This window comes from Meriones unguiculatus, chromosome 10, assembly GCF_030254825.1.
Source record: "Meriones unguiculatus strain TT.TT164.6M chromosome 10, Bangor_MerUng_6.1, whole genome shotgun sequence".
NCBI lineage: Eukaryota > Metazoa > Chordata > Mammalia > Rodentia > Muridae > Meriones > Meriones unguiculatus.
The window spans coordinates 63,634,806-63,756,154 of NC_083358.1; the positions used below are offsets into that span (position 1 = coordinate 63,634,806).

The 121,349-nt window shown below is 43.6% G+C and overlaps 2 protein-coding genes and 2 long non-coding RNA genes across 11 annotated transcripts; 2 read left to right on the forward strand and 2 right to left on the reverse strand.

The window, feature by feature from the left end:
- Positions 1–1,147: 1,147 nt before the first annotated feature.
- Positions 1,148–19,055, reverse strand: Gtf2b (general transcription factor IIB). Its single transcript, XM_021643427.2, has 7 exons — positions 18,494–19,055; positions 12,972–13,078; positions 5,633–5,766; positions 4,349–4,495; positions 4,087–4,216; positions 2,875–3,156; positions 1,148–1,549 (listed from the first exon to the last, which is right to left on the reverse strand). The coding sequence occupies exons 1-7, from the start codon at positions 18,511–18,513 to the stop codon at positions 1,416–1,418; spliced, it is 954 nt and encodes a 317-aa protein (XP_021499102.1). The 5' UTR covers positions 18,514–19,055; the 3' UTR covers positions 1,148–1,415.
- Positions 19,056–23,444: 4,389 nt separating this feature from the next.
- On the forward strand, positions 23,445–36,564 carry LOC132656873 (uncharacterized). The gene is made up of 2 exons (XR_009594656.1): positions 23,445–28,470; positions 35,306–36,564. It is a non-coding gene; the product is annotated as an uncharacterized LOC132656873 (long non-coding RNA).
- Positions 36,565–37,259: 695 nt separating this feature from the next.
- On the reverse strand, positions 37,260–81,729 carry Kyat3 (kynurenine aminotransferase 3). Of its 8 annotated transcripts, none has more exons than XM_021643417.2 (14): positions 81,594–81,729; positions 75,852–75,951; positions 64,525–64,583; positions 63,604–63,748; positions 60,432–60,581; positions 59,241–59,327; positions 58,669–58,794; positions 58,457–58,577; positions 53,667–53,743; positions 52,214–52,303; positions 49,570–49,756; positions 44,511–44,584; positions 42,672–42,758; positions 37,260–37,451 (listed from the first exon to the last, which is right to left on the reverse strand). In XM_021643417.2, exons 2-14 carry the CDS (start codon positions 75,948–75,950, stop codon positions 37,386–37,388), a joined length of 1,368 nt encoding a protein of 455 aa, XP_021499092.1. In that variant the 5' UTR covers position 75,951; positions 81,594–81,729; the 3' UTR covers positions 37,260–37,385. The 8 variants fall into 8 exon arrangements, 7 of the variants coding, with proteins under 7 accessions (XP_021499092.1, XP_060248580.1, XP_060248581.1 ...); XM_060392597.1 differs by lacking the exon at positions 81,594–81,729 and adding an exon at positions 81,003–81,025; XM_060392598.1 differs by lacking the exon at positions 81,594–81,729 and adding an exon at positions 66,053–66,149 and having other exon boundaries at positions 75,852–75,957.
- Positions 79,909–81,349, forward strand: LOC132656874 (uncharacterized). Its single transcript, XR_009594657.1, has 2 exons — positions 79,909–80,068; positions 81,136–81,349. It is a non-coding gene; the product is annotated as an uncharacterized LOC132656874 (long non-coding RNA).
- Positions 81,730–121,349: the final 39,620 nt, after the last annotated feature.

A 121,349-nucleotide genomic window follows, 5' to 3' on the forward strand; every position in this document is an offset into this window, starting at 1 on the left:
CATAATTCCAGAAAACTTATGGGGGTTGTATTTTCCAGCTCTACTGAGGACTGAGTTTAATAATCGACAAAGCTACACTTCTAAAACCTCGATGTGGTTGCAGATTGCAATTTCTCTTAGTTGGGAGCTGTGTGATCCTCACTAAAGCCCAGGAAAACTGAAATAAATACTAGGGATGAAGAATGGCGCCCAGGAGGGAAACATGGAAAACAGCCTCTTTGGCAAGAAATAATACTGGTTGGTCTTCACGGTCCCATGCCCATCCTCCTTCCATGAGCAGAATGACAGTAGGAGTAGAAGTCTTCTATGAACCAACATGTGAACCTGCCTCCCAGTGCTAGTGTCTACGAGAGAACCAGCAGTCTACGTTAGTGATGTCTAACAGAGTTAAGTTACCTGTTCCAATTAAAAAGACAGCAAAATTTCCTTAGTTTTCTAGTGCCTAGGTAAGATACCTTAAACACTGACCTGCAAAAACCTAGAATATTGTGAATGCAGGCTGGAGAGTGGCTCAGAGGTTGAGAACACTGGCTGTTCTTCCAGAGGTCCTGAGTTCACTTCCCAGCAACCACATGGTAGCTCACAACCACCTATAGTGAGGTCTGGTGCCCTCTTCTAAAAGAGATGTTCACGCAGAATGCTGTATAAATAAGTCTTTACAAAAAAAAAAAAAAAAAAAAAAAAACCAATGTTGTGAATGGTGTGACTAATTTCTACACACTCCTAGGGTCCAGTAATTGCCATACATATCCCATTAACATAACCAAGGAAAGAATCATAGACAAGCTGATTCTGTGAAATGATTTATTAACATTCCAAATTTAAACCTGTTGTTCTGCTGTTATTTCATTATCCCTTCTGTCCACTGAGCTCAGTAAAAACAAGCTTTCACTACTGCAAGAGCCAATGCTTTTCAAGGCCAGCTCATCACCTCACACAGTTTCTTCTGTGTGCATGTTTTCAATACTCTCACACTATGATGTGTTGTAGATGTTAACAATGCTTCTCAAGCTCTGTTTCTATGACTATGGAAATAAAAGAACCTAAATATAAAAACAATGGGAAACAAGGCTTTTAGCACTATTACCTGTAATCATATACAGGAATTATTATATATTATAAATTATAAATTTCATGTAACAAAAACTCAGTTTTGAAAAATGCTTTATTTGAGAATTACATATTTCAACATCTTCCAAAATACTGTTTCCTAGATCACTAAAAAGAAAGCAGATTCAGTAAGAAATTTAAATCATTAAATACGTTGCACTAGTATATACATACAGAATGCTAAGCAATAATATTTAGCTCTGGAATGCGTACCATCTTTGTCCTCATTAAAGGCTCAACCAGCATTGTGTAGGCAATGTACAAAGTTCCATGTACATAACAGTGTGACATTTAGTTGTCTCAGCTTATAGCTGGGGTAATTTGTCCACTGGGGTATCAAACTTGAAGTCTGCAGGGAAGAGATCTGGAGCCCGAGGGTAGATCAGTCTGTAGGACTGTCTGATTGTAACATCAGCAACACCAGCAATGTCTCCGATTTCTAAAAGACAAAAAGCAAGACATTCAGTTGATCTGCTCCACCTCTTTTCTCCTACCAATGGGGAAAACAGAAAAGTCCTCCAATCTCACTATTAATCTTTTTAAGATTAATAATGGAAGGAAACACAACCTAACAGGTAAAAGCAGGAGTCAAAGTCCATATTAAAAATACTAATAGTAGGCCTCTTTAAAGGTATCTTAGGAATACTGAAAGATGTGAAGCAACCCAAAGGCATGGCCCTATGGTGACAGATACTGTGTTGCTTTGGACAAGTACTGTGTTACAGGGCTGAGACAATACACCATGTGGAAAGCCCTGGGTTTTCCCCAGCACATCATAAAGATCCTGAGCCAGATGGCAAGTTTACAGCCAGCTCGGGATGTAAGACCTTACCTCAAAAACAACCCCAAAACAAACAAAAAAATGGAGACAGAACATGCACGAGGCCCCATCTTTCCCTTAGGGATGACTGACAATTGTGTCTGGGGAAAGGGGTACCTGTTGTAGATATTTTGGCTTATGATATGTACACAGGTTTTTGTTAAAATTCCAAGTTGGGGATTTTTAGTTTGTCCACACCTGATAAGTGTGGAACAGTGGTCTTTGCCAGGTGGAAGTAGTTGAATTCTGAGGACTTTGAGGGATGTAAATATGACAGCCCAGAGGAGGAAGGCAGCTGCTTGAAGAAAGAGTGTTTGCTATTGGTTTGTCCTGCTGCTGCATTTGCTGTTTGCTGATTTGCCAGTTATCTGGACTGTTGAATTTTAAATGACTGATATTGGTATTGCCCCCAAAAGAATCCTACGACCCTACCCAGCAGGAAGTGGCAGAGAGAACTCTGGCCCCTGTCTCTACTAACTTCTTTCCCTCCTACCTGGTGTTGGGGGGTTGGAAGGAAGATAGAAGCATTTAATAACTCTAAATAAAGTAGATTTCCTAAAAAAAAAAAAATCAAGGGCAACAGATGCCATTTTCTTCAGTGATGTGACCACTGATAAGCTGCCCATCCTCCAGTAAATAAATACCCCCCAAAAGACACAAATTAAAATTAAAAAAATTTTTAATTTTATTATGGGAGGAGACTTGTACATAATTCTATGCCTCTAAATAATCACTTAAAAGCAAAATACTGTTTTCACAGATGCTGGGAATAAAAACTAGGCCCTCAGGCATACTAAGCAAACACTCCTTTGGTCAGTAGGGCTATATATCTCATCCTCTTTCCTTGTTCTGAATAGTTAACCTGCTTCATGGGAGATTAAAAGTAAAACCACACACTCCGAGCCTTGCCGTCTCGCTGGCACACTTCCTGATGAAAATCCCACCTTTCTGTGTCCGCTTCTCAGCTGATGCCTGGGAAGCCATGTAAATAGCTGCTGCTGCCACAGAGATCGGGCTTCTGCCAGGAACTAAGTCCAGCTCCACCGCCTTGCGAGCTATGTGTGTCGCTGCCATCTGCACTTGCTTGGGGAGGCAAAGATTGGAGCAGAACCTGGACATAAAGTCTCCAGTTGTGATCAGATCCACACTGGTTTCCAAAGCTTTCAAAATCAGTTTAAAACAGCGGCCAATTTCTTTCTTAGAAATTCGGGATACAGCACAGATTTCTAAAAGAAAAAAAAAACTTTTTTCATAAGCCAGAGTTCATTTTATAATTTCTCTCTTTTTATTATAAAAAAAATATTCTAGTTGTAAAAAAGTCAATCAAGGCTTTAAGATAAAGCCCTAATCCTCTCAGCAATACTTCCCACGGAGCTTATTCATTCAAAATTTCTTGGTTTATATTTTCACCACACTTTAAATTTAGGTTGTATTCTTTCAAGATACAAACTTATCTAGTTCAATTTATATAAATAAGTTTCTCCAACTAATCAAAAACTTCTCTGATATTTATACATTAATCCTTGTAAGTAATGTTCTAAGGAGGAAATACTAAAGCTGAAGAATGCAAGTGCACATACACTCCGTGCATTGATCTGCATGATCACTAAATAAGCTGAAAGATGTGTGATAAACTCATCCCTCCTCATGTTGACAAAGGAAAGCTTGTGAAAGATACTCATTCGATATTGTGAGTGTAGTCTCCAACCTGGACCTGGGCAGTGAAAGTCAGTGGATCCATGTATCACAGCAACACTGGAGTAGGCTGTGCCCCTGAGTAAACACAAGCTCACAAAAGCCAGTAGATAAGTCAGAGTTTTTGGTCTGGACTTGACTCACTCACACTTAAGACCGGTGCTAGTGGTAGTTGTTTTCCTCACCAGCTGCCAAGGCAATGCCAAAAGCCACTGCAGCATATGATGTTGCGCCCTAAAGCCCACAGAATAGTCAGCTTACAGTGGGCTTGCACAGAGAATGATGCTACCTACAAAAGCAGCTTGCCAGAGACATGGCCAAGAGGACTGTCAAAGAACAAGATAACAAGGCACTGGCAAACGCTGTGTGCATGGATTACTGTGCCACGGTGAAGACAAGCACTAGCTCTTAAGTGTCAGAGCTGCCTGTCTGAGCTCTACGTGGTGCAATGGAAGTCTTACCTTTAAATGTCCTCGGAACGCCTTCTTGTCTACAGGCGATGTACAGGCAAGCAGAAGCTATCGCGTCATTAGCTCTTCCCTTCAGGCTCTTCTGCTCATATACTTGCTTGAATAAATTATTTGTTCGATCCTTCAAAGCAGAGAAACTACGTTTAATTAAGTCTAGGCCATTTAATTACTTACAGTATCAAAATTTTATGTGTTCATTAAATTATGCAAAGTAAATGTCAGAGTGGCTTAAAGGAGGTGGACAGGAACTTACAACTATATTGCGAGGGAGGTTGATTCTGTCTGCCATGGTCGTGATTTCCTTGAATGCATTCATCATCGCTCTATCAGAACTACTCATTGTTCTCCGATTCTGATACTTAGAATTGCCAAACTCATCAAAACTTGCAGCTCCCGTACCCTATAAAAGATATCATCCTGCTAAACATTTTTTAGAAAATTTAAACAGACAGTCTCTATGAAAATATAATTTACACAATCTGACTCTATATGCCCTGGGAGTCTGTCTGTGGAGCCTGTGCCTCAAACAGAAACTTCCATGAGAACATGCTTTAAAGAAACTGATTTCGGGGCTGGAGAGATGGCTCAGAGGTTACGAGCACTGTCTGTGCTTTCTGAGGTCCTGAGTTCAATTCCCAGCAACCACATGGTGGCTCACAACCATCTATAATGAGATCTGATGCCCTTTTCTGGGTTGCAGGCACTGTATATGTAATAAATAAATAAATCCTTTAAAGAAATAAAAAATTAAAATATTAAAAAAAAAGAAACTGGTTTCACAGACACTTAAGTAAATCTAAACAATTGTTCAAGAACACAGAAAATGGAATTATATGCTGTTTTAGAGCTTCACAATGGCACAAACTGTTTTTGTTTGTTTCTTTGAGACAGGGTCTCACTATATAGCCCTGGTTGGCCTATAACTGGCTATGTAGCCTGAAGAGATTTTTCTAACCCGGCCTGCTGCCTGCAGAAAACTCCAGGATTGCAGTTCAAGGAGTTTGTGCCTACAGTGGGATGTGGCCTTTGGCGGAATCGTTACTTGGGTCCATCACTGGTTCCCCATCTGGGGTAAACAGACATTCAAGTGGAAAATTCTTTCACAGAAAGTACAAAGATGGTAACTTTGACTTTGTAATTGTACCCATCTGGTTGTTTGGCTTGTGTGTGTGTTTTCCAGTGCATGAGTGGTGCCACTGGAGGCCAGAAGGGTCTCCCCGGACTGTAACAGTTTGTGAGCCTCACTGCAAATGCTGGGAATTGAACCCAAGTCCTCCAGAAGAACGCCAGTGCTATTAATCCCAGCCCAAGACTATAATTTTGATTTTATGTTCTTCCCTCCATGATGGTGAAAACAAAACAAAACAAACAAAAAAAATCCACACACACCAAAGTTGGTAGACTTTCACAATGGTAACATTGGCAAATCTTATTCTCAAGTCAAGAGTCTCCTCTGGGTTAGTGATACTTTTGCAAAGATCCTAACTTTCCCCTGTCTAGTCTCCCCTTTATAGTTCTTGCTAAGTGGAACTCGTACCTTGCCAATCATAGTAGACAAATCTCCATCACTCAGAAGAGGATTCTGAGAGTCTCCAACTCGGGATGGGTCTTTTGTTGCTTTGTCATTGCTGAAAGTTCTCCATTCAGATCCTACATCGATAACCCGGTCCCCTAAGGAGGCAAGCACAGTTACACACTTAGCCAGGACCAGGACGGAGCTCCCCATGTTAATGGTAAGCATCTCAACATGGCCACTCAGGATCCAGCTTAGATACCATGGCTTATGTGTCTGCTCTGAAGCATTTACCAACTATGCCAGTCTAGTAATGAGCTATATGTAAACAGTACTTTGTCATTATTCACATTCCAAATCTTAGAAGAAAAGATTATAGTTAAAAATAAGAGGAAAATAAAAGCTGGTATGAGAGTATATGCCTACAACCTGAGCATTTAGACAGCTGAGTCAAAATAGAGCAATCAAGGCTATACTGACTATATATACATAGGAAGACCTTACCTCAGAGATCAAAGCAAAATAAGAATACTACAAAGAAAAATAATGACACCAAATGGGGTGGTGCAAGCATTTTAGCCCAGCACTCAGATGGTGGAGGCAGGCAGATATCCACAACCCCATAAATCCCAGCCAGCCAGGGCTACACAGTCAGACTTTGTTACAAACAAACAAACAAGGAGGGAGAGGGAGAAGGAAGGAAAGGGGTAGAGAGAGAGAGAGAGAGAAATTGAGAATAAAAATTTAAAGGCAGACAGGCATACGTTTTAAGCAAAGAGGCTGTGCCTAGGTATGTGGTATCGAAACACCTGACATGAATAGGTCTGACTCGCCACTGTGTTAGTAGGAAGAGCTCTGTGTCTGGAAGTATCTCTGAAGCAGAGAGAAAGAGAGGAAGAGAGAGAGAGAGAGAGAGAGAGAGAGAGAGAGAAAGAGAGAGAGTTTTGTTTTGAACACAAAAACACATGCTGGATGGGGTGCCCATAGTAAATCTTATTGTTTAATCCTGAGAGCTATGATAAACACAGGTACCACTTTCAATGGTACTTCACAAATGAGGTTAACTGGCCAAAGATCACACAGCGTATCAGATTCCACCTTATTCCACTGAACTCTTTCAATGAATTCTGCCATAGGGCAATTGGAAACTCATCATGTTCATCTTTGCCAGCCACTGCAGTACGTTTCAGTATGGACAGCCAATGAATACAATGGCTACAAGTGTGAGACTAAGCTTGTTGTATGTTTTGGTTTATGATATGTAAACAGGTTTTTGTTAAAATTCCATGTTGGGGGTTTTAGTTTGTCCACACCTGTTAAGTGTCTCGTGTGGTGCATAGTCTTTGCCAGGTGGAAGTAGATGAATTCTGAGAACTCTGAGAGGTATAAATATTGACAGCCCAGAGGAAGAAGGCGCATAGAGGAGGAGGACAGCTTGCTGCTGGTTCATGCTGCTGCTGCAGTTGCTGTTTGCTGGTTACCTAGACTTTTGGATTTCTGGATAAGTGATATTGGTATTGCCCCCAAAAGAATCCTACAACCCTACCCAGGAGGACGTAGCAGAGAGAACTCCACCCCCTGTCCCTACTAACCTCTCCCTCCAATCTGGTGTTGGGGGGGGGGCGGGAGGAAGATACATCTAATAACCCTAAAGTAGGTTTGTTAAAAAAAAAAAAAAAATCAAAGTTAATACAATCTGCTGCTTAGCTTTGAAAAAATTATTTCATTAAAAAAAATTAGATGGAGGGATGAGGAGATAGTTCAGCAGTTAAAGGCATATCCCATTTCACCAAAGAACCCAAATTTGTGTCAGCATCCACATCAGGGGGCTCACGACCTCCTGTAACCAGCTCTAGAGGATCCACCTCACTCTCCATGGAAACTCTATTCCCGTGCACACATCTGCCACAAATAATTTAAAATAAAAATCTTATTTTTAATTACATTTCCCTACTTTTACTGTGTGCTGGGGTGGGGGGGTTGTGTGTACCATACATGTGTAGAGGTCAAAGGACAATTCTCTTTTACTGTGTGGGTTCAGGTGAATACTTAGTTTGTCAGGCTTGGTGGGAAACACTTTTATCTGCTGAGCCATCCTGGATGGCCCCAATTTTTTCATTTCTAGGCCTTATTTCCAAAGCTTTAGATATCCCCAGTAACTTCCTATTTTAAAGCCTGTGAAGCTTAGATTAGTTAATGCATATGGGAAATGCATGTAAAGTTCCTTGAAAGGAACTAGAAGTCCTCAGTGTTGTCCACTTCTTGCTATGAAAACTAAAAAAACTAGCACATGTTCTCTCCATTTCCAGTGTATGTTTGGGGGAGAGTCAGGCACTCAACTGACTCTTTCCCTGGGGCTCTGCAGCAGGTACTTAGTGACAAGGGAGAATGGAGTGAAAAGATTATTTCAATGCAGACCATGCCAATCTTTTATAGAATACATTAAAATGCACATATACAGAATAGCAACCACAATCTAAATGTAGTGATGTACTTACAAAATAAGTAAATATGTAATGAATGACTTGTTAATGAAGGCTTCTGACAAGTTCAATTTTCTCTGAACTTCCAGAGAACCTGAGAATAACCAGAGTATTGCCTGGACAATCATGTCTCAGTAACAAGAAGACCAATGAGAGGTGATGTCCCCACCTGCCACCTCCATATGCACTGAGAACAAGCAAGGAGGGCAAGAGCAAAGACCTCAGTTCTAAGGCATTTTACCATGGAGCCTAAGCATGGCTCCAAGGAAGGGCAAGTTAGGGGAGCGGTGTTACATGGTTCCCATGCACTTTACTTTCAGTCAATGAGGCCAAATTTCCTAATCGGGAAAAAAAATGCACAGACATAAGTTACTGAGGCCTTCAAACCAGAGTTAACAAATTAGAAAAGGTAAAAAGAACAATGTCATTTGCTTACACATATGTACACAAAGTTGTATGTACACAAAGCACATATAACTTCATTTTTTTTCTGAACTGTATGGTGAGCCCTATAGCTGCTTTTACTGTGCAGCAGGCCTTACTAATTTGTGTAGGCTGGCCTGGGACTCATTCTAGCAGGTGCTGACCTTTAATCCTGCCTCAGCCTTCCTGGTAGTTGGGATTACAGACCTGTGCCACCAGGCCAGGCTAACTGTAATGTTTTCAAGTGACAGAAATGGATATATCAAAAGAAGTACAGGGGAAAGGCATGCAGGTGTGCCCACATCCTTTAATTCTACCTGCATATCTGGATATAAAGCAGCAGCAAGCCAAAATGCTTCGCCTACAACATTTTCCTTTTGGCATCAAAGTACCTTCTGCTGATTGCTTTATACTGCTTTAAAAAGAAAATGGACTTTCAAATTAATATGTATGAGGTGGCCTAGTATATAACATAAAGAGAAAAACTCATCAATGAGCAATAGAGTAAACTTTTCCAAACATGTGGAATGATCTAAATCTCCATTCAAGAATCTGTGGCTTATACCAAGAGCCACTCATTCCCTTTTAGATGCAGCTGCTCACAACAGCATTTATAAGAATCAAATTTCCAAGGCAACTCAAAGGGCATTAGCATGAAAGTATAAGAGGTCCAAAATCATGCACATGAAAGAGGCAGGGCTATTCAGAAAAAATCTGAATACATAAAGGATTCCCACTTAAAATCCAAATGAGGCAGTGTTGTAAGCTTCCCTGGAAGAAAACTGCAACCCAGAATCATTTCAAGGGAAGCGTGACATAAAATAGCCCTAATGTTTACTGCAGTCTCTGATAAAGGGGAAGCCTGTACTCAACCTAGGACAGCAAGAAGCCTGACAGCAAGGACACACACCGTCAAGTATCCTAGAAACAGAAACATGCCAACTTTCCCCTTCTTAAACCCACTCGTTGATTTTTGTAAACTTAGACCTGATAGGAGTTTTCACGAAAGCTGTCTACAGCAGCACTGCCACGGACAACTATCACTGTAGCTGTCTCCATCTCTAGAGCAAGACCTTGCAGGCTTTACCAAAGGACAGCAGAAGAAGGAACTCCTACCCAGCAGCTGTCACTGCACTGCAGCATATAATCTATATCAAAGATTGGCATCTAAAGAGCATTTCATCACACTCTAAAGAGACATAAACGTCCTCTCTGTATTTTTTGAGAAGCAATAGAGAAAAATTATCAAAATCCTTCTCACAAGTTCAAAGCAGTCACCACTCCAACACCTTTTGACTTGGCAATGACTGAATTTTAGAAGAAAAGGTCAGAAAGACTCATTTCTTTTACAAACCTACTTTTCTTATGTCACTTTTAAAAATATTAATTTAAATTTAAGTAGTGAATATGATATGGCATTAACTGAAAGTGGAACTACTAATTTAAGCAGTACTAATGTGAATTCAAATTCACAAGACAGGCCATTCTTTTTTTCAGCAGGGTCGGTGGTTAAATATGTTTCGTTAAACAAGACAGACATTTACTCTACCATTCAGCTCTACTCCCTGGCCTTTATTTTCTAACAGCCATGACTGCAACTGCAAACTTACTATTTTGCTGATTACAAATCAACATTCAAGCTATGTACAAGGTCAAAGTTATGAATGAACCGATGCCCTAAATACTGTACTGCCATCTACTGTTGAAGTTCTACAGTGACACAATCACATTTTTAGAATAGTTAGGGATGGGACTAGTGCACAATGGTTTGACTCAACAGTTTCATGAAAGGAAGAAAGCTCTGCCTTATTGGCCTGCTTAGTCACCACACATCCTAAGAAGCACCAATAAAGGTCCAGTGTGATGATCCACTCCTCTCATCCCAGTAAGGAGACGGAGGCAGGCAGTCCCTCGAGTGACAGGCCAACCAGAGCTACAAGGGAGATGGTTCCGTGGGTATAAGGGCTTGCTGCACAACCTTAAGGACCTAAATTCAGACTGTGAGCACCCACTTAAAAACTTCAACACGGCCACACTCTTGTAAACCGGGTGCAGGGTGTATGGGTGGTGACCAGGGAATCTCTGAGGCTTACTGACCAGATGAACAGGAGCAAATCGAGGTCCACCATGCCTTAAGAGACTGAGGAGGAAAATGACACTCTCTGACCTCTGCAAGCATATAAACACATGCACACCACACACGAATTATAGAAAAGGCAGATAATGCCAAATCATAGCACTTCAATGTATTTTATAGTTCAAATGAACTATAAGTCAAACAGACCACTATGATACACTGAACAGTCATGTGACTGGCTCTCATGCCAAAGCAGAACGGATTTCTCCACTGTCCCAATCTGTGTGGGTCTTAGGACTTTACTGAGCAATCTGTGCACTCTGCCTCTAGACACAGTCTTTGGCTTGCTTGGCTCTACCTTCAACACTCTCTCAAAAACAAAACATCTTACATTCCTGACTGTCCCTTTTGAAATCAAGTATCATGTGGAGAACATGACTACTCTGTGGTAACTCCAGACCTAGTCTAATCTTTGTTTTTCTTAGGAAATCCTGCTGGGATCACACATTCCATGTTAATTTTCTCTGACCACTGTAGAGTGCTGACAATGGTCATGTCTGGACTTTCTATGGTCATTCCACAGTTACAGCATCTCTGCATAACAACAGCACTGCTACTTAATCAACAAACTAATTACTCCACCTTAAGAGGGTGACAAGTTTGTTTTGACATGGGTACAAGATAGTAATAAAATAAACACTATAAAATAGCGACTTGCATGCCACTTAAGTACCGCTGATTTCCACCTCCACAACTAATAATGTTTACAGTGCACCTGAGTGACAGAGCCAGGTGATAAGAGCCAGCCTGTGGTTTCTGCTGCAATTGCTAAGCAGGTAAGGTGATATGAAAACAAGTACTATGGACATGTTCCAATAAAACATGTTCCAACAAAACTTAAAAGTGGTAGCATTTTCTTGGGTCCAAAAGAAGTATTTCAATTGTTCTTGACCACTTGAAAGTATAAAAGCCACTCTGAGCATGAAAGCCATGTTAAATACAAGTGGTAGCTGTGTACTCACCCCAGGCACAATGGATCTCAATTTCTACTAGTTATTCTATAAGTTCTAAAATTCCCACTGTAAGATGATCAGTGTGGGAGGAAAAGTCTTAAATACTCAAAGCAGTAACAACAAACAAAAACTTCCCATGTGGTTTGCAGTAAGCAGCTTTCTTGGGAGGATGACGTTAAATAAGACAATTCCGTAGTACACACTACCAGCATTTGTTATAATTCCTAATAGCAATTTCATTTCTAAGTGACTCAAACTGCTCAAAGGCTGGAAATGCAGCTCAGTAACAGACTGCTTGCCTAACACATGAGGCCCTGGCTTCCTTGCCAGTACTGCAAAACAAAGTAACAAACCTTCAGTATATTCCTTCTCTGGTACTGCTGAACAACATCTTAATTTTTAGTGTCATTCTAAGGCTTTTCTGTGTATGTAGGTTAGTGACCAAATAGGTATAAAACTGAAACCTTATTTATGTTTCTTTTTGTAGCAATGGGGATGAACCAAGGGCTCTCAGTGCTAAGCACCACGAATAACTATATCCCCAGGCCTAAAAGTAAAATTTTAAGATGTTGCATATTTGAAAAATAACAATTAAAACTAGATATTCTAGATCATGATGCTGTAAGTATTAACAATCTTTTTTCCTACCAGGAACTGGATGAGGCTCAATATTATTACTCTGAAATCTACCATATTTATTTTAGAGAGCATACAAGTGCCACAAAAGTTGCACATTTATTAGTTATTTGAGTATCAATCTCTCACACACAACTTCCACTGACTCTTTAAAACTATGGATGCAAGCACTGTTAGCCTTTTCATTTCTTCTTGATAAGTTTTCACCTACATTAGAAAGCATTCACTGGTTACATATATGCAATGTACACAGTATCTCTGGAGGGTCTTACTCATTTCTATTTCTTTTTACTTTATCATAACTGTGACTTACTTGTGTGGGGTGGGAGCTGTCAAAATGTATTCATTAAAACTTTGAAAACTGTACTTGGAAGGCAGAGGCAGGCCTGATCTACAAAGTAAGTCCAGGACAGCCAGGGTTACAAAGAGAAACTGTCTAGAAAAACCAAAAGAGAAAGAGAAAGAGAAAGAGGAAAGAGAAAGAGAAAGAGAAAGAGAAAGAGAAAGAGAAAGAGAAAGAGAAAGAGAGAGAGAAAGAGAAAGAGAAAGAAAAAGAGAAAGAGGAAGAGAAAGAGAAAGAGAAAGAGAAGAAAAGAAAGAAAGAAAGAGAAAAAGAGAAAGAAAAAAAGAAAGGAAGGAAGGAAGGAGGAAGAAAAGAAAACTTTGAAAACTGTACAAAAGCAAAGTACTGTACATTATGATTTAAATTAAAACCTTAAATAGCTACTTACCTACAACTAGGCCACATTCAGGACAGATCATATCACCGGCTCTATAGTCCTCAACTAAAATTGCATCTGGATGATTTGGACATGTGACTCTTGGGAGAGCATCCAAACTACATGGAAGAAAAAAACCACATTTTTTATATTTCCCAACAATATGAAACAAATCTGATTTTATTGTTTTCTAGTAATAGGCAAGCCACAGATTTTTCAAACCCCTGATTAAGTAAAATAATAACTTAAAATAGCCAGCAACATTTACATATAATTATCTGGTTTGTGCTCTTCATTTCTCTTGTTAGAAAATAACTGTGTTTTCCTTCCTGCTAACCCCCTTACCACAGATTTAACATGACACACTAAAACCAAAACACATACGTCTACATGAACGGTACTCAGGTATGGCTGTGCTGACCTTAAGAGCTGATGGCTTCACTAAGTCCAGTCCAGAAGTGAGAAGTTTAACCTTTAAAAACTACTTTTACTGGGCATGCTAATGTATGCCTATAGTCCCAGCACCTGAGGCTGAAGTAGGATTCTTTCAGTCTAGGACTTCAGAATCAACCCAGACAAAAGACACAGATTTCTTTACAAGTTAAAAAATAAATAAATAATCAACCTAGATAACCATACATAGAAGGAACTAAATTCATATCTCTTACAGTACACAAACATCAATTCAAACTGGAATACAGGATCTGAACTTTGGGGCTGGAGAGGTGGCTCAGAGGCTCAGAGTGCTTACTGCTCTTCCAGAAGACCTGGGTCCAGTTCCCAGCACCTACATGGTGGCTCACAAACACCTGTAACTCCAGTTCCATGGGGTCTGATTGCTTCTTCTGGCCTCTGGGATCACCAGGCACATAAAATACTTTTTAAAAATACTCACACAAAATAATTTTTAAAAACAAAAGCAACAAAGATTTGATACTTTGAAAGCTGAGAATACAGGGGAAAAAAACCACTTCAAGGTATAGGTACAGCAAGGACTTTCTTAAAAGGATTCCAATAGCACAGGATATAATCCCAAGAACTTGAAAGAGTGACTGCATGAAAAACTAACCAGCATCTACATAGCAAAGGAAACAGCAGGGTCAGGAAACTTCAGAATGGGAGGAAAGCCTCTGCCAGTGACATAGCAGTATTACTATCTAGAATCTATACAGAACTCCAAAAATTGAGTACCAAAAAGGCAAACCATGCAATCAACAAAGGGACTACTAAAAAGTTGGTTCTCTTAAGGTGAAATATAAATGGCCAATAAATACTTGCCATGTATTCAGTATCGTTAGCCACTGGGAAAATGAAATTAAAACTGTTTTTTATCTCATCCGAGTCAGAATGGCCATATCTAGAAAACACTATGGCAAATGTGGGAAAGAAGAATTTTCACACACTGCTGATGGGAAGATAAAGTGTGATGGCTGCCATGGAAATCAGAATGGAGTTTTCTCAAAAGACAAACCATAGGGCTAATGAGCTAGCTCCGTGGGAAGAAGTGCTTGTTGCCACACCTGGTGACTTAAGTTCAGCCACTGGGACTCACATGGTGGAAGGAGAAAACCAACTTCCATAGGTTATCTTCTGCCGAGGTTGGAGGAGAAAGCAGAATCCCACAGGTCCTGACTCACAGCCTGGCACCCCCCTCTCCCAATACATAAACACACTAATATAATTTTTAAAAATAGAACTACATAAGACTATACAATTCCTGGGCAGATATCTGAGGGTTCTAAGCAAACACACTACACAAACACTCCTACACCCATGTTTATCTGTACTAACAACACTTATCCCTAGCTGGATAGTGGTGGTGCATGCCTTTAATCCCAGCACCTAGGAGTCACAGGATCTCTGAGTTCCAGGCCAGCCTGGTCTACAGAGCAAGTCCCGGACAGCCAAGGTTACATAGAGAAACCCTGTCTTGAAAAACCAAAATAATAATGATGAGGATGATGATGATTAAGTGAATAAACAAAAATCAGAAAAACAAGGACAGCATGTTTCTCTCGTGTGGAAGTTGTGTTCAAGTTTACATGTGTGTATAAACATATACTTACATGTAACATATGTATGCAGGAACTGAAAGGAAAAAGGGGCCTATGAGAGAGGAGGAAGTGATCTTAGTGAGGGAGGAGAGAAGAAAGAGGGCAGAAGGGAGAACTACTTGGGAGAAGGGCATCAGAAAGAAGGTGGAGGTTAGGGGAAGTAATGAATAATAAGGTGTGATGACACCAGTTTAAGAAATGACATAATGAGATCCATTATATTGCATGCTGATCTAAGAAACTATTTAAAAAGAAAAATATGGCTTCAAAGCTAACATATTTACTTAAAATTTATGGTATTAGTAACATTTATATTTATATTTGTTGGTCTGTGGTCCTATTGGTCTCCCACTCACTAAATAGCCCAGGCTAGCATCAAACTAGGAGCAATCCTCTTGCCTCAGCCTCCTGAAGTGATGAGATTATAGGGATGTGCCACAAAGCCGATTTCATGATACTAAAAAATCTCTTATTTTGTCTTGAAAAATACAATAGTTTGTGGAAGTTGATTAACCTTAAACGATTTGTTAAACAAGCTTTTAAAGTAACAGATTCTTAGCAAAAACTTAACTATTATTCCTGGAAGGTCTGAGCACTCTTCTAAAATTCATTTGACATGTTTTAATCCTACAAGCATACACCTATAGCACAAAATTAACTGTTCTGACAGTATATGAGGCTTTTGTAGTTTTGGATCGGGTTTCCCAGGCTAACCAGTATAATTCGGAATGTTTTAACTACTAACCCTGTTTTTCATCCATCTACTTTAAAGATATATTCACTTTGGTTTCTGTGTGTTCCTCCTGCATGTGTGTATGTGTACTACATACGTGTTCAGTGCCCAGAGCTCAGAAATGGCATCGGATCCCCTGGAAGAACAGCTACCGTGTGGGTGCCAGGACTTCTTCAAGAGCAGCAAGTGCTTTTAACCACAGCCAAGTCTCCAGTTCCCTAACTACCAACTAAGTCACTAAATGGAAAATCGATTAAAAAAAAAATCAAATAACCACCAAATTTACTTAATTACCTAAAACGTATCTTGAACTTTTCTAATTGGAAAAATGAGAGGACAAAAATTGCTTTATACTTATAGTTACTCTGTAAATTTATTTAAAAAACCAATGTTATGAGAAATAAAATTAAGTAGTGCATAAAAACTAAAAAGCTGCTGAACTCAAGGAAAATGTTAGCAGAATAGGGGCAGCTATCAGTAAGTGAGCAGGACGCCAACACAACAGTATATTAACAAGCGTATCAAGCCAGGTGTGATGGAGCGTACCTGTAATCCTAATATTCAGGAAGCTGAGCCAGGTTTGCCACCTAGCCAAGACTGCCCTAAACATTATCAGAGTGAGTTCCAGGGAACTTAGACCGGAGTAAGACTGTCTCAAAAGTGAAAACAAACAAAAGACCAACAAATTAAAGCAGGTTAAGGGGCTGGGAATGGAGCTCGGTGGATAATAACTATATAGAGTGAGTTCCAGTGCAGCTTAGACTACAGTCTCAAAAAGCAAAAAGAAAGGAACAAATGAAAACAGAAGAGGCAGGTAAGGACACTGGATGCAGCTTGCTGGGAGAGTGCTTCCATAACAACATACAAGGTCCTGGTTTCAGGCTCTAGCACATAAAAAAGGGAAACAAAGCCTTGTGGATATTTAAATGATAATGGAAATACCTTTAATGTACCCATACTATTTGTTTACATCTAGGTATTTGGTCTGCATGTCTGCATGGACTGGTGCCTGTGGTGCTGAGAACAGATACCCTGGAATTGGAGTTAGAAGAGTTCAGGAGCTGCCGTGTGGGTGCTGGGAATTGAACCCAGGTCCTCTGGAAGAGCAACCAGTGCTTCGAAACTACAGAACCATCTCTCCAGCCCCATACACATTTTCAGTACTCAATTTGCACAATAATCTTCATTTTAAAGATCGTGATCAGAAAGTTCTTTACTTAAATCAGAACAAGCAGCGAGCGGGCTTTCCGTCTGAACACAGGACACCAGCCAAGGCTGGTGACGATGTACACCCTCAAGGACAAACACTAAGGCAGAAATCTAACACTGACCTCTCTCTACTCCCACTGGTGGAAAACCTTGACACTCTCAGTAATGACAGTAACTTAAAGGCTAAATGATGGGCGGGACATATCTGCAATCCCACTGCTTTCAAGGTGGAGACAGGAGACTTCTAGACCAAAATGAAAACTGGCTGCCCAGAAAAATAAATTTCAAGGAATTTGTTAAAGGAAGAAGTTTAAAAACTGCAACCAGTACGTTTACTATGCGTACTATTTAAAGACTACAACTTGTGTTTCAAGAATATGGAAGTTTCTATTCCATAATATGACAAGCTGTGCCCACATATAAACACATTCAGTTTCTTCGAGAGCCATAGGAAAATAGTATTTGGGGAAGCTGAAGTTTCCCATGTCCCTACAAGGACAAAACCTGACAAAACCACACCCAGATGGAATGATTAAAACACAATTAAATTCAATTAAATCATAAATTAGAATCGGTAAACAAGAGTGCTCATATCTTCCACACAAGTAGCTGAAACCGCTCCCATACCCACCTCTCACTTTTTATAATAAACAGCAATCTTGGAGGCTCCCAGAAAGGGCCTAGGCTTCTGTGAATAATGGCTTCCTGTGGTGACGTTTATCAATTCCATACATAGTAACCACCTCAGAAAAATGTGCCAGAAGTGCAGAACTTAATTTGATACTTTCGGTACATTCTATGTTAACTAGGGACCAATTGTAATGATCATCAAAAATAGGTATACTAGGCACTCGTAAGGTCAACCCACTGGCATGACTCAGTTTACAAATATGCCAGAATACTAATATCTACCTCATAGTGGTTACAAGAGATATAATTAGGGTCTGCAAGCATTTTGCAGGTCACAAGATTAAAGGCTGTCTCCGAGAGCACGACATGCATTTCCTGTAGATATTAAGTACACTACGTTTTAAAAACGCATTAAAATGACTTCCAGCATATGTAATTAATTTTCTGGAGACAACATCTCGTTCGGAGTACGCAAGAACACTTTGGGGAGGGGAGTTAGGAAGGGGGGGGTCCTTTAGGAGAGAATGAAGCAACAAAAGTTTGTGCTTTCCTTTCCACTTCTGGGGGCCACTGGGTTGGCCAGCAGGCTACCAAGGCTGACGTTTCTCAACTTTGTAGCTGTCAGACCGACGGGGAACGGGGACGTCGCTTCCCCGGCTCTTGGCCAAGAAGGTTTCGGACCCTCAGACTGGATGGGCCGTAAGGGAGGAAATACACAGAAAACATTAACATGACACAAAGACGGTTGGGGGGTCCGGGGAGAGACGGAGGCCGGGGTGGCGCGGATCCGCGGGGACGAGCCCAGGAGGCGGCGACTCAGGCGGGCGGGGGACGCCTACCGCAGCCGCCTGGAGGGGCGTCGCCCCCGCGACACCCGGCTCCGCTGGCTCGGGGGCCGCCGCACTCACCGGCTGCTGGTCGACGCCATCTTCGCGGCTCCGCCAACTGCTCCTTTCCAAGCCGGAAGCACCACTGGCAACTAAACTGCCCGAGCCGGCCTTTTATGCGCGAGCCACTCCCGCGCACTCTGCGCCGCTACGGGTCGGGAGGTGGGCCAAAAAGTGTGCGGTGCGCAGCGACGCGGGCTTCGCGTTTCCTGGTTTTCCTTGCTGCGTGGCTGTCAGCTGGGGGTTGACGGGCGAAACTTCAAAGCCGGACGTGGTAACACACAGCTTTCATCTCAGCGCTCAGGAGGCAGGGGCTAGAGGAGCTCTGTGAGTGTGGGGGCGGCCAGGACTATAGACAGAGAGGTCCTGTCTCAAACAAATCAAAGTTTAACATAAAAAAAAAAAAAAAGTCCCAGGTTGAATCTCAGAACCCGGCTATGAGCGAATAGGCTGCATCAGAGCAAGTTCTCAAACCTACCAATTTAGAATGGGAGTTGCCCGTAGTGGCTGGCACTCTCCTGTATTCCCGCACCGAGGAGAGAGGTGGGTCAAGCCTTAGCCTGAGTCTCAAACCAAACACCGTTAAACAAACAAACAAACAAACAAACAAACAAACCCACAAAAACAAAACAGAGAGACCAGTTTGATTGAAAGGGGCAAAGCCCTTACCTCAAACCACTCCTTTCCTAGATCTGAATTTCTCATTTGCCCTGACTAAGGAATTTGGAGTAAAAAGAGCAATTAGTTTTGGTCTTCAGGAGCAGGTGTCAATTTAAGCTCTGCCGGTGAACTACGTGATTCAAGTTCCTACAAGTCCTTTACCTCAACAGTGTAGGGACAGAAGATATTTGCCTCACAAACCCTTCTGGAATTGACAGGAGATCCAATAGGGCCCGGGGAAAGCAGTCTGTCTATGTTGTGAAACAGAGAGCCTGCCCCTGCCACGACCCGTGTTTTTGTCTCCCTCCGTCATCGTTGGACATTTGGCTGAAAGCTAAGTATAAAAAAAATGTAATGAAACTGCTAACAACCGTACAAGGGCCTAAATTATCTATCTATCTATCTATCTATCTATCTATCTATCTATCTATCTACCTAGTTACTTGGTTATTTTGAGACAAGGTTTCTCTGTGTATCTTTGGCTGTCCTGGAGTCACTTTGTAGACCAGGCTAGCCTCAAACTCACAAATGTCTGCTTGCCTCTATCTCCCAGAGTGCTGGGATTACAGGCGTGGGCCTAGATTTATTAATCAGCTAAAATAGCATCAAATGAAAAGAACAAGGCAGGTCTTGTGCTTTATGTTTGTAATTCTAGCAGAGCCAGGAGGTCTGGAGTTCTGAACCGCCTTGATCTGCAGGGTGAGACCCAGTCTCAGCTCCTGCCCTCTTACCTTAACAAGGTAATAATGATACTTTCTTGTAAACAAAACACCCGGAAAAAATTTTAATTAAAGTAACCACAAGAAAGGTATCTGAGATGAAAACTCAGATATTAGTATTAGTAAGTGCTTTATGTGTTAATGGAAATCAAATGCCACTCACTAAACAGACATTGTTTGGGGGATTTTTTTTTTTTTTTGGTTTGTTGTTGTGTTTGTTTGTTTACCCTGGTTGTCCTAGAACTAACTCTGTAGACCAGGCTGGCCTCTAATTCAGAAATCCACCTGCCTCTTCCTCCTGAGTGCTAGGATTAAAGGTGTATGCCACCACCAACCAACTACAGACATTGCTTTCTTGAGCAGAATAGAAGCTACTTAGCTGAATTTGAAAGAACAGAAGGTGCTGGGAATGTAGATCAGTTGGTAAACGGCTTGTCTAGAGTGCATGAAGGCTTGGGTTCAATCCCCAGCACTGCAGAAAAACATGGTGCGAACCTGTCATGTCACCACCTGGAAGGTAGAGGCAGGAAGAGCAGGGATTCAAGGTCATCTTTGGATACAGAATGAGTTTGAGGCCAGCCTGGTCTACAGGGAAGCCCATCTGTTGTAAGCAGGCTATGCCAGGAATGCCTTGCTCTGGGAGACTCTGTTTTACACAGAGCCCTTGATTCGTTTTGAGGGAGAACTGTGACTGCAGCGTGCAGAATCTTTCCACACTGTGAGAACATATTGGATAGCAATAAATTAGCAAGGCTCAGTGGTTTCGGTGGCAGTAATTTGTCATATGATCCACCTAGTTCAGTAATCTGGCTGAGGAAAGCAGGTTCTCTTACTCCAACCCCAAAGTCCTAATATTAACTGTCAGATTGCACAGCACGAGGTAATTTTATCCGTAAATATGGGGCATATATGGGGCTCACAAAATGAACAACATTAATGGGGCTGCAACGGAGTTCAAAAAGGCATTAGACGTGGTCTGAGAGAGAGTCTATATTGACAACAAAGTAGACCAGTGACTTGAGGAAATGCTGGAGTCAGAGTTTCAGTGTGAAGCTGGAGAGTTTCAGATGCAAGGTGAAGGCTGAACTGGGTTCTGAGAATGGAAAATGGTGGGTTCAGGTCCAGGTCCAGATAAGTGAAAGGTGAGTGAACAGGTGGACCAGCGCAGGGTAGGCAGTGAGCTGAGCTGAAAGGAGGCAGTCAGGAAGTCAGTCCTTGACTTATACCCACCAGGCATTAGACAGTCTGGTGTGTGGCCATAGTATCACACTATTAGCTGTCTGTGGCCTTATGGGGTCCAAATGAGGGACTTATATCTTTTCCTGGGTCTAGCATGTATCCCAAATATGATTTCAATATGCCCATGTGCCCCTACAGTCTTAATTCATCCCCTGCAAATTTACAGAGAAGCTGCTTTTACACTCCCAAGAATAACTGTTTATCATTCTGTGCTGTTCGGGTAGTCTACAGAGCTGCCCATCGATGTAGAGTCAAAAGCTCTTTGTAAAATGGAGTCTCTAAGGGTAAGGCAGAGACTAAGAAAACACTGCTTTACACAATATGACATAATGCTGAGTAGGCCATAAACACTATCTCAAAAACCTAAAATAATTAACCATTTAACTAATAATTAATTAATTTTAAAAAGAAGTATGAACCGCAGTTCAGGGCAACTACCCCCTTTCCCAGCAGTAAATGCCAACACAAACAACCCAGAGGTATTTTTTGGAGTGTTTGTTTGTTTCTGTCTCATATCACTTTGTTTGGGTTTATTTATTTTATTTACTGGTCTTTTCCTTGTATATCACAGTTACCAATTTTCAGTTTCTATGGTATGTCTATGTATGTCTTCATGTGTATGCATTTCTTTAATTTTTATTAGTTTTTTTCTTCTCTTATTTGTTTATTCATTTTGTTTTATCTTTGTTTGTCTTTTTTTGCCTATTTATTTTCTTTTCTTTTTCTCTGCCTCTTTGAAACAAGTTCTTTCTATTATGTAGCTCTGGCTGTCCTTGAACTCACTGTGTAAATTAAACTGGCCTTAAACTCACAGAGACTGACCTGTTTCTGTTTCCCAAACGCTCAGATTAAATCCAAAACAGCCAAGGCTACACAGAGAAACCCTGTCTCAAAAAGCAAAGCAAAACAAAACAAAACAAAAACAAAGCAAACAACAACAACAATAACAAAACAAAAAACTTTCTTAAAAAAAAAGTGAGAGACAGGAACACAGACACTAAAATCTGGGTGGGGGATGGGAGAGCATGTTTACCCCACCTCCATCTGCCATTGTGCTAATTGAAAATTTGACTACGATGTTTTTTTTGCCTAAAAATTGGGAGAGTTAAAAAAATATCGTAACACTTTTTACGTGCGACGAGTGCAGCAGGGAAGCGGCTTGAGGGCTCTACCATACATCTCCATTAGTGCTTCTGCGGAGAGCATCTAGGTGGTAAGTGAAGGGAAGAGGGCAACTGGTCACATTTTTGAGGATTAAAAGGAAGGACACAGTCCACTCACGGTAAAGAGCTAACAGTGTTTGTTGAGAAACTGAACCTGGAGGCAGAAGGCAGAGCAACTGGCAACATTTTCCTGCCACAACTTGAGCTTATTCATCACAACTGCGCAAGGGTTCCCAGGGTAGCAATTTGTGGACTCCCCAGGTCAGCACCCTCCTGCTTAGATTTTTGTTTGGTTTGGTTTGGTGTTTGGAGATAAGGTTTCTCTCTGTGGCCTTGGCTGTCCTGGACTTGCTTTACAAACCAGGCTGGCCTCGAACTCACTTAGATCTGCTTACATCTGCATCCACCGGGCTCATGTTTAGATTTTATTTCTGATCTTGAGTTTAAGACCACAAACAAAAATTTGAGTTTTACCAAATCAGTGACTTACACTAGCTTTGACTACAATTTCTGGTAAGAATTAGTATTTTATGTAAATTAATATGCAAGAAATCATATTATTTTTAAACTAATGTTTTGATGTTTTATTTTAAATTTATTTTGTTTTATTTTATTTTATTTTTTTTGAGACAGGGTCTCTCTATCTAGTCCAGGCTGTCTTGGGACTCAACATGAAGACCAGGCTGGCCTTCAACTCACAGAGATTCTTCTGCCTCCACTTCTGGGATTAAGGATGTATGCCATCCCACCTTGTTTTATTATTTCATTTATTTATTATTTCAAGGACAGTAGACCAGACTGTCCTTGAACTTATGGTGATCCTCTTGCTTTTGCCTCTTCATAGCTGGGGTTACAGTGATAAACCACACCCAGCAATGCCATATACTGTTCTGAAGGTTTGTGACATGTATCATGCCATCACTTTCAAAACCACTGATACAGAATTTCTGTTTTGAAAGTGTAGAAATGATAGTATTGGCTAAGATGGCAATCCCACTTTAACAGGACCTGGTGCTTGTTAGGAAATTCTTAGGCATCCTTTTTTGAGTGAGGAAGAACACATGCCCAGGCAGATTCTAGAATGAGGGTCTCCTGTCTCTTTCTATGTCTCAATACTTTTCCTTCATGCAGGCTTCAAAATCACTGTACTTTGGGAAATGCAGATTATATATGTAGAAATGAACATGATCTTTTTGGTTCCTTAATATGGTCTTTGAAGCTTTATTTTAATTTAAGGAGGAGGAGAAACAAAAATGGAGAAATCAGGTTAGTAATAGCAGCAACCAACCTAGTAAGAGTACCAGGAACTATGCAAAGCTGCAGAAATATTACGTCATTAAATCTTCTCAACAACTCTATGAGTTGTCCCCCTTCATAGATGGAGAATTTAAGGTGTAAAATTGTTAAGTAGCCAGCCTGAAGTCCCACAGCTTATAATGGCAGAGCAGACATTGGAATCCCCATAAACCGCCTTCAGAATCCATACAGTACGCCACCTAAAACGGACCTAGGACCAAACTTGGAATCCATAGAGTTGAAGATCAGTGGGTAGGTTTAATAAAAGCACCCCACAGCAATCTTGTGTCCTCAGTTATATGGGGCAGCTGTAACCCAAAATACTCGGACCAGCTGTCCGCACAAGGGCACTTGAGATCATCAGACCAACTGCTCTCTTATCGAAACGTTCCTGGCTCATATTTCACTGCAGAGTGTTGGTGCATACGTGGTATTAAATGTACCGACTCTGTTTGTTCATTGATTAGTTTGAAACCTTACCTGTGGTTCATTCTCTAAACGGAGAATAGGCCCAGGTTTCATTGGGAAATCTTCAACTTCTCCAAATACTAGGCGATCACACAGAGATTTTAAATGCATGCATTTATAATCAAGAACCTTCACCTGCCTAGCGTCCTCCTACAGAACTAGAGAAGATGCTAGAAACAAAGGCATTTCTTACTTTAGTGAGCATAGAGCAGAGGTTTTCTTTGGTCCCTTTAAATGGTTGTGATTAAAACAACAACCCAAATGGGTTTACATTACTTATTTTCAAAAACACTTCTTTACATTAAGGATGATGTGGAGAATAGATGAAGCCCCAAGTGCATATGCCTGGGTCAGTGCTTCAGACATGGGAATGGCAAAGACTTCCTTGGTCCAAATACTAATGTGGATGTTGTGTGCACAAAGTATAAACTATCACTTCCATTCCCCTGAGACTGCAAAAGGATTAAGAAGATGCCTACTGAAATTAGACCTCCGATTGATGTTACACATCACTCTCTCTCTCTCTCTCTCTCTCTCTACTGAGATTTGACCGTCTCCCACAGGCAGCTCCTACTGACATTGGCTGATTAGCCTCCTAACTGGGATGTTTTAGGAGGTTATTGGTGTGACTTCAGCAGAGTACTTTGCAGCCACCAGGTCCCAGCTTTTCTGTGTGTATGTCTGTTCCCTACCTCCAACTCCCATTGTCCTCCTCTTTCCCCTATCCCTACTCCCACCCCAGTTAGGTGAATTCCCAAGCCTTGCAGGTCACAGCATTACTTAGCTTCAAAAAAATATGTTGCTGCTCTACTTAGCCTTCTTGTTTGTATCTTTTGTTTGTTTTGTTTTGTTTCAAGATAGGGTCTCTCTGCATAGACTTGGCAATTCTGCTATTCACGCTGTAGACCACGCTGGCTTCGAACTCTCAGAGATCTGCCTGCCTCTGCCTCCGAAGTGCTGGGGTTAAAGGTGTGTGTACCACTCCCAACCTTGTTTCTGCATCTTGAAGTTTCTATTTTTCTCAAATAAAAACTCTCTGATTTTGTATTACTAAAATCATGAAGAATTTGCATATCGAGACTGTAATTTCCTCCAAATCTTTTTAAGTTCATTTACTTAGTCTATATAACATTTGCTCTTACAATCTTCTTACTAATCAAGTAACTGGCTGATGAACAGCTGAAGGAGAGAATGAGGAACTGTTTATCCCTGTACCCATAAGAGAGATGTCCTTCTTTTGGTCACAGAGTCTCACTGCTGCAAGGCGACCCCCTCTCAGACTTGAAATTCTTCTGCCTCTGTATCCTGTGTCCTGGATTGCGGGCATGAGCTGCCACTTGTTTTTAAAGACTACATAAAAAAAAAAAAAAGCAACAACAACAAAAAACATTTGTTTTATTTTTTTAAATTACGTGTACCCTTGTATGGTGGGTGCAGATACCCATGACAGCCAGAAGAGGTTGTTGGATGCCTGGACCTGGAGTTAGAGCTATGAGCTGCTTAATGTGAGTGCTGAGAATTCTGCAAGAGCAGCAAATCCCTCTTTACTGCTGAGCCATCTCTATAGAGACTGAATTTTAACATTAAGGCTTATGGTTTCCATGAAAACCACACACGAAAGGCCTTATTCTATATGACTACCTTGTTTCAAATACTCTCACGTTATTAGAAACTTAAAACTCCAGAGGTGCTGAAGTCTGACCATAGGTTTGACTGTGGTGCCATTTCTTTCCTGCGATGCACTGCTCATAGTAACCTGGTCTGGAGAGATGCCAAAAAAGACTTCTTTGTTAAAGCCCCTCAGCTCAGTAATCCTCCTTCTGAGAACTGGAGTGAGGAAATGGAAATAGGAGACACTGCTTTCGTGGAGATGCCCCGTGAAATGTTATCCAGGTTTGCACAAAACTACACGCTAGATAAATGCGCAGAGTAGGAAGCCTGTAACTTTAGCCAGTGTTCTAAATCAGGAAGCAGCTTTATGAATGGATTAGGAAATGGTATGTGTCCTGGTGCAGGTTAGTGATTAAAGCCATCCATGTCCCAAGGACATGCTCTAAGCAATGCTTTCCCGAGGCTGATCCTGTTCCTTCAGCTGTTTGAAAGCAAATGCAGTAATCCCTGGAGAGCTGGAGCACCTTTATACCTTTGTGACTAAGTCGTCTGCAGACAGTGAACACCCGACAAATAGAGGTTTCTGTGATACTTATAAGGTTGTATTTTAAAATGCAACTACTTGTAGGGCCTAGGAGATGGCTCAGTCAGTGAGGAAGAGCCTGCTGTGGGAGCATGAGGACCTGAGTTTGGAGCCCTGAAGCTCATGTGAAAAAGCCAGTCCTGGCTCACATGCCTCTACCAGAGGCAAGTAGGTCCCTGGAGCTGGCAGACTGGCTACTCTAGCCATCTGGTGAGTTCTGGGCTCAGCAAGAGACCCTGTCTCAAAAGGTAAGGTGGAAAGTGATCAAAGAAGACGCATGAGCACACACATGCACATGTATCCCGTTCCACATGTGTGCACTACTCATGCAACTTTTGAAAATGTACGGGTGCCGTTCTTTACAATAATGAAGAAAAATCAACATGTTTTTGCTGGTGGGATGCTCCTTTAGAGCTGGCTGGCCATGCCTGCTTTTTTCTTAGTGCTTCCCCCTGAATACGTCTTTCCATTATGCCTGCTCACCTTTCAATTCATCTGTTCTCCTTCAGTCTTTTCACAACACAATTGAATTTTGAAGCTCTCTGATAGATACTCAATCCGAACATGCCTCTTCCTCCTTCAGGTTATGTTAAACTCCAACTACAATCTTTCAAATTCTCAAGACACTCTGCCAGAGTCATGTGATACAAGCTACACCTCAGCTTAATAAGAATTTAGCTTGGGTTTGCTTTCAGACAACTAAACCACGCTGTGACAGATCCTACCGTTAAGCACTTTTTATTGGGAACTGAAAAAAAAATGGATTTAGAGTTGGATGCAAGCTACAATCTCAGCACTTCAGGAAGCTGCTGTAGAATAATCACAAAATCAATTCTGAGGCCAGCCTAGGCTACAGACCAACACCCTGTCTTAATTTCTTTGAGTTTAATTTATTAATATGAAAATACAAATTAAGCATGCATAATCTGAATTTCTGAGTACTGAAATGTTCCCAAATCCAAATGATTTTATGTCCTATTAGTATGTCACCAGTAGAAAACTCTATGAGACTGTGTTACATCATGACCCTAATTATTTAAAACAGTATATAAAATCACCTTCAGACTGTGTATAGAAAGTATATATGAAACTAAAGAATATCTTTAAAATTAGTTCCCATCCTAAAGATACCTCATTATGCATATACAAATATTCCAAAATTTAAAAAAAAGTCCAAACAAGTATAATCCCCAACATTTTGGATGAGGGACAGCTAACTGTGCATCCCCATTCAGGTGATTATCAGGTCAGTTGAAGGAGAGGTTACAGAGCTTCTTAAGATAAACTCACCAAGCACTCTAGACAGTGGCTCTCATTCCCTGAAAATGTAGAACTCTAAGCACAAGGAAGACTGAATTAATATTCATACAGGACTTCACGTCTAATTTTCATAATTTAAGTGCATGTGAAAAGCACCCATGCTGTACTATAATGCACCATGCCATGCTGACTTTCATCCAGTCTTGTTTTATTCACATAGACAGATCTCACTCATTTATTTATTCAGGTCTTTTTTTTTTTTTCGAGGAACAGAGTTGAGCCAAATCTTTGACTTAATGCTGTAGTCTATTTAGCCCCATCAATAATGGACAAAATGGTTCCCTCCAGTTCTTTGTTATCACAACCAATGCCATCAGGAACATCTTTGATGATATTTATGTCAAACCAGTGCAGTCAGAGCCTCAAGGGCCATATTCAGATTACATTATGTTCACTGTTGTAAACATCCCTCGATTTGTGCACCAGGCTGACCTCGAACTCACAGCTATCTGCCTGCCTCTGCTACCCAGAGTGCTGGGATTACCAGTGTGCGTCACTATGCCCAGTGGATCAGTTTACTTTGATGATAGTATTCTAGAAGGTACATTTTCACTTTAACTTGGAAATCAGACTCTGGCTAGAAATATCAACTAACCAGCAAAAGCAAGATGACTTTACCACCTCTGACTTTCTCGTTTGACTTTGCTGTTTGCATTCTATTCCTCCTACTAGCAAGAGTGCCAAAGTGCCTTTCTGTACTTGGCCCATCAGTTCCTAGCTTCCTTCCCTATTCTGTTTTTCTCCTTAGCACTTACCAACCATTGTATATTTACCCTGCCCATTTGTTGCCCCGTTCCCGTCTTTGGAATGTGAGTTCTACATGGTGCCAACTTTTGTCTCTTTTGCTTACTACAGTATTCCCACCAACTAAGGCTCATACATAGTGACTCGTGAACACAGTAGGCTCGCAATCGTTGCTTGTCAAGTAAGTGAATTATGGTAAGTAAATACTCTACTATTGAGCAATAGCCTCTCCCAAAATAAACTGATTTCAAAACAAAAGCAAGTGTATTAATACAAGATCAAAGAGAAGTAAAATTCCTTCCTCACCAACCTCTTCAGCTCTCCTAGTAACAATTCTCACTTTTCCCAAAGCTAATGACTTGTAGTTATAACTGTGTGTTTACATACGAGTGGTTACAACAAAATCATATGTCATAACAGAACCAGAAAATGCCATGCACTTAGTTTAACATAAACTCATTTCCTTAAGATAACCTTTTAAAAAGTGAAATTATAGGATATTAGTCTCTAAGTGTTACTTCTCCTTAATATATCTCAGAGATAATTTCCTAGCCTTGCTGAAAGCCTCTCTCATTAAAAATGTTTTTATTTTAATTTTAATTATATATACATGTGGATGTCTGTGTATGGGTATGTGCAGGGGGGTGCAGGTGCCAGCAGAGGCCAGAAGAGGGCATCAGATCTCCTGGAGACTGGGTTACAGATGGTTGTAAGCGACTTCAAAACAGCAAATTCAAAGCTTTTATGCCTGAGTGTGTGTGTGTGTGTGTGTGTGTGTGTGTGTGAGAGAGAGAGAGAGAGAGAGAGAGAGAGAGAGTTTTCACTGATGGGTTATGCACTGAAGACCTCACGAATCTAATTATTTTGGAGCTTCAGGGCCAAGTGCAACTTCCAGGTTGTCTGCCCAGGACTGTTCCCATGGGTTCACATTACAGATTAGTGCAAGTCCTAGGGCTTAGGATCTCAGCAAAGATGCTTGAAAAACCTAACTAAAGTGACACTGAAACATGCTAATTGTATCTGAAATGTTAGGAACAACCTTTAGCATTTTAGCAAGTCAATAATAAGTGAGGGACTTGAGTCAAAGAGAGACAAGTTCAAAACAACAAACAATGCTGCTCTGATGGTCAAATTCAAGTGGCCAAGATTCATTTATGTAAGAAACAGGATATGCCTACCATGTGCTCAAATCTCAAATTGCTGGGGACTCAGCAGGAAATAGCAGTGAAGTTCCCTCCTGGAGCTTATATTTGGAGAGGGAGAGATAAGTAAATGAGAAAAACATGGTATAAACTGGATGGTATTAGGTGCTCAGGACAAAAATTGTATAGGATGGGCAAGCAAGATTTTTTTTTAATTGACTGTTCAATAATTGGCTGATCTTTAAGATGGGATCTCACCACTGAAACACCATACAGGCCAGCATATCCAGTTAGCAGCTCAGCTTCAGGTGGAAGGTCAGGTCCTCCTGACAGAAGAATTGATTAAAGATCTGAGGTAGTCAGGTGGAGCCTAGGACAAGACACAAGAGGAAAGGGAACCACACAGTGAGAAACTGGAGCTTGCCTGGTCTCCAGGGATTGGCAAGGATTCCAGGGTGGCCAGAACTCATCAAGGGCAGGGAAGAGGAGATGAGGCAGGGGAAATACAGGGCCACCAGGACAAAATTGGCTTCGATAATGAACAAGATGATCAGTGTGAATGTTTTTAAGCTTACTTTTATATGTCTGTGTGGATGCCCAGCGGTGCCAGCAAGGGCATTGGACTTTCTGGAGCTGGAATGACAGAAGCTTGTGAGCTGCCCAGTGTGGTGCTGGGAACTGAGCACAGGTGCTGCAGAGAAGCCGCAGGTGATCCTAACTGCCTCCCAACATAAGGTCTGAGCTCTCCAAAACAATCACACCCAAGGGTGGAGCATGATATCAGTGTTTCACCAAGAGAACAACATTTCTGAGAGAAGAAATTAAGAAAATGGAGTTTTTTAGGAGAAAACTTTTTTTTTTTAACTTTTTCACATACCTGTTGTTTAACAGAATGTGTAATGGATCATAATGCAGAAGTGCAGTGAATTAACCTGGGAATCTATACACAGAAAAAGCTATATATCAGAACCTATTGCTCTGAGGTTTCAGCCAAAGTGGCATATTTGTTGAGTTACTGAAAACCAATGAGAGTTCACAAACATAATGCTTCTGACATTATTTGTGTGGTATTTCTTTTACAAGTGCTGACTGTGAGTGTAAGAATAGTATCATCTGTATAATACGGTGAAGTTAATATTGATTAGGAAACCCAGTTATCATCACAATTTATTTTTGATAGCTCCCAAGATGGCTGTTTGTTAGCAGGGGAATTTCTGATTTAATTGGCAAGATGGAGTAATTAGCTGTATTCTCAGGGCAGCAGCAGAATGAAATTCTCAAGTCTCAAAAATGTGGTTTAGGTTTCTGTTTTGTTTTGTCTACTGTCAGGCTTATTCCACCTGGGAAAGCCCTTGTTTTATTTGGGAATAATTTTTCATTTAAAATGTTTGGTAATTGTGTTTATATGTTTGCTTTTATTGTTAGAATGGGAAAAATTCTTGACTTTAGCAAGACTTGCTGTAACTTGCCCCTTTCTTCCACACTCTCCTGTTTTCCCCTGCAGTCCCAACAGACACCTTCTCTGAGGGAGGGGCTGCCCTGTTTTTGCCTCTGATCAGTGGATCTTCCAGAACTCTGTCACTTACACCCGATAGCAACACATGCATCCACAGAATGCAGAAAGTGCTACAACTGGGTAAATAAATAAAGTTTATTGTGTACATTACAAAGTTTGCTGGTGCATGCAGTGGCTTCGTTTGCCTCCAGAGCCCCAACCTCTGTCATTTTATTTTCCCATATTGTACTTACTATGAAAACTTATACCTTCATGCTGCTCATTCCACCATGCAAGATGGTGGCTGCATCTCCAATGCCTTCCCACTGCATTACCACTGCACTCCAGGTGGAAGAAGCTAGAGGTATGGAGGACAGAAACGCCCTCCTAGGTGTTACCTTCTAAGACACCGAGGGCTAGTTGCCTAAAAAGCTAAGAAGTTAGGTACTCTCTCCTTTGAGCTTAAATATTAAAAATAGCCAAAGGAAGAGATGGATGTTGTTATTTTTTTAATATAGTTTCATTGTATTTTCTCTAGAGTACAAAAAATCTTCATAAGTTCCTTATTATTGTGGAGTATACCTATGTGTTTAATTAGTGACAGAATGACCTCAAAGAATGATTTATCTGGGGGGGGGGGGGTCTGAAGATAACTTATCGGCCCTGTGGCTGACCTGGTCATATCAGTCATGGTTCTCTAGAAAAATGGAGCGATTATGTGTGTAGACATACATAAAGTGCTTATCTTAAAGCTTTGGTTCATGCGACTGGGTCTGGCAGGTGCAGAATACTGCTGGTATGTGCCATCTTTTGTTCTATCCAAAGCTTCAACTTATCACAGGACATGTCCATATTAAGGTCAGCTGTTTGACTGAAAACCCACTATATTCAAGGATAAAGGTTTTGTTCAACGGTAAAGTGTACATTTGGAACAAGGATTGGATCCTCGTCACTAAACAAACAACAAACCCTCAGATACAAACAACAGGAGCAATAAAACAATAGATCCCGCAGAAATCTAAAATAAAACAAAATCCATCCATTTCAATGGTACTCTTATCTAAAATCATTATCAGAGAAACATCCAAAAGAATTTTAAATGCTTAACTATGGGCTGGTGAGATGGTATGACCGCCACTCTTGTCAACTTGACTATACCTGGAATGAACTAAAATCCAAGCAACTCGGCACAATTGCGAACGATTTTTCCCGATTGAATTATATGAAGTGGAAAGACCCACCTGAAATATAGCTCTTTTGAGGTGGGAAGATCCACCTTAAATCTGGGCTTCACCTTCTGGTGGCAGTTTATATAAAGGATACAGAAGAAGGAAGCTCTAGCTCTTTGCTGCTTGCCCTTACCCTTGCTGGCAACTCCATCCCTTTGCTGGCATTAAAGAGCCTTCTTCTTTCGGATTCTGGTGTCTATTGAAGACCAGTTGAGATATCCAGCCTCATTAACTAAATAACTACTGGGTTTTTGGACTTTCAATTGGGAAACAGTCACTGTTGGACTAGCTGAACCACAGATTATATATGCCACTTTAATAAATCTCTGTGTGTGTGCGCCTTCCCACCTCCCAAAATCTAGATTTGGGATGGTTCTCTCCACTTCAGATAATTCAGTCAAGGAAAATCTTTACAGGTGTACCAGCTTGCTTGGGTTTTAGTTAATTCCGGATGTAGTCAAGTTGACTAGTATATATAACGGGGATTTACTAGCATGGCTTACTTACAGGCTGTGGTTGAGCTAATTCAATAACCAACAGAAAATCTAAGAATCTAGTAGTTATTTAGTTTAGAAAGTTGGGTATCTCAGCTGATCTTCAGTATACACTGGAATCTAGAAGTAGGAGGCTCTAATGCCAGTGAAGAAATGGACTTACTAGCCAGAGGGCAAGCAGGCAAAGAGCAGAAAGCATCCTTTTTCCATGTCCTTTATATAGGGTGCCACCAAAAGTTGTGACATGGATTAAAGGTGAGTCTTGCCATCTCAAATGATTTAATTGAGAAAAGCCCCTTGGGGATCAGCAGTTAAGAGCACTGGCTACTCTTCCAGAGGACCCCTGTTCAATTCCCAGAACCTACATGGCAGCTCATAACTGCCTGTAACTCCAGTTGCAGGGGATCTGACACCCTCACAGACATGCAGGCAGGACACCAATGTACACATAATAAAAAAACAAGTTATTAAAAAATTAAAATTCCATTAAAAAAGCCCCTCATTAGGTGTACACAGCCACTTGGGTTTTAGTTAATTCCAGATATGGTCAAGCATTCTATCAGTTCTGTTCCCTTTCCAGAACCCTGACCAATCCAAATAGTTTAGTGGTTAAAAGCACCGGCTGCCCTTCCAGAGGACCGAGGTTTGATTGCCAGCACCCCCTTAGTGGCTCTAGCTCCAGGGAATGTGAGGCCCTCCCCTGTCTCAGCAGTCACAAGGCATATGTATATGATGCACAGATACACATGAAAGTGAAACACCTACACACATCAAACAGACAAACAAACAACGCATAAAAGAGTGTGCTTAACCATGAAGTGGTTGGTGTGTGCTAAAGGAATTGAATGAGTTCTGTGACTGGACATTCCAGTAGGCAAGAACAATGAGAAAAATGAGTCTGGAGGAACCTGTCGGAAAGCAGGGCACCAACCTTTATTTGAAGAGCCACCAAGGAAAAGTGAAAGGGTTTTGAGTCACTTAAGATATTTGCTCATCCACTTCCTCTTTTCCTTTCGATGTCCCTTGTCCCATCAGTGGGATTTGTGTGGAGTGAAGCTGGAATCTGCCTAAATAATTTCACATACTAATCCTTTTGTCTGTTCTTTTCAGCATCAGGTCAATAACATACTTATTTATGTGTCTGTGTATGTGAGTGAATGGGCTGTGTGTGTGTGTGTCCTAAGAGGTCAGAAGAGGTGTCAGCTCTCTTGGAGCTGAAATTACAGGTAACTGCTTGACTGAGTTCAGGAACTGAACTCAGGTCCTGCTGAGGCTCTTTTAACCTTTGAGCTAGTCCCTGCTGGAACATCTGGGGACATGGCTCCATGCCTGTGGTTGTACTGGGACCACCTGGTGCCTAGAAACTGCTTCAGCCACGTTCACTGGATAGGGACAGGCTGACAGTACACAGAGAAAACAACTGGGAGAATGATGGTTGGTGACAGGGCAACCTGAGTCTGGGTTAATCTGTACCTGAAACCAGACCACTCCTAACATGTTCAGTTGAGAGAGAAGATGCCTTTGTACTGTGGTAGAAACCCCTGAGGTTCTGGCTTTATAATTTCCAGCATGATTGCTCCTAACTAGCATTCATAGAACACAATCACATCTGTATCAAAGGGATCATAGACTGCACCAAGAGAGGCAGGACGGGGGGCATCATGAAGAAGCCCAACAGCATTCTGGGAGACATGACCCAGGCTGCATGGCAGCTGGGGTAGAAAGAAGTGACAGACTTAAGATGCAGGGTGACAGAAGATGTGGGGTGAGAGTTTTCTGGCCTGAGCTACTGGCTCAGTGGTGCCATTCACTGAGTGTCAGAGAGCAGACAGGGAGGGGAAACAGTCACACAAATGACAATTGAGGGATGGTGGTTACAGATATGAAGTCCAATGGAAAGCCCTAGGCTGGAGGTGGGGTTGACAGTCACTAATGCAAAGAGTAAGTGAATTTAGTTAGGCAAAAGAAATGAAAGGAACACAGTAGTGCTGAGAACAGCCTGTCAGGTATTAACAACTTGATACCATGTGTGGTACATAGTATCATAGAAGCAAGGGCTGAGGGTTCCTAGTGATAAATGCCGAGGTAAAGGCAGAGGAGGCTGGGAATCATCCCCATTCTATTTATTATTATCAACATATATACATATACTTTTAAGACAGGCTCTCACTTTCAGCTCAGTGTCGATGTTAGTTAAAATGAGGCGACATTGTCTTAGGTAAGTTACTATAACTGTGATAAAATACCATGACCAAACAGCATGTAAGGGAGGAAAGGGTTTATTTGGCTTACACTTCCACACTGTAGTGCATCACTGAGGGAAGTCAGGACAGGAACTCAAACAGGGCAGGAACCTGAAGGCAGGAGTTGATGCAGAGGCCATGAAGGGTGCTGCTTACTGGCTTTCTCAGCCTGCTTTCTCACTGAACCCAGGAGCACCAGGCTAGGGATGGCACCAGCCACAATCGGCTGGGTCCTGCCCCATCATCACTAGTTAAGAAAATGTTCCACAGGCTTGTTCACAGTCCAGTCAATGGTCCCTCCTCTGAGGTGACATAAAACTAGCCAGCACAGGCCCTATGAGTCTTCCCTGGCGAACCAGGCAGCTGCTAAGCCCTAAGCTGATCTCATCGTTCTGACTGCAGAACCTCTGTTAATCTCCTCCTACAGCCGACTGATGTTCTACTTGCCTGGAACAACTCTGAGGTCCTACTAGCGGAAGGTGGGGAAGGGAGGAAAGGAGGAAGGCGAAACCAAGAAAGAAGGAGGAGGAATTTTGCCCCCAGGAGGAAGCGATAACAAGAGCAGAAGAAAAGACTACCGCAGAAGAAATGTCAGTAGAGAATAAAGTTACAAGACAGCAGATAGAACTAGGTCTCTGATGGTTTGAGAAAAAACATGGTCGGAGCACAGGTGGTGAGAAGAGCACGGAATGAATTCTGCAGGCTCAAGCCTGGGAGAAAAACCTCCCCAACTTCTCAGCAAGGTTGACGGGCAAGTTTTCTGAAGGGTTTGAATGCCGTGTACCAGCTGTCTCCTGTACCACCAAGCTACATTCCTGGCTGTGAGCCTCCTTTTGAGAGCTGGACCTGTTGGACCCACCGAATTTTAACCAGCAACCTTCCCTACTCCTTTGCTACCTGCAACTTTTGGGGACTGGACAGTTTCAGAAGTGACCTTTGTTACTGTGGGGATGAAGAAAGGACGGGTGAATGCTGAGTCAGGTATATCGAAAGCAGTCTCTATCTGTCCTTTTGTTTTTCCCACAGGCAGGTCACTTGGTTGTAATGCTGGTAGTGGGCTGTGATGTGAGAAGAGAAGGGAGTGGATCTTTTTTCTTTCTTATCACAGCAATCTCTGCTGTGGTAACGGGTAGAGGAAACTCACTGGGAGATCCCAGTGATGTCTAGCAAAGGTTAAGGATGTGAATTCGTGGCTGCCAGTGCACGCCTGCTTGTGCTCAGCAGCCCAGGTGCAGGCCAAGAACTTTGACCCCAGGGTGGAGTTCTTATTTTTGGCCATCTGAGCAAGTTCAAACAACGTGGCCATAAGTCAAGGTGTCTTGGCTGAAGCGACAGAACCTAAGGTAGGAGAGGAGATGAGCACAGTCAGGAGACGTAGTGGGGACCACACTGAGGGTCTTGTGAACTAAAGCTAGGGTGATCAAGCTGTAATCTGTCACCTCGGATGGGGCCAGACCCTGAGATTATTCAGTAGGTCTCAGGGGCAGGAGCAGAATTTGTTTTTAAAACGATTCTTAGTTGATGCTGCTATAAGAGGGCTATGGGCCATTTTCTGGGAAACATTGGGTTTGCAATTGTAGTAAATTTAAGAGGGACGAGAGAGAGAGAGAGAGAGAGAGAGAGAGAGAGAGAGAGAGAGAAAGAGAGAGAGAGAGAGAGAGAGAGAGGGAGAAAGAGGGAGACAAAGACAGAGAACACAGCCCTGAAAGCATGAGCTGGAGGGTGGGGAGCATCCACGGAACCAGGAGCAAGGGAATGGACGGTTATAGAGTGAGAGGAGGAGCTGACTAGCTCAAAGGTGAAACAGCCTTGAGTGGACAGCTTCAAGGTGTGGCCAAGGGAGTGGGTGGCTCAGGTGGAGTAGAGGTCAACATCAGCAGAGGCAGCAAGGTCAAGGGATGGAAAACCCAGGCTGCCACGTGGACCTTGAAGCCCACCCCCAGTCACGGCAGCCCTTGGGAGAGAAAAGCAAAGTTCCGTGTCCCTGGGAGGGAGCTGGCTGGTTCTTAGCACTGCGAAGTGAAACTGGCCAGCATTGGTGTCTGCAGGCTGCCAGGCTTTATCCGGAAGGAGCCCAGAATCCTCACAGACAAGCCTCACAGCAAGTATGTGTTGCTTTTGTTTATTTCACTTCTTGAGAGTCTCATGTAGCCCAGGATGACCTCCAGCTCACTGTGGATGACTGTGAACTCCAGCCTCCACCTTTAAGTGCTGGGATCGCAGGCATAGGCCACACCGGGTGCCGTAAATGTGATTTCTGTTTCCACTTATGAGAAAATTCAACACGGAGAAGTTGATTCTCCCAAGATTATGGTGGAAGGTGCCTTAATATATGCCAAGTGAGTAAAACCAGAACCTCCTGAATAGTCTTAGGAAGGGGGTTAACTGTGGAAAGACAGTGGAAATGTTTATTTAAATGTTAAACAGTTTCCTGTTAGTGCCCACCAGGTGGCAGCAGCGAGTAGTAAGGCCTTTGCAAGGCGATGGAACACTCACACCTGCACACATCAGGACTTCTGCTTGTTGTCCCATGCCATGAAGATTTCTTCGGCAGCATCCAGTGTGCTGTCTTTCTGGAAATTGATAAAAGAATTGTATCATTACATGCCACTCTAAATACACACAATATTTAAACATACAAGACATAGCCAGGTGGTTATTGGCACAAGCTAGCCTAGTCTACAGGAATGAATTCCTGGACAGCCAAGACTACACACAGAAACCCTGTCTCAACAAACAAATGGAAACAAAACAAAGAACCCACAGAAGATATAAACCATTCTAGCAATACCCAAAGAGTGAGGAGAATATCTAGTCTTAGGTGAAGAAAAAAATGTCAAAGTAAAGACACAAATACAAAACCAAAAAGTGAGGGGTGGGATAAGTCAGGGGTGTGCACTGTTCTTGCAGAGGTTCCCAGAACCCTGGGTGGAGGCTCACAAAACTGCCTAAAACTTCAGCTCCAGGGGATCTGAGGACTCTTCTGTCCTACCTGAGCGAGCTAGTGCGCGTGCGTGCGCACACACACACACAAACACACACACACTCATACGTTTAAAACTGAAAACAAAAACTAAAAAACTCAAAGCAGCTCTTCAATTAATGATAATTAGAGGAAGACATCAATGAGTCCAGAGGTGACTACACAGAAAAATAACAGCCAAGTTCTCTCTACTTCTCTCTATCAATCCTTCCATTCTCTGAGACAACCTCTCCTGCCAGTTTTTAGGTTTAGTTCTAATGTCTGTCATTAAAATCCAATCATACGCTCAGGTTTCTATTTCCTTATCTGTGAACACTGTATTCACTATACCTGGCCTTCAATAAAGAAAATGGTTCCTTCTAAACAATGCTCTGGGAAAAACCACTATGATTATTGAAAGTCAACCTCTTAGCTTTTGAATGAGCAATGCCTGTTTATGACATAAAATTAAACAGAAGAGCAAATGGTGACTATCTAAGCTTGTGTTTTCCTCCCTCTCTCTCCCTGTCTCCTTCCCTCTGCCCTTTCTACCAAATGGTTGGTCGGGAAAGCCAGCTGCTGCAGCTGAGAGCAGAGGGTATCCATGTGTAGAGGCTGGAAGCCCGCACAGCCTAGATAGGATGGGATAGCCAGGGCAGCCACTGTTCATGGCAGAGGTGCTGTCGGCAGCAGGGCAGTGCTGACCTGAGCCGGACTCACAGTCCAACTCAGTGCAGCGCCTGTGCAGTGGGGCATGTAGGGTACCGACACCCGATGGGATAGGGCAGGCATATGCCGTGAGGTGCCAGAGCCCAAAGTGAGATCAAGAATGCCTAGTGTGGGGCATAGATTGAAAGGAAAGCACCTCTGAGGGAGAAGTGCAGAACATTCTTCCCTCAACAATGACCATCCGGGGACAGTGGCAGCAGCTGGACTCAAAATGTCAACCAACCAAAGACCGAAAATATGTGAAAGAAGAAATTATATCTGTACTGCGCATGCCCATATTTTTTCTTGTTATGATTCACAAACAATACACTCTAATGTCTATTTTCACAGCATTATATTGTATTAGATTATAAATAACCTGTAGGTGGTTTAATGTATACAGAAGGATGTGCATTCCTTATAGACAAACAGTATGCCATTTATGTAAGGCACAGATATCTTGGAGTTTGGTAAGTACAGATTTGTGGGGGTTTGCAACTTCACCCTTTGACACAGAAGTACGACTGACATATGTACAAATGCCTAAGAGCAGCAACACACAGCAGCAGCAGACATTCTCAGTATTTCGATGTTGGTTTAAAGGTGCAACTCTGCTCTAGGGCTGGAGGGATGGCCCAGCAATTAAGAGCACCTGTTGCTCTCAATGAGGCCCTGGGCTGGGTCCCCGCTCCTACATCATGTCTCACAGCCATTTGTAACTCTACTTTCGGGGGCTCTGACCTCTGGATTCTGGCCTAAATGTCTCTGCTTGTTTGTTCTGAGAACTTTATGGGAACAACTGGTGAGACTTGGATAGGAGCTGAGGAGTAGATCAAATGATGATTTATCAGCGTTAACTTATGGTGCTGAGGGCAGTGTACCATGGCTTTGGAGGATGTCCTCGTTGGTAGGGAACATACAAGAAAATATTTGGGGATGATAGGTTATCATTAGAGGGTAAGTAGATACTTTACTCTGATGATGGCCTCTTATAAATTATAAAAACATGCCAATTACACTTCAAATACTTAATCTTTTTTGGGAAGGTGTCTCTCTACATAGTCCTGGCTGTCCTGGAACTCTTATCTGTAGACCAGGCTGGCCTCAAACTCAGAGATCTGCCTGCCTCTGCCTCCTGAGTCCTGCCTTTAAAGGAGTGCGCCACCATCGACGAGCTTACGATGTGTGTGCATTGTGTGCGGTGTGTGAGGAAGTCAGAGGACAACCTTGGGTATTGGTTTTTACCTTCCACTTTGAGTTCGCACACCTTTTCCGGGTGCCTTCACCCCTGAGCCATCTCCCAAGCCCTTCAACATTGTTCGTAAGTGAGCCACCCTCCCCCAGGCCTTCTCCACTCTATTTTCTTGCCCAGAAGCAGCCTGGGATCTTACTCTAGGTCCTTCATAAGCCCTTTCAAGCATTTAGCTAATGGAAGCATTTCTGAAAACAAAGCTGTACAATTATTTGGAGCCCTATTTGTTCTATTTTTATCTTTTTTTTCAGAGACTGTACCTACTTCATTTTTATTCCACTTCCATTATCTTCTCTCTAGTGTTGTAAAATTCTGTGTTCTTTTCCACATTCTTTTACTTACTTTCCTCCACCCTGATTTGCTTAGAGAAAAATAGCTAGGGTCCTTCAGAGTTTTTAATGTTATTATAATTCCCAATATCTTTATTTTCCCCTTAAATTTCTTACCTGCCATCCAATAGATCCCATTTCATCTTCTTGCCCTCACCCTCACTTTCCTAAATTTTAAAATATCCACCTCCACCTACTGTCTTCAGTATTAGAACTTCAAATGTTACAGTTTTTAACTGTTCCATGACTCTGTTCATTTTTCCAGTGAATAATTTGAAGGTTGTTATGTTCATTCTTTCCTTCTCCATATGACATCCATTGAGGATGTACATTTTGGCCCTTTACGATCATGAACGATTTCTGACTGAAAGCCCCCTGTAAGTCCTCACACTGCTCCGTTTGCACACTGCTCCTGTTGATTCAGGGGTCAGTGTGCTACTCTATGATCTGAAGATGGATTTATGATTTTAAAATTTTTATTTGTTTTTATGTCATGTGCATTGCTGCTTTCCCTCCATGTATGTCTGTATGAGGGTACTGGATCCTTTGGAGAATCTGCCATATGGTTGCTGGGAATTGAACCCAGGTCCTCTGGAAGAGCAGCCAGTGCTCTTAACTGCTGAACCATCTCTCCAGCTCCATGGATTTGCAGATGCTTATCAAGGAGGAACTGGGCAGTGCTTGAAAACAACAGAAATTGTGTCTTGTTCATCAAAAAGTTTAACACACCTTCAATGTAGGAGTCAGCCAACTGGGAATTAATTACATGACCTAACTGCAGACCTTTCCTCCATATAGACTCAAACTAACTTTTAGCAACACTGACAGATGGACGAGGAAATCCAAGGTCCAAGCCTACTTCCCACCCCATTTACAGTGTTTTTGGGCCTGTACAGCTATGCCCGTTTCCCCACTGCCAGAACATCAGAATCCCTACTGTTCTTGGTACCTGCTATCCATTGGCTTCAGCACAGATCCTTTCTAGGTATCTGCTATCTGTCTACCATTACCTTTATGACACTTGGCAACCCTTCCCCATATGCTGGGTGATTTGTGAAATCATTTTATAACTCTCCTGAGTTATTTCCAAGAAGAGGAAAGGATAGGGCTGTGTTTACTGGTTAAAACTGAAATGTTTTCTTGTTTGGGTTTCTCTGTATAGCCCTGGCTGTCCTGAGATTTGCTCTGTAGATCAGGCTGGCCTTGAACTCAGAGATACGCTTGTTTCTGCCTCCAAAGAGCTGTGGGCCACCACGCCAAGCTAAAACTAAAGTATTAAGGTTACTTTTTCCTTCTGTTGATTATGTTTGCATTTTCAACAATGTGTTTATAAAGATGGCCTCTGGCTTACAGTGCCCCCATTGGTTGTTTTTTGACTTTATGATGACACATATTCAGTAGCAGCCATATTTTGGATTTTGATAATATTTTTTTTGGGGGGGGCTGGTGATAATGGTAAGATACTCTCTCCTAATGCTGGGCTGTATGTAGCAAGAAGCCTCTTGATCCCCAAAGCAAATGGCTGCTACCCCAGCTGTACTGCATTGCCAGAGCTACACTGTTCAATGGTGTAATTGTGATAAATGGCATTTTTACAGATGGCATTTTTAACAATGTCACCATTGAAAGTGGAGAAATACTTGGATTTATATCTTTTAAGCCATTATAACACTGTGTTTCATTAACCTCACTTTTTCTTTTTTCTTTTAGTCAATTGAATACTCACATCGTTCTGTCCTAAGTACTTATATTCTATTTTAGGTAATTCTCCATAATTTGTTGATAGGTTATCTCAAAAAGTAAAAAGTAGTATTTATGTTATGTCAGGTAACCTATGGATGAGTGTTTTCAGTAGCCATACCACGCATGTAGTATTTTGTATATATGGTATGTGCATATTTTGCATGTGTACACATGTGGCTGTATACCCATAGAGGCCGGAAATCGACATTGGATGTCTTCCTTGGTTGTCCTTCATGTTTCTATGTTGAGGCAGGGCCCCTCACTGAATCCAGAGTTCACCAGCTATAGGCTAGTTTAGCAATCAGCTTGGCCTGGGGATTCAGTCTTCGTCTCCTGAGTGGATTACAGGTCCCTGCCATGCCTCTCTGGCTTTTATGTGGTTTCCGGGGATCTGAAGCCTGGTTCTCAGGCTTACTCAACAAGCATTTTATCCACTGAGCCACCAACATCTTAAAAACAGTGACTCTTCTGGGACAGGTCTAAGGTAATGGCTTCTCTCAGCTAGGATCATGATGTTGGCTCCCAACACCTGGAAGACTGAGGCAGGAGGATTGTCACAAGTCTGAGGACAGCCTACAGGCTACAGAGTAGGCCCCTCATCTCAGGAGACCACAAATAAACACCTGAGCTAAAAACAAACGCAAACAGAAGGTGGAATACTGACTTACAGTTAGCTTCATGGCAGCAGGGCAAGTTTAAAACATGTCACTTAGTATATCATTTTTAAAAAAGAAAAAAGGTGCTCTATAACTCGCAGCAAAAGGCACTATGAGTGCATTTGTGGGATACAGAAACTTACTTTAATAAAGCAGAACCGCACCAACTTCTCAAACTGTGGTTTAGACTCCGAGTCACAGAATGCTGAGACAGGAATGGCTGACAGTTTCTGAAAAACAGATATGGTGATGCAACAGGAAAGCCACACACATGTCACTTCTGAGACCACAGACAGTAGAAATAGGTACCATGATGGTTATAATAGTTTTATTTTTTTTCTTTTTTCAAGACACGGTTTCTCTGTGTAGCCTTGGCTGTCCTGGACTCACTTTGTAGACCAGGCTGGCCTGGAACTCACAGAGATCGCCTGCTTCTGCCTCCCAGAGTGCTGGGATCGCAGGCGTGTGATACCATGCCTGGCTGGTCATAATATTTTTTTCTTTTTTAGTTTATTTTAAAAATTTTGTTCACTTCACATCCTGATCGTAGCCCTCCTCCCTCATCTTCTTCCGGTCCTATCCTTCTTCTTCCCCCATCCCCTTCCCCTAGTCCTCAGAAAGGGGGAGCCCTTCTTCCCTACCAACTGACCCTAGCCTATCAGGTCTCATCAGGACTGCCTGCAGCTTGGCAAGACTGCCCCACCAGCTGGAAATGATCAAGGAGCGGGCAACAGAGTCCATGTCAGAGACAGCCCTTGCTCTCCATACTAGGAGACCTACTTGGAGACTGAGCTCCCTATTGGCTACATCAGAGCAGGGGGCTAGGTCTTTTCATGCACATTCCTTGGTTGGTGCATCAGTCTCCACAGGACCTCCTGGCCCCAGATTTGTTGACTCTGTTGGTCTTCTTGTGGAGCTCTTGGGAATGTAAACTTGTACAAACACTTTGAAAATCAATCTGGTGCTTTCTCAGAAAATTGGGAACAGCTCTACCCCAAGACTCAGATATACCACTCCTTGGGCATATACCTGAAAGATACTGTACCAAACAACAAGGGCATTTGCTCAACCATGTTTGTAGCAGCTTTATTTGTAATAGCCAGAAACTGGAAACAACCCAGATGTCCCTCAACTGAAGAATGGATAAAGAAACTGTGGTACATTTACCCAATGGAATACTCTTCAAGCTATTAAAAACAAGTTAATCATGAAATCTGCAGGCAAATGGATGGATCTGGGAAAGATCTTCCTGAGTGAGTTATCCCAGACCCAGAAAGACACACACGGTGTATTCTTATTTATAAGCAGATATTAGCCATACAATACAGGATAACCATACTACAATCCATAAACCAAATGAAGCTAAGTACAAGGAGGATTCTAGGAGGGATGCTTAATTCTCATTCAGAAGGGTAAATAGACACGGGAAGCAGTTGAAGAGAGGGAACAGGATGGGAGCCTATCATAGTTGTCCTCTGAAAGACTCCATCAACCAGGGGATGGAAGCAGATGCTGAGACTCAGCCAAATTTTGGGCAGAGCACAGGGAGTCTTATGGGAGAGTGGGAGGTGGAGGGAAGAAGGAACTGGGGAAGACAGCAGCTCCACAAGAGATCAACAGAGTCATAATAATTTTTAAAAGGAAAAAAAAAATTTAACCCTCAAAATGTCCTAAGTGGACTGTCTGAATGAAAGCTAGAATTAGAACAGTATGGTGGCTCGCACCTTTAATCCTGGCACTTAGGAAGCACAGGCAGGCAGATCTCCAAGAGGCTGAAGCTAGCCTGGTCTACATAGCAAGTTTCAGGTGTGCCAAGGCTGCATAGTGAGATGCTGTCTTAAAAAAACTAAGCTAAACTAAAGTTTTAAAATAAAGAAAAAGGAGAAGAAACAAAGCTAGAACTAAGTGTCTTTCAAAGCACACCCACCAGTTGCTTGGCAAGCTAACTATAAAACAACACTGCAAAGCGGAGTAAACAGTACCTTATTTTTTGTCATCCACTTCACAAACTTATAGTCATAAGGCTCATTGCTCTTCATGTCAGAGAGGTCGGCACCTACAACCATAGAGAAAGGTGGGTGGAGGGAGAGCTGTATCTGAGACAACAAAGCCTTCCCCTAAGCCTGTCGAGACTCAGATTTTCTGACGCACACAGGTTTGAGCTAGGACTTTCTCGGGGTTTTGCATACACCAGGATGGAGCTTCACACTGTATGATGAGACTGACTGACACCTCAGGGCAGCATTCACACACACTGCTCATGTGTGTTCATGCCGCTGCCAGCACAGGAAGGCAAGGGGGTGGGAAGCCATGAGGAGTGCTGCTTTTCCATCAGAAAGAAAACTCCAGGATGGCTACTCTGTCAGTCTTTATCGTCGGTGAAAATGTGACAGTATCAATATGTGACTCTCTTGAGAGAGCTCCAGATACAAGAAATACTATACTATATGTTCTCAAAAACCACTAAACAGTCAGCCATTGCTTTTCATTGTGAGGTGTAATGGTAATTATAGTTTACCTTTATTCTTATATATATAATTTTTGAGATAGGATTTTACATTGTCTTCTAGGCTGGACTGGAACTCACTGTGTACACCCAGATTGGACTTGAACTCACAGCATTTTTCCTGCCTCAGCTTCTCGAGTGCCAGGATTTATCACTATGCCTGGTTACCTTTATTTTCTTTTTGAATTACTTATTTTGATTGTGTGTATTCACATCACCTGTGCATGGGTTTGTGCATGTGTGTGTGGTACCTAAGAAGGCAAGAGGAGGGCATGTGATCCCTGGAGCTGGAGTCATAGGCTGTTGTGAGCTACCTAACTGGGGTTCTGGGGACTGCACTCTGGTCCTCTGCAAGAGCTCTTTATGTGCTCTTAAACCCTGTGCCATCTCTCCTCTCCAGCCCCCTGGCTACCTTTATTCTTATGCTACCATCAGATGAAATTTTAATTTTTTTTCCTTAGGAAAGGAGGAGAACTAAATTCTAACATAGGGAATGACTCACACACAGTAAATTAATTTTTCATGTGAGAACTTGGGAACTTACTATTTCCCCTACAGATGGAGTATCATAAAGAAGAGCTGTCTTCCCATCTCAGAAAACAACATCAGAAAAGGTTTTCCACCCAAATCCTTCTGGCTCCTGCTGAACCACACTAGATCCAGATTCGAGACCCAAGCGAGGACTGGGTGCAGGAGGGGCTCACTCGGACAACATGGAAAGGGTGCTTAGTGCCATAAGCCAAGCTCGCCACCGTCCTGGGATGGTTGACAGCACATAGTGACAATCCTCTAGAATTTACTGAAAACTGGATCCAGAAGAGAGGCTCAACTGTCATTTCACGGGTGTCCTCCACCTGTTTCCTCGTAATAAACAAATTTGGGTGGAGAAGGCTACCTGGCGGGAAGAAACTGGACTCTGGTCTAAGGAGATCCACATGGCTTCTCAGACTAAACTCCTTCCTGGGCGAGGGAAGCTCTTCACAGGATGAAGGTGTGCTCTGGGAAAGGCACAGCATGAATGTGTTCTTGCATGTGAGGGCCTCCTGGCAGCCTCATCAAGGTGGGGCCAGAGCTGTGTTCACTTCCTGGAGAGGGACTTCCAGCCTCTGCTACAAGAAAATCTAGCTTCTCAGTTCTCTGAAACCCATGAGAATGGGAAAAAAATTACTGATGTCTAATGATTATGCACAATGATTCTGACATAAATATAAAGCCAAGGGATTCCTCCCCGACTCTCAGGGCATCTCCTCACTATGCCCAAACTGACATGCAAAAAAGATAACATACAATCATTCATTTTTCATATGAAATTGAATTTTCTTTTATTCCTTTTAGGTTTCTAAAATTTAGCCTAAATGAGAAACTTCACTTTTTCACATTCCGTAGTTTATGTTATTACAGTCTAACTATAGAAAACGACATTAGAGTGATTATAATTTATTAATAAAGAATGCTCAAAGGTTCACTATTAACAATATTTTGAAATATTAAAGAAATATAAGTTTTATGTAAAACTGACAAAAACATGGTTAAAGGAATGGCGCATGGTGAAACAATGCCTTGAGAAACTATGGCAGAGGCTCCAGGAGAAGAAGCAGAGCGCCCTTTACCTCAAGTGCACTTTGTTCCCTGGATGTGATTTCATGCCTCCTATGATGAACATTTACATTAAACACATAAGGCATGCTTGTTCTTGTTGCATGTCAGAACACAAGCTACAGCACCCAATCTGGCCAAAGGGTAAACTGAGTGCTGTCTTCAGTGTACCCTGAATCTGGATACAGCCTTCTGCTTTGCTTTCACGCTTTCCCAGATATAATCCATAGTACATGGCAGGCAACTGTGTTTAAATAGTCTGACCTGAGTAAGTTCTGAAAAAGGGCTGCTCTGTCAATATTTAGTGTGTGCTTACTGACGTTTATTTACATGTTTTATGGTCATGTTTTTTCTGAACTCAAACAACCTTCCTTGGAGCAATGCTTTCTTTGTTATATTCATATAAAAATGTATACTGAAAAAGCTGAAGGTTGTCTGTAGCATTCGGCTGTAGTCTGGCCCATCTTTTAAGGTTCTCAGATCCCAGGTCTTGAAGACAGATCTGCATAGGTTGGCAAAGGTAAACGAGTTTTATGTAAAACATTATTGCAACTTGTAGATTTGTTGGTGGCAAGTCAGGATTATATCAACAACTTCAGATAATACGGACCTGTTCATGGGTTGGTAAGATGGCTCAGTGAGTGGGTAAGGGAAAGTCTGATGACCTGAGTCCAACCCCCAGACCCCAGAGAGTAGAGGAGTGATTCATTCCCAAAAGTTGTCCTCCGACCTCCACATGTGAACCTTGGCTTTTGCTCCTTACCCCAGTGTAAAAATAAATAAATAATCATGTTATTGTGTAGAGGAATGTTAATTCAGAACATGGCTGTTCTGGCTAGAGATCGCAGATCTAGGTCTGTGTGATCTGGATGGAATACAAACAAGCCTTTAATCTAGGATACAGAGGCAGGCAGATCTCTGAGTTCAAGGCTAGTTTGGTATAGAGCAAGTTTCAGGTAAAGAAAAGCTTAGGTCCAGGCATGGTGGTACATGCCTTTAATCCCAAACAATGAAGGTAAAGATAGTTTTTAGAAGGAAGCCCATGTTTGAAAGTGTTATCTAATTGAGTGGCAGAAAGGTGTCAAATCAAAGAAAGATTTGAAAGACTAAGATACACCCAACTCTCCAGAGAAAAGAGAGGGAAGCTACTTAAAGGGCAATGCAGAGAGGAGAGGAAGCAGTTTTTCTGGGAGAGTTTTATAGAGAGAGGCTGAAAGAGAACAAGCTTGACTCAGGTGAAGACTCAGGTGAAGCCAGAGAATGAGAAGGAGCCAGGAGATTAGAGCAAATTGCTGAAGTTAGTTTGAGGCCAAGCAGAGCAATTCAGGGGCCAAGAGAGAAACCAGATTGAATAAGTCAGCTGGGAGAGAAGTTTGAGCCAGAACAGTTGAATTGAACCAGCCAGCCCAGAGCTAAGGAAGAATAAGAAAGGGTGAGTTATTCAACAGTAAGTCTCAGAGGCTGAAAACATTCTAGACCTCGGTTAGATGGTTATGGAGGCTAGAAGCTTCCAGGACTAGGCAGTACGTCTCTGAGACAGCAACTGAAGCAGGCAAATAAAAGCTCCTATTACGCTTTCAGGAGACAGAATCATAAAGATGCCAGATTTACATGGATTCTGGTCTAAGGAGATCCACATGGGATGTTGTTTAGGGCTTCCTAAGCCTTCCTGTCTACAAAGATGACGCCAGCATGCTTTCTTAAAGAGGGTATTTGAGTGCACAGCATATAGCAGACTCTCAGTAAAGGCTAGTCACTCCTCTTGCTTACAGCATTCATTTCAGCACCACTGAAAAACATCAAGTATTTCCTTCTAGAAGTGTCTTCACAACTTCTAAAGACTTTAGATTTTATTTTATTTTTTTACCAGATAGCATTTAGAAAAGTTAAATAAAAAGAAAATAGAAAACTTTCAAGTGAACTATTTCTCAATGTACTGTTTCATATTCAGCGACACAGTGGAGTACAGTAAGGACAGTTCTGTAACAGAATGCCTAGAACAACATTGACCTGATAACCATTTATCAACAGTGAAAGTTCAGGTAAGTTCCTGAAAGGAAAACGAATTGTTAAAAGTGTTAGCGTAGAGGAATGTTAATTCAGAACATGGCTGTTCTGGCAAGAGATCACATCCAAAGACCTTCTAGGTCTGTGTGATCTGGCTGGAATACAAACATGCTTTTAGTCCCAGGAAAAAGAGGCAGGCAGATCTCTGAGTTCAAGGCCAGTCTGATACAGAGCAAGTCTCAGAAAAACTTAGATTCAGGCATGGTGGTACATGCCTTTAATCCCAAAGGCATGCAGATCTCTGATTGTACTCAGTTCTGTTCAGTCAGCATGGTTGTGTCAATGAGTTGAGAGGCAGTACAGTGGTCAGTGAGAGAGAGAAAAAGAGAGAGAGTAGTTTTACTAGGACAGTTTTACAGAGACAGTTTGCAGAGAGAGAGAACAAGCTAGACCAGGTGAAGACAGAATAAGCCAGAGAATGAGAAGGAGCCAGAAGATTAGAACAGATAGAGACAGTTTGAGACCAAGCAGAGCAATTCAGTCAGAAGCCAATTTGAATCAGTCAGTTTGGAGAGGAGTTTGAGCCAGAACAGGTTAGCTGAACTAGCCAGCCAGAGTTCAGAAAGAACTTAGAAAGGGTGAGTTCATTCAGCAGTAAGTCTCAGAGGCTGAAAATATTCTAGGCCTGGATTAGATTGTACGGAGGCTAGAAGCTTCCAGGACTGGACCTAGGTTAGCAGACAGAGGCAGTAAGCCTCCGAGACAATTACCTCAAGAGAATAAAAGTTACTTTTACATGTTGGCGTTGTAAAAACACATTCTCTTCTAGAGATAAAATACTGTTCTGGCTTTGGTGCCCTTTTCTCCTGCCTCTCTGCCATCCTTTCAAACACAAGTGTCTACAGATGTGAAAGAGCAAAGGCTTCACAGACCTAGAGAAGACACATCGGCGATGATGAAGTAACCCCCATCAGGAACGATGGGTTTCAGGCCAACGCTGCTGAGTAAACGGGCCACCCGATCTCTTTTTACTTCTAATTCCTTTGGCAGAGAATTAAAGTAACACTCTGGGTCACCCATGCGCTTGATATCAATCCAAAAGGCCTGGGCCAAGGCTGCCTGCATGTTAAGAGAGAGAGGGGGGAAAGCATGGTGATGTCAGTTATGGCCTAATTTACTGGCAGAATAAATAAAGGTCATCCAACTAAGATATGTGTCCAGAAGTCACTCAGGAAACCACAGCCAGATTCTTGTGAGCTATCCGGCTCCATGGGTAATGGAGGAAAGAGTTTTATGTGAATGTTTAAATCTAATATGACAAACAGAGAAAGACATGAAAATCCCAAAAAGGTGTTACATAAAGATGGTATACTTTGTAACAGAAAGACAGGAGACGGTTCTTACTCCAGCTTGCTAAATCTCAGTCTAAAGACTGGCAGAGAGGTGTAGAGGGAGTCAGTGTTCCCTGTTACCTTGGAGGGAATGTGAAGGAATTAAAGCTGGCCTGCTGTGTGGAAAGCAAACACAAGTTTCCCTGTTCCTCAGGAGGGTGAGACAAGTGGATGGGGACTAGAGAAACAAGTATCTGAGGCATGTGGGCAGCTCCTGTAGCAGCACTGACTCAGAAGAGAACAGGGACCAAGGAAAACAAACTGTAGAGAGGAAAGGAGTTCATGGTTCCCCCTCCCCACTCCATACGGTGAATTCTTGGCCTTTGAGGGGTGATTAGATAAGAAGACTAGAGGCCCCAGGAACGGTACAAGAACCATTTCCATCATGGGGGAGCACAGTCAAAAAGTGACACCTATGAGGTAGCAGGTCAGTGCTCTTAACCGCTGAGCCATCTTTCCAGCCCCTAAACTCCTTTTTTCTTTACAAGCTACCCAGTCTCTAGTACTTTGTACAGTAACCTTCACAGACAAAGTCAGTAATGATTAGGCATATGACTAAGAAACACTGTAGTCAGGATGATAAAACAAAACAAAACAAACAACAACCTCACACTCAGAGTAGACATAAAGCACAAAAGATCTACCAGGCGGGAGACTAGAGGCTTGGCAGGCAAAGTGAGGGGGGTGACTTGTGGTGTACGGTTAAGAGCTGGGGGCAGAACAGTTAATAATGTAGGCATGGCCCTGGCTGTCATAAAACCTCCAATTAGTGCATATTGAAGGGCAGGTATAGAGGTGAGGTAGAAGGGCCGTAGGCTCTCTCACTCTTTATCCCTGCTGACCTCATCCCAGCCGCTATGTTTATGATGTAGCCATGGCAACCATGTCTATCTCTGGGCCTTTGCATTTCCTACTCTCTAGGTCCATGGGGCTCTTCTCTAGGTCAACCAGCACTCCGGTGTTGTCTTCTCCATGAGGCTAGCCCAATATGACATCATGCCCTCTCCAATCTGGGTCATTCCGTCTCACTTCTTGTCTAACTTTTCTCTGCATCTATCAACACCTGACAAAATGCCATTTAAGTTATTTATGTCTCTTGACTGGGTGTTAAGCTCCCTGAGTGCAGCTGTCTTTGGTCTGTAAAAATAAGTGAATGGCTTTATTTTAAGGTGATAAAATGAACCTAAAATATAATAAAGCAAACTTTTAGAACTTGCCTTTACCATAAGTTTATTTAGGAGAAACACTAAAAATAATGGAAGTTTTTCCTATTGGGTAGACACCTTTGATGGGAAACAATCAATCAAGTTCAATGTAGTCAACACTTTTACTCTCTTTTGCTTTAACTGTCTCTTAGAAGTAGATTTTTTTTTAGTTTTTTTTTTTTTTTTTCAGTGTTTGGGGTTTTCAGAGAAGGAAGATATGTTTCTAGAAATGTATACAAACTACTACATTAAGGGCCAGATCTGGTGGTGCTTGCCTTCTGTCCCACAGCCTGGGAGGTTTAGGGTTTAGGTTTAGGTTTAGGTTTTGCGCTGGAGAAAAAGATTAACCTAGTAGAAAGAGTCTATTGCCTGCTGTCTACAGGGCCTCTACGCTCTGTCACTTCCCTCTACTCACACAGGTAGCATTTTGTTAGTTTCTTGTGGATATCTAAGAGTTCTTTGTTCAAAACACAGGAGGTACCCCCCCTTCTTACACAAAATACAGTACAAATGCCATATGCCTTGCTTTTTAAAAAAGTTTCATAATGTATTCTGGAAATCCCTCTGATCACGTACAGTGTTTGTTCTCTGCCTGCTTCCCAGCCCACATGGGGTTTTGCAATACTGTCTGGCCATGCTTTAAAGTCTCTGCGTGGCTCAGACTACCCTGGAACTCCACATCCTCCTGGTTGAAGCCTCCAGGGCTAACGTGACAGGCATGCACCACCACACCCACCGATTCCCTTCTCTTTTAAATAGCTATTGCAGTACAAAGAATGACCATCAAAGTTTTCTGTGTCTCAAAATACATTACCCTGTGTGGTAAGAGGATCTTTGTAGATGTGATATAAATTAATGGAGCTTGAAATTAGGGATCACCCAAAGACTCTGTGTCTGCTCCAAAATCCCCAAAGTGTATTAGAACGGCTTTCACATGAAGAAGCTATCTAATTCCTATAGGCGTAAAGGCTAACACCTACCTGTAAAGGCGTTGCACAAGTGTAGAAACTGTTCTGTTGAACAGTCTGTAAATGTTTTATCAGGTGACTAGGGCCAATGCTCCAGCCAAGCTAGGAAGGGAAAACACAAAAACAGATTTCAAATAATCACCTAAGGATACATATAGCTAAGAGATCGTTAGTGTAAATGACAAACATAGGCGATTCAGATATGTCCCCAGGAGGAAAGCAGGGTAAAGCTTGTTTTTGTGCCATTCCCAGCTCTGCCTTCAGCCCTCAGCCTGCCTTCTGAAGATAAACAAAAACCTGTGATCATTGTGAGGCCCGCCCTGCTGCTGAAGCGCCATTTCTGATCCTCGTGAGGAACAAAAGCCAGCAATTACACTTGCTTGAAGCGCAGCACAAGAGTCTCCACGTGACAGCTCAGAGGACTCCTCCATAATGAAAGCACACGGGTTTTTAATTCTCCTGGCCTCCTGCTGCTCTTGGCGTCTCAGCCCAGGCTAAGTATCAGTAAGGCCGAATGACAACTTAACTTTCACTGTGGATTATTTGTTGTTGTTTTGTGAGACAGTATTTCCTGTAGCCCAGGCTAGTCTTGAACTCACAAGATAGCCAAAGATGAGCCTGGGTTGCTATTTTCTGGCCTTCGCTCCCAAGGGCCCAGGATTATAGCTTTGGCCACCACAGCTGGATGAATGCCATAGTTCAGGTTGGTGCATGGAGTCTGAAGGTGGGCTACTTGCCCTGGCTCGAATTTATTGGAGTATAATCTCAGCCAAGACAGTAAAAATTCTTGTAATTCAGTTTTATAATCTATAAAACAGGTATGATAACCATACCCACATTACACAGTGTTTATAAGAATGAAAAATTTAGCATGCATTAAAAAAAAAAAAAAACAACAAACCTTAATGTTTGGGCCACAGCTAAAGCCAATCTACAGTATTGCCTGGTATTATTTTTCTCTTTTCATATGCCAATATTATTTTAATGAAAAAATATCATTAGTTTATCACTCACAGGATTAAAAATTACTTGATTTTTTTTTTCTTTTAAGGAATTACTTGGTTTCAAAAAGGATGAAACGTGGGCCAGCGATATGGTCCAGAAGGTAAAACTTGCTTGCTGCCAAGCCTGAGGACCCAAGGTCAATCTTAGGAATCCACATGCTGGAAGGAGAGAACTGACTCCTGACCTCCTCACACAGGCCACGGCACACACCCCTCAGTCCCCAAACAAATACATGTAATTAAAGACAAAATGCTGAGCAAATCAATAAATACAGAAAAGATCACTAAGTATAAAAATCATGTATATTGCGTGTGCATTTAAAATGCAAGCTATTCTACAGAAATGAAAGCACGGGCCTACTTTTAAGGACTTTTTAAGGATTGAACCCAGGGCTACCATGCACAAAGTCTGTGCTCTCCCGCTGAGCTCCAGCCCCAGCCCCCTGCACCCTCTCTCTCACCTTCCAGCCAGTCACACTGAAGGTCTTGCCAGCACTTCCTATCGTTACTGTTCTCTCCCACATGCCAGGAAAAGTGGCTTAAAAAGAAAAGAAAAATAAGTAAATACCTAATTGGCTATATATTTCTGTTTCAATTAGCTTTTTTAGTATAATCTAAGAACACAATGCAGATAACATGAACTCAATGAAAATAGATATATTACATGGTATCATTAGTGTAGTTATTTCAGGATTTTTTAGGGAATTCAAATTTAAGTTCACATTCAGCTAAAAATATTGTAATGCATTGCAGTGTTGGACCAACATGCAGATAGGCACAATACTTTTTACTACATTCATTTATCTTTCATATCTATCCGTCTGCCTGCCTGCCTGTCTGTCTGTCTGTCTATCTATCTATCTATCTATCTATCTATCTATCTATCTATCTGTTGGGGTGCCTATGCGCATGTGTGGATGTTAGAAGGACAACTGTTGAGAGCTTGTTCTCTCTACCATGGACCTGGGGATAAAACTCAGGTCATCTCAAGCTTAGCCACAAGAGCCTTGATCCAAAGAACCACCTAGTGTGCTCAGATCTAACAGTTTTACATAGCAAATCATTTCCAAGGTGCCAGCGGTACCAGCAGCACAGGTCGAGTGTCAGCTGTCACAGAAGCTGTGGTACTTGGTGTCTGGTGCTAGTCGTGGTTGCCATGTTAAACACCTAATTTTCTGGGACAGTACTGGGGATTGAACCCAGGACCTCTCACATGCTATGTATGTGCTCTACCACTGAGCCGCTGTCTCCCAGAGTAGTCCTAGGGGCTGGTTTTGGATGGGAGTACTGTGAGCCCTCCTTTCTAAGTCTGTTTCTCCACACTCCCTAGAGCAACGCTTCTAAATGTGTAGCCTCACTGGGAACAGTTAAGAAGAAAATCAGACCTACTAATGCCCTGTCCTCCATGTTTGCATGTAGGGTCCTGAGATAGCAATCCCATACTGTATAACCCGGCCATTTAAAGTGTGCACTCTTCTGTATAAGCATCAATACCTTTAACCCTGGAACATTTTCCCAACCAGAGGTGGGTTACCAAGCCTCTATCTTCCAAGGTCATTCATTCCCATCTGCCCATCAAATCTGTCTTAGTGACTCACTACCAGGGATCGGAGGAAACGAGGAAGAGGTGCATGTGGCTCCCGCCTGAAGAGCTTAAGGTCTCCGAGGCTGCAGGGGGATACTGTGCTGAGGGCTGGAGTAGGGGTGGGCAGGCAGTGTTAGGCGATGGTGGAAGGGGAGGAGAGCTCTCCCAGGCCAGGGAGGCAGGAGAGGACATTCTGTGCTACAACAGGAAACGCAATCATAGTATTTTAACCATATGAGAGTGGATTCCCCTCTAAGGGTCAGCTGACTAGCTGCATAGCTCACAAGGAAAAAATCTTAAATATCAGTAGATTCAGTATATCAGAGAAGGGGGATAGATAGGAAGGTTCTTTGTGATAGCTCAATATATCTAGTCATTGGGAGATATCTGAGCCAAGGATATCTCATCCAGCAATAGAAAGTCTACCCTTTTCTCTCCTCCTTCTCCTCTTCTTTTTGGGACAGGATTTCACTGTGTAGGTCTAGCTGGCCTGGAACTGGCTATGTACACCAGGCTGGTCTTGAACTCATGGAGATCTACCTACCTCTACCCTCCAAGTGCTGGCATCAAGGGAGTGTGCCTATGTGCCTCAATACCTAGCTCTCTACCATTTTCTTTCCTTTTATTAGGTTTTTACATTTATTTTTATGTATAGGAAGGCAGGAGACATGATGAAGGATGTTGCGCCAGAGAGCAGAGCCTGCATGGAAACATGATGTGCAGCTGATAGGCCTTCGTATATTACATTAGAAAGCCATCCTCACGCCGCGAAACTGATGACACGGCCGTGTTTTAATCGTTCCCACCAGACCACTGTAATGGGTTGCACACCCTCGATTCAGCGTGACAGACTGCATTTTCTAAATAATTGCACAGAAAATTCACAGTTTTGCATCATTTTCATTCCATAGGCTGTTGCAACAACCAAAGCAAATCTGAGTTAGAAATATGTCTTGAGGGAGCCGTCACGATGAGTTGGTTGGTGACAATACCTACTGGGAAAGCCTGACCACCTGAGTTCAATGCTGGGCCTTAGAAAAGGGTGGAAGGAGAGACAGGACCCCAGAGTTGTCCTGTGACTTCAACACACACCCCATAGCATCTGAGGGCCCCGTCAATAAAACTTTCCAAAAAAAAGTCTTGTATATGTTTAGCAAATAATGTCAGTTATACTGTCCTCTGGGTGCTTATCATTTAAGGACACAGTACATTTCACCACAGCGGTCCTTCGGGTAGAACGCAGGGCCTCAGACTTGGCAACAAGCTCCCTTTCTATTGAGCTACCTTTCTGGCCCATGAAATTTAATTTTTAAGTGTTGGTCTGGGTTTTCAACTGAGAAAAGACAGGTCACCAACAAGATGAGCCATGGTGGGTTCTGACACAATTTGGACACATAGTAGCACTCAGCTGTGCCATTAACATCATGAACCACACATCCTTTGCTTCTGTTTCTGTTTACATACCTGCCCTGAAAAAGCTTAGTCCTCTTCCATGGATCTAGCTGCCACCAAAATCTGGATGGCTGTAAAAAACATACTCCTTCATAGTCTGGGCCTGACCCTTAAGCCTGCAATTCCACCTATCTTCAAGTGGAGCTGTCCCAGGGTCCTAGAGACGCTTGGCAGAAGCTTACCCCTACACTGTGGCTGGCTGAGTCATGGTGCTGCTTGGTAACTCAGGCTGGAGTCTGGAAGCATGTGTGAGTGTTTTCTTTCTCACTTCAGCTGCTGAGATCCATCTCCACAGCTTCTAATTCTATCTGTCCCAGGCTGGCCTTGAACCTGACACCCTCCTACTTGAGACTCAAGAGCGCTGTGGTTTACAAGTGCGTCCCGATGCTTGGCTGGAATTTCCATTTCTTCACGGTCCCTGTGCATCACCTAAGCAGGCAGACATGTTTTGTTTCTGACCATCACCCCAAACTGGCTCTTTTTCATTTTTTTAAAAGCAGTTGCAAGACAAAGCAACAGCTTTGTTACAGAGCTATGCATATAATTGGGATTTAAAAATAGTGTTGTATGCATGTGATATTTTGCCTGAATATGTGTCTGTGCACCAAAGTGGTGCTCATAGAGGCCAGAAAAGGAAGTCGGATCTCTTGGAAATGGAATTTCAGGTGGTTGTGAATGCCCACGTGGGTGCTAGGAGTAGAACTTGGGTCATCTGGAAGAACACATAATGCTCTTCTCTATCTTGGACCACCTTCCCAACCCAAAAACCATTTCTTTTTAAAAAATTTTTAACGTTTAGTTTTCTTGTCAGGAGGAATTATTCCTAGTTTCATTATACAGGGCATCTGTTAGTAAGCTTCCACGCTGCTGCCTTCTGCAAGGTTTTTGCTCCTCCAAGGTTCTTGCGCTGCTTTCTCACCCCCTCAAGCACTTGCTTTTCTCCCCCTCCCTCTGTGGCCATTTATAATGTGCTACCGAAACGATTATGGCACCTGCAGCTTCTGTTCACACATGCACGGCACAAATGTGCATCTCTACCGCCTCCTTTCCAAGTTTCCTACTCATCTTATCTTGCAAAGACACTTGATTCCTAATTCTCTAATCTGCGTTTTGTTCCTGTGATCAATACAGACAAAGGCACATTAGGGGAGGAAAGGGTTTATTTCGCTTACACTTGCCAGTCACAGTCCCTTATTGAAGAAGTCATGGCCAGGATTCATTCACAGCAAAACCCATGAAGGAATGCTGTTCACTGGCTCATGCTCAGTTGCCTTTCTTCTAATGACCAGGACTACCAGCCTAAGAATGGTACCACCCACAGAGGGTTGCGCCTCCTTAAACCAACCATCAATCAAGACCATGCTTCATGGAGGCTTTTGTTTATGCCTGTGCGATTGAGGCAGTCCTTAAACTGAGGTTTTGTCTCCTGAGGTCACTCTAGGGTGTCAGGTTGAGGCACTCCTAGCAGGTGTAGGACTCTAATGTGGAAAATGGGACTTTGGAAGAGACCAACACAAATAGAAGTCTCTTCCTTCCTGCTTGTAATTGAGAAGTAAAACACATACATCTTGTTTAACTGTAGAGGGAAAAACAAAACAAAGTAAACAGGGAAGGAAGCAAATGCTTGAGGTGAGGGAGATTGACAGGGAACAGAGACCCAAGGGAGTCATGTGAGCATCAGAGAGACAGTGTTTCTAGGCAAAGGAAAGACAGCTGCCAGGCCCAAAGCTTACCTCCGTGGCTTACAGTCCTACAGCTGAGAGCTTGGGCCATCCCAGATAATACTGCGGGGTTTGGGTGAGATAGCCAAAACCCCACTGAGTACAGAATAGCCACAGCTTGCCATTCTATAACTCCTTGATGTTGATTTGGTAACTTGTTCAGCACAACAATCTCGAATCTCTTCATGAAAAGTTGTGTCCCAGTGTCTACACACCACAGGACTGCAGGACTCTTGTTATGAAGTGAAAGACAGGCAAAAGAGGTACCCTGCTAGCGTCCCAGCTTTATAATGTGACCTCAAGTCCCTTCTCCCATTTGAACATTTGTCCATCAAGCTGAACTTTAATCACTCAAGCGTGATCCGTCTAAACATTTCTCGTAAGCGCTCCCACAGATACCCATCTATTTTAAAGCTGGCCTGGGATCCTTTCCAGTCAGTGGTTCCACATGTGCCCCACACATTCAGACTTGAGACTCTGTCACAATCGGTACCTATTTTTATATGCTTATGTCCGGTGTAGACAAGCCATTCATAAACCTCATCACTGATACACAGGGTATCATGCTTGATGCAAAGGTCAGCAATTACTTGCAGCTCCTCTCTGGTATATACCTACACATATTAAAGGGAAGGGCACAGTCAGTTATTCTACACGAGAGAAAGCAGTGAGTCCCAGCCTGTGTAAGCAGAGAGGCTCACTTACCTTGCCAATGGGGTTATGTGGAGTATTTAATATAATGGCTTTCGTTTTGGAACTAAATTTACTTTCCAGTTCCCGAGGATTGAATGTCCAGTCAGAGCTAGACCACTTCATCCCATCAGTAGGTTTCTAGGCAAGAAGAATAAAGATGTGATTTGAACAAATTAAGATGTGATTTGAACAAATTAATTCATGTTTACCGTCTTACAAACAACCTAATGAAGAAAGAAGATTAGAAACAGACCTGACAAAGGTAACTGAATAAATGACTAACAAAGAACACAAACACAAATAATCAGGCTCTAATTCAACCTCAAGAACCCAGAGGACCCAAGCCTTCTGCATAGACCCATTAAAGGAAACAATGAATCCCGTCAGCACAACAGCTGTTGTTCCTTCCCAGAAGCCAGCTGTAACTATGGGCAACTGTGACACTGTAAGGCCGACAGAAGATTCTGTGAGTTATCTCAGTTAAGGTATTCATTATTTTCAAAAGATTTAAGATACATCTTCAGTGACTAAGTAACTGCTATTTTACAACATTCTTCAAGCCCATAGATGGACAGGGGACTTACGGATCTCAGGGGAATAAACACGGGCGTCGCTCCGGCCATTCTCACCATGGGCTCATAACAGTCATAAAAAGGCACCATAATTATCACCTGAGATAAACGCAAATAAGAACACAGGATATCAGCTAGCAATTCATCTCATGTGTGAGGCGTGTTGCTAAGTGATGCAGCAACGGAAAAGACAGGCCTGGTCTTTGTGGAGCCAATGTGTGAGTGCAAAAGACCTTAAATGTGAATGCACCCAGGGAGTCAAAGCTGGAGTTCTTGGACATACAGCGGGGACATTCAAAATTGTCTAGTATTATAGGCACACACAGATTTAACTGGGACCTGGACTGCTCATCATACTCTCAAACTGATGTTCTAACCAAAACTTAAGGATGTTTTTTTGTATTTCAAGTTGGAAAGTAGAAGGTAGGCAGTGATAGAGGCGGGATTTTAGGAACGGCACTGCAATGTTTTCTACAATGGAGTGCTAATTTCAAAACAGTAGCAAACCTGTGAGCAAAAACAATGTTGTGTTTGTGTAAATAGTTATCCATTTTCAGCTGGTCAGCTGAATGAGTTCTCATGATTGCTATCTCCAGACGAAAGAAAATAAGCATTTTTACAAACACACACACAAACTAATGTTCCTATTGAATCTCTTTCTTCTCTCTCTGTGTGTATGTATGTGAGCTTGTGTGTAGGGGCTGCATGCCAGCCACATAGAAAGTTAGAGATCAGTCTGACTACAGACTACCCTGTCTCAAAAACAAACAAACAAAAACAAGCAAACCAACTAACAACTAACTAACTACATTACACTGCACTGCAAAGGGAACAAACCTCGCAGACATAATAATGAATGGGGAAAAAAGTTCAAGAGCTTGTATGGTATCATTCCAGCTTCTATCAAGGTAAATGAGCCATGAGAAGGAGAAGAGGTGCAGAATATAGAATACTGGTTAATCCAGGGAGAACACCCACTGGGAAAGGGCTCAAGGTCTCTGGATTCCAGGAAGGTGCAATGTCTTTATGTTCGCTGTAGTGTGTGGCAATTTATGCCACTCTGCGTTGGCTTGGTAACGCGACTGCACCGTCATTAGACTTCAAAATGGATTGAAAGTAAAAAAGAAAGGAGCAAGATGAGGAAAAGGTCCAACATGGGACAGAAGCATTGAGTAGGTGTTATGACAGGGTTCACGTACTTACTTCATCTCCTGGGTCAACCAGTCCTTGAATGGCATTAAAAAGAGATCCATATGCCCCGACTGTCACAATGATTTCTTCATTTGGATCAATTTGTTTTTGATAAATTTTTTCATATAAGCAGGAAAGAGCTTTCACAAGTGATGGATGACCCTATTGTAGTAAAGATTAAGACAAAACAAAAACCCACCTTGAAATTCACTATGAAAGCTACTTCTTTGAGGTAATGTAACAATAAAATGTAACAATTTTTAAATTTTAGCTTATATCTAGCATTACCCCCAAATGTGTATTTTTTAAAAGGTTTATTTTACTCATATAGGTATTTTGCCTACACATGCTCATGGGCACCACATGACTGCAGTGGAGGCCAAAAGAGGGTACTGGATGCCCTGAGCCTGAAGTGACAGGCAGGTGTGAGCCCCCGTGTAGGTGCTGAGAATTGAACCCAGGTCCTCTGAAAGAGCAACAAGAGATCTTACTCACTGGGTCATCCCTCCAGACTCCAGATTTGTGTAGCAATAAACTTGAAAAGCTTTTGAGGGTTTCTCTATGAATGGTTATGAAAACTTGAGACTGATGAAAAGTGTCCACAAAAGAGAAGGTTTGGAAATACAGAATTTTGAATTATTTGTTTTGAATAGAAATAAATTCCCTGTACATTTATAATAGCACAAAAATTCCCAAGTGAAAGTAAATGTAAAAATCCTGCATTCGCTACATCTCCCAAATCTGCTTTTCACAATTGCTGGGGAGGTTCTGCCCACCACGGACTAAGAGAAGGAAAACCAAATTCACCAAGGACATTCAAGCTAGTGTGGCTGATGGCTATCAGTACCAGGAAACAAAGTATCCACTGATGAAAAAAAAGTTAACAAGGACAGTGATTGCCTTAAGATGCAAAAGAGAAGATGATAAATGCATTAAGTGTGAGATATGTAATAATTCTCATATTTAGAGGCTGCGAGCACAGCTCAGTATGGAATAGACTATAGGAAATCGATAAAAATAAGCAAATAGCATTTTCCTCTCACATTTCTTTGGAAGCTTCAAGCTCCTCTCTTTTATCATAGCTCTCCAAATATATCACAGGTTACTGTGAATTATAATCCCTCTCTGAGGTGTAGAAGACTAGAAATTTTTCCTTCCATCTCACCAGGTCTCAGTATCTGTTACTTAATCTCCCTGTCTCTTTCCACTTGCTCTTCTTGGCCTCTAGAAATCACTCTTCAAATCTCATCTTCCTTTAGATCTGCATTTTCTAGCTTTTACATAAGACAAAATATTCAGCGTCTGCCTTTTGCGTCTGCCTCATTATTCCAGTTTACACGATGTCTGCCAATTCCATCCATTTTGCTGCAGACGTCTGGTTTTCATTCTGTCTGTGGCAGAATAATAGTCTACCGGGGAAGGGGCCATATTTCTCCTATTCTTCTGTTGATGGTCACCTAGTCTGATTCAGTATCTTAGTTTCAGTAAGCATGGGTATGGGTATCTCTGATATGCCGACTTCATTTTCTTTGCATATAAAGCTAGACATTTTTATGTGTGTTGCTCCTTTGAAATTTTTTTTTTAACATTTATTTTTTGTGTTTGGGGAGGGGCGGTATCCATGATACCCTGTGCATCTGTGGAGGTTAGAAAACTACTGCACAGTTGTTTCTTTCCTTCCACCAGGTGTGGCCCAAGGATCAAACTGAGGTTTTCAGCCTTGACACCGAGTGCCTTCAGCCATTGAGACAGTTCACTACTTACACTGCCTTTCATGGCGCCTGCGCTAATCGACAGGAACATCAATAGTGTGGGGGAGATTTTCTTTCTTTCTCCCTCTTCTTTGTTGTGTTTTGCTTTTTAAATAATAACCATTCTGACTGGGCGGAGAGTCTTTCTTTTTTCTTTCCCTTTTTTTTTTTTTTTTTTTTTGTTCATTTTGGGCTCACTTTGTAGACCAGGCTGGCCTCAAACTCACAGCAATCCGCCTGCCTCTGCCTCCCTGAGTGATAGGATTACAGGCGTGCACCACTTCATCCGGCTCGGATTTATTTGCATTTCGTTTGATGTTTAGTGACAGTAAACGCATTTGTCTATTTTTGCTATGTTACCTGGTAGCTTTGGGAACCTTATAAAAAATCATATCCTACACCAGTAGCTTGATGTATTTCCCTTATATTTTCTTCTACAACTGCCATAGTTTCAGGTCTGATATGGGGGCTTACAGACTGGTCAGTGAGTGAGTGAGTGTGCTATCTAGCTGTATGTCAACTTGACACAAGCTTAAGTCATTTGGAGAGAGGGAACCTCAAGTGAGAAAATGCACCCCTCTCCGACTGGCTGATGGACAAGACTATGCTTTTTTTGTGGTTGTTGTTTGTTTTTGACTGATGATGGGTGTGATTGAGCTGGGAGGACCCATCTCACTGCCGGCAGTGCTCTATCTGCTCTGGTGGTCCTGGGTGCTCTAAGAAAGCAGGCTGCCAAGTCATGGGAAGCAAGACAGTAAGCAGCACCCCTCCATGGCCTCTGCATCAGCTCCTGCCTCCAGGTTCCTGACTTGAGTTCCTTTCCTGGCTTCCCTGGATGATAGGCTACAAGTTGTAAGATGAAATAAACCCTTTCCCCAAGTTGCTTTTGGCCGTGGTATTTTACCATAGCAATAGACATCCTAATGAAGACAGTGAGACCATGAGGGCCCTCGGACAGTCCTGTTGTTTCCCCCTGTGCTCCCATCCCTGTGCAGACTATTTGGACTTCTCTAGTGCAAAGTTAATCTTACTCTAAGAAATGTCTGGATACCTGAACAGTCTAGCACAGAATGATGGCTAGGGGCTTAAAAAGGAAGCAAGCATCTAGGGGGTTAAGAAGCTAGTCCTACAGCTCCAGGAGCATTAATGAGATAGCAAACACGTGGTGAGAGAATATTTTCCCTTCCCTTAATGTCCTGAGATTTCATTTCAGAACAGTAGTCAATGAAGAGCCAAAAAGGGAGTGTGAAAGGACCGGAAGAAGGAGAAGGCCTATCCTAAGAGATAAGGGCAAGGGGCTCCTGAGCTTCCAGGCTGGGACAGTTCATCTTCGAAAGTCAATTTCCTTTAAGGAAGAGGGGTTCACACCCACACACCCCCACACTCCAGCATGAGGTATCAGTGCACACCCCACACGGCCCTGATAGACTCACAAAGCCCCTCGTGTACTGATTCAGGTTATCAGCTAGTGCAGCCTTTGATAATTCTTCTTTTACATATGAAGGAGGGGAGATATCTGGAAGGCCTTGTCCAAGATTCACAACAGAAGGATCTGCAGCCAACTTAGTGAATTCAACCCTGATTAAAAAAAAAAAAAAAAAAAAAAAAAACAACACAAAAGTAAGAAGTACTATAATTATAGAGTTAGCATCAATATCATATGTTCACATTATAAAACCAAAAAAAAATTGGACTTCAGTCTTAGAGATTAAAAATGAGTTCCCAACAAAAATGTTACTACCAATAAGATGAATTTACCTAGCAAATGATTGTTGAGACAATGCCCTTAACTTTCCGAGAGAGTTCAATTCAGGGACGTTCATATTTGAGTATGAATATATGTATGAAGACATATATACATAGATATATGGTTATATGTAAGATACACACAGTTGGTGGAGCTGTTACCAGTTTTTCTTAACAACTGCTAAAAGGAGAGCTAATAAGAAAAGTTTAGCCGAGTGTGAGGCACACCCATAAACTCGTAATCCCTGTAAATGGCTATAATCCCAGTACTGGGGAACCTGAGGCAAGCTGATCAAGAGTTTGAGTCCAGCCTGGGCTACACACATAGCAAGGTCCTAGTTCAAGAAAAAAAGCAAAGGAAACAGTTTGATGCAAATTTCATGAAGGCCATCAGTCAACCTTTTCTCTACCATGTATGCAGTGCTAGTCCCAAGAGCAGCTAAATGAGTAAATCAGCACCTGTATTCAAGGATGGCTAGCGGCCAACCATTTACTCTTAATGGGGACGTAAATGAATGGCGTCATTACTGGACTGCAGCTGAAGTTAAAAATCCAGTGTAGGGGAGCACAGGAAAGCTCACCCACGACTGTCTGTCAAGGACACTCACCACACATTGCTGTCCAGGCCTTCGATTCGTTTGGCATTTTTGAATTTCAAAGCCATTTTCTGAAAGATATATTGAAAGGTTCTTTGAATTATTTAGTCAAAATCCAAAGCGGTCAGTAACAATGGGCCACTCTCCTTTTCCCTCTGTTACCTTGTAAAGGGTACCATAGGAGGAAGTTTTAGAGCCCAACGCAAAGTCCTAAGGAGTCCAGTTCTTCCCCACTGCTCTACAGAATGCTCTTCCTTGTCATCATCACATCTTCACAGTCTCACCCAAGGACAAGAATACCACCCCAGCACAAAGAGCTAATCACTTTGAAGGGATGAAACACACTCAAGAGCTCAACAACAATACCAAATAAAAAAGTTTCAAGAGAATCTTGAGCCATGCTACGAAGTTGCATAATTTATTATGCACACAGAGTTCTATAAGAAGTTTCTCCTATGGCCTACAGGAAGAACTCAATAAATGGTCTCAAACTCCTTAACACTGGGTTACAGATAATGGTAGCTAGAATTAGGAAGCAATGCTTTTGTGCCAGGCACTGTTCTGTGTGCTTCACATAATTTACTTTGTTAACGTTCATATCAGCCCTTATGTCGCATTGTGAATCCCACTTATGAATGAGCAAAGTTGAGGTACCATGAAGGTGAGTTGAAAAAAACTTTTCACATCTGCCAAAGTTCATAAAACAGTCTCACAGCGGCTCAGCCCAGGATTTGAGCCCATGATCTTTCTATAGCCCATCCTTATACTATCTTCTACTGTCTTTCACATATAAGACTTTCTAAAAATACGGCTGGAAGGTGCTGCTAAAGATAGAGCAGTCATTCCCATCAGGTCTACGCACAGCAGCGAGCTAAGGCTGTACCAGGAAATACTGGAAGTTATAATTATCATACCATATATAATAAGGTATGTTCTTTCAATTCAAAAGCTACGTATGTTTCGACTATCTCGCAAAGGTATTGGATTAGCTTTAAGTCCTTTGTAAGCAGGCTGGTGGAAATAAAAAAAAATGATTGACAGCATTTTTTGCAATGAATTTTATAATAGAATATTAAAGCAATTTTAATTCAATCTGGGAGAAAGATAATGATAATGGTTATTAAATAGACCATTGTTCTCATTCTATTTCCAATAACCATACTGAAGAAATAACTTTCTCCGGCTCCTATTTGTAACTTTCGAAACTCCACTGAAGGGAATCACAAGCAAATTCTCTGGAGGCTAACCCTCTGGAGGCTAGCATTTTGATGAAGTCCCGCCTGAACATAATGCGACTCTAGAGAATACAATTATAAAACTCAAAAGACAGAAGAAGATATATTCATGAAAGGCCTTTCTCTCTTTCTGAAACAATGTTGAGAACTTAATGATTCATTCAGCACGTGACCAGAAATACAAAGTAGATTCACATATAAAAAAGCCAGGTCTGGGAGATGGCTTAGTGGGTAAAGCACTTTCTTTGTGAGCCTGATGGCCTGAGTTCAGATCCCAAGCACCCACGTAGAAGTCAGGCTCTCACATGGCCTGTGACTCCAACATGGGGAACAGAGGTAGGAAGATACCCCCTGGCCCAGTCCATGTGAAACACAGAGCTTCAGAGCAATCGATGAGAGACCCTGCAAAACAAGAAGGTAGAGAGCAACTGAGAAAAATACCCTGCATTGTCTGTGGACCTCCAGACTCCCATTCATGGGCACATGTGCCCCTTCCACATGTACCATCCCCCTAAAAAGCATGCAACAGACAACATAGACATGAAGAACAACTGAATTTCAAATTTGTTCAGCTGAGGTAAAAAGGCACACTTTGACTCAGTTTTATTCAAAGTCTGTGTCTGAGTCAGCCACTTCCCTCAGCTGCCTCCCCTCCATCATAGTTCCAGGCCTCAATCAGCCTACATCCTCAAATACTTGTTCTCTCCTACTCTGCACATAGTCTTTCCTCTAACAAACTGTCTTTCTGCATCAGCATCTCTCTGCCTCACTATAGAGTGCAGTCTTTCCCAACCTTCCGAATGCTGTGACCCACTGAAAATATAAATATCCGATATGCAGGATTGATTGATTGATTGATTGATTGATTTCCTCCAAAGACAGTAATGGAACCTAGCTCATCCATACTGGGGCTGCTGTGGGGAGCCTGGGGGACTGGAGTAAGAGTCCTGACATCAGCAAAAGGCAGACCACTGCCCGCTTTCCTGGACCTGCTTGTCATGGTGCATGAAGCCACCCCGAGTCCCACCCATGCTGCCCCCAGGAGATAATGTAGCCTGGTAGCCAGGTTAAACTTCCCTTCCTCCTATAAGGCCACGTCCGGCAGCAGCGCCTGGAATTCCTCTTTACACAAATGAGGCATCCCAGCACCCTGGCCCCTGTCAGTGATACACACTTAGCCCAAAAGTCCCTACTCCCACCCCCAAAGGTTGAAGTAGCCTCTGTTTCCCCAGTTAAGGGAGCTGTCTCACTGAAGCTCTCTTCTGGGAAGTCTGCTTCTCAACATGCTCACAGAGGTCTCTCACTGCTAACTGTTCCTGGCCCTGGGTGCCCCTCTCAGCATCCACCAGTTGCAGTGGTGCCATAACGGGCTGGAGACTGAACGGCAGCCTGCTACTTAGCTTTCCTCAGAGACCACTAATTTCATCTACAACTACCTTCACAGCATACCCACACTGGTGTTTGAACAGATACTTGGGTACTTGAATATCTCTCAGCAAAGCTGATATCATCAGAGACCACGACACAGCTCTAAGCCTGCCACACAGTGAGTTTTCAACAAACATGATGAATGGAAAAAAAATTCATTTATGTTATAGTGTCACAGAAGTTGAACACTTAGGTCGACCAGCTTAAGTTAATTTATGCTGCAGTAATAAAGGACCCAATGGTTTTCATCTGTGTGTGTGTGTGTGTTTGGGTGTGCAGCTCAGAAGATAACTGGGTGTTGGTCCTTGCTATATCTGAGACAGGGCTCTTGTTTGCCTCTGTGAATCCCTCACTAGCTCCTGAGTTTCTGTGGGATTCTCCTGTCTCAGCCTCCCATCCTCCTACACGAGGGCTGGGATGCATGCACGCTATCTTGTTCAGTTTTGTGTGAGTTTGGGGGTTGCAGTGCATGCCCTCACACTTGCAGAACGAGCGCCTTAACCTCAGTCTTCCCAGCCCTAAAACAGGAACTCACAGCATAAAATTATTATTAACAGTAACTCTCAGCAGCTTCTCTGCTCAGAGCTACTGTTATCCCGAGATACATCCTTGCCTCTACCGGGAACACTACTTGCATTAAGACAAAAAAGTCTTACAGGATCCTGCTTTGGTGTACACATGCTGCTTCTAATTTTACATTTCTGGTCAAAATGATTTCATGGCTGGGCCATGGAGCTGGATTATGTAACTGGCAAGCAGGGGAAGCAGTAAGCACGTGTGGGAAAAACTAAATAAAGTCAAGATTGGACAGGCCGCTGTGACAGGCTGAATTCAGTACTCCTTACTTACATAGGTGGAGGCCCTAACTCTGAATATGGCCATAGGAATAAGGTCAGTAGGAACTGGAGACATGGCTCAGTAGCTAAGAGCATTGGCTGTGTTTCTAGAGGATGTGGGTTTGATTCCTAGCACCCATCCGGAGGCTCCAAACAGTCCTAGAAGATCTGACACCCTCTTCCGGGCAGTAGCCATGCACAAGCTACACGGACATACATGTGGACAAAACACTCTTACACAAAAAAAATTAAAATAAAGATGCTCTAACTTTTTAAAAGATGCCCTGTCTTAAAAAAAAAAGGAAAAAGAAATAGACCTATTGCTTATACAATAGTTAAGATGAGGTCATTAGGTGCGCTCACATCTGACCTGTTCATTCTGCACATCTGGACAGACTCTGAGAACACCTTGTGAAGGGCATGACAGGCTACAGGGACAGGCCTACAAATAGAAATGCCCAAATCCCAGGAAATCCTGGGAGGCCAGGGAAGATGCTCCCTTCACTCTGTAGGATGAAATGTCTCTGTTTATTGTGGTCTCAGCCTTTCAGCCTCCAAAGGCAGTGAACAAAACGAAACCTCCTTCTTAAGCATTTGCTCTGTTAAAGCAGCTAGGGAGATCAGCTGTCTAGTGGAAGGTGAGGAAGTCCCAGGTAAGAAGCTGGTGAACACTCAGAGCTTGGTTAACTGATTAGAACTGCAGTGACCACGGACAGGGTGAACTGTTGCAGGTCAGAGCCCAGTTACAATTCATTTCAGCTTATTTTCAGCCCCCTCATGAGACACGGTGTCTGCTTTAACATATATGTGGCTAACGGATCAAACCCCTTTGAACTGTATTCACTAGATAGATCACTAGCTTTGCCAATGAAAAGGCTGAGTGTCATAGATAACATGAGGCCCATAGAAGATAGCCGCCCCCTTCCACCTTGCTCCAACCACCCTACCTCATCGACATATTTTTTTTTTTTTGGCATAAAATAGACATTTATTGTAGAATGGCAGACCTCTCTCTTGTCCATTAGAGTCTGAGCTCATAAGCATCTACATATTTTAAAAGTGGCTTGATTTAAGACTACCTTTGTTCTTTACCAAAGCTTCATCAGACCATTACTGCGATGGAACATGGAATTTGGGACACCCTGAATCTGTGCTCCTAAGGCATGCTCATTCACATTTGGCCTCTTTGAGGTGAAGGTTGTGTCTTTACAGTGACAAAGACATTTTGCACGGTGGGCACACCAGACTCACCTGCAGAGGCAAACGATGATTGTGGAAAACCTATTTCCTGGGACCAACCCAGGACTAGGAAGATAGAACAAACTTCCAGATATGTAAGAGAGAATCTATAGCTGGCATGATTTTTGAACGCAGCTAAGCACATGAAGTGCATTTTTTCAGCAGTTAGAGTTTTTCATTAGTTAGGTGTGGCATATTCACGAGCTGCTGTTTTACACAGCTTGCCGTTGAAATCACAAGCTACCAAATCTTCCCTCAGCTTGAAGGAAAGACTGCATCTACAGAGCGTCACCACAAGGTGGCGAGGTGAGCAAAGAAGAGGAAAACTTCAACAAAGCAAGTTCCTAAAACAAGGAACTACAACCTAAGAGCTTGATAAACAAAACTGCCAAACTGTATACATTTTAAGGACTTAACCCACAAGACTGAATGCATGTAGGTGGGATGAGACAGAAAAAGCCTCCTAAATGAGGGGCTGAAGCTGAGGAAATCAAGGCTGTCAAATCTATACAGTAGAAGCCATTAAGTCTTTTCTTTCTTTTTTTTTTTTTTGGTTTTGGTTTTTCCAGAGTTTCTCTGTGTTGCCTTGGTTGTCCTACACTCACGTTTACAGCATGCTAGCCTCGAACTCACAAAGATCTGCCGCTGCTTGCCCAAGTGCTCGGATTACAGGCGTGTGCAACTACGCCCACCCAGCTGAGCCATTGAGTCTTTAGCCAGAAGAGCCAAGGTGACAGCCCACATCTGCTGGAGGGTAAGAAAGGCCAAGTAGAAATGGCAAGGTTGTATGAAATGTCTGAGTGTGCGTGCGTGCACACACACACACACACACACACACACACACATGCACACACACGCACATACACACGCACACGCACATGCATCTTTTGTTGTATTTTCTTTTTACTTTACTTACTCGTACGTATTTTGAGGTTTTGATGCCCACAGTCACGACACTTTGGACTGCTTCACTTCTTAGCATTAATAGCACAGCAGATGCCAATGTCAACCCAAAGTTATGGATCTCTTGTTGGCATGAGACACAGACTAAATCTACATGTCTCTTGGCATTAAGAAGGGCTCACCTACCACAGGAAGTGCAGAGGACCTCTCCAGCTCACAGGGAACAGAGGGGACTTTGACACAGTTCTGTCTGTTTCTACCCACTCTGCTTTCCTTCCCATGAGACTACAGTCACCCCCCTCCCCCAATTCACTATCACAGAGGGACTGAAAAACTGAGGCCCTCAAAGCTGCCTCTAAAGTCTAGTAAGCCTCACTAATCATCAGGGAGGTGAAAATTAAAATCACAAGACACCATAACGAATCCATTAAGATGTTTGTAGACACCAAGTGTTGTTGACAGAGATGTGGGCAGCTAGGACACTGTTCAAGCCTGGTGGGAGTAGAGAGGCATCCAGGCAGTTTGGGCAATGGTTTGGTAGTGAAATAAAAATTAAACATAATTTAAATATACTTAAAAACACCTCCTTGTGGGGTGTTTACAAGAGAACAAAAAACTATATTTAATACATCAATGGACAGAAACACTGAACAAGTTTATTCAGAGAAACCCAAACCTAGAAACAACCTCACGGCATATCAAAGGGGAAAAAGAAAATCAAATAATGTCACATCCACATACTGAATTAGTATTCAGCAATAAGGAAGAAGCCACTGATAGGCTACACTTAAAATCATTGTATGTATGAAACACACACACACACACACACACACGCAAAGGGCTATATGACATATTCCTATTTATATGAAATACAAAAATCGAACTTACTCTTAATGACCACGAGCAAATCATAGGACTGGGATTACAGCTCAGTGGAGGAGTGTTTGCATAGCACACACAAGGCCCTGGTTTCAATTTCCATAGCCACGGAGTATGGCGTGGGCTACAGAGGAACATGAGGAACATTTCAGGGCTGACAGCAGTGCTGTGCGGTTGCCTGTGGCTGGGATTTCACGGTACATCCTCCCCAGCAAATGATCACTGAGTTGTCATCCTAAAGATGAGGTTTGTTGTATCTAAACAGAGCTGATTTGTCATGGTGTTCTGGAATCATGGCTCCTTTCTCTCTCTGGACAAAAGATTCCTGAAGCAGAGATTAACAAAATTATCTCACAGATTTGAGATCTTGCTACATACTCAGAAAACCAGATGGATTACTTTCTCGGCCATTAGATGGCAGAACAAACGTAGAATGCTCCAGTCACTTCTGAATTAAGATTTAAGAATGAGGCAATCACACCAGATGCAAACCTGTTCGTATTCAACTGAAACTTCGAGGCAACACATATTTCGTTGCTCCATTTTACATAGAATTATTTCTAAACTGGGCTTGGTGGCTCATCCCTGTAATCCTACAGAGCTGGGGGCTGAAGATGACGGAGCAACACAAATTTGAGGTCAGCAGGGGTCTACATGCCAAGTTTCATACCACCCTGTGCTACATATACGGCCCCGCCTCAAACAACAAATAAGACAGGCGGGTATGACGAAGCATATGATGATCATACCTCTAACCCAAGAACTTGAGAGGTGGAGGCCAGTTCAGAGGATCAGTTCGGAGCCAGCCCCAGCTACCTAGCTAGCAGGTTCTAGATCAGCCCAGGGTACATGAAACTCTGAAAAGCCAAACCAAGCAGAGCTAACCGGCCAACGAGTGAAAACAATTATTTTTGAATGTAGCATGTTCAACATCCGCTGACTGAACGATTGAGCACTATGGGGTCTTGAGTCTCTAGGAGATGGTATGCTAGAGGAAAACCTTCTGTCATCAGGAATCCAGGCACTGGCCTCAGCACAGCCGCACAGAACCGACCCTAGGAGGGCGGGAGTGTGAGCGCTGTTGAGCCTTCTTAAATGGAAGGCAAACGAGGCGGCATCAAAGTCAGTTTCTGGAACTCTGGCTGTGGAACTTCTGGAACTTCAACCTGTGGAAAAGGCAACCAGCCTTTCCTTGCGTCCATTCATTATTTCATATAAATTTGTGCTACTTGGCTTCTTTGAACTCATGGCAGCTGAGGATAGAGCTAAGTTGTGCAGGGCTTCCCCAGCAAGAATGGGGCCCTAGGTCTAATCTCCAGTATCAAAGAACAAAGTGGGGAGCAGTGATACATGCTTCTAACACAGCCTGGCAGGGTGTGTGGTGCTACTTGTAACAGAGCCTGGCATGGTCTGTAGCGACACAGGTATAACACCGACTGCTGTGGTAGGCGCTGATTCACACCTGTAACCCCAGCGACGTTAACTTCTCTGTCTCACCTAACACCCACTTGACTATAGATAACTTTTAGACTACACTCCTAACCTGAGCACCCCCATTCTCTACCAACCCTGAAGCTAACAACGAGATAGCACCTGAATTCCATGGATAACAAAAATGGCTACGTTGTTTTCCCATCTTGATGTGGCCTGCCTAACTGACGATCAGAAATATGTTGTATAAATATATTGATTAACAGCTATCAAAGTCCACACTACCTCTCTCCTGAGGGAGAAAGTCATTTCTCCTGAGGGAGAAAGCTTGACTGTATACTCTGGGGCCATCCATCACTCATATTTGGCTCAGGACAAACCATTTTCTTATTCCTCCCTCCATCTTTCCTTGGCCTCCCTCTGTTGTCAATCCAGAAATGATTCAATAATCCCTGAATTCCTAGACTGAAGTGATTCTCCTGCCTCAGGGTTGGGGCAGGCTGGAACTATTGATGTCCTCTATCTTCCAATTTCTACTGACTATAAATACCTTATAGTAAACAGCCCTAACCATCTCACTGATGCTTTCCAAACACCGTCCACCGTGCAGATGCCTGTGCAGGTTAGAAAGGCCATAAGATCCCTGCTGGATCACAGGGGTTGTGAGTGGTCTGACCTGGGAGCTGAATTCCTAGTCCTCTGCAAGAGTAGCAAGTGCTCTCAAGGCTGAGTGGCCTTCCCAGGCTCCCCCACCCAACCTCGTGTGGTGAGTGGCAGAAATGTCCTGTGACCTGGTCAGCCTTCAAATGGCAGCTGTTAAAAATTAAACACATAACTCAGTACCCCCATTGCTTGGGGTTGGGAGTGGGTGAATTGTATTTTAAGTAATCTTCTGGCTTGAATAATGCACCACTGGTGTCTCCTGCCCCGGATGTAGATGAGAATCACTTGCAAATGCTTTTCTCTATGGAGCTCTCCTACAGTCTTGGAACTCTCTATGTAGACCAGGCAGGCCTTGAACTCACAGAGGTCCACCTGTCTCTGCCTCCCAAGTGCAAGAATTAAAGGCGAGCGCCACTACACCCAGCTCACACCTTTTAGAATTATAGTTTCATATGATCACATGGCTGATGACGATTCAATCGCCTTCTGTGTATGAAAAAAGGGAAATTTAAGATGCTCATGAGGTAGAATTTGTAATATTTAAAAGTCGATCATATTTCTTGAACTTTCAAAATCTATGTAGAAGGGCTGAGAGATGAGAGTGAGGATGGATGAACAACAAAGCTCCTAATGTTCTACCAGTTCTGACTTACGAAAACGACAACTAGAGAAAGCCCAGCCTAATATCAAACTCACATTCGAGTGTGAATTCAACAGTGTCATAATCTTGTCTCTCTCATCATTAAGCTCTGAGTGATTTCAAAGTAGACCCTGGACCTTTATCTCATCATACTCCTACCTTTGATGTATAGTTTTGGAAAACAACTGCAATGTCTTTACCATAATAATTCTTTGGCATCAACTCACAGCTAGTCCACACTAAGTTCCTCTTTAGTTTCTGTATGCTTACACGGATGACAGGTGGGCAGGTATGTTCTGCATAAAGCTCTGTAGCAGAGCAGGCTAAGCATCAAAATGGATTACTCACACCACAGACTAAGCTGATTAGCTGACCACACAGGCAACAACCAGGAGTAGAGCTTAATAGCCAACCTTTCTAAACAAACTGTACCAAATAGCCACGAGCTTCCTTCCGTCTTAATCCATTCACAGGGAGAAGCCGAAGCGGCCCGATGCTTATCTGATATAGCACTCATTTTTCTGCCCTTTCAGCTGGGAGGCCAGCTGTTTTTCCTAGGCCCCTGAAACACTTACTCCATAGAATAAAGTGTCTAGAAGAAAGACAGCAATTAAGGTCTTCAGACTTCTTTGTGATTTTTGTCATTCAAAAATTTTGGGGTGGACTGGGTCAAGTTCCTAATTGAGGTGTTGCCATTCAAAGGTCATGGGTTGTAAATGGCATGAGGTCCACATGCTTACATAATAGCCCTAGAGAAACCAGAACTGTTAAACACTCAGGCCTTTTTCTTCAATGGACAAAACTGACACCTGTTCACCTGGAAGGCTTGAGTGGATACTGTTTAATAACTTGGTGATCTTTTGCTCTTCTGGAGCCAGCCCTCATCCGATTCCCTTATCCTGAGCACGGATTCAGTCAACAGAATCCATTCTCGTGAAAGAGGTCACAATCACTTTGCAGAAGACATAGCCCTTGCAAGAGAGTTTGATACAGTCATCCCTTAAGCTTTGTTGAGATAATTGTCAAACTCCCGACGTTTGAACCAGCCCGAGGGGCTGACTAAGCGGTTGCCTCTCTGGCTTCATTTCTCTACTGGCAGGGAGAGCTTGCAGGGACCCCAAAAATGGGTTATGCCAAGGTAAGCCCCCTCAAGGCTGCCTCCCACCCACTTCCAATGCCACTTACTGACAGCCGAAGCTAGCTCAGCTCTCCATCCTGTAGTCTGGCTCACATTCTGGGTTTGTTTGGTTTTCCACAGCTCATCCACTTCACAATCAGTTACACTGAGATCAGTGGTTCTCTACCTTCCTAATGCTGTGACCCCTTTAATACAGCTTCTCATGTTGTGGTGACCCCAAGCATGAAAATTATTTCTTTTGCTACTTCATAACTGTAATTTTGCTACTGTTACAAACCATAATGTAAATAACTGATATGCAGGAAATCTGATCTGTGACCCTGGTAAAAGGGGCATTCGACTCCAAAGGAGTTGCCACCCGCAGGTTGAGAACTGCCAATCAGATGAACCAGAGGTCATCAGCCTGCACTTTGTACTTTTAGTCACAGCGTTAACCTTTGCTAAACAAAAAGGTTGCATACTTCAGCATGGCAGATCCGGGCACAGTGAGTATGGCACCCACCCTTGGGGTCCCACTCTCTCATCTGCAACATGAAGAAACTCATATTCAAGCTGAGTTTTAGTGAACACAGAAAAGGGGGAGGTGTATAGGAGGAGAAGAGGGGCGGGGAGTGGAATTGGGAGGGGACGAGGGAGGAGGCTATAGCTGGGATACAAAGTGAATAAATTGTAATAATTAAAAAAAATTTAAAAATTAAAAAGAAACTTAGAAAAGAGGGAGAGTGAGAGAGTGTGTGGCCAACAATGAGTCACAGACAAGCAAGCAGTTGCTCCAAGAACGAACATTCTAGCTAGTGATGAGACTCCAGGAGCCCACATCACAGTATTACTCATTCCACTAAAATACTTACTGAGAGTCCCGGGGAAATTGCATCTCTTTTTTTTTAAACCAACATGAGAAGACATGCACAATGTTAATGTGTCTGTTTACAACGGGCAATACCTACGGCAGAAGTGGAGAGGCCGGGGGCTTTTGGAGAATAAATTGTCTTTACAGGCTTTGCTCTGCAGCAGAGGGAGGAGAGTCTCCTCTGGGCCAAAAACATGCTAGAGAAAAGAGACATTGAAAAAGGAGTCAATGTGTGCCAGTTACATCACTACCAGACGCCTGTAGGTGGCTGAGAACACAAGCTTCTATAAATATGATCACACTGGAAGTTTTTAAAATTGCATTTACTTATTGTGTGTGTCTCAGAGGACAACTTGTGGGAACTCAGTTCTCTCCTTTAACTGTGTGAGTTCCAGAGATCCAACTCAGGCTATCAAGCTTGGCAGCAAGCATCTCTCCCTACTGAGCTATCTTGGAGCCTGGAACACATTTTTGCAACTAGGCTAGCTTTCTTCCCACCCTCCTTTCCTATTGGATTCTTTTTCTATTCTATATTAGTCACTTCTGGAATCATCCTAATGCTATTCTTTATCTTATAAAAAGAGATCCATGCCCAAACATTAGGCAGAGAAAGTCCAAATTGGAGCTGTCCAGTGGGACCCCCCCTTTTAGGATCTCAAGGAACCCCGAGGAAGAGGAGAAGAGCTATAAGAGCTGGAGGGGTTGAGGACAACAGAACAGAGCCACAGACATCAACTAAGCAGGGCTCAAATAGATAAACAGATGGATGGATGGATAGATAGATAGATAGATAGATAGATAGATAGATGGAAAGAAAGAAATACACTGTAAGCTGAGTGGTGGTGGTGGTGCACATCTTTAATCCCAGCACTCAGGAAGCAGAGACAAGTGGATCTCTGTGAGTTTGAGGAGGCCAGCCTGGTCTACAGAGAGAGTTCCAGGATAGCCAGGCTTCCATGGAGAAACCCTGTCGCAAAAATCCAAACCAAACCAAAACCAACAACAACCCCCGAGGCCCCCCCAAAAAAACCCACCATTGTAAAGGAAATATGCAAGTGATTAAAATAAAAATGAAGTCACTTATGTTCTTGTGTTAACCAGAACAAAACCAAGTATATAAATCAGAGAGGTTATAAAGCAACAACTGTTACATAGTTGTACCTGATAACATCTAGCACAAAAGACTGTCAGTACCACAGGCTGGCCCAGAGGCCACCATAATTTTATACACAACCTGGGACCAAGGCATCTTGTTACAAACCATAAGGCAAAGGACAAGTGTTTCAAAATCTCTTATGTAATCCTTTTGGCGTTGAAAAGGATTACACTTCCTCATGTGTAAACATAACTGTTACTCCGTTTTAAGGTCGTTTTAGAGGCCTACTGCCCCCCTTTGCTAACCTAGGCCTAGTCCTGGAAGCTTCTAGCCTCTGTACAATCTAATCTAGGCCTAGAATATTTTCAGCCTCTGAGACTTACTACTGAACAAGCTCACCCTTCCCAGTTCTTTCTAAACTCTAGCTGGCTGGTTTAGTTCAGCTGTTCTGGCTCAAACCCCTCTCCTAGCTGACTGATTCAAACTGGCTTCTTTCAGCTTCTGATTGAGTTGCTCTGCCTGGCCTCAAACTAATTTGCTCTAATATTCTGGCTCCTTCTCATTCTCTGGTTCCTTCTGTCTTTACCTGTGTCTAGCTTGTTCTCTTTTTAACCTGCTTCTGTAAAACTCTCCTGGTAAAAGTGCTTCTGAATTCCATGAACTGAGCAGCCACAAACTCAACTTCACTGCACTGCCTCTCAACTCACTAACTCAACTGAACTGCCTGAATAGAACTGACTAGAACTCAGAGGTCTAAGTCTCTGTCTCCTGAGTGCTGGGATTAAATGCATGTACCACCATACTTGGACTGAAGCTTTCCTTTACCTGAAACTTGCTCTAAAGCAGACTGGCCTTGAACTCAGAGATCTGCTTGCCTGTGTCTGTATTCCAGCTGGATCACGCAGACCCAAAAGGTCTTTGGATGTGATCTCTTGCCAGGGCAGCCATGTTCTGAATTAAAATTTCTTTACACCTGTGTATGCTGAACATGGTGTCATATGCTTGTAGTCCTAAGAGTATGGCAGGAGAAGCATATGTTTGTGGCTAGCCGGGGCTTCATAGCAAGAATGTCTCAAAATATTGAGTGACTGGGATACTGCTCAGTGATAGAGTGCTTGTCTAGCACAGGGAACGTCCAGTGCTTAATCACAGTACCTTAAAACAAAAGAAAAACCCCAAAGCCACCTCCTCTTGAATTCCCTCTTTGAATATGCCCATAGCTTCCTATGGCGTTGCATTCCCCTCGTGGTGCTTTGCTATTCTTAAGTAAATACCAGTGTTCTTTTGAGAAATTTCCTCAGATCCATCAATGTTTTAATGAGATTGATTAAACTGGAGATTTGTGAAGATATTCTAAATTAAATTATAAAACTTTTAGGCCAAGTATGGTGGTGGTGTCCCTTTAGTCCCAGCACTCCAGAGGCAGAGACAGAGGCAGGTAGATCTCTGTGAATTCAAGCCCAGCTGATCTACATAGTGAGACCAGGTCTTGATGATGATGATGATGATGATGACGATGATGACAGCAACAACAACAATAAACAGAATCTTTTTTCATCATGAGCAAGAAATTTCAGAAAATAAAAAGATAACTTCTAGAAGTTGATCTTTTTATGAAGTTGTCAAATTTCAAAACAATGTGGTCATCTGGGTAAAGGTCACTAGTAGTGAAAAGACAATTTTTAAGTTGAGCCCAGAGAGAAGCGCCTGCAATCCTAGCTACTCCAGAGTGTGGCCGGAGTATCAGAACACCCATCCCCTAAATCTCTAAAAGGTCTACTGTGGTCCAGTCTAGCCTTCAAGTTCCTAAGTAGCAAAGGCTAGTTCTGAACTCCTCCTGACCCCCTTGCCTTGACCTCCAGAGTGCTGGGATTGCAGGAGTGTGCCACCACACCTGGCTTTTTCAAACAGGTTGTTTGGAAACGGGGGATTCTAGTCCTTGACAAACAACGAGAAGCTATGAAGCTTAGGTTATCCTTGAAGATGGGCCTTTCCTAAAAAAAAATTATCCAATAGTCCCCAGTTACACAAGAACACATTGAGAATGGATTCTGTACCTGCAGGGAAACCAGAAAAGCAGGGAGATATGGACAATGAAACTTCATGACTGTTCTGCTACATAGGATTGGGAGAAATCCCAGCAAACAGAACTCCTCATTCCCTAGCTTTTGTTCTGAGACTGTTCCCTAGTGTATAAGACAGTTACACCAGTAGATAGGGTTTCTTCTTTGCACCGATCAAATCTTTGACCAGGAAGGGTGGGACAATGGCTCACTGGGTGAAGCACTTCCTGGGCATACATTGGGACTTGAGAATGGATTTGCACTTGTGACAAGTCTTGCCTAGGGCAAATGCCAATGCTTCTACTATAAAGGCCCAGTCTGTGTGCTCCCCTGTCCCTTCAGACCTAGGGCCATGCACAGTTAGGCAAAGCTCTCCAGAACTCTTAGCTACATTCCCAGTTCTTAATTTGAAACATGGTCAAACTAAACTGTCTCCAACTCCTTATGTATGGTCAGGATAGCCTTGGCTCCACCCCTGGCCTCTCAAGTAGCTGGCTGAGGCATATGTAGCCCTTTGATTTTTGATTTGGGAAGCACTGTTTTGAGAATTAAATATAGTGTGTTGCCAACTTGCTAGAAATAAACTTTTTCCATCCTTTTATTGTTAAGTTGGCTTATTGGCCTTTCAATCACCAAAAGGCAAACCCACTGTATTCAGCCTCAGATTTTGAGCCTGAGGAGCAAGCTAGCTTTCCTGTTTATTTTTGAAAAAAGGTCTCATGTGGCCCAGGCTGTCTTCAAACTCAGTTTGTAGCTGAGGATGACCTTGAACTCCTGATCCTCTGGCCTCCACTGCTTAAGTGGGATTACAGGCTTATGCCATGACCCCTGGATGGCTTTTGCTTTTCAAATAACAATTAACAGTGTATGTTAATATTCACCAATAAAATAAACAAATGGATACATTCAGATGTCAAGAACCTGGAAGAAAAAAAAGATAGCTGGCTTTTTTTTTTTTTTTTTTCTAAGCACAAAGGTCTGTGAAGAAAACAGAAAAACATTAATCAGGATGACCCAGCCAATCTAATCATGGCATAGGGTATATAAAATCTATATTCAGATACATATGATCAACAGAAATATCAAACTGTCATTTTATCATCTCTAGAGTAGATTGACGCGGAAGGAAGACTGTTGGCAACCTACAGATTCAAGGTTGGTGAATTATTGAAGGAAAAATGCAAATCTAAAAAGGACTGTCTCTGATATGAACTCAGGGGCTGGCTCCTTGATCACCTCCACCTGAGGAGGGAGCAGCCTTACCAGTCCACAGAGGAGGACAATGAAGCCAGTCCTGATAAGACCTGATAGATTAGGGTCAGATGGAAGGGGAGGAGGACCTCCCCAATCATTGGACTGGGGGAGGGGCATACGAGAAGAAGAGGGAGGGAGGGTGGGGTTAGGAGGGAGTGGGAGAGGGGGCTACAGCTGGGATAAAAAGTGAATAAACTGTAATTAATAAAAATAAAATAAAAATTAAAAAATAAAGGAAAAAGTAAGCAAAGTATTCAAAAACCCAGTTTAAAAATGGTTACCATTTTTTAGTTTACAATTCAAACTAGCAAGTTACAAACCATATGAGGTAAACATACAGAAAGGATAGTCCGAGTGTTAGTAGCTTGAGAAAGTCCAGAATCGAGAGAGAGAGAGAGAGAGAGAGACAGACAGACCGACAGACAGACAGACAAACAGATGGGGGTCAGATTAGCCGCAAGCTCAAGTTAATCAGAGACAACCCCCTCCAAAGGGCTAGAGCTAATGAACAGGTCCATGTCTGCTCTCAGCACAGCCATACGGGCTATTCCGCTTCGAGAATGCAACAGAGGGAGGTGAACAAGGTTGCAGCTTGGAAGAGCACAAAGCGGTGGTCAAGGCCACGTGAAGACAGGAAGCATGAAAAAAAAAATCAGTCAAAGCTTATCAGCATAGGTGTGAAGAGGAACCATTCAAAAACAGCTTTAGTGCTGGGTGAGAGTGGGATTCGTGTAATCGTCACAAGAGCCGCCTGATGCAGGAAGTGGGACACAGCACACAGGCAAAACTTTAGCAGAGTTGCAGGCAGCGACAGGGAACAGTTTTCCCCAGTCACCTATCCCTCAGGTGGCGGTGAGGCCCGCGGGTGGAATGTGGAATGACGGTTGGGCCGAACAGTAGCTGGAGACTCAGATCTGCAGGAATGCTGGGCCTTCGCTCGCCGCTGAAAGACTGCTTTTGTCTTTCAGCTTGGAAAAGATAAACGTTCCGGTTTAACTGCCCGAGTTTCCCTTTTCAACCTTGAACTTTAGAGATTCCGACCCTGGCACCGAATAAAAACAGCGGCGGTGGTGCACACCTGTGTAGGTGGCAGGAGGATTAAAAAGCTCAAGATAGACCTCTGCGGCATAACTACCTCGAGAACAAGAAACTGCCTCTAAATAAAACAATCATAAAATTCTATCGCAGAGGAACTGAAGTTAGTGCTGCCCTTGCAAGAACGCGTTTTAAGTATCTCCAATTACACAGTCGAGAGCAAAAGGCCCAGGGCGTACTGGGGTCCGGTTATCTCGGAGCCCTTTTCTCCAAAGACAATCTGGGAACCCCAAGGTCCGACGGATAGCCGCGTAGGACCGCTTCTCCAGACAGCCCACCTCCCTTTCGCTCCGGGTTCTGTCGCCGCGCACCCCATCCCGCGCCAGCTCACCTGGTCCTCCCGGTTCGAATGCGCCCCTGGCCTCGGCCCGGATGTCGCAAGGTGGCGCGGGGGCGGGTCCCGGGTGAAAGGCGCTTTGGCTTCCAGACGCAGGGTGCTGCAGGGACCCTCGTGGAGGGGCGGAGGGGGCGGGGCGGGGGCGGAGACTGACCCTGGCCGAGGATTGGCTCCGACATCAGGGCTAAGGGTACGGATTGGCTGCGGAGTTCTCCAATCCCGGAGCGTACTGTGATGAGCGAAGCACCCAAGGGGACGGGCCTTGACTTTGGTAGCGAATCCCGGCTGAAATGCGTGTATGAGATTGGTCGGGATGGGTAAATCTCGGCTGCGTGGATTCCGAGCTAGCTCGAGAGACTTTGGATGCCCCAGGGGCCGGCCTGTGTGGTGTGCAGAAGGGCTTGTAGGTGTCTGTTTGTCCCCTCTGATGGAGCGAGAGAAGGAATCTTTCCTTCTGAGCTGTGAAGTGATGCCGGACCCAGTGCGCGGAGGAGAGACAGAAGCAGAAAGACACCTAGTAACTGCGGAGGAAACCCCGACTGGGGGGAAGGGAAGAGTGCGGAGGGACTGCTTTGGGGGTGGAGGAGTGGTGGTGGTGGAGAAAAGTGAGGTTCTGTTAATAGCCTAGCTTGGGGGTTAGATATTCTTCTTCTTGCCTTTAAAGAAGGCGAGGTAGTGGAGGGCGTGAGGGTGTCTGAGTGCTGCTGCCATCATACCTAGAGTGAAAGACCAAAAAGGAGGCGTTGGTTGGATGCCCCGCCCTTGGCACGATGAGCCACTTCTGTGTTTTGGCATAAGAGGCCAACCTCAAGCCCCCTCCCCCTCTACCCAAAACTTGAGGTCCTGTGGCTTTTGAATGCACTATATATCTCAATTGGCAAGTGGCTCTTCCTGGCAGATAGCGTTTCACAGGTCCCGGAGGAGTGATGGAAGTGAGCTTTTGTCCCTCTGCAGTCCAGCTTGATCTGAGCCAAGACTTCATTTTTGAACCAAGTCGGTGGGCTTGCCCATTTTGGGGGTTCGTGGAGTTTTCCCCTTTGGACCTAAAACTCCCGACGATCTCAGAATGGCTTTGTCTGCAGTTGGCGTTCTGTTGATGTTGCTGTGCTTGGACTGGGAAATACCATCGGACCATCGTTTGTTCTGAAGGTTTTTAAGGTTAAGTGGCTGCTCGGTTGCTTTTTTTTTTTTTTTTTCTTTCTTTCTTTCTGCCTTTCACGTACAACCATTACAGTAAACTGCTAGTTTGTTATTTCAAAGCACGATATGAGTAACGAACACCGTGTTCCTAGTTTCGGATATCTAGGCTGGCCACGTGATGAAATGCTGCCTTCGTTGTTTCTTTGATTCGTGGTTTCCTTACTAGTTTGAATGTAATTTTTGGTGGCTTCAGCCCTCTTGGAGCACAATATAGAATCTATAAGTTGAAGTGTTTTTGTTTTTTTTTCCTTGCGATAGGATCTCACCGTGCAACCCTTGACTGTTTTCATTATTTAGCTCAAGTTGCTCCCAAAAATCTCAGAAACCCTTGTGCCTCAGCCTCCAAAGTGCCAAGCGATATAGGCCTTCAGCGCCTTGTCCAGCTTGCAATTTGAAAGCATTGCTTTCTAGCTGGGCCATAATAGTGATTTTTGGAATGGTTTATAAGGCCTTAACAGAAATTGTGCATTTACCCACAGAAAAATTGCTAAGCTTACTCTGTATCTTCCTATGTTCACCCACATTTATTTTCTCCAGATTGTACAATTTAGCTGCTAGCATTTGCTATTTAAACTAGTCAATCATCTTCATTTTTTTTTTTCAAAAAAGAAAATGAATTTTGACTTTGCAACATTATGGTAGGAAGAGTGATTGAAATGTGGGTTGTGTGTGTCAACTATAAAAATCAAAACTGTCCTCGGGGAAAGCGAAGCATAGCCTTGCGGACACGGAGCCACTGTACAGCTACCTGCCAGGCAGCAGGAAGTGTGAGCGCAGGCGAGCATCTGCTGAGTGAGAACCTGGGGGACCTGCTCTGTGAGGAGGTGTCCGCTTCCCTTCTGTCTGTGACTTTGCCCTGAACTCGTGGTCCACATCCCATCCGTCAAGATGCTCACAAACTTTCAAGGGATGTTCTCCAACACGCTTCAGGTTCTCAGCCCCGGAGACTGTCCATGCAGGATTTCTTCTTGCTCCCTGTGTCTGTCATGCCGTGCAAAGTCCTTCCGGGATTGCTAAGGCTTCAGAGTCAGGTTTCAGGCTCCTTGTACACTTGGTCCCTGAGGCAATGTTAGTACTATAAGTCAACTCAGGCTTTCTGGGTTCTTAAATGATGACCAAACACTTTGTGTAAAGTAAAGCAGGAACAAGATCAAACTCCTGAAGTGCTCTTGTGATGTGCAATAATCCCGCCGTAAACACTGAGGGAGAAGCATCAGAAATGCTTCTGATGGATGACACAGCACTCATGGTTAAAGCTTCTCACGTAGCAATTACTATGTGGCAGGAAGCCCCTTGGGCTTTGATAGTGCAGAGATGAGCAACAACACCAACAACAAAATTGAAAAGACCAGGTCACAGGGACTGTCTCTGACATGAACTCAGTGGCTGGCTCTTTGACCCCCCCCCCCCCAGGGAGGAGAAGCCTTGCTAGGTCACAGAGGAGGACATTGCAGCCAGTCCTGATGAGACCTGGTAATCTAGGGTCAGATGGAAGGGGAGGAGGTCCTCTCCTATCAGTGGACTTAGAGAGGAGCAGGGAGGAGATGAGGAAGGGAGAGTGGGATTGGGAGGGAATGAGGGAGGAGGCTACAGCTGGGATACAAAGTAAATAAACTAATATAAATAAATAAACTAATATAAGTAAATAAACTAATATAAAAAATTATTTCTACCACTTCCAAAAGAAAGAAGGAAGGAAGGAAGGAAGGAAGGAAGGAAGAAGGAAGGAAGGAAGGAAGGAAGGAAGGAAGGAAGGAAGGAAAGAAAGAAAGAAAGAAAGAAAGAAAGAAAGAAAGAAAGAAAGAAAGAAAGAAAGAAAGAAAGAAAGAAAGAGAAACGACCATGTCGGCTGGATCTTATGTTCCAGAGGAATATGCACAGTTAATGTTAACACTCACAGGTCCTGAAAGTGAGAGCCACTAGATGGCGCACGTTGCTGTCTCAACTTCACTTTTGAATCAGGTAATGCTGCTGAGTTGGAGAAACATCATTAAAGCTGTGTTTGGACAGATTCATTAAGATTTCACTCCTCCTATCTCTTGCCTCCTTCTTTGGCCTCTTTTCTTCTCGCTCCTTTTTCTGTACTGCTTGCACGGCCAGGGATATGTTTAGGACATTCTAAGGACATGTGACAACCTACTGCACCGGTGCCACTCGCTCCTAAGTCAGGAAGAGCCTCTCCTCAACTCCTAGGCTGTTTTGTTTTCTGTGAATATTGGTGTATTATCTTTATCACAAGACAGTTACCTACTTCCCAATTCTTTAAAAAGTGATTAAATAATATATATATATATATATTTAATGGGCAAGAGTGTTTTGCCGCATGTACCTATGTGCACCATGTATATGCCTGGCGCCCATGCAGGTCTGAAGGAGACATCAGATCCCCTGGAACTGGAGTTATGGATGGTGGTGAGCTGCTGCCAGTGCTGGGACTCAAACCTAGGTCTCCTGGAAGAACAGCCAGTGCTACTGAGCTCCTATCTATCTAGCTCTTACTTTCCAATTCTTGTTGGTGTTCAACAAAGATTTCTGAATAAATAATCCCGGTCGCTTAGGCAACTGTGGGTGTCTATGTGAATTTACCCAAATTCCTAGGGAGACTGTTTCTGACCTAAGCTGGGAAGATCTCTGTGATGAGACGTGGGAGAGTGTATCCGTCATTCCTTTTAGGCACTCGCCTCTTCTGCGCCTTCCTCTACAGTGGTAAGGGCATGGGGAATGTATATGAATTCCCTGTGTAGGTTAAGTGTTTGACATAGTGAACTTTGGGCCACATTTCTTTTCTTTCTGTTGGGACCAAAGAGTGATACATATTGGTAGACCTATGTTGGTGTCCACAGGGACCTAGCCAGTGTGGGCCACGCACCGTTGTTACTCCGGTGCCACCACCCCAGCGAGGACTAGCTAAAGAAAGGAGGTCTGAGCCACCTTCACAGAGACTGGGTACAAGCAAGAATTGTGTGCTAGCGTATTCTGAGATTTGTGGATGGTAAGTTCTGCCAGTCCCTGTCTTTAGGGTTCTTTTTAACATCGACATTTCATGTGTTGCAGCTAACGATTTCACTTTTTTTCTAGTTGCTGTAGATTTTTGCGAGAGACCAGTCCCAGCACACAGGGTGAACCAAGATGGGTTGCAGTGCCAGCGATGACCTGTTTCTGTGTGTACTTTAACTCTTAAACTTCCAGCCTGGTAGCCTTGCAGCTCCCTATAGAAGCTTTAACTCCTAAACTTCCAAGGTGGTAGCCTTGCTATTTGGGGCCACCTTTATATACAGTTTAATTCTATACATACAATGTAACTCTATATTACAGTTTAACTCCCAGAGGCCGCTGGTCTTCCTCTAAAGGAAGAGAAAGGTGGCAAGGAATTGAACACTGAACTTTCAGACTCAGGAGCTTCATCAATTGAGCTATCCAGGCCTTCTGGTTTCTCTGCCACCAAAAAAGCTCTCTGGCTAAAAACTTTTATTGTTTAACAGCAGAAGGTCTTAATAAGTTAAGCTGGGTGGCCCCTTTAACTTAATGGCTTAGCAGTGAACAGTGGCTTGCTGGGAACTAGAGTCCTAATTAAGAAGGCCGATAAGATACTCTGGATTATTTATCACTTAATAAACTTACTAAACCTACAAGCACAAAAGAACATACACAGCCAGCAGACAAAGCAGGCAGATTTTGACAGACCTCACACACACATGCACACACACAATCAACAGACAAAACAAGGGTGTTCCCAAAGACAGCATTCCTCCATATATATGTAGACATACAGATATAAATATATATCTATAATATGTACAGTCAGTTAGACAGACAGACACATTTTGGATGAAGTGGGTGACCTCAAATGTTTAATTCTGTCTTAGGTTTTTATACTCTTTAATACAAAGGCTCTCTTTTTCTCCCTCCTTCCCTCCTACCCTTCTCCCCCGACCCCTTTTTGAAACAGGGTCTCACTAGGTAGTCTTGGCTGACCTGGAACTTGCTGTGTAGGCCAATCTGCCTTGAATTCAGATATCTGGGTGCCTCTTCCACCCATAATGCTGGAATTAAAGGTGTCCAGCTGTGGTGGTTTGAATAGAAATGCCTCCTCCCCATAGACTCATGCCTTTGAATGCTTGGACCATAGAGAATGGCACTATTAGAAAGTGTGGCCTTGATGAAGTGGGTGTGGCCTTGTTGGAAGAAGTGTGTCACCATGGGGTGGAGGGTTGGGCTTTGAGGTCTCCTATGCTCAAGCCACATCCAGTGTGGTACACAGTCTCCTTCTGTTGCATGGGGATCAAGATGAAGAATTCTCAGCTCCTTCTCCAGGACCACGTCTGCCTGCATGCTGTTATGTTTCCCAGCAGGGTGATAATGAACTAAACTTCTGAAACTGGAAGTCAGCCCCAATTAAATGTTTTTCTGTATAAGAGTTGCCAAGGTCTTGGTGTCTCTTCATAGCAATAAAATCCTAAGACACCAGATAAGCTGCCTAGAGTCTGCTGTGATTTCACTGAGGCTATTAACCTACTTTGTTGGGCCAATTTTCTGCAGATCGATGTTGCTAGATGAATTGTTGGTTTCATAATTCCTGATAATGATTTTATAGAATTTCTGAATTGATTCAAGTAATATTAAATCCCCCTGCATAGGAGCAAAAACTGCAAAAGGAGTTCTGTGAGCCTTCATGTGCCATAAGCATATGAATTGCACGAGGAAGAGAAGTAGGCTTGGGGCAGCCTTATGACCAAGGAAAAACATTCACTCTAGGTTAGGCCCTGAGATGAGATCACAGATCTCAGTATACACCATGAATGGAGAATAGGTCATTAACCAATGGGCAGAGAATAGATAATTAGCCAATTTAACTATACATCACTTTAAAATTTAGACTAAGATAGATGATCTATTTCTTGGTCAAATTTAGAAAGTGACCAGGAAAAAAAAAATAAACTTGCTACTACAGGCTTGTCCTGTTTAAACATTGTTAACCTATGGCATAAATTACTGCCTTGAACTTACAATGAACCCATGGAATGAAGAGATAGATTAAGAATGTTTAGTTAGATATGAGTTTTAAAGAAAAACATGTAAGCGATAATCCTGCTGTAACTCCCTCTTGTATAATGAATTTATCTGTTTTTGTGATGATTGTTTTATGGTTATGAGGTAATTTTTCTCCTTACATAGAGAGCTTTGTTTCAGAGAGTATAAAAATAGCTAGAGAGAAAACAGAAGTTGTTGGAGTCTGTAGAGTTTACTCCATCCACCACCTGTATGTGCACATATGGATGGATGTGACATGTGTATATGTGTACATGTATATCTGTCATTGGTTGTTAGAGCTGGAGCTTTGCTCCATTCACTAAATATGTGTCTGTCTGTCTTTGTAAACTTGCTGAAATGTGTTGGAGCCTATCTTTGCTTCATCCACTGTGTGTGTGTGTGTGTGTGTGTGTGTGTGTATGTGTGTGTATGTGTGTGTGTGTGTTTCTTGCCATCATCATCGGCCCACTGACTATCACCAGTGGCAGCATAATCCAGATGTAATGAGTTCTGATCTCTCCCTGGTGGCTACTACCAGCAACAGTCAAGCCAGGTGCCATCGGCACTGTCTTTTTTTTTTTTTTCAATGCAGTTTATTCAGGAACCTTAAACAATCATCTGACCCTGGGGAAAGCCAGCCCATGGCTTAAATAGCCTCTGGGTAGCCAACCCCAGCGTGCCACGTGGGCAATGCAGAAAGGTCCACATACATGGAAGCAAGCCAGATCCTCGGCCTTAGCCAAATGTGGAGTTGTTCGTGACAGAGAGCACTCACCGTCGGGAAAGTGGAAGGCGGAAACCAGCTCCATCTTTAAGGCGCAGCATTACACAGCTCTCTACAGTTCCCCCTTTTTGTTTTAGACGCATCAGGCAAGAGTAGAGGTCTGATCTCTGATATTAGAAATAAATTGGAACTTTGTACCGATGTTCATTTAGGTGTCATCCACCCAAAGAGCATCAGACCCGTCCGATACCTTTTACTCAGAGGCGGGACCTGGGGCATCAACCCACATGCAATCAGACATGCTCTTCTCTGGGTCGAAAGTGGCTGACCCTGAGTGCAGTGCTTAGCCTCGCATCCTGAGCGTAACATTTTAGCTTTTTATGGTAGCCAACCATGCTTGGGGAGACTGTCCTGCTTCAATGGCTGTAAAGGCCTGAATGATCATGGCTGCATTACGCTGTTGTGAGACTCTAATCTTGCATATATACCACAGGCAAACCAAGGAGACCAACACCAGAAAGCCTGCTAACGCTCCCATGCCCGCCCATTCCTTCAGATGATTCATGGCTGCAGCAATCCATGATGATAATCCTGTGGCTAGTCCTGCGTCCACTCTGGTGGAATTTACCGTGACAATGGCCACTCTCAGCTGCTCCATCGTATCGAATTCTCCAGTCCAATTACCTAAAATATAGCTAGACAATTGTTTAGACAGATTTGCAGCACAGGAAAAATTCTCATGTTGTATGCTAGTGACTCAAAGTCCAGCATACTTTCATTGACAGCCAAGTTGAGCGATTTGCCATAGGGTATCAATTTGCTCCTGCACGAGGTCAATCTTCTGATTGAACACCATCAAGCTTCCTTTTAGTTGAGCATTAATTCCTTTTTGTACATCTAAGGCATGAGCTACATTGGCTAAAAGATTATTCAGGGTCTGAGCAGTCTGCACAGTATGACTCATGGCTAATGCCACGGTGGTAGCTCCAACAGCCGCCAATGAGATGGCAGTAACAATGGTGGCTGTAGTTCCAAGATCCCTTTTCTGTCTGAAGAGAGTCATAGCGTGAGGGGCATCAATGAGCACAGGCACCCAGCAAAGTATGCGAGTAACCAGGGCATACCTAACTTTACTAGCATTCCAGCATTGGGCAAAAAAGCAAGTATCATTACCACAATTACTTGGCTCTATCTGGCTAATAATGAATAAAAATGGGAGATATAAACAAACAGGTGTGGGCTTATAGGAAATATTATGAGAAGCCTTAACCCCCTAGTTAGAACATCCTGCATCAGTTCTAGAACTAGCAGTGGTGGTGTCCGAGGTCTGAGTAGGTTCAGGAGACCATTGCCCCCAGGGGCAAGACGTGCTCCATGTAAATTGACTAACTCCATGTTTTCCTCCACTTTTGAAAGTCATTTAAGGTTCTTAAATTATTTCTCCCCCCCTTTTTTTTAATTTTTCATCAATTACACTTTGAGGATGGACATCAGAAGAAGAAAAAAAAAACAGGAAACAACCTAGGAACCTACCACAGAGGGCCTCTGAAAGCCTCTGCCCTACAGACTATCAAAGCAGATGCTGAGCCTGATGGGCAACTGTTGGGCAGAGTGAATGGAATTTTATGTAAGAACTGGGAAATAGTAAGAGCTGGAGAGGACAGGGTCTCCACAAGGAGAGCAACAGAACAAGAAAATTTGAACACAGGGAACTTCCCAGAGACTCATACTCCAACCAAGGACTATTCATAGAGATAACCCAGAACCCCTGCACAGATGTAGCCCAGGGCAGTTCAGAGTCCAATTGGGTTATATAGTAATGTGAAGAGGGACTGCCTCTGACATAATCTGATTGGCCTGCTCTTTGATCACCTCCCCCTGGGGGGGAGCAGCCTTACCAGGCCATACTAGAGGACAATACAGCCACTTTTGATGTGAACTGATGGACCAAGATCAGAAAGGAGAGGAGAACCTCCCCTATCAGTGGACTTGGGGAGTGGCATGAATGCAGAGGGAGGAGGGAGGGTGGGATTGGGAGGGAAGGAGGGAGGGGCTTATGGGGGGAGGCACTGTCTTTTAAAGAGTTAAAGAGTTAAAAGTTTTTCTCCGAGAGCTATCAGCTTCTGGGTCTGTTGCCAACTCTATGCTTACTGCCTCAGTTACTCTGACCTATCAAAGGCAATATTGACAACAAACCCTTGATGGTATCATGCTAAGTGAAAGAACTAGTAATGAAAAACTCCATACTTTGTGTGAGTCCACTTATGTGATATTCCTAAGAAAGTCAAATTCCTAGATCTTGCAAGTGGAATAAAGGAATTGGATGGACAATTAGCTAATTCTAGTGATAGGTGGAGAACACACACAGATGCATATATTTCTTTAGAGCCCCACACAGATACAGATACTTAAAAACAACTATAAAGATAAATCTTAGATAATTTATAATAAAAAAATATCTATACTGCAGATAGAATTTTTAAGCATTAATGACCCATTGTTCCCACATGAACATTTTTCAATGCCTTAAAGATATTTAACATTTAAATTATCTTTATTACTTCCTTTCTTCATCTAGGAAATAAGCCATATGTGGTTTTAAAAGGGAAATTAGGAGATAGATGTGGTGGTACAGGTTTGTAATCAGCAGTCAGGAGTCCAAGGCAAGAGGATCATGAGCTCAGGGTCTGCATACTGAGCTAAATGTCTGCTCAGGCCATGTCATGACCTAGTCTCAAAAATGGAAGCAAACAGACAGAGCAACAACAACAACAAAAAGGATCCCAATATCCAACCGTGAGGGGAAGATTAAATTCTTCACACTCTTCTGAGGGAAGCAGATGATGTGAGTACAGATGGGGGACCTAGGATAGCCTTGTTGGTGGCACGCAGCTTGTTCATCCCAGCCAGCTTGTTCATCAAGCAGGGTTTGCCTGTGTGGTAGAGGCCCACAATCCCGCTGCTGCCGCTGCTGCCGCTGCCGCCGCCGCCGCCGCCGCCGCCGCCGCCGCCGCCGCCGCCGCCACCACCACCACCACCACCACCACCACCACCGAGTGCTTGAGGGCAACCAGGATCCTCAGGGCTTCCTGGCTGGCTATCAGTTGCCCTTTCACATTTTCAATGAGGCACACAGGGCCTCCCATGTTGACCTGTGAGGCCATTGTGGAGGCTTGTCTCCTGGTTATATAGAGAGGGATAAAATTAACTAGAATCTTACTCTTTCATTCTTAATTCTTAATTTCACACTTAATTTTCACTCAGAAGGTAGGGTTGTGAAGCTCTGCTTTGCTTTCTTTTTGGTGGAGAAGACGAAGGAGAAATGCAAGGAGGAAAAGAAACAACTAGGATCAGAGGCTAGCAGCTGACCAGGCAGATGAAAGTTATTATATAAGAGTGTGATGAGTGAGGATGGTGCCTGCACTGGGATTCTGGGTCCCAGAAGGCTGGAACAATTACCTGCCAGCCTGGCACTGGGGAACCAGGTAAGGCTACTCTGTCTTGAGTCTTGTCTGTAGGAAGATCTGGAGAAAGCCCATCACTGCACTATGGGGGCCAAATCATGCCGGGGAAGTAAGTGGGCATGGGGAATGAGGCAATCTTTCAACTGACGGAGAAAATGCACTTTTGCCAGCCAAGTCAGGTGTGTGGTGGCCACTGCTCTGCCCTTCATCTTTCACTCTGTTTCAGCTGTGATGGAGGTTCCCTGAAAACAGCCTCAACTGAGGTTCAGTGTCAATGAACCTACAAGGCTGAGTGATTAGAATTTGTGTGAGTGTGGAGTGCTAGAATGTTGCAGAGGCTGAGTCACATTTTCCCAGACTGTCTTTAGGTGCTTCCACGGCCATTCATTACCATCTCAGTGCATTAACCTCCGGTGCTGTCAATTAAAATACTTTCTGGAATACAAAGAGACCCCTAGCCCTTAGCACCCCAAAGACTAAGAGTATCATCAGATAGCAGCAGAAGGCCAGTAGTGAACTCCCTCATGTTGTCATAATCTGCTTGCTCTTTGTTCTCACCAATGTATTTAAAACAAAACAAAACAAAAAAAAAACCAAAAAAAAAAAAAAAAAAACAAAAACCCACCTTGATTAATGACTCTCTTTGTTCTGTTGCTATTAAAACTTCAGGAAAGTTGCCAAGTTGGAAATGATGTGTGAGGTTAGCTAAGGTTGTGATCCTGGGGCATTACTCATTCATATAAAGCTCTAAAACCGACCTTATCTCTCATATCTTTGTGCTTTTACATCAACACAGTATTTCCTCTCTTTCCTTAACCAAGGAGGTGGCTATTCATCCTGCATCTCATTTTGTTTCTCATGAGATTCAGCCCCAGGCAGGCAGCATTTTTTTGTAGAAGTGCGACAGTCCCAAAGCGTGTCCTTCCCTGTTTCAGCCACATGTCTGCTGATCTCTAGCCCAAAACCCCGTGTTCATCTGCGGCTGTGCCCCGGCGCATGCTCACTAGACCATGCTGGCCTCGAACTCACAGAGATCTGCCTGCTGCTACCTCCAGAGGGCTGGGATTACAGGAGTGTGTGCCATCATGCCCAGGTGGAGTGGACTTTTCTAGTTACCGTAGCTCTAAAGAAAATGAACTAACTCTCAAAAATGTCCTTTCATCCTTAGCCAAATGTGGAATTGTTCGTGACAGAGAGCACTCACCATCGGGAAGGTGGAAGGTGGAAACCAGCTCCATCTTTAAGGCATAGCATTCCGCAGCTCTCTACAGTTCCCCCTTTTTGTTTTAGATGCATCAGGCAAGAGTAGAGGTCTGATCTCTGAGTGGACCTATCTGCATTGCCCACGTAGCACGCCTGGGTTGGCTACCCAGAGGCTATTTAAGCTGTGGGCTGGCTTTCCCCAGGGTCCGAGGATTGTTCAAGGTTTCTGAATAAACTGCATTGAAAAAAAAAAAATGTCCTTTCATTCCTGTCCAGGCTTCTGGCCCCACGTGTCCAGAAGGAACTCCACAGACCTAGCAGGAACCCTAGGAAAACAAGTGCCCCTTCTTACCTGCTCCTGCTGCTCAGTGGGGTGACTCTGCCACTTGTCTTTTATTTCCTCCTGCGATCCTGGGGGACTTTCTGCCTTTCCCCAAGTGAGCCAGTGTTGAAAAGCACCTTCGCAGTATTGTTAAAGGTCTGAGAAACTGAAAACATTTGATCACGGAAATGAATCAACAATGGTGCAAAAGCTTAATGAACTCTGTTGGGGGAAGGATTCATCGGGACTTCCAATCCAGAACCTTCAATATTTGGTTCTAAGAGTACTTGAATCTGTTTGTTGTTTAAAAACCACACCAGGAGAGGGGAGCCCAAGTCTGGCACTGTGTGGATGGGTGGGAACCAAAGGTTGAATAGCCCAGAGACCCAGGATAGAAAAAAACACAGCCAACCAAAACAAACAAACAAACAAACAAACAAACAGGAACAGAAGTCCATGGGATACAGAACAGATGGCAGAGTCTAATCTCTGAAAATGTCAGACTACCAATGGAATTGCATCTACTTTTGGAGGCAGTAAGGCGGGGAACAGCATGTCTTCCCACTTTCTGGCACCCATGGCCTAGCTCTTATGCTCTGTGCAATGAGGTGATGGGGCCCTTTTTCACACAGGTGTCTCAGGCTCAAGACTGATGTCTTTTCATGGACTGCATATCTCAAATGTCATAACAGTCATTGCCTTATGAATTCACAGAAAGGCAGATGTAGACATTAGCAGTCATCAGATTTTAGCTTCTATGTGATCTTCACTGAGGCTGTCTCAACTCCCATGCTGTGTCTTGAACCCCTCACAATACTGCCCCTGTATTTACTGGGTGAGTAACTATGGAAACAGTGAATGACATCATTGACAGGTTAATTTCTAACAGCTTCTCAGTTCCATGCTGATGTCAGCCCTTCCTGACTACAGCTGTGAATGGAGACTGTGCTGTCTTGGATGTGATGAGAGTGTGATTCCCTAGGTCATATCCTGTGAGGCTGGCCTCCCTGTGGTGATTGGAAGGCAGGGAGCTTCAAGAGGTGTGGCCATATGGGAGGCTGATAAGCTCTGCAGGATGAATCAATTTGGGGCTGTGTTTTGTGTTTCTTATGGGAAGTCTCCTTTCTGAGTGTGATTTCTAAAGGACATTTGATTCCTTTTTCCCTGTTTCACCATGAGACCCTTCTCTCTTTCAGTGTGGGCCTTCCTTACATGATGGCCTGGGCCATGTTGTGATGTACACATGGAACTACCTACCCATGCTTGGATTTCTAGCTTCCAGTGCTGTCAGCTAAATGAATCTCCTTTCTGCATAAAGTGTCCAGCCTTAGACATTTTTCTTTTTCTTTTTTTAATAAAACACCAAACTGACAGAGGGTAAGCTTAGTCCTGTCGCAATCCCTGAAGCTGGTTGTATGAGAATGTTAAGGTATGTTAAGGTATTTGTCTCCTTGCTCTTTCTTCCTTTCTTAATTGCTCCTTGAAGAAGAGTGAACGCACTAAAGCCCCTTGATTGTGCTAAGGTTCCTGCTGAACCAACTAGCAGCTAACTCTTCTGTGAACACAGTCCCTCTGCCTCCGTGAACTGGACACCACACACTGCCTCCTGCTTCCCTAGTACCTCAGTAATGTCTGCCCTTCTTTCATCATCTTTCAGTCCCTGCTGTTCACTGGGCCCCCAGGCAGTGTTGGCCTAGTATTCCTAGTGGCTCCTATGAGCCAGTTCCTCAGAAAATGATTTCCCTCGAATTGTCTTGGCCCATGCAAGCTTAGTTATAAGAAGGGATGAGTGGTTATATTTGTTGGTTATATGTAGTTTGACCTGCTTCCACACAGTCAGTCTTATTCTGCCTACCACACTGTCCCAGGAGTCAAAAAATGAGAATCTTTTTCTCTTTTTGTTTGGGATTCTTCCCTAGTTCACAGTTCAGATGCAAACTATTTCCTTATTATCATAGCCATCACAAACAAGCCCAGTCTGCATGCTGAATCATGGATTGTTTTTTTTTTTTTTTTTCTTCCTCTCTGTTAAAGGTCAGACTTGTGGACTATCTTCTACTGATATTTTGCTTCAACCTCTTCAGCCTCATGCCTCACTCTGTTTCTGCCTTGGGTTCCACAGTTTTGGATCCCAGGAAGGGCTGTTCATCACAGATCTGACTTGTCTTCCTTTCCTTTACATTTGGTCAGCTTAAGAAGTACTAAATCAAAGCTCTAACTAATCCTCCATCCCCCTCCCCAACTTTTCTTGCCGAATCATGGGCCAGTGAAGGCAGATAGCATCAACCTGTCTTTCTTCCAATCTAGTCCCTCAAGTTATTTTTGTGGAGACAGCTAAAGCGTGGTTGTCTTACAACTCATCAGAGCACCCAGCAAATACTGCCAGAACTTGATCACAAACCCATGTCCCGTGTGGTACTCTAAGCAGTTGCAATGTCTCTAGACCACGTACTTCTAAGAGCACCCCGAAACTTATGGGGTGCACACAACCCATCGAAGAGGCATGCCCCTGCACAGCAGATAGAGAAAGAGAGCTGGACTGGGATTTCCCTCAAGGTCACTCTGACTCTCACATGGCTTGTCCTTGGCTGATGTCTCATCCTTTCAGGGAGCATGCGAGCACACTGCAGCAGAAGGTAATCATCCAAACCTTGCAGAGAAAAAGAGCCATGTCAAGGTTGAGCCTAGAATATGACACAGATAAGCCCTGCCTGCTTGTCTCAACACCCACCACAGGGATCATGCAATCACTCCTCCCTTTGGTTCTTTTGGTGTCCGTACAGATGAAGGTTGTGTTTGTGGATTTTCCTAGGAAGATATGGCCAAATGTCTACTCTCCATAAAACAGGTACAGATGACGCATCAGGGAAATGGTCCCATCCAAGACTAAGCTAGTAAGCCAGTGAGTGGATGAGACAGTTGCATCAAAAGCCCAGCCTGGCACAGGCAATGACCATGCTTAGGGAACAGATTGAGGCTCCCCCACATTCCACGTTCCAATGTGGCAACAATTTCATGGCGTTCCCACAGTAACAGAACAAAGAAAGCCATAAATCAAGGCCTTTTCCAAATCCATTTCTGGAAACATTAGGCGAACAGGTTACAGCAAACGGGGAAATCCCGCCGCAGACCTCACACTCGACCAGAGGACAGACTTACACCTGGGTTGCTGGAAGTCAGAGGCTTGTTTGATAATCCAAAAGGATGTACTTCATTGTCACAGGGTGTTAGGTCACACAGAGAAATGGACAGTAAGCAATAATGGCTATCTAAAGAGGGGCAAGGTAGTTTGTAACTAGGTGTGCCCCTTACTATCCCCAAACTGTTGGTAATCAGTCAAGTCCTGGCCAGTCACCAGCATTTGTAGGAAGGTTCGATCTGGCTTCTTTTGAGGATCTTCATTCACAAATGGTAAAAATTTTTAGGTTTATACATGGCCCTAATTATATTATGTCAATCATCATTTCAGCACAAATGACTGAATGTACTCCGGCCTTTTCATTTCAGGCATTGTCACTCTGTAATTGAAAGAATTAAACACTAGCCATCCTGAGATAGCACTGTGTATAATAAAAACAACTAGCTCTTTAATAAATTTCCAAACCTCTGTTGATTCTGCTCTGAAGCATCCTAATAAAGCTTTTTAACTGTTTCCTGTGGGCATTCTGTTACAAAAAGGGGTAGCACACCAACCCCCTGACATCACTCCCACCTAGAAATCAGGTAGAAAGAGACCCTGTTTAATTCACTGAACCTGGAGGCAGAAAGTGAGCCAGTACAAGTATGAACCGCACCTCAGCTTCCTCTTCATCTGTGTTAGGCGATACAAACAGAAGTTTGTTGCCCAGCCTTCCTTCCTCTTGCCTTCTCTCTTCGCCTATCATTCCTTTCCCCAACTTTCACAGAGTCCACATATTTAACAGGACACACAGGAGACCAGGGTTGAAGCATATTTTCAGAGATGAAGATAGAAGCTTCTGCCATACTCTTTGTCAACAAAAGGCGAGAGCTGACAGGCGTCAAACTCTGACAGGAAGGAGATGAATGAGGTCTATTCATCCATCACTAACTATAGAGCTCCAGATACTCAACAATTTGAAAAAGATTAAGAGTAGACTCTAGCTAACCTCAGCCTAAGCTCCCCTCCTTCTACCCCTTTCACTTCCCTAAGTTTGTCTCTTTTTTTGTATTGACCATGTGGACCTCATACAAAATAGGGACCTCATTCAGGCAACGTAAGTGACAACTACCACCAAACCACAGGATGGCAGATCTACAGAATCTTCCAAATTGGCAGAGCCCCACGGGGAAGGTGTCAGAACTGGACTCACAGTAGAAATGGCGGCACCTAAAGACAGGGGAATAAGAGTTTGAGGTCAGATTGAACAGCTGGATAGGAAGACACAGAGAGAATGGGGATGCGAGAAGGGAAAAGAGTCCCATCCTCCAGAGCAAAGTTTCTCAGCCTTGTCCCAGCTGAGAAACCAGAACTGCAGCCCATTTATCCTGTTCCGTCAAGGTTGATGGAGTTGTGTAGGCAGATGTTTCTCGTGGACCCAGGCCTAAGGCGTGGTTTACAGTGAAGGTTTTCCACCTTCCTATAGCCTGTGTCCCAGATGTTCACTTTCTTAGCTGTCATCCTGGGAGGTGTCCCCAGGAACCACACTTGAAAGGCAGTAACTTCAAAACCCAGCAATGTCTATGTGATTACTGTGTGGTAAAGGGCAGTTGACTAAATCTCCACAGGTTTTGTCAGGTTTTTCTTCTTTATGTGCTATTGTCTGCACTTCCTAGGAAAGGAAATACAGCCTGAAGGTGTGAGATTTTATCTTATTTGCTCACGTTTAAGTGTCTGTCTACCACCTGTTTGCAGGTGCCCACAGAAGGCAGAGGAGGGCATAGGCTCCCCTGGGGCCGAACTTGTGAAATGTGAGCTGTTCTGCATGGTTGCTAAGATAATAAATAATACTTTTTAATACTTTAATGATTATCATATTTAAATATGCTTCATTCTTTGATAGTCTATAATTCTCATGTTTTTATGCTTGTTTTATAATATTTTGTAGTCTTGCAGATTTATATTTACTAGTCTTTTAATTACTTTGTTGAGTTGGAAGATAAGTATATGACATGAGATTATGCTGATGGTCATTACTGATTTTAGAGGAATGGTGACCTTTTCCATGTAATCAAAGTCAATCTGCAAAGCCTTTTTAAATATGATGTCAGTGTCTCACAGGTGTAGTAGTCATCATAAAAGACATTAATATATTGAAATCCAATTCTTGGATTCCTTGGAGAGTCAGTTCGAGCTTTCCTTATGGTCTGGAGTGAGAACTGACTCTCCAAAAGCTGTCTTCTGTTTTATGTACTCTCACTGGGGAAAAATTAGAAAGCCTGGCAGTTGTTTTCAACATTCCTAATTCTGTGATGCTTTACTGCAGTTCCTTATGCTGTGGTGAACACCAACAATAAAATAAAACTATTTCATTGCTACTTCAAAAAAAAAAAAAAAAAAAAAAAAGATACAAACACTGGTCCTTTGTAAGATCAGAAAGCCCTGCTCTCAGCCACTGAGCTATCCTTCCAGGCCCTAGTGTGCTCTTCACAGTTCATCAGGCCACCATGTCCAGACAGCTGCTCCATCTGGGATTCTGTCAACAGTGCAGTGGACAGTGTTGGCAGACGTTCAAGGTGGGTTTCTATGTGACTGTTTGACCGAGGTGATTGGAAACTTCCTGTGCATGTTTGCCGTCCATTCGCCCTCCCTGAACTTGAAGTCTACACAGTTGCCCAATAAAAGAAAGCCTCAGGCTTTCCTCTACTTCATTTTGTACAGAAATGTTTTCTGGTGTCAATTCAGGGCAACCCGGACCTGTTGTCATTACGGGCACAAGACTGAAAGTGAAAGCGACAGGCTCAGCTTCTTGGAAACAGCCTGGGTGTCAAGAAACCATGTGTTTTTCTTGAATGGGCTGAAGTCCAGTTTGCACAGTTTGTTTTATATCAGGCTTTTGGAATTCTTTTTCCAACTCCTGGGTTTGTGAATATGGGGTGTGGAATGCTTTTCTGCTCAGCTGCAGGATACAAAATGAACTCTGTAGTAAGCCCCACTGCACAGCTGTAGGGACCACAGAGTTCCCTGTAGAGAGGTACCTTCAAGTTTTAGAACAGTGGACACAATACTTGTGGGTGTTTCCTGAGCACATGTACTGGGTGCTAGCACTCTGTGAGATGTACAGGAGAGGGTGAAGACTCATTAGACACAGTCAGTGCCCTAATGTGATTTACTGCATTGGGCAAAGGGGACAGTTCTGGGGTAGTAGAGTAATGGAAAACAAGAAAGAGACACTAGATTACAGAACAGCCCAAGATCGCCAAAGAAAGCACTAGAACCTTAATAATGAGGAATTTATTTTAATGGTAGTTATATGAAATGAACTCAGATTTTTATTTTATTTTTTTATGATTAGTAACCTCTTTTTTTTTTTTCTGAGACAGGTTTTTCTCTGTATAGCCTTGGCTGTCCTAGACCCTCTCCCACGATCCTTCTGTCCCCAAAGCCCTTGAACCTTAGCCACATCTACCTCCTTCTGCCCTGGCCAGGAATATGCCTTTTAACCAGCCAATCAGGGATAATTGGGGAACGTGCATTTTCACCACCTGGTACAGGAGCTAGTTCAGCATTAATAACAATGCCCATGGCAGGGCAGTAACCAGATCTCAAGGCACTGAAATCAGCACTTGAGTACATAGCACTAGACCAACCCCCAACACTTGTCTGAATCTCTATTCCATTATGTACGTGTTTCTCCTGAGTGTGTCCATCAGAATTGGCCACTGCAATGACGTGGGTACAGCCTCAGTAGACAATGCCATACCGTTCTGCATTTGCATTATTAACCTAGGGAATCACATCATACCTTCATTGCTTGCCTTTCCCCACTTGGTGGCTGTGTCGTGGTAGCACACTGTGGTCCTAGTGCACTTTCATCTACTCCTTTTCTACATCTCTTGCTTGGCGACACAAATGAGACTGGAATTCCTAGTGAGAATGGTTGTAGCCTGATGCATGGCGCTTCTGTCCCTCTTTACCCTCCTGATGGAGATGATGGGGGCTGGAGGTGGTGGGGGCACACAGTGCTGGGAGGCACATCTTGGCTGGGCCTATGGGGAGCTGTTGAAGGTTGCTCCTCTACCTTGACCAAAGAAAGGGTCACCTAGCCAGGTCAATGGAACTCTTCTGCTTCATGCATTGGTCTCAGCGGCTGCAGTCTCTTCCTCTGCCTGGTTGAATGGTTCAATCATGGAACCTGAGTGGCCTTTACATCTACACTGCAATTGCATTTTGTTTCTCATGAGATTCAGCCCCAGGCAGGCAGCATTTTTCGTAGAAGTACGACTGTCCCAAAGCGTGTCCTTCCCTGTTTCAGCCACATGTCTGCTGATCTCTAGCCCAAAACCCCGTGTTCATCGGCGTCTGTGCCCAAGCGCATGCTCAGTAGACCATGCTGGCCTCGAACTCACAGAGGTCTGCCTGCCACTACCTCCAGAGGGCTGGGATTACAGGAGTGTGTGCCATCACGCCCGGGTGGAGTGGACTTTTCTAGTCACCGAAGCTCTAAAGAAAATGAATTAACTCTCAAAAATGCCCTTTCATTCCTGTCCAGGCTTCTGGCCCCACGTATCCAGAAGGAACTCCACAGACATAGCAGGAACCCCAGGAAAACAAGTGCCTCTTCTTCCCTGTTCCTGCTGCTCAGTGGGGTGACTCTGCCACTTGTCTTTTATTTCCTCCTGAGATCCTGGGGGACTTTCTGCCTTTCCCCAAGTGAGCCAGTGTTGAAAAGCACCTTCGCAGTATTGTTAAAGGTCTGAGAAAGTGAAACCATTTGATCACGGAAATGAATCAACAATGGTGCAAAAGCTTAATGAACTCTGTTGGGGTAAGGATTCATCGGGACTTCCAATCCAGAACCTTCAATATTTGGTTCTAAGAGTACTTGAATCTGTTTGTTGTTTAAAAACCACACCAGGAGAGGGGAGCCCAAGTCTGGCACTGTGTGGATGGGTGGGAACCAAAGGTTGAATAGCTCAGAGACCCAGGATAGAAAAAAACACAGCCAACCAAAACAAACAAACAAACAGGAACAGAAGTCCATGGGATACAGAGCAGATGGCAGAGTCTAATCTCTGAAAATGTCAGACTACCAATGGAATTGCATCTACTTTTGGAGGCATTAAGGCGGGAAACAGCATGTCTTCCCACTTTCTGGCACCCATGGCCTAGCTCTTAGGCTCTGTGCAATGAGGTGATGGGGCCCTTTATCACACAGGTGTCTCAGGCTCAAGACTGATGTCTTTTCATGGACTGCATATCTCAAATGTCATAACAGTCATTGCCTTATGAATTCACAGAAGTAAAGGCAGATGTAGACATTAGCAGTCATCAGATTTTAGCTTCTATGTGATCTTCCCTAAGCTGTCTCAACTCCCATGCTGTGTCTTGAACCCCTCACAATACTGCCCCTGTATTTACTGGGTGAGTAACTATGGAAACAGTGAATGACATCATTGACAGGTTAATTTCTAACAGCTTCTCAGTTCCATGCTGATGTCAGCCCTTCCTGACTACAGCTGTGAATGGAGACTGTGCTGTCTTGGATGTGATGAGAGTGTGATTCCCTAGGTCATATCCTGTGAGGCTGGCCTCCCTGTGGTGATTGGAAGGCAGGGAGCTTCAAGAGGTGTGGCCATATGGGAGGCTGATAAGCTCTGCAGGATGAATCAATTTGGGGCTGTGTTTTGTGTTTCTTATGGGAAGTCTCCTTTCTGAGTGTGATTTCTAAAGGACATTTGATTCCTTTTTCCCTGTTTCACCATGAGACCCTTCTCTCTTTCAGTGTGGGCCTTCCTTACATGATGGCCTGGGCCATGTTGTGATGTACACATGGAACTACCTACCCATGCTTGGATTTCTAGCTTCCAGTGCCGTCAGTTAAATGAATCTCCTTTCTGCATAAAGTGTCCAGCCTTAGACATTTTTCTTTTTCTTTTTTTAATAAAACACCAAACTGACAGAGGGTAAGCTTACTCCTGTCGCAATCCCTGAAGCTGGTTGTATGAGAATGTTAAGGTATGTTAAGGTATTTGTCTCCTTGCTCTTTCTTCCTTTCTTAATTGCTCCTTGAAGAAGAGTGAACGCACTAAAGCCCCTTGATTGTGCTAAGGTTCCTGCTGAACCAACTAGCAGCTAACTCTTCTGTGAACACAGTCCCTCTGCCTCCGTGAACTGGACACCACACACTGCCTCCTGCTTCCCTAGTACCTCAGTAATGTCTGCCCTTCTTTCATCATCTTTCAGTCCCTGCTGTTCACTGGGCCCCCAGGCAGTGTTGGCCTAGTATTCCTAGTGGCTCCTATGAGCCAGTTCCTCAGAAAATGATTTCCCTCGAATTGTCTTGGCCCATGCAAGCTTAGTTATAAGAAGGGATGAGTGGTTATATTTGTTGGTTATATGTAGTTTGACCTGCTTCCACACAGTCAGTCTTGTTCTGCCTACCACACTGTCCCAGGAGTCAAAAAATGAGAATCTTTTTCTCTTTTTGTTTGGGATTCTTCCCTAGTTCACAGTTCAGATGCAAACTATTTCCTTATTATCATAGCCATCATAAACAAGCCCAGTCTGCATGCTGAATCATGGATTGTTTTTTTTTTTTTTTCTTCCTCTCTGTTAAAGGTCAGACTTGTGGACTATCTTCTACTGATATTTTGCTTCAACCTCTTCAGCCTCATGCCTCACTCTGTTTCTGCCTTGGGTTCCACAGTTTTGGATCCCAGGAAGGGCTGTTCATCACAGATCTGACTTGTCTTCCTTTCCTTTACATTTGGTCAGCTTAAGAAGTACTAAATCAAAGCTCTAACTAATCCTCCATCCCCCTCCCCAACTTTTCTTGCCGAATCATGGGCCAGTGAAGGCAGATAGCATCAACCTGTCTTTCTTCCAATCTAGTCCCTCAAGTTATTTTTGTGGAGACAGCTAAAGCGTGGTTGTCTTACAACTCATCAGAGCGCCCAGCAAATACTGCCAGAACTTGATCACAAACCCATGTCCCGTGTGGTACTCTAAGCAGTTGCAATGTCTCTAGACCACATACTTCTAAGAGCACCCCGAAACTTATGGGGTGCACACAACCCATCGAAGAGGCATGCCCCTGCACAGCAGATAGAGAAAAAGAGCTGGACTGGGATTTCCCTCAAGGTCACTCTGACTCTCACATGGCTTGTCCTTGGCTGATGTCTCATCCTTTCAGGGAGCATGCGAGCACACTGCAGCAGAAGGTAATCATCCAAACCTTGCAGAGAAAAAGAGCCATGTCAAGGTTGAGCCTAGAATATGACACAGATAAGCCCTGCCTGCTTGTCTCAACACCCACCACAGGGATCATGCAATCACTCCTCCCTTTGGTTCTTTTGGTGTCCATACAGATGAAGGTTGTGTTTGTGGATTTTCCTAGGAAGATATGGCCAAATGTCTACTCTCCATAAAACAGGTACAGATGACGCATCAGGGAAATGGTCCCATCCAAGACTAAGCTAGTAAGCCAGTGAGTGGATGAGACAGTTGCATCAAAAGCCCAGCCTGGCACAGGCAATGACCATGCTTAGGGAACAGATTGAGGCTCCCCCACATTCCACGTTCCAATGTGGCAACCATTTCATGGCGTTCCCACAGTAACAGAACAAAGAAAGCCATAAATCAAGGCCTTTTCCAAATCCATTTCTGGAAACATTAGGTGAACAGGGTACAGCAAACGGGGAAATCCCGCCGCAGACCTCACACTGGACCAGAGGACAGACTTACACCTGGGTTGCTGGAAGCCAGAGGCTTGTTTGAATATCCAAAAGGATGTACTTCATTGTCACAGGGTGTTAGGTCACACAGAGAAATGGACAGTAAGCAATAATGGCTATCTAAAGAGGGGCAAGGTAGTTTGTAACTAGGTGTGCCCCTTACTATCCCCAAACTGTTGGTAATCAGTCAAGTCCTGGCCAGTCACCAGCATTTGTAGGAAGGTTCGATCTGGCTTCTTTTGAGGATCTTCAATTCACGGATGGTAAAAATTTTTAGGTTTATACATGGCCCTAATTATATTATGTCAATCATCATTTCAGCACAAATGACTGAATGCACTCCGGCCTTTTCATTTCAGGCATTGTCACTCTGTAATTGAAAGAATTAAACACTAGCCATCCTGAGATAGCACTGTGTATAATAAAAACAACTAGCTCTTTAATAAATTTCCAAACCTCTGTTGATTCTGCTCTGAAGCATCCTAATAAAGCTTTTTAACTGTTTCCTGTGGGCATTCTGTTACAAAAAGGGGTAGCACACCAACCCCCTGACATCACTCGCACCTAGAAATCAGGTAGAAAGAGACCCTGTTTAATTCACTGAACCTGGAGGCAGAAAGTGAGCCAGTACAAGTATGAACCGCACCTCAGCTTCCTGTTCATCTGTGTTAGACGATACAAACAGAAGTTTGCTGCCCAGCCTTCCTTCCTCTTGCTTTTTCTCTTTGCCTATCATTCCTTTCCCAACTTTCACAGAGTCCACGTATTTAACAGACCACACAGAAGAAAAAGGTTGAAGCATATTTTCAGAGATGAAGATAGAAGCTTCTGCCATACTCTTTGTCAACAAAAGGCGAGAGCTGACAGGCGTCAAACTCTGACAGGAAGGAGATGAATGAGGTCTATTCATCCATCACTAACTATAGAGCTCCAGATACTCAACAATTTGAAAAAGATTAAGAGTAGACTCTAGCTAACCTCAGCCTAAGCTCCCCTCCTTCTACCCCTTTCACTTCCCTAAGTTTGTCTCTTTTTTTGTATTGACCATGTGGACCTCATACAAAATAGGGACCTCATTCAGGCAACGTAAGTGACAACTACCACCAAACCACAGGATGGCAGATCTACAGAATCTTCCAAATTGGCAGAGCCCCACGGGGAAGGTGTCAGAACTGGACTCACAGTAGAAATGGCGGCACCTAAAGACAGGGGAATAAGAGTTTGAGATCAGATTGAACAGCTGGATAGGAAGACACAGAGAGAATGGGGATGCGAGAAGGGAAAAGAGTCCCATCCTCCAGAGCAAAGTTTCTCAGCCTTGTCCCAGCTGAGAAACCAGAACTGCAGCCCATTTATCCTGTTCCGTCAAGGTTGATGGAGTTGTGTAGGCAGATGTTTCTCGTGGACCCAGGCCTAAGGCGTGGTTTACAGTGAAGGTTTTCCACCTTCCTATAGCCTGTGTCCCAGATGTTCACTTTCTTAGCTGTCATCCTGGGAGGTGTCCCCAGGAACCACACTTGAAAGGCAGTAACTTCAAAACCCAGCAATGTCTATGTGATTACTGTGTGGTAAAGGGCAGTTGACTAAATCTCCACAGGTTTTGTCAGGTTTTTCTTCTTTATGTGCTATTGTCTGCACTTCCTAGGAAAGGAAATACAGCCTGAAGGTGTGAGATTTTACCTTATTTGCTCACGTTTAAGTGTCTGTCTACCACCTGTTTGCAGGTGCCCACAGAAGGCAGAGGAGGGCATAGGCTCCCCTGGGGCCGAACTTGTGAAATGTGAGCTGTTCTGCATGGTTGCTAAGATACAAACACTGGTCCTTTGTAAGATCAGAAAGCCCTGCTCTCAGCCACTGAGCTATCCTTCCAGGCCCTAGTGTGCTCTTCACAGTTCATCAGGCCACCATGTCCAGACAGCTGCTCCATCTGGGATTCTGTCAACAGTGCAGTGGACAGTGTTGGCAGACGTTCAAAGTGGGTTTCTATGTGACTGTTTGACCGAGGTGATTGGAAACTTCCTGTGCATGTTTGCCGTCCATTCGCCCTCCCTGAACTTGAAGTCTACACAGTTGCCCAATAAAAGAAAGCCTCAGGCTTTCCTCTACTTCATTTTGTACAGAAATGTTTTCTGGTGTCAATTCAGGGCAACCCGGACCTGTTGTCATTATGGGCACAAGACTGAAAGTGAAAGCGACAGGCTCAGCTTCTTGGAAACAGCCTGGGTGTCAAGAAACCATGTGTTTTTCTTGAATGGGCTGAAGTCCAGTTTGCACAGTTTGTTTTATATCAGGCTTTTGGAATTCTTTTTCCAACTCCTGGGTTTGTGAATATGGGGTGTGGAATGCTTTTCTGCTAAGCTGCAGGATACAAAATGAACTCTGTAGTAAGCCCCACTGCACAGCTGTAGGGACCACAGAGTTCCCTGTAGAGAGGTACCTTCAAGTTTTAGAACAGTGGACACAATACTTGTGGGTGTTTCCTGAGCACATGTACTGGGTGCTAGCACTCTGTGAGATGTACAGGAGAGGGTGAAGACTCATTAGACACAGTCAGTGCCCTAATGTGATTTACTGCATTGGGCAAAGGGGACAATTCCAGGGTAGTAGAGTAATGGAAAACAAGAAAGAGACACTAGATTACAGAACAGCCCAAGATCGCCAAAGAAAGCACTAGAACCTTAATAATGAGGAATTTATTTTAATGGTAGTTATATGAAATGAACTCAGATTTTTATTTTATTTTTTATGATTAGTAACCTTTTTTTTTTTTTCTGAGACAGGTTTTTCTCTGTATAGCCTTGGCTGTCCTAGACCCTCTCCCACGATCCTTCTGTCCCCAAAGCCCTTGAACCTTAGCCACATCTACCTCCTTCTGCCCTGGCCAGGAATATGCCTTTTAACCAGCCAATCAGGGATAATTGGGGAACGTGCATTTTCACCACCTGGTACAGGAGCTAGTTCAGCATTAATAACAATGCCCATGGCAGGGCAGTAACCAGATCTCAAGGCACTGAAATCAGCACTTGAGTACATAGCACTAGACCAACCCCCAACACTTGTCTGAATCTCTATTCCATTATGTACGTGTTTCTCCTGAGTGTGTCCATCAGAATTGGCCACTGCAATGACGTGGGTACAGCCTCAGTAGACAATGCCATACCGTTCTGCATTTGCATTATTAACCTAGGGAATCACATCATACCTTCATTGCTTGCCTTTCCCCACTTGGTGGCTGTGTCGTGGTAGCACACTGTGGTCCTAGTGCACTTTCATCTACTCCTTTTCTACATCTCTTGCTTGGCGACACAAATGAGACTGGAATTCCTAGTGAGAATGGTTGTAGCCTGATGCATGGCGCTTCTGTCCCTCTTTACCCTCCTGATGGAGATGATGGGGGCTGGAGGTGGTGGGGGCACACAGTGCTGGGAGGCACATCTTGGCTGGGCCTATGGGGAGCTGTTGAAGGTTGCTCCTCTACCTTGACCAAAGAAAGGGTCACCTAGCCAGGTCAATGGAACTCTTCTGCTTCATGCATTGGTCTCAGCGGCTGCAGTCTCTTCCTCTGCCTGGTTGAATGGTTCAATCATGGAACCTGAGTGGCCTTTACATCTACACTGCAATTGCATTTTGTTTCTCATGAGATTCAGCCCCAGGCAGGCAGCATTTTTCGTAGAAGTACGACTGTCCCAAAGCGTGTCCTTCCCTGTTTCAGCCACATGTCTGCTGATCTCTAGCCCAAAACCCCGTGTTCATCGGCGTCTGTGCCCAAGCGCATGCTCAGTAGACCATGCTGGCCTCGAACTCACAGAGATCTGCCTGCCGCTACCTCCAGAGGGCTGGGATTACAGGAGTGTGTGCCATCACGCCCGGGTGGAGTGGACTTTTCTAGTCACCGAAGCTCTAAAGAAAATGAATTAACTCTCAAAAATGCCCTTTCATTCCTGTCCAGGCTTCTGGCCCCACGTATCCAGAAGGAACTCCACAGACATAGCAGGAACCCCAGGAAAACAAGTGCCTCTTCTTTCCTGTTCCTGCTGCTCAGTGGGGTGACTCTGCCACTTGTCTTTTATTTCCTCCTGAGATCCTGGGGGACTTTCTGCCTTTCCCCAAGTGAGCCAGTGTTGAAAAGCACCTTCGCAGTATTGTTAAAGGTCTGAGAAACTGAACCATTTGATCACGGAAATGAATCAACAATGGTGCAAAAGCTTAATGAACTCTGTTGGGGTAAGGATTCATCGGGACTTCCAATCCAGAACCTTCAATATTTGGTTCTAAGAGTACTTGAATCTGTTTGTTGTTTAAAAACCACACCAGGAGAGGGGAGCCCAAGTCTGGCACTGTGTGGATGGGTGGGAACCAAAGGTTGAATAGCTCAGAGACCCAGGATAGAAAAAAACACAGCCAACCAAAACAAACAAACAAACAGGAACAGAAGTCCATGGGATACAGAACAGATGGCAGAGTCTAATCTCTGAAAATGTCAGACTACCAATGGAATTGCATCTACTTTTGGAGGCATTAAGGCGGGAAACAGCATGTCTTCCTACTTTCTGGTACCCATGGCCTAGCTCTTAGGCTCTGTGCAATGAGGTGATGGGGCCCTTTTTCACACAGGTGTCTCAGGCTCAAGACTGATGTCTTTTCATGGACTGCATATCTCAAATGTCATAACAGTCATTGCCTTATGAATTCACAGAAAGGCAGATGTAGACATTAGCAGTCATCAGATTTTAGCTTCTATGTGATCTTCACTGAAGCTGTCTCAACTCCCATGCTGTGTCTTGAACCCCTCACAATACTGCCCCTGTATTTACTGGGTGAGTAACTATGGAAACAGTGAATGACATCATTGACAGGTTAATTTCTAACAGCTTCTCAGTTCCATGCTGATGTCAGCCCTTCCTGACTACAGCCGTGAATGGAGACTGTGCTGTCTTGGATGTGATGAGAGTGTGATTCCCTAGGTCATATCCTGTGAGGCTGGCCTCCCTGTGGTGATTGGAAGGCAGGGAGCTTCAAGAGGTGTGACCATATGGGAGGCTGATAAGCTCTGCAGGATGAATCAATTTGGGGCTGTGTTTTGTGTTTCTTATGGGAAGTCTCCTTTCTGAGTGTGATTTCTAAAGGACATTTGATTCCTTTTTCCCTGTTTCACCATGAGACCCTTCTCTCTTTCAGTGTGGGCCTTCCTTACATGATGGCCTGGGCCATGTTGTGATGTACACATGGAACTACCTACCCATGCTTGGATTTCTAGCTTCCAGTGCCGTCAGCTAAATGAATCTCCTTTCTGCATAAAGTGTCCAGCCTTAGACATTTTTCTTTTTCTTTTTTTTAATAAAACACCAAACTGACAGAGGGTAAGCTTAGTCCTGTCGCAATCCCTGAAGCTGGTTGTATGAGAATGTTAAGGTATGTTAAGGTATTTGTCTCCTTGCTCTTTCTTCCTTTCTTAATTGCTCCTTGAAGAAGAGTGAACGCACTAAAGCCCCTTGATTGTGCTAAGGTTCCTGCTGAACCAACTAGCAGCTAACTCTTCTGTGAACACAGTCCCACTGCCTCCGTGAACTGGACACCACACACTGCCTCCTGCTTCCCTAGTACCTCAGTAATGTCTGCCCTTCGTTCATCATCTTTCAGTCCCTGCTGTTCACTGGGCCCCCAGGCAGTGTTGGCCTAGTATTCCTAGTGGCTCCTATGAGCCAGTTCCTCAGAAAATGATTTCCCTCGAATTGTCTTGGCCCATGCAAGCTTAGTTATAAGAAGGGATGAGTGGTTATATTTGTTGGTTATATGTAGTTTGACCTGCTTCCACACAGTCAGTCTTATTCTGCCTACCACACTGTCCCAGGAGTCAAAAAATGAGAATCTTTTTCTCTTTTTGTTTGGGATTCTTCCCTAGTTCACAGTTCAGATGCAAACTATTTCCTTATTATCATAGCCATCATAAACAAGCCCAGTCTGCATGCTGAATCATGGATTTTTTTTTTCTTCCTCTCTGTTAAAGGTCAGACTTGTGGACTATCTTCTACTGATATTTTGCTTCAACCTCTTCAGCCTCATGCCTCACTCTGTTTCTGCCTTGGGTTCCACAGTTTTGGATCCCAGGAAGGGCTGTTCATCACAGATCTGACTTGTCTTCCTTTCCTTTACATTTGGTCAGCTTAAGAAGTACTAAATCAAAGCTCTAACTAATCCTCCATCCCCCTCCCCAACTTTTCTTGCCGAATCATGGGCCAGTGAAGGCAGATAGCATCAACCTGTCTTTCTTCCAATCTAGTCCCTCAAGTTATTTTTGTGGAGACAGCTAAAGCGTGGTTGTCTTACAACTCATCAGAGCACCCAGCAAATACTGCCAGAACTTGATCACAAACCCATGTCCCGTGTGGTACTCTAAGCAGTTGCAATGTCTCTAGACCACGTACTTCTAAGAGCACCCCGAAACTTATGGGGTGCACACAACCCATCGAAGAGGCATGCCCCTGCACAGCAGATAGAGAAAGAGAGCTGGACTGGGATTTCCCTCAAGGTCACTCTGACTCTCACATGGCTTGTCCTTGGCTGATGTCTCATCCTTTCAGGGAGCATGCGAGCACACTGCAGCAGAAGGTAATCATCCAAACCTTGCAGAGAAAAAGAGCCATGTCAAGGTTGAGCCTAGAATATGACACAGATAAGCCCTGCCTGCTTGTCTCAACACCCACCACAGGGATCATGCAATCACTCCTCCCTTTGGTTCTTTTGGTGTCCATACAGATGAAGGTTGTGTTTGTGGATTTTCCTAGGAAGATATGGCCAAATGTCTACTCTCCATAAAACAGGTACAGATGACGCATCAGGGAAATGGTCCCATCCAAGACTAAGCTAGTAAGCCAGTGAGTGGATGAGACAGTTGCATCAAAAGCCCAGCCTGGCACAGGCAATGACCATGCTTAGGGAACAGATTGAGGCTCCCCCACATTCCACGTTCCAATGTGGCAACAATTTCATGGCGTTCCCACAGTAACAGAACAAAGAAAGCCATGAATCAAGGCCTTTTCCAAATCCATTTCTGGAAACATTAGATGAACAGGTTACAGCAAACGGGGAAATCCCGCCGCAGACCTCACACTGGACCAGAGGACAGACTTACACCTGGGTTGCTGGAAGTCAGAGGCTTGTTTGAATATCCAAAAGGATGCACTTCATTGTCACAGGGTGTTAGGTCACACAGAGAAATGGACAGTAAGCAATAATGGCTATCTAAAGAGGGGCAAGGTAGTTTGTAACTAGGTGTGCCCCTTACTATCCCCAAACTGTTGGTAATCAGTCAAGTCCTGGCCAGTCACCAGCATTTGTAGGAAGGTTCGATCTGGCTTCTTTTGAGGATCTTCAATTCACGGATGGTAAAAATTTTTAGGTTTATACATGGCCCTAATTATATTATGTCAATCATCATTTCAGCACAAATGACTGAATGCACTCCGGCCTTTTCATTTCAGGCATTGTCACTCTGTAATTGAAAGAATTAAACACTAGCCATCCTGAGATAGCACTGTGTATAATAAAAACAACTAGCTCTTTAATAAATTTCCAAACCTCTGTTGCTTCTGCTCTGAAGCATCCTAATAAAGCTTTTTAACTGTTTCCTGTGGGCATTCTGTTACAAAAAGGGGTAGCACACCAACCCCCTGACATCACTCGCACCTAGAAATCAGTTAGAAAGAGACCCTGTTTAATTCACTGAACCTGGAGGCAGAAAGTGAGCCAGTACAAGTATGAACCGCACCTCAGCTTCCTCTTCATCTGTGTTAGGCGATACAAACAGAAGTTTGTTGCCCAGCCTTCCTTCCTCTTGCCTTCTCTCTTCGCCTATCATTCCTTTCCCCAACTTTCACAGAGTCCACATATTTAACAGGACACACAGGAGACCAGGGTTGAAGCATATTTTCAGAGATGAAGATAGAAGCTTCTGCCATACTCTTTGTCAACAAAAGGCGAGAGCTGACAGGCGTCAAACTCTGACAGGAAGGAGATGAATGAGGTCTATTCATCCATCACTAACTATAGAGCTCCAGATACTCAACAATTTGAAAAAGATTAAGAGTAGACTCTAGCTAACCTCAGCCTAAGCTCCCCTCCTTCTACCCCTTTCACTTCCCTAAGTTTGTCTCTTTTTTTGTATTGACCATGTGGACCTCATACAAAATAGGGACCTCATTCAGGCAACGTAAGTGACAACTACCACCAAACCACAGGATGGCAGATCTACAGAATCTTCCAAATTGGCAGAGCCCCACGGGGAAGGTGTCAGAACTGGACTCACAGTAGAAATGGCGGCACCTAAAGACAGGGGAATAAGAGTTTGAGGTCAGATTGAACAGCTGGATAGGAAGACACAGAGAGAATGGGGATGCGAGAAGGGAAAAGAGTCCCATCCTCCAGAGCAAAGTTTCTCAGCCTTGTCCCAGCTGAGAAACCAGAACTGCAGCCCATTTATCCTGTTCCGTCAAGGTTGATGGAGTTGTGTAGGCAGATGTTTCTCGTGGACCCAGGCCTAAGGCGTGGTTTACAGTGAAGGTTTTCCACCTTCCTATAGCCTGTGTCCCAGATGTTCACTTTCTTAGCTGTCATCCTGGGAGGTGTCCCCAGGAACCACACTTGAAAGGCAGTAACTTCAAAACCCAGCAATGTCTATGTGATTACTGTGTGGTAAAGGGCAGTTGACTAAATCTCCACAGGTTTTGTCAGGTTTTTCTTCTTTATGTGCTATTGTCTGCACTTCCTAGGAAAGGAAATACAGCCTGAAGGTGTGAGATTTTACCTTATTTGCTCACGTTTAAGTGTCTGTCTACCACCTGTTTGCAGGTGCCCACAGAAGGCAGAGGAGGGCATAGGCTCCCCTGGGGCCGAACTTGTGAAATGTGAGCTGTTCTGCATGGTTGCTAAGATACAAACACTGGTCCTTTGTAAGATCAGAAAGCCCTGCTCTCAGCCACTGAGCTATCCTTCCAGGCCCTAGTGTGCTCTTCACAGTTCATCAGGCCACCATGTCCAGACAGCTGCTCCATCTGGGATTCTGTCAACAGTGCAGTGGACAGTGTTGGCAGACGTTCAAGGTGGGTTTCTATGTGACTGTTTGACCGAGGTGATTGGAAACTTCGTGTGCATGTTTGCCGTCCATTCGCCCTCCCTGAACTTGAAGTCTACACAGTTGCCCAATAAAAGAAAGCCTCAGGCTTTCCTCTACTTCATTTTGTACAGAAATGTTTTCTGGTGTCAATTCAGGGCAACCCGGACCTGTTGTCATTACGGGCACAAGACTGAAAGTGAAAGCGACAGGCTCAGCTTCTTGGAAACAGCCTGGGTGTCAAGAAACCATGTGTTTTTCTTGAATGGGCTGAAGTCCAGTTTGCACAGTTTGTTTTATATCAGGCTTTTGGAATTCTTTTTCCAACTCCTGGGTTTGTGAATATGGGGTGTGGAATGCTTTTCTGCTCAGCTGGAGGATACAAAATGAACTCTGTAGTAAGCCCCACCGCACAGCTGTAGGGACCACAGAGTTCCCTGTAGAGAGGTACCTTCAAGTTTTAGAATAGTGGACACAATACTTGTGGGTGTTTCCTGAGCACATGTACTGGGTGCTAGCACTCTGTGAGATGTACAGGAGAGGGTGAAGACTCATTAGACACAGTCAGTGCCCTAATGTGATTTACTGCATTGGGCAAAGGGGACAATTCCAGGGTAGTAGAGTAATGGAAAACAAGAAAGAGACACTAGATTACAGAACAGCCCAAGATCGCCAAAGAAAGCCCTAGAACCTTAATAATGAGGAATTTATTTTAATGGTAGTTATATGAAATGAACTCAGATTTTTATTTTATTTTTTATGATTAGTAACCTTTTTTTTTTTTTTCTGAGACAGGTTTTTCTCTGTATAGCCTTGGCTGTCCTAGACCCTCTCCCACGATCCTTCTGTCCCCAAAGCCCTTGAACCTTAGCCACATCTACCTCCTTCTGCCCTGGCCAGGAATATGCCTTTTAACCAGCCAATCAGGGATAATTGGGGAACGTGCATTTTCATCACATGGTAGAGGAGCTAGTTCAGCATTAATAACAATGCCCATGGCAGGGCAGTAACCAGATCTCAAGGCACTGAAATCAGCACTTGAGTACATAGCACTAGACCAACCCCCAACACTTGTCTGAATCTCTATTCCATTATGTACGTGTTTCTCCTGAGTGTGTCCATCAGAATTGGCCACTGCAATGACGTGGGTACAGCCTCAGTAGACAATGCCATACCGTTCTGCATTTGCATTATTAACCTAGGGAATCACATCATACCTTCATTGCTTGCCTTTCCCCACTTGGTGGCTGTGTCGTGGTAGCACACTGTGGTCCTAGTGCACTTTCATCTACTCCTTTTCTACATCTCTTGCTTGGCAACACAAATGAGACTGGAATTCCTAGTGAGAATGGTTGTAGCCTGATGCATGGCGCTTCTGTCCCTCTTTACCCTCCTGATGGAGATGATGGGGGCTGGAGGTGGTGGGGGCACACACAGTGCTGGGAGGCACATCTTGGCTGGGCCTATGGGGAGCTGTTGAAGGTTGCTCCTCTACCTTGACCAAAGAAAGGGTCACCTAGCCAGGTCAATGGAACTCTTCTGCTTCATGCATTGGTCTCAGCGGCTGCAGTCTCTTCCTCTGCCTGGTTGAATGGTTCAATCATGGAACCTGAGTGGCCTTTACATCTACACTGCAATTGCATTTTGTTTCTCATGAGATTCAGCCCCAGGCAGGCAGCATTTTTCGTAGAAGTACGACTGTCCAAAAGCGTGTCTTTCCCTGTTTCAGCCACATGTCTGCTGATCTCTAGCCCAAAACCCCGTGTTCATCTGCGTCTGTGCCCAAGCGCATGCTCAGTAGACCATGCTGGCCTCGAACTCACAGAGATCTGCCTGCCGCTACCTCCAGAGGGCTGGGATTACAGGAGTGTGTGCCATCACGCCCGGGTGGAGTGGACTTTTCTAGTCACCGAAGCTCTAAAGAAAATGAATTAACTCTCAAAAATGCCCTTTCATTCCTGTCCAGGCTTCTGGCCCCACGTATCCAGAAGGAACTCCACAGACATAGCAGGAACCCCAGGAAAACAAGTGCCTCTTCTTTCCTGTTCCTGCTGCTCAGTGGGGTGACTCTGCCACTTGTCTTTTATTTCCTCCTGAGATCCTGGGGGACTTTCTGCCTTTCCCCAAGTGAGCCAGTGTTGAAAAGCACCTTCGCAGTATTGTTAAAGGTCTGAGAAACTGAAACCATTTGATCACGGAAATGAATCAACAATGGTGCAAAAGCTTAATGAACTCTGTTGGGGGAAGGATTCATCGGGACTTCCAATCCAGAACCTTCAATATTTGGTTCTAAGAGTACTTGAATCTGTTTGTTGTTTAAAAACCACACCAGGAGAGGGGAGCCCAAGTCTGGCACTGTGTGGATGGGTGGGAACCAAAGGTTGAATAGCTCAGAGACCCAGGATAGAAAAAAACACAGCCAACCAAAACAAACAAACAAACAGGAACAGAAGTCCATGGGATACAGAACAGATGGCAGAGTCTAATCTCTGAAAATGTCAGACTACCAATGGAATTGCATCTACTTTTGGAGGCAGTAAGGCGGGAAACAGCATGTCTTCCCACTTTCTGGCACCCATGGCCTAGCTCTTAGGCTCTGTGCAATGAGGTGATGGGGCCCTTTTTCACACAGGTGTCTCAGGCTCAAGACTGATGTCTTTTCATGGACTGTATATCTCAAATGTCATAACAGTCATTGCCTTATGAATTCACAGAAGTAAAGGCAGATGTAGACATTAGCAGTCATCAGATTTTAGCTTCTATGTGATCTTCACTGAAGCTGTCTCAACTCCCATGCTGTGTCTTGAACCCCTCACAATACTGCCCCTGTATTTACTGGGTGAGTAACTATGGAAACAGTGAATGACATCATTGACAGGTTAATTTCTAACAGCTTCTCAGTTCCATGCTGATGTCAGCCCTTCCTGACTACAGCCGTGAATGGAGACTGTGCTGTCTTGGATGTGATGAGAGTGTGATTCCCTAGGTCATATCCTGTGAGGCTGGCCTCCCTGTGGTGATTGGAAGGCAGGGAGCTTCAAGAGGTGTGACCATATGGGAGGCTGATAAGCTCTGCAGGATGAATCAATTTGGGGCTGTGTTTTGTGTTTCTTATGGGAAGTCTCCTTTCTGAGTGTGATTTCTAAAGGACATTTGATTCCTTTTTCCCTGTTTCACCATGAGACCCTTCTCTCTTTCAGTGTGGGCCTTCCTTACATGATGGCCTGGGCCATGTTGTGATGTACACATGGAACTACCTACCCATGCTTGGATTTCTAGCTTCCAGTGCCGTCAGCTAAATGAATCTCCTTTCTGCATAAAGTGTCCAGCCTTAGACATTTTTCTTTTTCTTTTTTTAATAAAACACCAAACTGACAGAGGGTAAGCTTAGTCCTGTCGCAATCCCTGAAGCTGGTTGTATGAGAATGTTAAGGTATGTTAAGGTATTTGTCTCCTTGCTCTTTCTTCCTTTCTTAATTGCTCCTTGAAGAAGAGTGAACGCACTAAAGCCCCTCGATTGTGCTAAGGTTCCTGCTGAACCAACTAGCAGCTAACTCTTCTGTGAACACAGTCCCTCTGCCTCTGTGAACTGGACACCACACACTGCCTCCTGCTTCCCTAGTACCTCAGTAATGTCTGCCCTTCTTTCATCATCTTTCAGTCCCTGCTGTTCACTGGGCCCCCAGGCAGTGTTGGTCTAGTATTCCTAGTGGCTCCTATGAGCCAGTTCCTCAGAAAATGATTTCCCTCGAATTGTCTTGGCCCATGCAAGCTTAGTTATAAGAAGGGATGAGTGGTTATATTTGTTGGTTATATGTAGTTTGACCTGCTTCCACACAGTCAGTCTTGTTCTGCCTACCACACTGTCCCAGGAGTCAAAAAATGAGAATCTTTTTCTCTTTTTGTTTGGGATTCTTCCCTAGTTCACAGTTCAGATGCAAACTATTTCCTTATTATCATAGCCATCATAAACAAGCCCAGTCTGCATGCTGAATCATGGATTTTTTTTTTCTTCCTCTCTGTTAAAGGTCAGACTTGTGGACTATCTTCTACTGATATTTTGCTTCAACCTCTTCAGCCTCATGCCTCACTCTGTTTCTGCCTTGGGTTCCACAGTTTTGGATCCCAGGAAGGGCTGTTCATCACAGATCTGACTTGTCTTCCTTTCCTTTACATTTGGTCAGCTTAAGAAGTACTAAATCAAAGCTCTAACTAATCCTCCATCCCCCTCCCCAACTTTTCTTGCCGAATCATGGGCCAGTGAAGGCAGATAGCATCAACCTGTCTTTCTTCCAATCTAGTCCCTCAAGTTATTTTTGTGGAGACAGCTAAAGCGTGGTTGTCTTACAACTCATCAGAGCACCCAGCAAATACTGCCAGAACTTGATCACAAACCCATGTCCCGTGTGGTACTCTAAGCAGTTGCAATGTCTCTAGACCACGTACTTCTAAGAGCACCCCGAAACTTATGGGGTGCACACAACCCATCGAAGAGGCATGCCCCTGCACAGCAGATAGAGAAAGAGAGCTGGACTGGGATTTCCCTCAAGGTCACTCTGACTCTCACATGGCTTGTCCTTGGCTGATGTCTCATCCTTTCAGGGAGCATGCGAGCACACTGCAGCAGAAGGTAATCATCCAAACCTTGCAGAGAAAAAGAGCCATGTCAAGGTTGAGCCTAGAATATGACACAGATAAGCCCTGCCTGCTTGTCTCAACACCCACCACAGGGATCATGCAATCACTCCTCCCTTTGGTTCTTTTGGTGTCCATACAGATGAAGGTTGTGTTTGTGGATTTTCCTAGGAAGATATGGCCAAATGTCTACTCTCCATAAAACAGGTACAGATGACGCATCAGGGAAATGGTCCCATCCAAGACTAAGCTAGTAAGCCAGTGAGTGGATGAGACAGTTGCATCAAAAGCCCAGCCTGGCACAGGCAATGACCATGCTTAGGGAACAGATTGAGGCTCCCCCACATTCCACGTTCCAATGTGGCAACCATTTCATGGCGTTCCCACAGTAACAGAACAAAGAAAGCCATAAATCAAGGCCTTTTCCAAATCCATTTCTGGAAACATTAGGTGAACAGGGTACAGCAAACGGGGAAATCCCGCCGCAGACCTCACACTGGACCAGAGGACAGACTTACACCTGGGTTGCTGGAAGTCAGAGGCTTGTTTGAATATCCAAAAGGATGCACTTCATTGTCACAGGGTGTTAGGTCACACAGAGAAATGGACAGTAAGCAATAATGGCTATCTAAAGAGGGGCAAGGTAGTTTGTAACTAGGTGTGCCCCTTACTATCCCCAAACTGTTGGTAATCAGTCAAGTCCTGGCCAGTCACCAGCATTTGTAGGAAGGTTCGATCTGGCTTCTTTTGAGGATCTTCAATTCACGGATGGTAAAAATTTTTAGGTTTATACATGGCCCTAATTATATTATGTCAATCATCATTTCAGCACAAATGACTGAATGCACTCCGGCCTTTTCATTTCAGGCATTGTCACTCTGTAATTGAAAGAATTAAACACTAGCCATCCTGAGATAGCACTGTGTATAATAAAAACAACTAGCTCTTTAATAAATTTCCAAACCTCTGTTGCTTCTGCTCTGAAGCATCCTAATAAAGCTTTTTAACTGTTTCCTGTGGGCATTCTGTTACAAAAAGGGGTAGCACACCAACCCCCTGACATCACTCCCACCTAGAAATCAGGTAGAAAGAGACCCTGTTTAATTCACTGAACCTGGAGGCAGAAAGTGAGCCAGTACAAGTATGAACCGCACCTCAGCTTCCTCTTCATCTGTGTTAGGCGATACAAACAGAAGTTTGTTGCCCAGGCTTCCTTCCTCTTGCCTTCTCTCTTCGCCTATCATTCCTTTCCCCAACTTTCACAGAGTCCACATATTTAACAGGACACACAGGAGACCAGGGTTGAAGCATATTTTCAGAGATGAAGATAGAAGCTTCTGCCATACTCTTTGTCAACAAAAGGCGAGAGCTGACAGGCGTCAAACTCTGACAGGAAGGAGATGAATGAGGTCTATTCATCCATCACTAACTATAGAGCTCCAGATACTCAACAATTTGAAAAAGATTAAGAGTAGACTCTAGCTAACCTCAGCCTAAGCTCCCCTCCTTCTACCCCTTTCACTTCCCTAAGTTTGTCTCTTTTTTTGTATTGACCATGTGGACCTCATACAAAATAGGGACCTCATTCAGGCAACGTAAGTGACAACTACCACCAAACCACAGGATGGCAGATCTACAGAATCTTCCAAATTGGCAGAGCCCCACGGGGAAGGTGTCAGAACTGGACTCACAGTAGAAATGGCGGCACCTAAAGACAGGGGAATAAGAGTTTGAGGTCAGATTGAACAGCTGGATAGGAAGACACAGAGAGAATGGGGATGCGAGAAGGGAAAAGAGTCCCATCCTCCAGAGCAAAGTTTCTCAGCCTTGTCCCAGCTGAGAAACCAGAACTGCAGCCCATTTATCCTGTTCCGTCAAGGTTGATGGAGTTGTGTAGGCAGATGTTTCTCGTGGACCCAGGCCTAAGGCGTGGTTTACAGTGAAGGTTTTCCACCTTCCTATAGCCTGTGTCCCAGATGTTCACTTTCTTAGCTGTCATCCTGGGAGGTGTCCCCAGGAACCACACTTGAAAGGCAGTAACTTCAAAACCCAGCAATGTCTATGTGATTACTGTGTGGTAAAGGGCAGTTGACTAAATCTCCACAGGTTTTGTCAGGTTTTTCTTCTTTATGTGCTATTGTCTGCACTTCCTAGGAAAGGAAATACAGCCTGAAGGTGTGAGATTTTACCTTATTTGCTCACGTTTAAGTGTCTGTCTACCACCTGTTTGCAGGTGCCCACAGAAGGCAGAGGAGGGCATAGGCTCCCCTGGGGCCGAACTTGTGAAATGTGAGCTGTTCTGCATGGTTGCTAAGATACAAACACTGGTCCTTTGTAAGATCAGAAAGCCCTGCTCTCAGCCACTGAGCTATCCTTCCAGGCCCTAGTGTGCTCTTCACAGTTCATCAGGCCACCATGTCCAGACAGCTGCTCCATCTGGGATTCTGTCAACAGTGCAGTGGACAGTGTTGGCAGACGTTCAAGGTGGGTTTCTATGTGACTGTTTGACCGAGGTGATTGGAAACTTCGTGTGCATGTTTGCCGTCCATTCGCCCTCCCTGAACTTGAAGTCTACACAGTTGCCCAATAAAAGAAAGCCTCAGGCTTTCCTCTACTTCATTTTGTACAGAAATGTTTTCTGGTGTCAATTCAGGGCAACCCGGACCTGTTGTCATTACGGGCACAAGACTGAAAGTGAAAGCGACAGGCTCAGCTTCTTGGAAACAGCCTGGGTGTCAAGAAACCATGTGTTTTTCTTGAATGGGCTGAAGTCCAGTTTGCACAGTTTGTTTTATATCAGGCTTTTGGAATTCTTTTTCCAACTCCTGGGTTTGTGAATATGGGGTGTGGAATGCTTTTCTGCTCAGCTGCAGGATACAAAATGAACTCTGTAGTAAGCCCCACCGCACAGCTGTAGGGACCACAGAGTTCCCTGTAGAGAGGTACCTTCAAGTTTTAGAATAGTGGACACAATACTTGTGGGTGTTTCCTGAGCACATGTACTGGGTGCTAGCACTCTGTGAGATGTACAGGAGAGGGTGAAGACTCATTAGACACAGTCAGTGCCCTAATGTGATTTACTGCATTGGGCAAAGGGGACAATTCCAGGGTAGTAGAGTAATGGAAAACAAGAAAGAGACACTAGATTACAGAACAGCCCAAGATCGCCAAAGAAAGCACTAGAACCTTAATAATGAGGAATTTATTT

Coding starts and splice junctions, on each gene's coding strand:
- Gtf2b (XM_021643427.2), bottom strand. CDS start 18,513: ATGGCGTCGACCAGCAGCCG. Junction 13,079..18,493: donor ATGGCGTCGACCAGCAGCCG/GTGAGTGCGGCG, acceptor TCTTCCATGTAG/TTTGGATGCTCTCCCAAGAG. Junction 3,157..4,086: donor CGTTCCGAGGACATTTAAAG/GTAAGACTTCCA, acceptor TTTTTCTTTTAG/AAATCTGTGCTGTATCCCGA.
- Kyat3 (XM_021643417.2), bottom strand. CDS start 75,950: ATGTTTTTGGCCCAGAGGAGACTCTCCTCCCTCTGCTGCAGAGCAAAG. Junction 58,795..59,240: donor TGTTTATTCCCCTGAGATCC/GTAAGTCCCCTG, acceptor CTTCTTGCCTAG/AAACCTACTGATGGGATGAA. Junction 49,757..52,213: donor CTTGTGCAACGCCTTTACAG/GTAGGTGTTAGC, acceptor CTTAACATGCAG/GCAGCCTTGGCCCAGGCCTT.